A 128,942-nucleotide genomic window follows, 5' to 3' on the forward strand; every position below is an offset into this window, starting at 1 on the left:
GTGGGGGTGGGGGTGTTGGGGTGTGGGTGTGGGGGTGTGGGCTGTGGGGCTGTGGGGGTATGGGTGTGGGGTGTGGGCTGTGGGGCTGTGGGGTTGTGGGGGTGGGGGTATGGGGGTGTGGGGTGTTGGGGTGTGGGCTGTGGGAGTGTGGGGCTGTAGGGGTATGAGTGTGGGGGTGTGGGCTGTGGGGGTGGGGGTATGGAGGTGTGGGGTATGGGGGTATGGGAGTATGGGGCTGTGGGGGTATGGGTGTGGGGTATGGGGGTGTGGGGCATTGGGGTGTGGGCTGTGGGGGTATGGGGCTGTGGGGGTATGGGTGTGGGGGTGTGGGCTGTGGGGCTGTGGGGGTGGGGGTATGGGGGTGTGGGGCATTGGGGTGTGGGCTGCGGGGGTGTGGGGCTGTGGGGGAATGGGTGTGGGGGTGTGGGCTGTGGGGCTGTGGGGCTGTGTGAGGAGAAAGACAGCAGCTGTGCTGAGGAGTGGGACTTGGGAAAGAAGATAAGTCCCTCCGTGCTTCGGGGACGTATTTTCCCCTTTGTGCTTTTCAGAAAAGACCTACTGTGTTACTTTCCAAGCTGTGTTGGAAGGCTGAGCTTCTTTTGAATGCTGTCACAGGCCTCGAGGTGACCCAATATATCTGGGTTACATTTGCAAAATTTCTGACACATTGTAGGGGCTCCCAGTTATTCTGGAAGACACACACGAGGGCTGGGTATCTTCAAAGAGCAGGCAGAACGCATCCTGAGCCACCAGGCCACTGAGGAGGTTCAAGGAGTGCTATGCCCCAACCCTCCCTCTCTCTAGAGCTGCACTGTCCAATATGGTGGCCACTAGCCACATATTTACATTTAAATTAAATTAAAATTAAAATTCTTTTTTTCCTTCCTAAAGCCCCAGTGCATGGTTGTATATCCCAGTTGTAAGTGGTTCTGGTTCTTCTATGTGAGCCACCGCCACAGCATGGCAGCTGACAGATGGGCCACGGAAGTGGTGAGTGCTGAACTTTAACCACTAAGCCATCAGGGCTGGCTCTAAATTTAAATATTTTAGAAATAAAAAATTCAGTCCCTAAGTCACACTTAGCCGCACATGAAGTGTTCAATAGCCAGGTGTAGCTAGTGGCTGCCACATTGCACAACACAGATATAGACCATTTCCATCAGCACAGACACTTCCATTGGACAGTGTGCTCTAGAAAGATGAGGAAAAAGCCCAAGTAGGTCGGTTTGTTTGTTTTTACCCTGACTTGTTTCTAAAAGGATCTGAGGTAGCTGAGGACAGCCCAAGGCCATCAGACCAGTGCCCCCTGGCTGGAGGTGGGAAGGTTGGTGCCTGGGCTGAGCCGGTCACTAGTAGGGAAGCGAGGCCCCTAGAGGGCGGAGCTCCAGGGCCCAGGTAAGAAGTGGGAGGGAAAGTGGAGGTGGGGACGTTGTGGGAGCGACTGTCAAAGGACAAGGTGGTGAGCCGTCAGATGTTGAACAATGAGAGAGCTACGGGAATGAAGCTCTTCGTTCCTCTTAGCAATATACGGTTATCTGACCTGTTAATCAAGGAGTCCCCTGTGCCCTTCTGTTCTCAGATACAAATTCCAAATTCCAGCTAATCAGATGCAATTAAAGGATGTTGTTGGCTGGGTGCAAGTTCTGACTTGCAACACCAGGGTAGGCTGCCAGGCTTGGAACCGTGCTCACCACCTGGCTGTTAGGTTTTGAGCAGCCATGCCAGAGGCAGCAGAATGGGGAAACATCCTTCCCCATGGGTGATGTGAGTAGAAAGGCTCTCGCTGAAGGGAGCCAGGCCCTGCGTGCTTTCGTGCAGTACTTTCAAAGCCAAGATACACTCTAGAGGTGGGCTTTTTTTTTTTTTCTTCTGAGGAAGATTAGCCCTGAGCTAAGATCTGTGCCAATCTTCCTCTATTTCATATGTGGGTCACCAGCACAGCATGGCTGACGAGTGGTGTTGGTCTGCACCTGGGATCTGAACTCGTGAACCTGGCCTGCTGAAGCAGAGCGTGCCAAACTTAACCACTATGCCATGGGTCCGGCCCTTAGGGATGGTCTCTTTTTGAGGGCAAATCAGAGTTTTAAAAACGTTTGCTCAATTTGACATTTGTGTTAAACTCATTGGCTTGTGGGATTAAAGGCAAGCCAAACATATATTAAGATGATTTTAATTTAAGCTTTGTTGGGAAGTTAAAGACATCACAGAGTGGGATGGGGTGCCAAGGGGAGCAGCTTCTTGTTGCTTAATTTGAGATAATGTATTCCCATAAATTTTATTTTTACGTTTATTTTGAGGTATAACAGACACAGCAAAGTGATCTTTACTAATCTTTAACGTACAGCCTGGTGGATTTTTACGTATGTATGTACCTGTGTGACCTCCACCCAGATCAGGATACAGAACATTTCCAGCGCCTTGGAAGGTTCCTCCTTTCTCCCTCCTGTTCAATTCTCCTCCCCAGACGTAATTGCTGTTCTGATTTCTACCACTGTCAATTAGCTTTGCCTGCTCTCGAACTTCATATAAAGAGGATTGTAGCTTCTATCTGCTCTGTGTCTGACTCCTTTTATTCGTAAGCTTGTGAACTTTTTTAGGAGAAATTTTATAAATACAGACCCACAGTCCTTTACCTAAAACCATTGGGGCCAGATAGGTTTCAGAATTTTCATCGTTGAGAAGGGTGCGACGAGCGAGGAGTTCACTTACACTCAATGTTATAAAATGCCCCCAGCAGGGCCGGGGCAGCACCTGGTAAACAATAAACATTTCTGAGCAAAGTCTACGAATATATGAAGTGCTGTAAATAAAGGCTGTAAATAGCCTCACGTCAGTTGAGGTCGGTTTTGCTGCCAGATGAGTTCACGTCAGGTCAGGCCTTGCCGTCAAAAGCCTTATGATAAAAATGGTTTTATCATACAGTTTTCCAAGGTTTGGGGCTTTTGAAACTGAGAATAAGGGATAGCAGACCTGTGAGTTCTCCACAAGCCATCAGCTCTGTGGGAGGCAAGCTTCCTAGGTAACGTGAGGTTCCAGTGCTGATGGAAGGTTACAGAAAGCAGCCGCCCCCAGGAAAGTGTGTGCCCAGCTGGGCGGGCCAGGAACAGGCCCTCTTGGCTGGGGCTCTCTGAGGTCGGCGCACAAACTCCTGACACTGAGGGCAGGTCTTTGCGTGGGCGTGCGCATTTGGGCATTTTCTGGGATCCCTGTCTTTGCTTAGATTTTCGAAGGAAATCTGCTACACAAATAAGGCTAAGAGCCCAGTGAGAAGATGCCCTTGAAGGTCAAAGCAGGGCTCCGTTGGAGCCCCTCAGCTGTAGACCTGGGTGTCTAAGGGACGTGACTCTGATGACAGTGTCTCGGTGACTATCAGTGACCGTCCGGGAGGGGGAGGATGAGCTGGAGCAAACAGAGGTTGAGGAGAAGGAGCGGGGAGGAGGAGAAGAGAAGGTCAGGATTAGGGTGAGGGGAGCCAAGAAGACCACACACACAGACCGCCATAGGAGAGGTTCACCTGGGGCTGGGGGTGACGTCTTCGGTTCCCGAGCCTGCGGGGAGCACCTGCTTTGTGCCCAGCACTGGGGATACAGCGAATAAGACCTGCTCCTTGCCCTGGGGCCTGGGGGGGGACATAGTGCTCCTCTTTGAGGAGTTCCCTTTGCATACCCCCCCCCCCCACTACCACCACCAAAGGCTACACCAGGAGTGGCCTTGAAGTGCCCACCTCACTTTCCAGACCTTTTGGGCCCTTTCGCCCACCTCCCATCAGAAGGCCTGGGTCCCATGTCCCGTGTGGATAAAGCCCAGTGTACAGAAGTGGGGGCATTCTTTGCTGACAGTGGCATGCAGCTGTTAAAGTGACATGTTGATCAGAGGCGTGGAGTGGCATTGACGGGGACTGGTTCCTCTCCTCCACTTAGTTGTGTGACCTTGGGCAAGTCCCCTGCCCCTGTCTCAGTGTCCTCATCTATGGAATAAACTTATAAAGTCTACTGCCCCTTGCTTCACAGGGCGTTGTGAGGATCAAAGGAAGTCGTATGGAGGAGGATGGAAATGGCGGGCTTGCCCAGGTCTGCACCATGCTTTTGACGTGCTTCTTGTACCCCAATCAAACAGCCTTCCCTCGGCACCTTGAATAGCAGTGTGTTAGGGGTTATATGGCTTCATTCTCCCTGTTAGGCACCCAGGGGTGCTGAGGGGCTGGCTGGCCTCACGGGTGACCCAGTAAAGCGTTCTCCCCACCCAAATGTGGTTTTACTCTCTGGTTGCAACAGTTCTCTGGAAAATAATAGTTGTTCACAGATGTTCATTACAGTGTTATTAATAATAGCCCAAGAAAAGGTATTCTTCACTATAATCCCCAAGCCCCAATGCATACAAGCACTCAAGAAATGCTTAAGCAGACCCCACCTCCACCCCTCCCATGCCCCCTTTTGTGGTCGTGGGATAAACCCCTCCCCCACCGAATAAGGGCTGGGTGAGGAGTTGGGGCAAGAGCCACCGGGACCCCAGAACCTGAGAGTCAAAAATTGTCTTTCACATGGGTCCAGCCTGGTGGTGTAGTGGTATGTTCCACACTCTCCACTTCAGCTGCAGGGGGTTCGCTGGTTCAGATCCCGGGCACAGACACACACCACTCATCAAGCCATGCTGTGTTGGCGTCCCATATACAAAATGGAGGAAGATTGGCATAGATGTTAGCTCAGAGACAATCTTCCTCATCAAAAAAGAAAAAACAGTCTTTCACAAGGCCGGCCCCATGGCCTAGTGGTTAAATTCGGGCGCTCTGCTTTGGCGACCTGGGTTTGGTTCCTGGGTGTGGACCTATACCACTTATCAGCTGAGGAAGATTGGCACAGGTGTTAGCTCAGGGCAAATCTTCATCAAGCTAAAAGAGGAGGATTGGGAACAGATGTTAGCTCAAGGCGAATCTTCCTCAGCAAAAAAAATTGTCTTTCACATGGAAAACAGTCCTACTTCTGGAATGTTTTTGAACAACAAAGGGGGAAGTACCAGAATGGTCATCACAGAGTTATTTGCAATAGCAATAAGTTGAAAACACCATAATGTCCACTCATTGAGGGATGCTGAAATAAACTGTGGTGTCCACATGCAACTGGCTTCTGTGCAGCCATGATGAAGAATGTCACAGAACAGCGTTTCTCACCTGATGTTCCCCAGACCCAAGCCTCAAGAGGATCCCTCAAGGGATTTCACAGTGAAGTGTGTTTAGGAAACGCCAGTCTCCTCTCGATGATTCAGAACTCGAGTTCGCAAATTAAAGACTCTGAGAAGTCCTCCAGGAAGGAAGCCCATTTAAGTTGGCATAAGCCACTGCGTCCCAAGCAGCCGGGGAAGGACTCCCCTATTAATAGCAAAATGGCCCTGGTGCTCTGAGGGACCAGTCTGGGAAACACTGGTATGGCAGCCTCATGTAGACAGAGCTGAGCAGGGCCAGCCGGTGGCCGAGTGGTTAAGTTCGAGAACTCTGCTTTGCCGGCCCGGGGTTTCCCAGTTTGGATCCTGGGGGCAGATGTGGCACTGCTCATCAGGCCATGCTGAGGCCGTATCCCACATGGCACAACCAGAGGCACTCACAACTAGATTATACAACTATGCACTGGGGGGGTTTGGGGAGAAGTAAAGAAAAAAAAGATTGGCAACAGATGTTAGCTCAGGTGCCAATCTTAAAAAAAAAACTGAGCAAAACACGCAGGATCTGAAGAGTCTCTGCAGCATGATTTAAACAAACAACAAACTTCCGTATATGTTTGTGTTTGAAAAAAGTCTGGCAGGATGCATCCCAGAACTTTAATGGTGTTTGGGGTGTTGGGATTACAGGTGACTTTTATTTCCATCTTTCCTTGTTTTCTTTGTTTAGCTTATTTGGGTTTTCTAAACTGCCTCTCATCACTGTGTACAATTTTCATAATTGGTCAAAAAAGAAAAAGAAACAACTGTTAGGAAAGAATGGAGGGACAGCTGAAGGCGTATCCGCAGCTCTACCGCACCTAGAGGAGCAGGGCCTCCAGCCCGAGGAGCGGCCAGGCCCTTATTTAGGCAGAGACGTCCCGAGCTCGCATTCCAGTGGGAATCCTCCCCGGCGCATTCCTCCTCCAGCGCCGCCTCCTCCAGCTGCAGCCGCTCCCTCCTCCCAGGGCCTCCCTCTCCTTTGGTAGCCGCCGCGGCCGAGCCAGACTGCGCATCTGGACCTCATTAGGGGCCGCCAGCACCAAAGCCGACACATCTGGCCGCCGCGAGGCGAGTGCGCGGCAGGGCAGCGGAGGGGAAGGGGCACGTCAGGACAGGGCCGCCCGGCGCGCGCCGAGGCATCTGGAAGTGGGAAGGCGGTGGGCAGCTGGCCGCAGACACTGCGCTGCCGGCTGGGCTGGCCCTGGCCTGGGAGCCCAGTGGCATAGTGTCCTTGCTGGCAGGGAGCCTGCGGCCCCCAGAGGCCTCCCACGCTGTGGGGGCGGGCAGGCCCGGGGAAAGGCAGGGACTCTGGACTCCATGCACAGTGCTCGTGATCTCAGTGAGGCGTGACGCTGGCTCCTGTGGGCCTGTCAGGATGGGGAGCAGAGGGCAGCGTCGGGACCCGCTGCAAAGAAGGAATGGCCAGTAACGGGGATTGCCTCGGCTTGTTGTGGCCAAGCCTTACGGTGGTGGAGCTTTGGGGCGCAGGTCGGAGGCTGTCTTCTCCATCACGTCAGAGTCCTCCTGTTTGAAATGAGAAGGAGGGAGGTGCACTGAGGCCTGTTGTAAACAGAGTGTCCTTGCTGCCTCTTCCTCACACCGGGAGAGCCCAAGTCCCTGCCTCTACCCCTGGGGTGCCATTATTTGTCCCCTTTGGGGCCTGCACATCTAAGGCTTCAGCAGCCCTGCTGATTGTTTCCTTGAGACAGCTGCAGATGCTCCTGAGATCCTTTCCAAAGCAAGGCAGAGATCAAAGAAAGAGCCCGTCAATAAAACGTCAGGCCTAGCAGCTCAGCCCTGCCCCTCCCCTTGGTCCCGGGGCCTTAGTCCTTGCCTGGCTCCCACCTGGATGGTCCCATTATCACAGCAACCCACAGATTCCCTTGCCTCTGCTCTCCATCTCCCCGCCTCGTCCCCACCCACCGCAGCGAGCAGCTGACCAATGGGTGCACGTGCCCGCACTAGCACCCTCGGAAGAATTCCCAGAAGGATCCAGTAGGTGCTAGTTCAAGTAGAAGCTCAGGAGCCCACTGAAGGCTCAAGGCTTTGAACCAAACGGATAGGGTCCAAAATCCCACTCTTACCCCTCTGAACACCAATTTCCTCATCTATGAGATGAGGGTAATCTCTCTTAGAGAACTGTTTTAAGCTTTGCGATAGAAATATTATATTTTTCTCCAGTAGAAATATAAGGTAATTGCATCTGTAATTGGGGGGCTATTTTAACAATTTTCATTTTGGAATCATTTTAGGTTTATAGAAAAATCGCAGAGATCGTACAGAGAGTTCCAGCAAACCTTTCATCCAACTTCTCCCGATGTTAACATCTTGCATAACCAGGTACATTTGCCGAAACTAAGGAATTCACATTGGCACGCTGCTATCAGCTAAACCACAGACTTTATTCAGATTTTGCCAGTTTTCCCAAAACATATATAATTAAAAATTTTCTACTAGGTACATTAAAAAAATAAAAATAAACATAAAATTAATTTTAATAATATATTTTATTTAACTCAATATATCCAAAATATTTTCATCTCAGCATTAATCAATATAAAAGACATTGTGAATGAGATATTTTACATTTTTTTATACCAAATCTTTGAAATCAGTGTGAATTTTTCACTCACAGTCATTTCCATTTGGACTCTAAATTATCACCAGAAATACTTGATCTGTAGTTAGATTTCCACAAAATTTACAGGTGAAATAGTAGACTCACACACCCAAGTTGTTCCAGACATACTTAAAAATTTTCCAGGGGCTGGCCCTGTGGCCGAATGGTTGAGTTGGAGCGCTCTGCTTCAGCGGCCCAGGGTTTCGCTGGTTTGGATCCTGGGCGCAGACCTAGCACTGCTCAACAAGCCACGCTGAGGTGGCGTCCCACATAACACAACCAGAAGGACCTACAACTAGAATATATAGCTATGTACTGGGGGACTTTGGGGAGAAGAAGGGAAAAAAAGAGAGTAAGATCAATTGATGTTTTTTAAAAAAAGTTTTCCAATAACTGAATTGAGTATCAAAGGTTTTTAAAAATTTATTTTGTATTTTATTTATTTATTTATTTTTTTGATGAGGAAGATTGGCCCTGAGCTAATATCCGTTGCCAATCCTCCTCTTTTTGCTTGAAGAAGATTGTCGCTGAGCTAATGTCTGCACCAGTCTTCCTCTATTTTGTATGTGAGATGCTGCCACAGCGTGACTTGATGAGTGGTGTGTACGTCCGTGCCCGGGATCCGAACCCATGAACCCTGGGCTGCCAAAGCAGAGCATGCAAACTTAATCACTATACCATGGGGACGGCCCTGAGTATCAGGTTTTAAATTCAAAATTAAATTAAATTGAAAATTTAGTTCCTTGGTTGCAATTAGCCACTTTCCAAGTGCTCAACAGCTGCATATGACCAGCAGCTATAATATTGGACAGCTCAGATTCAAGGATTAAATGAGATAATGTGTGAAGAACAGTGCCTAGCACACAGTAGGTATTCAGTAAAGGGTGTCTGTTGTCATTATTAAAGCATAGAGTTGCTGCCGGTAAAATCCAGTTTCCAATCACATTGTCGAGACTTTTGTGCCCATCAAGTGCCAGGTGTAATGAGAGATATTGGTCTGGGAAGAGAAAACAAGGAGGAGGGAGCCCATACTTCTTTAGCCCATGTGCTCGGCTCCCAGTACACCCCCCCTTCACCCTCTCTTGCATGCAGGTCCTCTGACTGTCTTCAGAGCAGGTACTGTTACCTCTGCTCACAGATGAGCAAGTTGAACAACAAACCGAGTTGAAGCAATAGAGAGGGGGAGCCCCGAGTTCCCACCCAGCCACTCCTTCTCTCATTCTGAGGTCCGGGTGCTCTTTTCCCTCTCTGGGCCTCAGTTTCCCCAAGTGAGTTAGGTAAATGAGAGAGAGGTTGTTTTTGGTTACTGGGTCCATCAAGACATTTTAGAACTATTTGAATAGGGGCCGTTTGGCTGGCCCACACTTCTCAAAATTCCCCTAGTGCTGATTTGTAGCTAAGTAAATAGAAAGAGAACTTATTTTTTGATTCATAGTGAGGGCAGGGGAGACTGGCCGTGTAGTTCATGATCTTTGCGTTCACAGGTTGGGACACCCTCTCCCGGTCTCGAGGCGCCTAGGAAACCTAATTAATGATGGAATTATGGAGCGCCGCTTGTGCTAATATAGAATCAGGGCCGAGGGAGTTAGGCGTCTCAGGGGATATTTATAACGAGCTGTGGCGGTCTGGTGAGTCACTGCTCTGCTCTCCAAGAGGACACACCTGCCTCCCAGGAGGAGAGGCTGTCGCTCGCTTCCCTGGCTGGGCTGGAGACACACACACTGTTGGGGAACCGGCCCTCCTGCCCTGGGCTCCCTTGGATACTGATCAATACAACTCCCCCGCCCCCATTTCAGCAGAATTTCCCAACAGCCTCCCACTTCCCAGACTCGGGCTGCACCGTCCACTGATGATGCTGCAGACTGGCTGCACCCTGGGAACGTCTCCTTCCAGAGGGATTCTTTCTGGGAAGGTTTTCTACGGTCAAGCCCGGCTGTGCAGCCAGGCTCTTGAGCAGCCTCCATCAGGGGCCAATTCTTCCGGGACGAAGAGAGGCAAAGGCCAGAGACGAGAGAGGACATTGAGCCCCTTCTCTGTGCCAAGCCCTGGGCAGGGCACTTGGCATCTCTTAGCTCACTAAAGTGTCACAGTAAACTGTATTTCATCACCCTCATTTTACAGACAGAGAAACTGAGACTCAGGGAAAAGCAGCTAGCAAGGAGCATGTAGCTAGAAAATTCTACAGCCAGGGTTCCAATCCAGCCTGTCTGTCTCTGAAGCTCTTATTTTCATAAGATCATCTCAAGCTATCAGAGTAGTGGTACAAAGCACTTTCATATACATATATCTTGCATAACCCTCAAAATATTGAGGGCAGGGCCAAACAAACAAAGAGGCATAATCTCCAAACTAGCAGAGGGAAACATTCAATGGGGAAAAAATAGTAAATTCAAAAGAAGGGGAAAATAGAGGAGAGAAAAAGGAACATAAAACAGATAGAACGAATAAAAAGCACAGAGTAGATTCAGTCCCAAATATATTCATAATTACATTAAATATAGATGGACTAAATGGTCCTGTTAAAAGATAAAGTTTGTCGGAGTGGATAGAGAACAAATCCCGACTTGGGTTTGCAAGAGCCATGTACATCCACGACATATTGGGGGTTCAGGAAGGTTAAGGGCAGAGCCAAAGTCTGAACCAGGGGTCTCTGAGGCAGCAGGACATGCTGTCTCGCCCAGATCTCAGCCCTCCAACTTGTCCCTTTCACACCTTGGCCTCAGTCGTCCAGTGAGCATGCGGTTTGATGGAAGGCGCTCAGGCACTGGTGTTAAATGAACCAACCTTGCGACCCTGGACTTTCTAAGGTGACCTGAGCCTCAATGTCCTCCTCTGTAAAATGGAACAATAGTTCATACTTTATGGGGCTGCAGTAAGAGTTAGAGGCATGTTCAAGGCACCCAGCACGAAGTAGAACTCTTATGTTTGTTTTTGTTAATAGTATGATAAGTCTATGTGTGCCTATGTAATCAATGAGACCCTATGGGCTGTCCCTGGCTTCCTGAGAGAGTATTAAAACCTTTTCCCGTGTGTTTTTGGTGAGGGCCAAGCACGGTGGGCAGGGATTGGGGGTGAGGTCACTGTTCCTTCCAGGCTGGGAAATTTGAGTCGGGTCATGAGGTGACTCCAGGATGCCCTCTTCCTGTTTGTTTGCAAGCCTGACCCATCTGTCACTCTGTCTTTGATTAAGTCACACTCCTGCTCAGGCCCTAACCTTGGAGACTTCCTACCATCCATGTGTCAGTTTCCCTCCTGTCTCCAAGGCCCTTGATGGCTTGCTTTCTGCCCACTCCTTCCGTCTGTGGACTCACCCCTGCAGGCAAACAACCTCTCAGCCCTGCCCCCGTACAGGACACCCCTCCACTCCCTGCACCCCCATATCCTCCCAGCCCCCCTGCCCCCACTCCAAGCCTGGGAGACTCTCCCCACTGTCCCCACCAGGGCTGCCCCTGCCCCTCTGTCATCCAAGTTCACACCCCCTTATCTGCAATTCTGAAAGCTCTAAAAACCAGAGTTTTGAAAATAAGTTTGATATAAACTAATTTGACCGCAGATCTGGTCTGCCCTGATGCGAGGGTCTTTCAAGTCTTTATTTTGTCTCTTACCGCTCAGACGTTTTTACTTGGCTGTGCTTCCTTAAGGGTGCTGCCCCCGGACCCTGCTGGGGTGTTACGTCGTGTCAGTGAGGGTATCACGTGACCCTTCTGAACCCTCAGTGGCTCTGAAAATGCGCTTTTGAGCCCAGGGCCTCCGTGAGGGGCAGTGGGTCTGCAGTAGGGACAGCCCGAGGGCCTGCCCCGTGCAGGCGCTTTCTGTACTTAGCTCTCATCCCAGTCAGCCCTGTAACGTGGGCCTTAGCCCCTGCATTTCAGAAGTAAGGATGCCGAGGGCCAAGGTTGCACAGCTGGGAGAAGGGCTGAGCCGAGGCCTTCTGATGCTCAGCCTCCCACACTCTCTCCCCTTTGCACCAGTTTCTCTCCTTGCCTTGCGAGCTAGCCCCCAGCTCCCCCTTCTCTGTCCTTCCGGCGCTCCTGGGGCTTCTGTGTATAATAATGCCTAGTTTTGTTCACTCAGCAGTATTCAGTGAGGGCTTCTCACGCTCTAATGTGCACACAAAATCTTAAGATGCTGGTTCTGATTTAACAGGTCCGGGTGTGACCTCCTGCATTCCTAGCAAGTTCCCGGTTGCTGTTGGACCCCACTTTGAGGAGTAAGGGGCTAGGGGACAGGTGGGAATACAGAGTTGAATAAGACTCAACCCCTGCTGTCATCACTCATGTATGCAAGCTCTCTATGTACCTGATGCGGAGGTGGGTACTATTATTATCCTCATTTGACACATGAGGAAACAAACACAGAGAGGTTAAGTAACTTGCCCAAGGGCACACAGCTCAGAAGTGGCAGAGCTGGGATTTGAACCTGATGAGCCTGGCTGCAGAGTTCACGCTGTTAACTACTCCACACTACACAAATTGGAGAGATGGACTTGTCGGTGCAGTGCGATGAGACAATCATGGCAGGCAGGACTGGCAATCCTGGAGCACTCAGAGGAGGGCTGGGCTCCTTTGTAGCACATGGTGGATTTTCAGAATAAATGGAATGCTCCCCTCGAAACACCCCACGTGGTTTTCTTTAGAAGCTCTTTCTGAAATCAATTGTACATCTTCCTGCTATATGTAATTTAACGTTTTCTTGATAACTCAAGGCCCCTATTTTTTTTTTTTTTGAGAAAGATTAGCGCTGAGCTAACATTCGCCACCAATCCTCCTCTTTTTGTGCTGAGGAAGATTGGCCCTGAGCTAACATCTGTGCCCATCTTCCTCTACTTTATATGTGGGACACCTGCCATAGCATAGCTTGATGAGCAGTGCATACGTCTGCACCCGGGATCCTAACTGGTGGACCCTGGGCCGCCAAAATGGAACGTGTGAACTTAACCACTGCACCACCGGGCTGGCCCCTCAAGGCCACTATTATGAATCCTGATATTTGGAACTATCCTAAGACCTTAATTCTCAAGCCCTCAGCTCTCAGTTTCTCAGAGCTGTTCGTATGCATGCTTCCAATAAACTGTGGGCTGGAAACCAAGCGACCGACCTCATTAGAACTGTGTGTAAAGTAAGGGTACATAGGAGCAGAGAGAGGCTAGAGCAGTTACTTAAGATGAGCAGGCTTCAGCTTTTGTGCGTGGAATTTACAAGATTCAGTGGTTGCTCATTTACATATTTTTATTATTTCCTGGTTCATGGCCGTGTTTTTGAGAGTTGAGGGGGCTGGATAGGCATCTTGTATATCTGATTTTCAAACTGGAATGTGATCAGACTCCCAGGGGAATGTTTCAAAGCCACCCAGAGTCCTATTCTATCCTCTGAGGTGGGATGCGGGCCTCTGCATTTTGAAAAACTGCATTTGGAACCATCAGCATTTATTGATCACCTACTGTATGCTCACAAGCGCTGGGCACTATGGACAAGAGAACCTGTGAGCCTAGTCTTCATGCATTACAACACTGAGTTGAGTAGACAAGTTGCAACACATGAGGCCAACTAAGGCTAGTTCACCTTTGAACAGAGAGGGCTAGTGACAGCAGTACTGTGGCACAGTGAGGACATCTGTGAGGAGGAAGGGGGGGCCACTTGGTGTGGTGAGAGCATCCTGGATGTGGGGTCAGCAAACCTGGCTCTGAGTTTCTGCTCCTGGACCTGCCAGCAGACTCGTATCCTCTCTGAACATCAGTTTCCTCATCTGTAAAATGGGGATAAGCCGCTCTCCCTCCCAGGGTTGTGATGATGAGAGAATGCCTGGGGAAGCACCATGTAAGCTGTAAAGTGCAGTGCATGCGTGTGCTGTGAGACTGCTGCAGGCTACAGGAGACCAACCCACTCTGGTTACTTCCAGAGATGAGGCTTCCTTGTAAGGCTGTGCAGGGAATGTAAGGACCTTGGGGGGTCTCAGAGAGAGAGCAGCCCTCCGGGACAACTGGATGCTTGTTCTGAGTCCTTGGATGCTCACACCAAACCCGATTACGGGCGCTCTCCGCCTGATGTCCTCTGTTGCCTCTTGGCTTCCACCTCCTGGCTCCTGCCTACTACCTTCTCCTCACGTGGCCCTCACCTCCTGCCCACTTAATGGTCCTCTGGTTTTCAAGCATCCCTGTGACAGAGAGCTGGCTTGGTGAACCACTGTCCAATGCTGAAAGTCCCCACTGGGCAGAGTTTTAATGCTGGGCTGCCCTCCTACACGCCTCTCCTGCATATCCAGCCTGTAAATGGCTGCCTTTGTGTCAGGCCAAACCTTGGCCCAGGCGGCTGCAGCCAGGGTGTGGGCTCCTACGCGCCGGCAGCACAAGGTTGCGCCCGTGGGGGCTGTGGGTGTGGCTCGCCCTCACAGGGAGCAGCGTGAACTGCCCATCACAGAATGTGAGCTATTTTTATAGAGGGAGGATGGCACTAAGGCAGTTAATCTGGCCAGCAAACAGCATCTGCCTGTCATGTCTCACGTGCCATTCAATGAGGGCCAGCCGCAGGCCACTTGTGCAAGCTGGGCAGGTAGGGGTGCCCTCAGTCTCCACGTTCTGTAGTTTCCCTGGTGGATGACTCTCTTCTCAATGGCCCCCGCCCCTAGATGGGGACGTTTCTGTGTCTGCTCCTCAACCCCATAATTCAAACCTGCCTGCAGCATTTCTGCAAGAGGATGTTCGTTGCAGCATTGAATATAGGAGAGAAAAATTAGAACCAGCTCAAATGTCCATCGGTGGAGGGACTAGTTACTCCCAATATACTTGAGTATATTTATGTGACAGTGTGCATGTATGCATTAAGACTTATGTGATCAAAAATATTTAATGACATGATATAACATTAAAGGAAAGTGCCAATTTGGCATTATTTATATGTGTGTACATGAATGTGTTTGTATACATTTATCTATACATATATAATTTACATAGAATTTTTTTTTTGGGGGGGAAGATTAGTCCTGAGCTAACTGCTGCCAATCCTCCTCTTTTTGCTGAGGAAGACTGGCCCTGACCTAACATCCATGCTCATCTTCCTCTACTTAATATGTGGGACGCCTACCACAGCATGGTGCCATGTCCGCACCTGGGATCCGAACTGGCGAACCCTGGGCTGCCAAAGCAGAACGTGCAAGCTTAACCGCTGCGCCACCAGGCTGGCCCAGATTTTTTTTTTTATGAAGATTTGCCCTGAGCTAAAATCTGTTGCCAGTCTTGCTCTTTTCGCTTGGGGAAAATTGTTGTTGAACTAACATCTGTGCCAATCTTCCTCTGTTTTGTATGTGGGATGCCACCACAGCATGGCTTGATGAGCAGTGTGTAGGTCTGAGCCCGGGATCCAAACCTGCAAACCCCAGGCTGCCGAAGCAGAGTGCACGAACTTAACCACTATGCCACCTGGCTGACCTCAGAAGATTTTGATATAATAATGTTGCTAGTGTTTATCTCTGGGTGACATTTTATAAGCAAATTTTGTTTTGTTTTTTCTTACTTATGATTTTCTCTTTTTCTACAACAAATGTGTTATTTTTATAATTAGGAAAAAAATCACATAAATATCATTTAGAAAAAAACAACCATGTCCTCAGGAAAGAAACTTACAACTCACTTTCTATTCTGCAGTCTTACAGGAGTCACAGTTCCCAAGAGGAAGTGGTATTTTCAGGCAAAATGAAGTTTTCTGTTTAAAGTCTGACTTTCTGATGGTGGGGCTTCAGTGATCTAAGAGCAAGGCGTTTGGAGGACAGCAAAGCCTGCTAGTTGCCTTGAAACCAAACCCCAGAACCCTCCTCTGGTCTGCCTTGAGGGGAGGCTGTAAGGATGGCCGGAGGTGGGGGAGGTAGACGTGTCTGGAGTGGAGGAGCCAGGACACTTCCCAGACAGAGCACTGTATCACCAACATATTTAGAAGGAATTAGAGTGAAATGGACATTTATGTTGTCAGTCAAAACAGTGACCGAGTTTTTGTTTCCCTTCCAAAACCTGCTGCACCCTTCCGTCCAAAGGGAGGAGAAGGAGCGAGAAGGAACCTTAACAAACGCTATCAAACGGCCAACACCGCTGACCTCCGGGCGCATGGGGGAAGGGAGAGTCAGAGCCGGGAGATGAGGGCATTTGCTTTTTGCCTCTCATCCTCTGTACAGTTCAAAAAGAGAGAGCAGTACGGGTGATTTTTATTTTGCGCCTATGTGGGTTTTTGGGTAGTCCTCAACTTTTTTATTTTGCATACAACATACTTTTGTAATCAAGGGAAGACAGGTCATAATGAAAAAACCAATCCGAAGTGGTTAGCCACTGGGTGGCCATCCCACTGTCCCCACCTGCAGCCGCGCACCACCCTTGCCCCAGGGCTGGAATCCCTGGGCTCGTGGCTGCCCACACTTGGCAGGGGTGGGAGTAGGGCAGAGAGCGAGCAGCCTTGGTCCTCCGCTGTGCCCACTCCGGCCCCTCTGGGCAAATCTCTGACCCCTGGGCGGCAGACCCCGCCGGCTGATATTGCTGTCGTGGCCTTGGCTATCTCCCACGCCTCCCGGCCGGGTGCCAGCTGCCAGGCCTCCCTGCTCAGCTGGACTGCGGCCCACCCCCTTCTGACCAGCCTTTCCCGGGGCTGGGATCATCCTAGCGTTTCAGCTGCTGACACATGGCACTTGGCTGGGTCGTTGATGCTGCAACTCTGATCTCAAGAAAGGCACCTCCAGCCTTCACCCAGACTGTCCGGAGTCTGTTTGGCCATGAAGACCAAGGCTCATCCTCCCAGTCAGCAGGTGAGCATAGCACAAGGTCAACAGAGACCCTGGAGAGAGAGAGTGAATCTGGCCCTGGCTTTGCGAGGCCCCCTGCAAAAGCCTCACAGATTTTGGGGTCCTGAGATGCCTGCTTCCAGTAATTGTGATCCCAGCTGGGGGACCTCAAGCACGTCCCTCCTCTGTAACATGGAGATGGCAAGGATCTCTTTTATCCAGGGACTCTGTCAGGAGCAAATAGGTTAATGTACGGGAAGATGCTCGTGAGTTGAAGGGACTTAAACGGGATTTTCTGTGAAAACCCATTCTGGCGCTTTGCGAAGTTTAAAAAAATCCACTAGTTCTCAAGAGCTTGTTACCCACCGACTCTGTGTGCCTAGTACCTCAACTTAATTCCCCCAGCAAGTCAAGACATAGAAGATGCATATGGCTCGTCACCAAGGAACTTACACTCAACTGGGGGAAATGGAGCGCTCACACCAGAAGTCTGTTTTGTTTCTGTCAGTGATTGGGTGCTGGAATCAGGACATGTTCAGCCGGGGGGTGGGGGGGGATGGAGGGGGTGAGGGGGTGGGGCCAGGGCCAGCAAGAGACCCCACTTTGGAGGTAGACAAACCTGAGTACAAATGGCGGCTCTTCCCCTCGCTAAGTTCCTTGAGACTGTGGCTGAATCAGTTTCTCTCACTGGGCTGCAAGTTCCCAGGCTGTGAGAAAGAGATACTGAAACCCACCACGGTAAGTCACGGCGAGAGTTAAAGGAAATAGTGTACACGGAGTGACCAGCTTGGTCCGTCTTATAAATACCTCCAAAGTGAGGAAATCAACAAGCTTCCCCCCTTTTATACATTTATTTTTAATTATGGTAAAAACACGTAAAATTTACCCTCTTCACCATTTTTAACCATACAGTTGAGTAGTGTTAAGCGTATCCACACTGTTGTGCAATGAATCTCTAGAACATTTTTATGTTGCAAAACTGAAACTCTATACCCATTAAACAACAACTCCCCATTTTCCCCTCCCCCTAGTCTCTGGTAACCACTCTTCTACTTTCTGTTTCTGTGAACTTGACCACTTTAGATATTTCCTATAAGTGTGATTATTCGGAATTTGTCCTTTTGGGTCTAGCTTATTTCACTTCGCATAACGTCCTCGAGGTTCATCTATGTTGTGGCATGTGACGGGATTTCCTTCCTTTTTAAGGCTGAGTAATATTCCATTGTGTGTATATACCACGTTTTGTTTATCCATTATCCTCGATGGGCATTTGGATTGCTTCCTCTCTCAGTGGAATTGTGGGTAACACTGCAATGAACACGGGTGTGCAAATATTTCTTCAACACCCACCTTTAAACTCTTTTGGATGTGTATTCAGAAGTGGGATTGCCGCCGCCGAGGAGGAAACAAGGCACTCACCAGGCAGTCTGATCCCCTCGTGCCACGTGTCACCCTTCACGGTGGCCTGTCACTGCTGTTATCTTGCTCCTGACATCTCTCCAAAGGTCACCTTTGACGAAGAAATTGTTGTTGAGAAGTTCAAAGCCAGGACTGTTTGGCTGTGTTGAAAGAGCTTTGGGAGAAGGGCCTCGAGGCATGACTGAGGGCCAAGAAGAGAGGCGGCCTGCGCTGGGGTGCTGCGCGGCTGGAGGAGGGCCCGCTCTGGGGAAGCTGAGTCAAAAGCCCAGGTGCTGCCCAGGAGGAAGAGACAAGCGAGAGAAGATTCCAGACATGGGGCCCTGCAGGAAGAGAACATCATTGACTGTTGGGGCGCAGTTGAGCAGGGCCTGCAGCATTCCCCAAAAGGAGAGTGTGTGCAGTGGTTTGAGCATGGCTTGTAAAGTCAGATAAGACTCGGGAGCAAACCTGCCCTGGCCCCACCACTTAGTAACTGTGTGGTCTTGGGCAAGTTATGGAACCTCTCTGGGCCTCCATTTCTTATCTTTAAAAGGGGAACTAAAATGCAACCTCAAGGAGATCAGGATTGTTTATCACAACAGCCCCTGTTTATTAAGCACCCATTGTGTGCCAGGGGCTTTATCAGGCACCTTCTAAGCACGGGAGTGAATGCTCTGGAGTTTCACAGACTGTGGTTAAAGGCCCAGGTCTGCTACTTGTTAACTGTGTGGCCCCAGACAAGGCTCTTAAACTCCCTGGGCCTCAGTCTGCTCGTCTTTTAACGGGGAGGATACATGGGAATGGTAATGCCGGTCCCCGCAGGCTGACACAGGCAACAACGAGGTACCACACAGAGTTTTCATTCCACCGTGCCCAGGGCATGCCTCCTCTGTGCCCACGCTGTGCAATCAAGGATGAATTAGACAAAACCCTGCCTTCAGGAAGTCACGCTGTAGTGAACGAGACAGACAAGGAGACAGCTCTTAGACCTGACATGGAGCGGGGAAGGTGGGCAGCCGTGCTCTCCATGTGGGCAGAGGCTGGAAACTGCATTTGCAAAGCGCCTTCACGTGAAATAAGGATGGTTCCTATCAAAGCCTGGTGGAGCTGAGGGAGAGGGGGCATCACGTCCAGCCCCTCTCGATGCCGCCCCTGTTTTTCTGGACTCCTGTGACTCTCGGGCTGGGGAATGGGGAGCCCCACATTCCTCTTTGTCAGTTCCCCCCTCCCAGGGCAAATGGAGGGGTGGGGTGGGGTAGGGTGTCCTGAGGCTTGGAAACTGTCCCGGTGTCCACCCCAGCCCGGACAAGAGGCTCCGCAGAACTCATGAATGGACCGATCTGCCGGAGACTTAGCATTCTGGGATGAAGACGCCATCAGACTGAGGGCAGCAGGGGTGAGCTCTGGCACTGGAAGAAGTAGCCTGATGTCTGGAGGCCATGAGAGAGGGCAGTTGTCGTGTCCAAAGGGCCTCCCAAGAGACCCACCACTGACCGCTTGGCCCCTCGTTTTCCCTGGAAGGCTGTTGTGGGCACACTTGTCCTGCCTCCTGTTCCGCTGAGAGCTGGCAGGAGCAGGCACCTTGGCTGGGGGCCCTGAGCTCCTTCCATCCAGCCCCTTGCCGTTCAGCACGTGCCTCTGCGGGCCAGCTTCTTGGGTTTCAGGCTCACAGCCTCCCAACCCAGGAGTGAACCTGCCCCTCTCACCAGAGATGTGTGAGCCTGACAGTGAGGGTGGCCGAGATGGTCTCTTGTCAACACAGACAGAGCAGGAGAGAAGGAGGGCTGGAGTGGGGGCGCTGGCTGAGCCTGAAGGCACAGAGGCCTGGTCCCTGGGAGTGTCACTGACCCCAGCAGCTGGGCCTAAGAGCGCCAGCCTGGGCCAACTCTGCTCCCCCTCACACAGAGGGAGGCTCTCGAGCCAGCCGCCTCGCTTCTCCTCCTCCAGGCCCGTCACCGTTTCCACACACAGCAGGGCCTGTGGGGGTGGAGGCTTTTTCCAGACATGTATTTAAGTGAGGAGAGAAAACAAGGCGAGTCGCCCGGGATTTGCCAAGTCAGTAGGCAGGAACCCAACCCGGGAGGCCAAAAATAAGACGCTGGCGAGGGTCACCCTGCTCCCCAGAGCCGGAGACAGTCTACGGCCCGTGCTGAACATTCCACAATCGCATTTCTGTTTGAGGTTGGCCCTTGATCCCAGGGCATCGGTCTCCTGGTTGAAAGGTAGCAGAGCCCGATTGTGGGCAGTGAGTAATGGTGACTCAGGGAAATTCACAAGGACACAGGGAACAGCCCCGAAGTCATGCGGGGACATGCCCTGCTTCCCCCTGCCGGTCAGGGAGCCAGAATCTCTGGTCCCCATCGTAAAGGAGGAATTTCTAAAGTTTTCTCTGGAACTTTGGCAGAATTCTATGGGATCTTTCAGAGAAAGCATCAGGCTTTGGGTGTTTTTTTGGGGGAAATTACTAAAATTTTTTCACCCTTATGTCTATTTATGAATTAGGTCTTTTAGCTCCAGATTATAGTTGTCTCTTTATTCCGATGGGGTGTTTGTTACCTTGTATGACGAACAATATTCCAGAAAGCAAATAATGACAGTAATAAAACAGCTAACATTTATTCAGCCCTTACAACATGCCAGGTACTGGTCTCACCACGTGTTTTTGTTTTTCATCAAATCTAAGGCTCCATTGGTCTTCAGATATACCATTATTTTTGTCCCATTAAAGAATGCTGCCAATTAATCTATGACATGCCGTTGATTATAAGACACCCTGATTTCAGAAAAGTTAAAATGGGAATCTTAGAATCAGTGAAATGCAGTAACTAATTCTCGGTTATCATCTTTGCCTTACAGATGGGTAAACTGAGGAGCAAACAGGTTGAGTGAACTGGCCCCAATGTCACATAGCAAGTGTGTGGTAGAAATAGAATTTGAACCCAGAGTCGGGGCTCCAAAGCCTGTACCCGTAGCCACTGTGCTATATTGTGTCTGAGGATGTGGTATCTGTCCACGGGCAGGACAGAGGGAAGGACACAAGATAATAGAGGGAAAGTTGGGCCCCACCCTCTCCTCCCTCTTTCTTATCACCCCCAGGGCCACTGTTGATGTCCCTTCCAAAAATTGCTCCTCCTCTCACTCTCAGCACTTGGCACCCTGGTTCTTTTCTTCCTCGCCTCTCTCTTGCCCCTGCTTGGACTATTGCAGTAGCCTCTTAGCTGTTACCCTCCTCCAATCTCCCCACCCCCAACCCACACTGAGTCAGTCATCTTCCTAAAATGTGAATCTTATCTTGTCACTCTCTTCCTACACCTCTTAGGGATCCAAATCCCGGCAAGCATTTGTTCATGGACTCATCTGTTTTAGCACCTACTCTGTGTCAGGCTCAGAGGACGTAAAGGTGAGCAAATCCCATTGTGGTCCATGGCCATGGTCTCCTGGAAAAGTGAGACCCCTCAGCGGGCAGGTATGACTCAGTGTGAAAATGCATAAATGGGGGCGTGCTGGGCCCGTTGGGCATGTGGGAGGAGCACCCGCTCTGGGGACTCAGGGATCCCTTCATGGAGAATGAGTAGGGGTTCACCAGGCAAAGGACAGCGAGGATTCCCAGGCAGAGGGGACAGCACGTGCAAAGGCCCAGAGCTGAGAGAGAGGTTGGAGCAGAGTGCCAGATATGATGAGACTAGAAGGACAGGCTTGAGGGGGTGGGGAACTGGGCAAGGCTGTCTCGTACTGGCCCTACTTTTCTTTTCTTTTTTTTTTTTTGGCTTTTTTTAAAGATTGGCACCTGAACTAACAAATGTTGGCAATCTTCTTCTTCATTTTTTTTTTTGCTTTTTCTCCCCAAATCCCCCCAGCACACAGCTGTACGTTTTAGCTGTGTGTCTTTCCAGTTGTGGCATGTGGGACGCTGCCTCAATGTGGCCTGATGAGTGGTGCCATGTCTTCACCCAGGATCCAAACCAGCGAAACCCTGGGCCGCCAAAGTGGAGTGCACGAACTTAACCACTCGGCCATGGGGCTGGCCCCCCTACTTTTCTTTTAAGCCTCTACTCCCTTCTCTTCCTCTCCCCAAAACATCCCTCTGCAGTAGATACTTGTTTCCCAAATGGGCATCTTCCTCTTTACACATTCTCCACAGGAGCAATCCTCTCCTCAGCAAACTCATCCTTCCAGGACTTGCCCAGTAAACAGCCCTGACCCTTGGCTTAGCTCTCTGAGCTCTGAGCCAGGCAGAAGAAGCCTGGGCAGCTGGTCTCGGGTTCGACGGGGGGATTTTAGAGCATTCTGACAGGATTCAGCTGAGTAAAAGCCCGAAGTTCTTACAAAGGCCATTAGGACCCTGCACAGTCTGGACCACCCCCAGCTCTCTGACCCTCTCTTCCACGGCTCTCCCCTTTGCCAGCTCTGCTTCAGCTACAGTGGTCTCCTTGCTGTTCCTTAAATACCCACCCCTGGCATTCCTACCCCAGGTCCTTTGTACTTGCTGTTCCTGGTACACTTTTTCCCTCCCTTGTTTGCACAGCTCCCTTCTTCTTCTTTATCAGATTTTGCCCAAATATCACCTTCTCAGAGAGATTCACCCCAACACCCTATTTAAAATCGCAGCCCCATCTTGTACTCTTCCCTGCTTTATTTTTCTCTGTTGCACTCACCATCTTCAAGAGCTTGTATGATTCACTTATTTATTTGTTTACTGTCTGTCTTTCCCCCTTGAGGTCTGCCTGGTTCCCTCTGTCTCCCCAGCACCTAGCACATTGCCTGGCATACAGTAGGTGCTTAGTGAATATTTGTTGATTGAATGAATGAATTCTGAATTCTGACAGTGTGCCAGGCAGGCTCTGCCCTGGGTGCCAGGGAGGACCGAGAGCTGACGAACGAGGCCTCTGCCCCTCCACGGGTGCTGGTTGAGCTGGTTCTGGCGGGCAGTGGGCCGGGTCCCCTGAGAGCCAGGTGAATCACCGCTAATGAGACAGTGAGCGCCACGCCAAGCCGCTTCCCACACTGGCGGCCGACAGGTCACTGCCTGTCGCCAGGAAACTCCTCAGTAAGGATTGAACAGGACCCTGGGCTGGGGCAGGAGGAAGTACCTGCCTCCCCGGGAGACCCCACCCATTCCTGAGGACTGAGTCGCTCACCTGCCTGGTTCCCCCACCCCCAGGCCTTGGCGAGACGCTGGCGAGATTTCCTTCCTAAAGGAGTTTCGCTCTCCGCGTCCCACGCCCCTCCTGGGCAGGGCCTGTTGTCAGCTAGCCCTGTCTGGGGCACGGAGCCTGCAGAGGGATGGCAGCCGGGCCTGGCCGACACCCATGGGCAGCCCTAGGAGAGTCGGTTGACCAGTTGACTAGGGGTTATTAAGTGTGTGAACAGCATCAATGGAGCTTTTTAAGCCCAACTGGACAGTGACGCGGCCTCTCTGACCACATTGCGCCTGCCCCGCTGGAGCTGTGCGCCCACCAGAGATGCCCATCCAGGGGCAGGACATCGATTTCCGTGAGCCTCTGTTTCCTCATCTGCAGAGCGGGGCAAAGCCTCCTGCCCCGTGGGTGGCTGCAGGGCCCGGGTGAGATCATGGGTACACAGAGCGAGGAATGCAGCTGGGGAGCCAGGCCTCCACCCCGCAGCCCAGGAGATGTGGCTGATGTCTGGGGAGGAGGCCGGCCAGGCCCCAGCCCAGAGCGAACGCAGCCGGTCCATCAGCACCTCCCTGCCTTCCTCTCAGCTCGGCATACTTGAGTCCCCAGACGGCCCTTCTGTCCCCAAACCCAAAGACCCCCTAGCTGGGTTGCCTCACCCCAGCCCCCTGTCCAGGTCTGAAATCCCCACTCTTGTTCATTTGTATCCCTGTCACACGTCTATAGCTTTCAAGGGATGTGTTGGTCAGTCATCAGATGTCCGAGGGGCCCAGTGCCTGATGGGTGAGTGCAGAGGTGGTGAGACCCGGCCCCTGTCTCAAGGACGCACAGTTGCGGGATGGGCAGTCTTGTAAATACACCACGCATGAGAACACCAGCAGGGCCCTCAGACCCGCACACCTCTGCGCAGGGCTCCGCGGGCGAGCGGAGAAGGCAGTGGGTGGGGGTGAGGGTGGGTGTCGACAAAGGAGCTGCAGCTCGAGCAGGGCTGTCTTTGTGCATTGGTGACCTACATTTGTTAGTTAATCCTCACGACAGCCCTGTGATCCTGGCAGCACAGGTATCATCACGCCCGTTTTATGGATGACAAAACCAAGGTTCAAAGAGGTGAAGTGACTTGCCCGAGGCGTCGATGACTGTGAGTGGCAGGGGCTCACCCAGAGTGCCAGTCTCCCGAGCCTCGTGCAGCCGTCTCTCGTGCCCTGCCCCGAGTTCCTTCCTCTCTTCGTGTGTTCGTTTGTCTGACAAACACCTCTCGGGCACTTTCTATCAGCTGGGCGCTGTCCCAAGCTTGTGACTTAGAGGTGGCAAGGTCCTGTTTGGAGGGGAGACCACACACATCCCCAGATGGCAGACTCTCATTCAACTATCCGTTCGACAGATATTCGCTGAGCGCCTACTGTGCGCCAGGCCGTCGGCCAGGTACTGGAGACACAGCAGCGGACAAAATAGACCCAGGACTGCCCGCACAGAGCTTTCTTCCCTGCGGGAAAGCAGACGGTAATGAAATAAGTGAGCAGCGCTCCTGCGGGAACAGGACGCGAGGCCAGGAGTGAAGAGCGGCCGGTGCTATTTCAGACGGGGTGGTCAGGGAGGGCCTTTCCAAGATAGGTCATATTTGCCTACGGTTGTTTTTGAGATGAGATTTGAGCAACCAAGACCTGTGGGTCTCTGAGGAAACATGCCAGGCAAAGGGAACAGCTGGTGCAAAGGCCCTGAGGCAGGAGTGTGCTTGGGCTGCTCTGAGGAGCACCAGGGAGCTGGATAGGGAAGGCAGGGGGTGGTGGGAAGTGAGGTCAGGGGGTCACGGGAGTGGGAGAGGCCTGGATCCTAAAGACTTTGGAGGTCGTAGGAAGGTCTTTGCTTTTATCCCTGGAGAGATGGGAGATGTGGAGGGTTTTGAGCTGGGGATTGACTTAATTCGACCTAAGTTTTCAAAGGGTCTCTCTGGCTGGTTTGGAGAAGAGCCTCTAATGGGGTAGGGGTGGCGTGGGGGCAGGTCACAATGAGGAGGCTACTGAGCTCATCTGGGCAGAGATGGGCCAGGTTGGTGGTGGTGGAGTGGGGAGAAGTGGTCACCTTTGGACGTGTAGCCCCGACAGCATTTGCAGCCAGCCTGGACATGAGGTGTGAGAGAGAGTGAGGGGTCAACGGCAACCCTGGCTCCAAGAACAGGAGGCCAGCCCTGCCCAGGCCATCTCTGGCCTGAGGGGCCACATCCTTCACCTGGAACATGGTACTGCCTGGGATGACACGGAGGTTGGCCAGTGCTGGGCCCCCTTCCCACCCCTCGGCAGCTTGGGCCTCCTAGTTTCCTCTCAAATGTCATGAATTGGGCCCAGCACCTGCCAGTATCCTCCCACCCCTGGTGGGACTGTCAATCTGCATGGCTTTTTTGGAAAGCAGTTTGTCCATATGTATCAAGAGTCTTAAAACTTTTCATGCCCTTTGACCCACTGAGTCCTTTTCTAGGAAGTTCCCCTGGGGAAGTCACCTGAAATGCAGGCGGTGCCTAATGCGTCAAGAGCTTCACTTAGGGGCCGGCCCAGTGGCGGAGCGGTTAAGTTTGAGTGCTCTGCCGCGGGCGGCCCAGGGTTTCTCTGGTTCGGATCCTGGGTGCGGACATGGCACTGCTCATCAGGCCACGTTGAGGTGGTGTCCCACACGCCACAACTAGAAGGACCTGCAGCTAAGGTAAACAACTATGTACCGGGGGGATTTGGAGAGAAAAAGGAAAAATTAAAAAAAAAAAGATTGGCAAAAGTTGTTAGCTCAGGTGCCAATCTTAAAAAAAAAAAAGACCTTCTCCTAGATTATTACGCTGCCCTTAAGCTCATGCTTCCTAAGAGTTTTAATGTCAAAGGACAGCGCTTATACTACAATGTCAAGTGGATACAATATTGTGCATGAGACACAGACAAGGAAATAAATGGACTGGCAGTAGTTATCTCCGAGTGACTGGATCATGGATTGCCATTTTCATTTTCTTCTTTACATTTTTCTGCATTGTATTAATGTTCTAAGACAGACATGCATTGCCTTTATGATAATTTGATTAAAAAGCAGTATTCAAAAAGGAAGGAGAAAGGTAATGTGAGTTCCCAGAAGCTGAGGAAGGACAGCAGAGGCCAAGCCAGGGGCAGAGAACCAATTGCCCTGTCCCTTCCAGGGAACGGCAGCAGCCACGTGGAGCCGGGCAGGCCTGGTGCCCCGCCAGCCGGCCCCTGGGCTCACCTCCTCCAGCACCACTGCCGGGGGCGGGGCTGAGGGTTGCGGCCTTGTGGCGGGAGAGAGCAGAGCCGGTCCAGAGGCCCCTCCTTCTCCCCCTCCTACAGCCCAGGCCACAGCTGGAGTGTGTGTGTGTGTCTACCTCCTCCTTGGCCCCTGCAGCCCTCAGAGTTTGCCCTCCATCTCCTCTGCTTCCATTGCGTCTGGAGGAGGCCTCTGCCTTTGTGCCCTTGTATAATCCTGGTGTCTCCCCTGACTGACTATGAGCATCCTGTAACCAGGGGTTCTCAAAGTTTGGTCCCCAGACAGGCAGCATCAGCACCATCCAGGAACTCATCAGCAATGCAAATTCACAGGTCCCACCCCAGACCCACTGATCTGAAACTCTGGAGGTGGGGCCCGGCAACCTGCTTTGACAAGCCCTCCAGGGCTACAGTTTGAGAACCACTGCCTGATGGTACAGCCCCACTGTGATCCATGTTTTACGCTGATTATTTCATTTTACAGATCATCACGATTCCCACTTAACAGACACAGAAATGAACTCAGAGAGTTTAAGGGACTTGCCCAAGGTCACACAGCCTGCCAGAGGCAGCGCTGGGACCATGAGCCCATGCTTTTATTTTAACCTCTGTGCTTTGCCGCTGCCTGGACTGCAGGCTCAACGTGGGGTCCAGTTGGGCACTGGGCATAGAGAGTGCCACGGACACGGGGTGAACTGGAGTTGGGCACTGTGGTGTCAGAGCCCTGGCTACTCTATTGGAAAGCCAGACTGATTGCCCATGGGACCCAGGCAGCCCTGGTCCCTCCGTGGAGTGAGGGAGGTGGGCTGTGTGCCTGCGGAGGCCTCTCCAGTGATGACAGCCAGTGGCGGTCAGGATGGACAAACACGGCAGAGGAGGAGAGCAGCGCCGCCTGCTGGCCGGAAGGACAACGTCGGTGATGCTGGCGGATAAATACTGGGACCCACAGACAGATCTCAGGGACACGGTGACAGATATGCACGTGTCTCCTCCCACTGCACGTGGGTATACACATCCACATGTGGATGTCTGGTCTGGTGGGCATGTGGGGCTCTCAGCCACACGGCCTGGCAGATAGCACTAACTTCTCTCATTTATTCCCTCATCAAATGTTCATTGAGATGTGCCAAGCCCACAGTTGCTGCCCTTGGTCACCTGTAGGCTGGTGATGGTCAAGAGATGAGGCAATCACATGGTGATGTGGATAAGGGTCCAGGGAAGGATGCAGCCGGTGAGGTCATGGAGGTAGCCCCTAATTCATCTGGACTGAGATTGGGAGCAGTGAAGACCCCCCAGGAAATCCATGCCCCGCTGGGTCTTCTCAGGCGAGCGGGAGATGGCTGGGTGAAGGAGGCAGGGGCTCAGCAGAGCAGAGCTGGAGGAGGAGCTGAGAGGGGAGCTGGGGCCGCTGGCAGAGTGTCATGCACAGGCCGCAGGGTCTGGCCTCTGTCCCCGCAGGCAGTGGGGAGCACGCTGCTGTACCATATTAACACTTTTGTCCTAAAGCTTAGGACCCGGGCCTCTCTCAGCCCCTTCTGGGCTGGGCCTTGGATGCGATTTTTCCCTGCGCACTGTCTCCTCTTGCTGCAGCGGCTGTGCTTGGACGCGTCTGGGGTGGGGAGAGGCACCCCCGTCCCCAGAGAGAAGCCTGTGTCCGGTCTAGAAATGAGGGGGGCAAACAGCAGCCACCGCTAAGTCAGGCTCCCGTGTGCCCCGTAGATGCCTCTTTTCAGCTTGCTAGGCCCCTGAGACAGGTCAGAGGGCGCGGCTGTTCCAGAGCAAACCTCCCTGTGCCCCCCCGGGCACCCCGACTTCCCCCACTCGAGAGTCAGTGCCTCTCTGAGGGGACGGGAACCAGACGGTGAGTTGTGACGGGCGGTGAACGCGGCAGGGGGTTCTAGAGGACTGACACAGGACCATCCAGTCGGAGGGCTGGTGGACAGTGGGGAGGGAACCCCCTGCAGCTGAGAGGGAGGGGAACAGCATGGAGACCCCCCCCAAAGACGAGGTGGCAGGTGGTGCCGAAGAGGAAACGGCAGCTTCCCAATTCTCTCGAGCCTCGCCCGAGGCCTTGACTTTGTCAATGGCTAGCCCTGCTCCCGCTGGCCCCTGGCCTGGCCTCCGGCCTGCGGTTTTCCTCCGTAGAGCAGCGGTGGCGGCTTCCGAGAAGCCCCGTCAAGACTTTCCTGTCAGGGCCACTCCAAGTTCCTCTTACTGAGGAAGGGGAAGTGGCGGAGTTTCTCCTAAGGGCTTTCAGTTTCTTTCTAAGAAGCTGGAGTGTCCCAACCCCGGGGCCCTTGGCAGAGGCAGGTGTCAGCGGGAGGGAGGTCCCACCACAGGGGCTTTCCCACTTCGGTTCCAACCAGAGCGCATTTGTTGGGGCTGGTAGTGGACATTCCAGAGGAGGAAATGAGACGTGTGTGTTCTGCAGGCCCTTTCTCACGCCCCCTCCTTTCTTCCTCCTCCAGGGACATCCCCCAGCCCCCTCTCTGTCCCCCACAACAGGCACGCGCACACGAAATGTCACATCCCTCCCTCAGGAGCATCCAGGGTAGAAAACTTATGATCTCAACCCTGGAAGCCAACCTCTTTTGAGTCCTGCTTCCTCAGGGCTCTGCCGGGCGACTGCGAATCTAACCAGATGACGAACTGACAGGTGACACTGGCTTAATGCAGGTTCCAGTCCGGGAGACGTGCCCGTTTTGGAGGCCCAAAGCTTCTTGAGGATAAACTGTGGGCGCCCAGAGAACTGAGAGGGCGCCTTCTTGAGAAGGCCCGTTGACTTGGTGGGAAAGGAAGTTCTCACGCTGTCATAACAATAGCCACCACTCATGTTAAGTGCTCACTGTGTGCCAGGCACTGTGCGAAGCATCTTGCTTTAATTTCCCCCTACACAAAGTCCCCACAGTGATCCCAGGACGAAGGCACAATCCCCGACATCAAGCAACCTGCCCAGCTCACACTGCTCTACCGAGCCCGTCCTTCCAAGCACACCTGGTCTCAGAAAGGCGGGGAAGGAGGAACAGCAGACCCTCAGAGGAGCTGGCTGGGAAGGGCTGGTCTCCCACCTCCCTGAGATTCTCCAAGCTCTCTGTGCCTCTCTGAGAGGTGGAGAGCCTGCCATCTAGTTAAAGCTGCCTTCCCAGTGCTAACATGGCTGGGGGCCTCCTCGAGGCATTATGAGCTCCTGTCACCTCTTCTATTTTCCTCTACAGGCATTGTTTTAGGGTTTCTGCTTTGCCAACACATGCGTTATGGGGACAGTGGGGGATTCCCCCAAACCATGATGCTGTTCCGTTCAAAAGCATTTGCCTAGAGGTCCACAACTGTGTGACTCATGGGCTGCTGAGGTGGCAAGAAAACTCACAGCTGCAGGGCAGGGTGGGCGGTGTGGGGGTGTGGGAGATGTGTGTGCGTAGGGGACACGGGGAATGGAGGGGGCCTGACCCAGAGCAAAGGTGACACTCAGAGAGCGGCCAGTTTAGTAAATAAAAATACAGGACGTCCAGCTAAATTTGAATTTCAGATAAACAACAACACTTGGGATATCCTTATGCTAAAAAAAACTATTTGTTGTTTATCTGAAATTCAAATGTAACTGGGCATCCTGTTTTGTATCTGGCAACTCTAGACGCTCAACACCTGGGGCAAAGCTCCAGCCTTCCCCAAGGCCTCAGCAGGATGCTGCAAGAGAAAGACAGCAAAGCCAGGAGAAACGCTGGCCTGGGAGGAAAACAAACCTGAGCCTTCTGATGGTCAGAGAAGGGTGGAAACACTCTGCTTCAGGAGTTCCTCCTGCACACTCTCTAAATCTTAACCTCAACCCAGGGCAGAGGCCCCCTTTCAAATCCCACGCAAGTGTCGGTGTTCCTGAAGGAGACCCTCACGTCTCTGGGCTCAGTTTTCTCATCTCTATAATGGGGAGGAGGTTTGGATTCTATGATGCTAAGGACCTCCCAGTCCTTGGCTTTTCTGGCCTAGTGGGAAATCTGCTAGAAGCAAGAGAAGGTGTATGCTAGCCAAGGAGCAAGTTTAGAGAGGAAGAGGGGACAGCTCTGCTGGAAAAGTGCCCCTCCTTCTCCCCTGCAGCACTGGAAGGGGGGTGGGGCATTGCAACTGGCCACCAGGTGCTGGGAGGGCTCCTCTTGGGTCAGGCACACCCAGTGCATGCTGGGACCTCCTGGGAAGGGCCCTCGGGACTACCCACAGCTGGGTCCACAGCTGGTGCCCAGGGCCAGCCAGCTTTTCAAACATCCGTGGAAACACCTGAGCCACAGCCAGGATCATTACCAGCTCTAAAATTAGGAAAGTATGCTGTAAGGATGAAATGATTAAATGTCTACAAAAGGTTGACTAGACAATTGCAACTCAGTGCCTATAGTTTATGTAAATTATATGTGATGTGGCACGTGTCTGCTTTTGGATACGTTTGAGGGGTGTGGCCTCTGAGAGGAAGAATGCCCAGGGCTTCAAGCTTGGCTAAGGGCATGGATGTGGAGACAGGCAATCTCCCCCAGACCAGCAACCACGCTCCAGGGTCTGATGGCGGTGGGGAGTCAAAACTTAGCAGCCAGAATCTCTGGTGACAGAGATGGGAGAGGTGGTCTGGGAGTCAGAGAACTGAGAGGAGTGTCAGGGCCCCAAATGGTCCCTGGAGACAGGCCTGGCAAGACCAGGTGGAGGCCTCAGGGCCCGGCTGCAGCTTCAAACAGGGCTGCAGTCTTGACAGGTTAATTGGAAGCCACATGGCGAGGCAAGTCCTGGGTGCTCCTCACGCTGGGTGGGTGCTGACATTACTTTTCCACCTCGCCTGCTGGAAAGGCCAGGGATGCTAACATGCAGCCTGCGGTGGTGGCACCTCAGGGGGTAGGGGTACCCAAGGCCCCCATAACCACCACCAGCCCCATACCTCTGAGCCACCACCAGTAGGTAATAGTCTTTGCTGTGTATGAAGGCCATTTTGTCCATCTTACATTAAAGTGTGTCTCTAGGAAACTGGGTGCGTTCGTTCGCTCAGGAGGCCATAACAGTACCACTGTCGAGATGGCTTCCACAGCAGAAATGGATTTCCTCACCGTCCTGGGGGCTCCAAGTCTGAGATCAAGGTGTTGACAGGGTTGGTGTCTTCCGAGGCCTCTCTTCTCCTCTTTGTCTTCATGTTGCTCCCTCTGTACCTGTCTGCGTCCTTATCTCCTCTTCCCATAAGGACACAAGTCGTATTGGATTAGGGCCCACCCTATGACCTCATCTTACCTTGATTACCTCTTTAAAGACCCTGTCTCCAAATAGAGTCATGTTCTGAGGTACCAGGGGTTTAAAATTTCAAAATGTGAATTTGGGGGACACCATTTCAGCCCATAACACCTGCTGATTTTTACCCTACAGTGGAAGTGAAACTGTGCTGGCTTTGGAGATACAGGTTGGGGACCGGGCCCAAGACCACTCCTCAGAGATGACCACCTCCCTCTGGCGATCCTGGAGTCTCCCCTGCCTGCCAGTTTTGATCAGGGGTAGTTTGGGGACACAGCCTCTGGACGTGGCCCCCACTGGCCGGCCGGCTGGGAGGGCTCAGTGTTGTGACCAAAATGCTGGGACTTCTCAGAGAAGAGTGGGCAGCCCTCTCTACCCAACGATAAAGGTCTGATCATCTTTGTCCGTGACAAACTGTCATCTTTAAAAACAAAGTTTCAAATTCGCCACCAGGAGCTGTTATTCACAGGATCATCCATGAATCTTTGGGAAAAAAGAGAGAAACTTTTAGCATTTGTGTTTTTCCAAAAGTAGCCCATGTTTATTGTTGAAAACACAGATAGACGCAAAAGAAGAAAACAAAATGAACGATAATCGGGCCTCCCAGAGATAATCGCTGTTAACGCTTTGGTTTCTACATCTATCTGCATCTATGGATGTGTCGTAATTGCCATCTCCATCTCCGCTTATGCAGCTGAATTCACTTTAAAGATAAGATTGTGCTGTACCATTTCATAACTTCTTATCAACTACTATATCAGGATCACTGGGCTCTGACTTGCTGTCTACACTGCCCCTTTCCACCGCGGCAGAGTGTGCGAGTGCCGCAAGCTGTTCAACAGATTTCCTATTGTTGAATAGTTGGGTTGGTTTACCATTTTTATGATTTAAGATGGAGCGGCAACACAGCCTTATGGCCAAATCTTTGCCACAATTATTTACTAAGGATAAGTTCCTAGGAGTGAAATTTCTGAGTTGAAGAGAAAGCACTATTTAAAAGTTTTAAACTACTTATTTTTGAGTAAATAGTATATTCAAGAGTTTCGAAATTTAAAAGGGATCTCCTCACCTCTGTTCTCATGTCACCCAGTTCCCTCCCCAGAGGCAGTCACTATTGCCAGTGTCTCCTGTTCTTCCCAGAGATATTTTGCACCTATATTCTATATATGTCTACAGTATCTGTGTATGTATATATACACATATACAAAATACAGGCGTATTCTCTATAAATATGCCTATGTACACACATATATATAAATAATTTTCTTCACAGATGGTAGTATCCTCTGTATACTATTCTGCACTTTGCATTTTTCACTTAACAAATTATCTTGGAGAGTTCTCCATGCCAGTACATAAAGATCTTCCTAATTTTTTTTAACAGCTGTATAGTATTTCATTATAGTCATGCGTCACTTAATGATGGGGATACTTTCTGAGAAATGTGTCGTTAGACAATTTCGTCATTGTGTGAACATCATAGAGTGCACTTACACAAACCTAGATGGCACAGCCTACTACACACCTAGGCTCTATGGTGCCAATCTTACGGGACCACCTTAGTATATGAGGTCTGTCATCGACTAAAATGTTATTATGTGGCGCTTGACTGTATCTGCACATACTGTAATATATTTAAATAGTCCCCTACTGATGGACATACAAGTTGTGTATTAATTACATAGGGCTGTGTAACAAATTACCCCAAAACATAGTGACATAAAATAACAATAAAAATTTATTTTCTCTTATGGTTTCTGTTGGCCAGAAATCTGAGAAGGACTCAGCCAGACAGTTCTCACTTGAGGTCTCTCGTGAGGCTGCGGTCAGATGTTGGCTGGGGCTCAAGTGGCATTGGAGGATCCATTTCTAAGGGTACTCACTCTACAGCTGTCAAGTTGGTGCCGGCTGTAGGCTGGGGGCCTCAGCTCCTCTCCCCATGCGCCTCTCCACGGAGCTGCTCGAGCGTCTTCGTGACATGGTGGCTGGCTTTTGCAGTGAGTTACCCGAAAGGCCAAGGTGGAAGCTGCAATGCCTTTTATAACCTAGTCTTGGAAGCCACACACCTTCACTTCCACAGTATCCTATTGGTTGTGGCAACTACAAAAGTCTGTCCAGGTTCAAGAGGAGGGAATAGACCGTACCTCTCAATGGAGGAGTGCCAACATCACATTGTAAGAAGAGCATGGGAAATGGGCTATATTGGTGCTTCCACCTTTAGAAAATACGATCTGCCATAGATAATTCCCAATGTTTTGCTATTATGAAAAAATGTTGGTGAGTACATATTTAAGACCTTTGATGCGTATTACCAAATTCCTTCTAGAAAGTTGTACCAATTTAGACTCCCACCAGTGGTGACTGAGAAACTCCATTTCTCAACATCCTTACTACTAAATTTACCTTTTTTTTTTTTTGAGGAAGATTAGCCCTGAGCTAACACTTGCTGCCAATCCTCCTCTTTTTGCTGAGGAAGACTGGCCCTGAGCTAACATCCATGCCCATCTTCCTCTACTTTATATGTGGAACGCCTACCACAGCATGGCTTGCCAAGCGGTGCCATGTCCGCACCTGGGATCCAAACCTGCGAACCCCGGGCTGCCAAAGCAGAACGTGCGATTGTAACTGCTGAGTTACCGGGCCGGCCCCTAAATTTACCTTTTAAAAATCATTGCCAATTTGATATACAAGAAATGGTATCTCATTGTTTTGAGAAAATTCCTTCCAAGAAAGTGGAAGCTCTAAATTTGAGCATCAGCTCTGTATTAGTTTGTTAGGACTGCCATGACAAAATACTGTCAACTGGGAGGCTGAAAACAACAGAAATTTATTTTCTCATAGTTCTGGAGCCTGGAAGTCCGTGATCAAGTGTCAGCAGGTTTGGTTTCTCCTGAGGCCTCTCTCCTTGGCTTGCACACAGCTGCCTTCTTGCTGTGTCCTCACGTGGCTTATTCTCTGTGTGGGTGCATCCCTGATGTCCCTTCCTCTTGTTATAAGGACACCAGTCCTATTGGACTAGGTCCCACTGTTTTGACCTCAATTTAACCTTAATTACCTCTTTAAAGACCTTGTTTTTAAATACAGTCATATGGGGGGTTAGGGTCTCATCCACAGTGTCTGTAACAGCATCCCTACTGACCTGCTGAGTAACCCTGGAGCAGTCACATATCTTTCTGTGCCTCAGTTTTCTCCCCTGTTCAATGGAGATACGCCACATGCCCTCTTCTCCTTCCTCACTGGATAGTCATGACATTAAATTGGATAGTACATGTGAAGAGGTTCTGGAGAATATGATTATTAATACATAAGATACTTGTAATTCTTGGTCTCACACTTCTGAGTTTGACTAACATGAGAGATCCTTTGTAGACTTGGGCAGTAAATTTATAGGGTAGAGGGATGTATCAGCTATCTGTTGCTGTGTAACAAACCATCCAAAAACTTAGTGACTTAAAACAATGATCTGTTATTTCTCACAGATCCGTGAGTTTGGCTGGGTGGTTCCTCTGCTGTTCCCACTCATGTAGCTGCAGTCTGCTGATGGCCCCCCTCAGTGGGTGGTCTAGGATGGCTCGGATGCCTAGGCCTTTCTCTCCCTGAGGTCTTTCATGCTGGGTTTCTTCACATGATCATAGAAACATTCCAAAAGAGAGAAAGCAGAAGCCGAGCCTCAGAAGTTGCCCAGCATCACTTCTTCCATGTCATATTGGTCAAAGCAACTCACAAGGCCAACCCAGATTCAAAGGGAGGCGAAACAGATTCCACCTGGTGATAGCAGAAGCACAAAGTCACAGGGTGGGGGCAATTCTATGGGGGGCCGTTATTGGCACAATTCTCCGTAGGGATGGTGTGCAAAGTCCATAAGCTGGGTCAGCGTGACCCACACGTGCACTCAGAGACCAATGAACTTTGGCCTCACTCTTGGCAACAACCTGGTGCCTCCCAACGTCTTCCTAACCCCATTCTCAGCTAGACCAGCTCGGAAGCTGTGCCATTGGCTGTGTCTCTGGTTTGCGGTTCTGTTTATGCCCCTTGGCCTTCCGGGTGCATCTGAGGACGCTGGTTTGGATCACTCCGCCAGCCTTCTGGCTCCTGATTGGCCCCTGCTCTGCTTCCTGGAGCTCACAGCCCGCCCAGCCCCTCAGCTGCCCTCAGGCAGGGCCCCGCCTGCCCTCCCTCCGGGGAAGGTCCTGCAACACCGGGGGATTGTCTTCACCTGTTTCCCAGGAAAACTGCTTAATATGTCTGAAAGGACAAAATATTTCTTTCCCCTTTTATTCACCCCACCCTAATAAATTTCAGCAATTCAGGCCTTTGAGAAATTCCAGAATTTATGCTCCAAATTTTAGTGACTTTTTTTTGATCTCTCACACATGTCCTTTAGAGCTCATGATTTATTGAGAAGATAAACCCATGATGTTGTTATTGATAAGAGCTATAAAAGGAAAAGATAATACCAAGAAGACAGAATCTCGCAGAATGGTTTATTGGGTGGGCTGGCGAAAAGTGACATGAATCACCTTTTCTAATTGAATCATATTTTTTGATGTAGTGGCAGGACTTGCTGCCTGAGGACCCTCGGAGGGCTATAAGGCAGAGCACAGAATTATTTGGTAATAAAAATTTGGATTTTTTTATAAACCAAGTTTTTTGTAAGGGGCAGCTTTTTGGTAAAGATAACAATTTGCTAATTGTTAAAATGATTCTAGTGTTTTAAGATGTATTGTTAAAGTACACAAAAAGTGCATAGTTAAGTACCAGTTGTGCAAAAAGGAGAGAATATATCCAATATAGTATACCATAATGTGTGTGTGTGTGTGTCCACATATCTCCTTTCTTTGGAGGTGTAAGAAACCGGTAATATTGACTCTTGGGAGAAAAACAATGGGTGTCTGACAGCAGAATGAAAGGAAGATTTCTCAGTTTATCGTTTGTACCTTTTGAATTTTGTACCAAAAATAAATCAATACTGTGGGAGGAGATATTGCCTGGGAGGGGGCAGGAGCGAGCCCACCAGGGTGCTGGAATGTTCTGGGTCTTGTGTGAGTGGTGGTTGTGAGGGTGAACACACGTGAAAAGTCAACCCTCCGTGCACTTGAGATCCGTGCACCTCATCGTGAGGTATACCTCCAAGAAAGCAAGGTCTTTTTAATGCAAAAATTAAATATGTGAAAAAATAATTTTTTAAACAGAAAAATAAAGTCAGACCAGGATTTATTACCTTGTTCCGTAACAGTGGATGTGTTTCTGAAAAGCGTACGTAAGCCAGTCTCCATAAGGCGAAGCACAATTTCCAACTGGCTTCCATTACGGTGTGTGAGCGTGTCCGTGGACTTGCTCCGGTGCTGGTCTCCATCGTTGGAGCCTGGGGGGCGAGCCCTCCCGCCCTCTGAGCGTGGGCCTGATGACAGAGAGGGAAGGGAGCGGTGACGAGTCTTCCCGAAAGGCTGCAGAAATAGGAGCCCCTCGGAGAACAGAGGACTAGAAGTGGCACTTACTGAGCGCCCCCGTGTCCAGGAGCCTGCTGGATGCCACACACACTGGTGCAACCGAGGCAGGCAAAGAACCCTTCTGAGAGGTGAGAGAGAAAATAAAAATTGGAAAACAAACCATATACTAATAATCCACTCATTTGCTTAGCATTTTACCATTTTCAAAGCCCTTTTATAGCCATGATATCACTGGGCCCTGGAATAGCCCTATGGATGGACAGGGTATGTGTTGGTCATCCCAGTTTATGAATGAGGAAGGGAGCTGAGGCCTAGAGAGCCAAGTTACAAGGAGGTGACAGAGGCAAGACTCAAAGCTGTGTTTAAAAGTCTGAGTCCAATGTAGTTTTTGCTGCTTCCCAGAGAGGTTACAGAGCGTCTAGAGTCAGCTCTGGCTTCCCCACTTACCAGTTGTGTGATGTGGGGCAAGTTGCTGAATCTCTCCGTGCCTCCCCATTCTCCTCTGTACAATGGAGCTGGTGTGAGGATTAATGAGCCAATACATGGAGAGCACACAGTAGGTGCTCATTAAAAGTTAGCTCTTGATTTTGTTCCCGGAGATAAAGAGAGACATGATGAGAATGGCAAAGATGAGAAATAAGAGAATCATGGAGAGAAGGGGGTGAGTGAGGAGAAAAAATCAGAGACAGAAATGGCGCCAGTGTGTCAGTGCATGGCTCAGGCAGCGAGAACAGGAAGGGGGTGACGAGGCAGAGGCCAGGGTCAGGCCAGGAGCACCAGTAGGAAGGTGCCTTCACTCCCACCGTGGCCTTCGACTTGCAGAAGCTCACTGTTTGCACAGGCCTGAGGCCAGCTGGCAGCCGGCCCAGGACAGAGCGTGAGGCCTGGCAGGGGAGAAAAGAGACGTATAAGACATCTGGGCCGCCCTTGAGGGTTGTAAGCTCAAGACGTGGACAGGTGAGCTGAGGCGGCTTCACTGTCTCCTCAGAATGCCGGACTCCGTGCCCAGGGGTGTGCTGGTAAAATGAACCACCAGCTCTTTGTCGGGGACGAGGGGCAGGAGGGGCTGCTTTGGATGAGTATTCATGGTGTGAAAACTCCCCCCACGGCGAGTTTCAAAAAGGAGCAGGGTCCTGGGGTCCAGCCCCGGGGGAGAAACAGGCAGCAGTTAGGAAAATGCAAAGCTATGAGGCCAATGTCAGAGTCGCCCCAAGGGAGTCCAGAGAAGTGCCACATGACCTTAACACATCATTTCACCTCCCTGACTTCCAGTCCCCTGAATGGGAGAAAAATAGCACCGGCCATGTTGGTGGCCTGACAGCTGGTGTGAATCCAGGCCAGAGGGCGTTTTTCGAGCGCTTGCTATCTGCTAAGTTCTGGGATACAGAGATGACTAAAAGAGGGCCAGTGCTGGGGGATGGGCGGGCGTGAAAGTTCTGTGGCCTCATCACTGTAGCTGTAGAAACTCATCGGCGTAGCTGTAGCAATGAGCGGTAAGTACCGGGTGGTCGCCTTGCTGTATCTGAGCCAAACAATTCACCCAACAGTCCGTAGAACTCTACCAAGGACAGACTGTGGGCCAGATGCCCGGAAACAGTGGGGAGCAAGAGACACAGCCCCCGCCCTCCAGGAACTTACATTACTCCATCAGTGGTGGAGACAGATGCTAGTCAAACAGACACACACTAGATAAAGCAGTAGAATGTCGTGTGAGAAAGTGAAGCAGAGTCGGGGGACAGAGTGACAAGGTGCTCTAGGTGAGGCGGGGGACAGGAAGCCTCTCCAAGGAGGGGCATTGCGGCAGGGACCTGAGTGAAGTGAGGGAGTGGGCCGTGTGGAATTTTGGGGGGGAAGAGTTTCCAGGCTGAAAGAGGAGCAGGTGCAAAGGTTCTGAGGTGGAGCATGCTGAGTGAGCGGCGAGACGGGGCAAGGGAAGGGGCGAGCTCCGAGAGGCAGCCAGGGGCCCATCACAAAAGGCCTGCTGGACCGTGGGAGGGAGGTGTTGGATGGGCTTCTAACCCAGATGCCGCTGGAGGGCTGGGGCTCCTGCCTTAGGTTTTCAGATGGAAAAGAACTCCTTTGTCGGCTGTTTGGAGAATGACCACTAGGGGGCGAGGGTGGGAGCCGGGAGAGCAGCTCCTGCCATCAATGCCCCCAGAGGAGGATGGTGGCTTGGACCAGAATGGTGGTGACAAGTGAGAGGTGTGAGGTGTGAGAAGGGGCTCCATTTGGAATATATCCTAAAGGTAGAAGCAACTGGACTTGCTGCTGGAACAAATTATCCCAGGAATGTAGCTACATAAAGAGCATAGCTAGGATCAACTCCCAGCTACTGACCTCCTCCTGTGGGCCAGGGGCTTTCCCTGCACTATCTCATTAGGTTTTCACACCAAACCTGCTTAATCTGTTTACATAAATGAATGGAAGTTCAGAGGGGTTGAGTGATGTGCCTGAGGTCCCCCCTGCAAGCCCACAACAGAGCTGGGATTTGAGCTTTTCGGACCGCCCTGAGCGCCCTTCCCGTCATACCAGCTGCTCCAGGAACTTTGGAAGGATTGGGAGACTGCCTGGCACATGGTAGGTGCTTAACTGATTATGAGTTTGCAAAATATTTACTATTAAAGGCCCTTATTTCTTTACATTTATAAACGTCCCCCTCCAGCTTTATTGAGGCATAATTGACAAAAATTATATAGATTAAAGGTGTACAACATAATGTTTTTGATACATTCATAAACTTTTAAAAGGTTGTAAGCACTACACACCCATCAGAATGGCTAAAATTAAAAATAAACAAACCAAAACCAAAACAAAACCAAGCCCTGATCGTGCCAAATGCTGGCAAGGCTGCGAGCAATGGGAATGCTCATCGCTGCTGATGGGGTGCAGGATGGCACAGCCACCTGGGAGATGGCCGGGCAGCTTCCGAGAAAGTTATCATGCATTTACTGTATTACCTGGTGATCAGTTCCAGGTATTTGCCCTAGAGAAACGAAATGTCTGCTCACACAGAAACCTGAACCTGAATGCCTGTGCTTCACAGCAGCATTCTTCATAACTGCCTCAAACTGGAGATAAATGCAAATGTCCTTCCGCTGGTAAATGGGTAAACAAACGGCGGCGTTCTCGTACAAGGGAGAACTACTCAGCAATGAAAAGGAACGAACCACTCATCTATGCAGGAACGTGGATGAGTCTCAAAGTCATGATGCTGAGTAAAAGAAGGCAGGCTCAAAAGGCTACGTGATGCATGATTCCATATAGACGACATTCTGGAAAAGACAAAGCCGTAAGTCAGAGAACAGATCAATGGCTGCCAGGGCCGGGGGTGAGGAGAGAGGGTGACCACAAAGGGGTAGCCTGGGGAAACTTCTGGGAGGTTGGAGCTGTTCTATGTCTTGATTGGGGTGGTGGGTACATGACTGTACCCTTTTGCCAAAACCCATAGAACAACGTTATCAGGGTGGATTTTGCTGTATGTAAATTATACCTCAATGAATCTAACTCATTTATCGCCGTAGTAAGGCCACTTCCCACACCCCCAGTACACTGACCCTCCCTGGGAACCAGCCGGGACTCCTGGCTCAGGAACTGGTCCTGCCTTTTCTGAGGGGCCTGTCACTCAGAATCACCAGCGAGCTTGAAAATGCTGATGCCATGGCCCCAGCCTAAATCAGGGGCTCTGGTTTAATGGGCTTGGGGTGCAGCCTGGGCATTGCGAGCTTTTCAAACACTTCCCAGGCAATTCTAATGACCCAGACGCTGAGCTCCCGGAGAGCAGGAATTATGATTTATTCAACTTTGTGCCCCCAGATACTCCATAAATATGTGCATTGCAGCACATGGAGGCAGGCGGCACCATGGGGAAGAGCTGGGAACTGTGAACGCCTGTAACAATCACGTGTGGCCACCACTGTTCTGAGTGCTGGACACATAGGCATTTAGTCGGACCCCCAATCCCCAGGGAGGTAGGACCATGGTTATCCTCCTTTGACAGGTGAGGAAACCCTGGCACAGGGTGGTGGTCTTGCCCAAGACAACATAGCCAGTAGGTGGCAGAGCTGTGTGATGGCCTGGACCCACTAACGACCGGGAGATGCTGCCCCCAGCACCGACTGGAGCCAGATTTGGAATCAGACCGGCCTCGGTCGGAATCTGGGCTCATTACTTGCAGGCTGGGTGACTATGACAGGTTCTTCAGCCTTGCTTGGTTCCACCTTCCTGCTCTGTAAGACGTGGACACTTGAACTGACGTCAAAGGTCGCTCCAGAATGAAATGAGATGATGTGTGCTGAGTGCTCACGGCATAGTAAAATACTCACTAATGCTGGTGATGATGGATGTGGGGAGAAATGGATGAATGAATGACTGTGGCTCACAGGGCCCCAGGGTGCTGGCAGCAGGGCCAGCTCCTGTGGAAGGGAATTTTCCAGGAGGGAAGGCAAGGAGAGGCAAGGTCTTCCCCTGCCAGGGGTTCGCCAGGCCCTCCAGAGATGCCCCCACCCTGGCATCTGCCAGCCTTCCCTCCTCCCCCGGAGCTCCCTCTCCAGGGTCAGGGCACGTGGGCCCCAGAGCCACCAGGCTGCGAGGGGAGCCTCCAGCCTTTTAGAAGTAAGGACCTTTCGCAGTAAAACTTCAAAGCCCTTACAGTCTCCACCACCTAATGCAGCCCGAGCCTGGAACGCAGTGTCCCCAGGGGAGCGAATCCAGGGTGAGGTGCTGCCAGGAAAGCTCAGGGGCTCCCTAGGTCACACAGGCCCCTTTGAGCTCCCAGGAGAAGAGTCTAGAGAATGGCATCCTCTCAGTGTCCCCGGCTTTCCGGTGGGACCTTGAGTTCTGCCAGGTCTAGGCTCTGCCTACTCCCCGGTCACTGCACGTTCCCACGTCCCCACACTCGTTCGTGGAACAAGCGAACACATTCCCACTGGATGCTTCCAGGTAGCAGTTCCCGGCAGCCGCTGGGGCACACAGCCTCTGGGTTCTGGCACTGACACCTTGTGACCCTGTGGGGTGGCAGGTCAGACCCCCAGGGAAGGAGAGGAGGGCAGGTGAGTCTTCCCTTGTTCCTTCTTTTATTTTCCCCTTAACACAGGAAAGGCACTCTGGTTCTTGTGATGATAGAAGCATACATGATATTGAAACAAAAACTCAAATACCACAGAAGCTTAGGGTGTCAGGGCCCAGGCTGGGGCCACTGGATGTGGCCTGCTGGCCACTGCCACCCCCTGGTGGTCCCTTATGAAAAAGGAGCCTCACCCACCAGCCAGGGGCCAGACAGGTGCCCCTGCCATCCCTCCCTCCTCCCTCCTTTTCCTTCTGGTCTTCCCCTCCCTTCGCTCTTTCCCTCCTTTCGTCTCCCACGCGCCTCCCCTCTCTGCTCGCCCTATGGCTCTGCTGCTTGATGGGAGGAGCTCTGATCTTAGCGCACCAGCTTAAAACCTGGCTCTGGCATCCACCAGCTGTGTGACCTTGAGCTGATGACCAAACCTCTCTGAGACTCAGTGTCCTCACCTGGACAATGGGGATTATTAACTCCTGTGGGTAAAATGAGACAGTCCTTGTAAAACACCCAGCACAAGCCTGGCTCCATAGAGGTTTGTTATTTGTTATTATTCTTACTCTCACGCCTGCACTGACAGGTGCCCCGCCGGTGGCAGTTTGCTTGCCTTCTTCATCCCAGGTAACCCGGGCCGCACTTGAGACTTGTGTGGGCAACTCCTACAACATAGCCAGGCCTCCCCCAACCCAGACCAGTTAAATCAGAAATCTTTGGAGATGGATTCAAGCATGGGTATTTTTTTTTAATTTTAGTTTATTTTTATATTTATTTTTTCATGGGAGTTTTTTAGACTCCCCAGGACATACTAATGTGTAGCCCAGGCTGAGAACCGCGCGGGGGTGACCAACAGTCCTGCGTTACCTGGGACTTTCCCAGTTTTAGCACTGAAAGCCCCACGTCCCAGGAGCCCCCTCAGCCCTGGGCAAACCAGGACGCTTCGCCGCCCCCTTTGCCAAAGGAATGAATCCCAAGCCAGGACACACAGTCTGGGCACAGGTGACTGGAAATCGATTATTTGAAAGCTCAGCTTGGAGTGGCGGGTCACAGAGGCCACAGGGGCAGCCCCTGGCAGGAGCCGGGCTCTGAGCAGGATGGTGGCCGGCTGTGGTTCAGTCAGAGAGGTCCCCGTTGTTGGGCCCCTGGGGGACCCCGCCGCTGGCCGCACGCTCCATGGCCTTCACCCAGCGGCCCCTCAGCTCCTCGGTTTCGGCCTTGAAGGTGTAGAGCTGGCCTGACTGTTGCAGCTGGAAGACCCGAGGGTCCGCCTGGGGCCCAGAGGTCACCTGGTAGCCCAGCAGGGGGATGGAGGTGTGAGCCCGCATGTCCTGGGAGGGGAGGAGAGAGCTGTGGGCCGCTGCCCTCCCAGTAGCCCCACCACCTCAGACAGCCATTTTGAAGGCACCAGCCACACACTCGCCTCTCACATCCCAAACACCAGGAAGCAGGGTGGGCTGGCCGGAGGGCATCAAGGAAGAGGAGAACTGGCCACCCCGAGGGCAACGCGGTCATGACCCAGAATCTGGGCCCAGCTCCGAAAGCCACTAGCCCTGTGACTCAAGGGAACCACATCCTCACTGGGCCTCGGTTTCCTCATCTGACATATGGGGCCAACAATACCCCCCTCCCCTTCCCCCCACACACACCATGAAAAGGCCAAGGCTTGGGGAGCAGGTGGTGGCGTTACCTGAGGGGCAGCGTACACATAGAGCACGAGGGGGTCGTCCCGGGGGATCACACACCAGCCCCGGGGGCCAGCCTTGCCCCACTTGTCCCCAACAAGCTGCAAGAAGCTGCACATTAGGCTCTGCTCGGACCCTGCCATGGACGCTTTCTAAAATCAGAGAGAGGGACTGTCAGGGAACAGAGCACCCACTATGTGACAGACATGGGTCTGAGGGCCTGAGAATCACTCTGTCTAATCCTTGCATCAGTCCCGCAAGGAGTTATTTCTCCCTGAGGCTCAGAGAGGTCCCAAGATGGGCCTGTGGTCACATGGCGGGCCGGTGGCAGAGCTGCAGTCAAACCCCAGCCAGGCTGAACTCAGGGCAGGTGCGGCGGGGTGCTTATCACTTGTGAGTTGCCCCAGGGGACAGAACTGGGGCCTGAGAAGGGGCTGGCCATCCCCTCTCTTCAGGTGCAGGCTGTGTGGCCTACTGGTCAGGGAGAGTGTGAGCAGGGGCTGGACCTAGAAGAACAGGGAGGATTGGAAAGCAGGTAGACATTGATGGAAAGGAGGAATTTGGAGCCTGGGAGCTGTTTTCAGCTGGAACAGGCTGGGGTCTCTTCCCACCTCCCAGGGACAGTGGGACGTTGACCTGGCCTCTAATGACGGAAGGGCTGTGGAAACCAGTGTCAGCACTAGATAAAATTGCATTTACAGCCTGAAGCTGAACACGCCAGTGCCCCGCAGGGCTGACTGGCAGCAGGGGGGCAGCCTGGGGAGCACCTGTGGGGTGGGGCATGGCTCAGCGAGGCCCCAGGGGCAGCAGAGGGAACATGCATGGCAGAGATCAGAGAGCTGGCTCCTAACTCGCTGTGTGACCTTGGGCAAGTCGCTTCTCTGGGCCTGGGTCTCCACGGGATAGGTCCCTGAAGTCCCTTCCGGTTAGAATGAAGACTCCAGTCTGACTCTTTCCAGCAGTGGGACCCTGACCTGGAGCCTCAGTTTCCCCATCTGTAAAGTGGAATCAGCAACACCAGCTCTCTTCACCTCCTGGGACTGTTAGGGCTGGGCATGGGGACATGAACAGGAATGGTCCAGAGAGGCAGTGGGATTGTTGGATGGGGACACAGAGGAGAGGCGGAAGAGCTGGATGACAGCCTGGAGCCAAAAGTTGCTTCCGTTTGGTGACAGGCCCAGCTCTGCTGGAGGGGGAGGGGTGGCTGTGGGCAGAGAGAGAAGGATGGGGAGCGTGACCACGGCTGGCTTATTCCTCAGCACCTAGGACAGTGCCGCACACGTTTGCTCAGTGGAGGAAGGGGGCGGGGGGGGGGGCGGGGCTCACCACCAGGATGCCCCGCTTCTTGTCCTCCTTGTCCTCGGGGAGCACGTTTCCCGTGAGGAACGTGTAGCAGTCGAGGCAGACTCGGTTGGGCCTGTTGCCGTCATATTTGAGCTCGGCCCGGTAGTCAGAGCACCTGGCACACACCACCTGGGGAGGACAGGCAGGAGGGGGGTGGGGCTGAACTGAGGCAGGGGAGGCCATGTTCGTACCTTGGCTGGGGAGCTGGGGGCGTGAGAGCAACCAGAGACAGGAGGAAGAAAAAGCAAGATTCAGGAGAGGAATGGAGGCAGAGAGGGCATCCCACATGCTGACAGAGGCCCAGCTGCCTGGAGGAGGAGAGCGGGGCTCCAGGCTCCTCACAGGGGGCCTCGACCTGGCCCCCACTGCAGGTCTCGACTTCTCTCCCCTCCAGATCCCCCTTTCGTTAAGGCAGCTGTTGTCCCAGGGGCTTGCCCTGCACGCCCCTTGCGCCCCTTGCATCTGATTCACTTCTCCAAGTGCCCTCTCTCTCCCCTCTGCCATCTCACCTGATGCTCCCAGACCCCCCACCAGGTGAACAGTGCTGGGGCTTTATCCTCACCTGCTGCTGAGGGCAGGGCAGCCCAGAGAGGGCCGCATAGCCGACTGGCAGCAACTGGTCCTCCACAAACAGGACATGTCTTTGAAATTCCACAGTTCAGCTTTAAGATTTGTGCAAACTTTGCCTCCCACTCCATCAGAGAGTCACGGGTGCCCTAATGCTAGCATGATGGGCTGGTTGTTTCTGCCAGGAAGACCCACCATGTGTACTGCGGTGGAGCGGAGCCCACCCCCAGCCCACCATGGAGAAGCCCCCAAGAAGGCTGACGTGGGTCATGCTGGGCAGACGGGGTGAAGGAGGCGCGACGAGACTCGGAGAGAAACTCAGGGTGCTGCAGGATGTGCCTTCCAGGGAGACTGGGGTCTCAGAGAGTCCAGGATGTGGGCTTGGAAATGGGGGCAAGAAATAGACATGAGGGAGGAGGGCTCGTCACCTGGGAGCTCATCTGTGCCCAGCACAGCGTGTGGCCTGGGAGGGACCTGCAGGAGGAGGCCTGGGCCTGCCCCACCCTCACCAGGATTCCTGTCTGGCAGGCGTGGAGACAGAAACTGGGCGCCCGAGCCACCGAAAGGATGACTCACAGAGCACAAAGGTATGTGCGGGCATGAGAAAGCCCCAGATCGGGCAAAGGTCCCTCACACGGCCTCACACAGGGGGCTTCAACTACCTCGGCAGTATTGTATTTTATTTTATTTTTTATTGAGATTTAAAACTTTAAAATATTATCAGTGTGTATTTATATTTTCCTCCAACTATTTTTTATTTTGAAAAATTTCAAACCTGCAGACAAGTTGAAAGAATAATACAGTGATCCCCCCTCACCCAACTCACCAGCTGTTTTAACATTTTTGCCATATTTGCTTTCTCTCTATATATGTATATTTTATTTTTTTCTGGACGGTTTGAGTATAAATTACAGTCGTCATGACAGCTCACCCTTAAATATGTAGCTGGTCTCTCCTAAGAGCAAGGCCTTTCCCTGCCTGTCCACAATGTCATGACCACACTTGGGAAATTTAACATCGATACAATCTTATTATCTATATATGCCTCATAATCAAATTTCCCCCCAGTGGTCCCAACAACGACCTCTCTAGCTAGGTTTCCTTCTTTTTTCCCCCATCCAGGATCCAATCAAAGATAACACACTTCATTTAGTTGTCAGAATATTTTCTTTCCTCCATGTACCTGAAAGGCAGGTACATGGGTGTTGCTATATTGTTCTTTGTGCCTCCTGTATTTCTTGACTATTTTAAATAATTTTTCAGGAACTACTTACAAAGTCGAAAGTGTGAATCAACTCGACTCTTATTTACAGATGTGAGTCACCTGGAACAGTAGCTAATCCCAAGATTCTTTCTCTTTGGCTCTGGGATATAACTTGTCAGTTCCATCTGAACCTGGGTGTGCCCCAGTCCTAGAAATTTACTTTGTGTCCTGATTGCAGTGTAACACATTTGGGGACACCTCCCTCACTGGCCCCAACCTGCCCAGCTGGTCTCCTCCTGTTCCCTGGAGGTCACTGAAGGCTGAGGTTGTTTCCCTGTTTGCAGAGTAAATGGAGGGGGTTATGATGTCAACAGAGAACAGCTCAAGTGCAGCAGGTGCTTAAAAAGCAAAGCAAGATCCGCCTCCGATAACCGGGCCTGAGCCGATAAGAGGCAGTGGAGTGGACGCCGTTCTTCCTCAGTCAGCTGGCGGCTCGAACTCCTGCGAGTGAGCCCGGCCTGAGCCGTTGAGGAGGGGAAAGGATAGGAGAAGGAAGGGAGGGAAGCTTGTCTGGGTGAATCCTCACCACCACCCTGGAAGTAGGTATTACAGTCCCCTGCGTACAGATGAGGAAACTGAGGCCTGAGCCTGGCGGGCAGAGTCAGCCACAGAACCGACCAGCCGCTGGAGTGCTGAGGGCTTGCACAGAAGAGGAGAAGACAGCGGTCGTGAAGCGAGGACGACCAGGGGTGGGCGTGTGACAGGCAGGGGGCTGACGAGGCGGCGGGTGCCCCGGCCTGAGCGGGGCTGAGGAGTTTGGATGCCCCCGATCATGGAACTGGAGACCATTTCCTGGCGCTGGGTCTGGGGGCCTTGGGACGTGGCCGTAAGAAAGCAGGTGAATGAGTGGGCTCTGCTCTGGGGAGTGTCTGAGCGAGCCGTTGGCCTCTCTGTGCCTCACTGCCCATCTGGAGAGCGGGGATAACGGAAGCCCTGCTCACAGGTGGGCCCTGTGCGGTCCAGATGGGGAAACCCTGCGCCTGGCACAGAGTGAGCACCCAGCGCTACTGGGTGCATGGGTCAACGCCAGCAGAGTTGGCAGGGAGGGCAGAGCGGGGCCTGAGCTGGGAAGGCGGAGGCTGAGGTGGGGCCGGTGGAGGCAGGGGTGCTGGCAGCTCTACTCACGTAGCCGCAGGCCCGGCAATGGTGCCGACGGCGCATCAGGGCGTTGAAGGGCTCCTGGCAGCGCATGCACATGGTCACCATCTTGTCCCGGATCCACTGTGGTGCCCGGAGGCCCAGCTCCTCCGACTGCAGCTGTTGGGCAGCAGGGCGGGCACTTCGTGACCTCTTCTGCACGCTCCCTGAGACCCTGGGGCCTGCCCACCCGCTGTGGCCGGGATTATGTGTGATGGGCTTCCTGGTGGCTTCTGTGGGAAGCTGCCTGGACAGGTGAAGACTGTATGGTGGGTCGGTCACTATTGTTCTTATTTTACACGTGAGGAAACGGAGGCCCAGAGAGGTCAAGAGACTCAGCAAAGACACCCAGCAAGGCAGAGTTCAGAGCTCAGATTGGAAATCAAGTCACAGGCACTCTCCCTACTTTCAGACCCAAACCTGCAGCACTCCGCCCCACCGCCTGCTGTACAGATGTGAGGTCCCCCCAGGAACGGTTGCAGCTAGAGGCTCCCAAAGGGAGTTTTTGCTAATGGGGGACCCCGCGGCTCTGAGTCTCTGAGTTGGGTGATGTTGGGGTGGGTGGGCTTCCCAGGTCCCTTCAAATCACTCCTGGTGTGTGACACTCGCCTGCCCTCTAAGCTGGTTTGGGTAGAGCAAAGAGGGAGCCAGCCCTGTGGGAGGCTGGCGGCTCCAGCCAGGACACAAGGCTCCATTTACCTCCCGCTCCTGGGTGTCTCCCTCAGGGCCCTGGGCAGCAGCCTTGAAGGTTTCGTTCCGCTTCTCAATCTGGTGAATGGCTGCTTGGCAGGCCTGGGGGGTAGAGGGGAGGGTAGAGGGGTGGCAGGGAGGGCTTGCTCATCTGTCCATCCCTGCACACATTCAACAGACATTGCTGGAAAGCCCACTGGGTGCAGGCACTGGATTCTAAGCACATGGTGGCTGACTCAAGGGAAGAGCGACTATTAGCCCCAGATTACAGACGTGAAAACTGAGGCTCAGGGGCGTTAAGCGACTTGCCCCAGCACCCCGCCCCGCCCCCCCCCCCCCCCGCCAGCTGGGCAGTGAGAGGCCGCAAGATTTGAACCCAGGGCTGACTCCAGACTGCCACAGAGCAACTCCTGAGGAAGCGCAGGGAGCAGATGGGCACACGCATGCACACATGCGCACACACTCGCACCCACGCACCCCTCCCTCCCCGTCGGCCTGGGTAGGCCAGGGTCATCCTCCTGGGGCTGGGAGCGTTCTGATACCTGCATCCAGGAAATCATTTCCTCCTGGGACCTGCTCGGAAAGTGAACCCCGGTGTTGAGAGCAGCCGCTCCCGGCGTGCCCGCCTCGCCCGGCCCCCAGGCCCCCAGCATGGTTGCCGCCTACCGGGCTTGCAGCTCCAGGGTGCGCTGCTTCCCGGACACCAGGAAAGAGTGGGGGAACTCGGCATTCGTCACCTCCCGCACCTGAGCGGAGGAAACAGGAGGGAGAGGGCGCTCAGGCTTGTCACAGCCCGCCCCCCAGGCCTTGGGGGTGGAGGGAATGGATGGTGCCCCAGGGACAATTCGAATTCGAGGAACAGGGATAGGGAGCCTGCTCGACGCCTCCCTAATCCCACTGAGCCAAGCAAGTGCCCCTGACCCTGGGCCTCGCTCTCAGCAAACGAGAGCGCTCCTGGAATTTCAGCAGAAGCTAAGCTGGCCCAGGGTGAGGCAGGGGTGACAGTTTCCGACAAAGGAGTCACCAAAAATGGAAACTGGGTCACAAATGAGTTTTGGGACACAGCTTTTTCAAGAGCAGACCTCGTGCCTAGAATAGGACCCTCTATCCCACACGGTGAGGGAAGGAACTGCTGGCCCGATTCACCGATCGACAGATCCCCCACTTCTTGTCTTGCACGGTCCTCTTGCCCAGAACGCCAGGGCTCCTGAGGCCACCGTGAAAGCTGCCGGTCAAAGGGAGCTTACTGTGCGCCGGCTGCGGAGCTCAGGGTCTCTGTGCATGTTGTCATTTCATCAGCACAGCTCCTGAACCCACCCATCAATCCTAACGCTTCACGGCCCTCACGCGTGGCCCCCAAGGGCAGTGCCTCCCCCAGCGGCAGTCTCCCTGCTGGGCCGAAGCCCGCCAGGCCTCTAGATTATCGACCCGTTACAAGAAAGACAGGGCACCGTGGGACGTGTTAAATGACACCACAGGGGTGCAGTCAGCAAAGCCCAGACCGTAAGAATCTCTACCAGAGAAATGATCTGAGTTCTTCAATTAATTCAAAAAAGTGGGAGAGGGAAGCGTCATGGATTAAAGGAGAAATGAGAAGCGTATCATAGATGATTCAAACAGATCAGCTGTGAGAAGACATGGATGAGCCAGTCAAGGAAAACCAAAGGGTCTTCAGGTTATTAAATCATTGTTATTAATTCATTAGATGTGATAATAGAACTGTTGTCATCTTTTAGGGCAAAAAAACAAGAAAAGAGTTCTTATCCGTTATAGAGATAGACTGAAGCATTTTTAGGTGAAATGATGATGATGCGTCTGGGATTTGCTCTTTTTTTTTTTTGAGGAAGATTAGCCCTGAGCTAACATCTGCCGCCAATCCTCCTCTTTTTGCTGAGGAAGACTGGCCCTGAGCTAACATCCGTGCCCATCTTCCTCTACTTTATATGTGGGACGCCTGCCACAGCATGGCTTAACAAGTGGTGCCATGTCTGCACCTGGGATCCGAACCAGCAAATCCCAGACTGCCGAAGTGGAACGTGTGCACTTAACTGCTGCGCCACCTGGCCGGCCCCTGGGATTTGCTCTTAAATAATCTACTGGAAAAGGAGAATGGCAGGTGCGATGCTGCTAAAACAGGACTGGCTTTGAGTTGACAGTTGTGGAAGCCAGGTGATGATGTATGGGGGTTCATTATACCGTTTTCTCAGCTTTAAAAATTTCATAATAAAAAGTTAAAGAAAATCGTCACAGCAATCTCAGGAGGCAGATAATATCACCCTCCTTTGGGAGATGAGGAAATGGAGACTCAGAGAGGGCAAGAGAACTGCCTGAGGTCACACAGCATCTAAAGGGCAGAATGAGGATTCAAACTCAGGTTTTTGGCCCCCCAAGCGTAGAGTGGAAGAAAATCTATTTCCACCCCAGTCCCAGAGTCCTGTAAGCACAGACTTCTCCTAGGCAGTGTGGAGAGAGAGTCACAAAGGGGAGCTAAAACAGAGACTAGAGCCCAATAGCCTTAGCATGGGGGGATCATTGTTGTTACTGAATCCACCTGACACCTGAGGCCCTCTGCTGGCTCCCCGCCTCGTGGGGACCAGGCCTTTGCACACATTCAGGGTGACCCACCAGCTCCTAGAGGGCACTGACTACGGGCACACCTCCCCTCACGTCAGGCCCAGGGACCAGTCTGCTCCCTCTAGAAAGGGCCTGATGTGACGGACTCGGCACCCTGGGCAGAGGGAAGGCCCTGAGCTTTCATCTGTGGAGAAGGTCATGTGGAAAGAGGTGTTTGGGAAAGCCAGTGCAGAGCTGTGTGTGAGGGACGGAGGCTGGCTCTGGGCAAAATGGGACAACACGGTGGCCCAAAGACCAGTTAGGAAGTCACACCCTAGACAGTCTGGGCCCAACTGGGGAGAGAGAAGAGGTTTCTACCTGGGGGACGATGTCAGCAAATCTGGCGAGACTCCCTGACCAATTGGGTGAAGGAGAGGGGAGAGGGAAAAGAAGGGAGAAATCTAAGGTTTGGAGTCCAGAGGTAGGAAGAAATATGATGTTTTTAAGAGCAAAAGGGGAACTGGGGGAAGCTCCTGGCCTGAGGGTCCAGGGCCCCTCTGCAGCGGGGCAGGATGGGGGTCCCTGAGCTCTGCCATGCCCAGTCTCAACCACTGCCCGCGTCTGGGCCGATTCAGGCCCCCGCTAGCCCATGCAGTGCCTTCGTGCTAATTACAAAACACTTTACTGACATCTGTTGGCAAACAGGCATAATATTCAGATTTTGTTGGAACAAGATGCTTGACTGCCATCTGCCGGACAATAAGAATTGTAAATATTCAATCTATGATGTCTGCTGTGGTGAAGCGTGCTCATCTTAGATGAGGTGCACTTGTGCAGTGCACAACCTGCACAGTTGTACATGGAGGCCCTGGCGATGTGTGTTCACATCTTTGCAGGTTTTGGCCCTGTGCAGGATGGCACAACACTAGGACCAACTCAGACCCTGGGGAGAATCAACTGCTGAGAATTAGGCCTCCCTGACACCTGGGGAGGAGGAAGCCATGGAGTCACAGGCTGGTGGGAACCATCATGGTGACTGAAGGCCAGATCAGCCTCCAAACTTCAGACTCAGAAAATCCTTCCTGTGCAGACGCACACCAGTGGACAGCTCTGCACCTGCCAGGCCCATGCCATCCAGGAGAGGGAGCTGTGCGGCCACCAGAGCAGCAGGCACGCTGGGGGGATGCGCCCAGTGGGACAGGCAGACGCCAGGACCCAGCACACTGGGCCCCTGAGCCCTGAGCTCACACCCTAAGCCAGTGACCCTCTCAGCCCCGTCTCTCTGTATTTTCTCTTTATGACTGTTCTGATCTCTACGTTTCTTGTTTTTTCTATTAATCTCTGCTGGTCCTAAACCAGGGCTGCCTGTCTCCATTCCTCTGTCTGTCTGTAGCTCTCCATAAACCTGTCTTCTCAGTCTCACTCACCAAAGCTCCCAGACCTACAAGCCTGCACAGGTCCTGGCCCCTGGGACATTCTGGCCACCTCGGGAGGGAAAGCTGGACGCCTCCGGGGCGGGGGCTGCATTCCTAGAAGACCTCAGGGGGCTCAGGCATGGGGGATGGGCTGTGAATCCCCAGAGGTGCCCACGACCTCGATCGGCCTTCATCATTCTCAGGCTGCGCCCGGCCTCCAGGCCCTTAATTCGGCCCCAATTGCCAAGCAAGCTCAGTGAGGACAGGGCAAGGCCCTCCTGCTGGGGGCTCTCAGAGGCCCAGAGGAGGGAGCATCCAGGCCCAGCTCCTGCCTGCAGCTCCCTCCTGGGGCAGACCCTGGGGGGCGGGTGGTGGGGCTGATAGGGACAGGGAATAGGGGGATGGCAGGATACGAGGACCGGCCAGACCTGACCTCTGTTCCTTCTCGTCCCGGCCCTCAGGACACGCCAGGAGTCTGGAGTGACCAGAGAGGGATGGTCAAGAAGGTTCCCCCACCATTTCCTCCACTCTGCCTGCAATTCCACCATAAGCTTTATCCCTCCAGGGTGAAGCCTTAATAGGAGACAGAGAGCACAGAGATAGGTATAGGGACTCAAGACTCTGTTATAGCTGAGTTTTCAAAGCAGGATTTGCTGGTGACCCCAAGTACATTACTTAACCTTTCTGGGCCTTGGTTTCCTTTTTTTTTTTTTTTAAACTATTTTTTTTAGAGCAATTTTAGGTTCACAGCTAAATTGAGAGGAAGGTACAGAGATTTCCCATACACCCCCTGCCACTACACATGCGTAGCCTCCCCCATTATCAACATCCCCCACCAGAGGGGTACATTTGTTATAATGATGAGCCTGTATTGACGCATCATTGTCACCAGAGTCCATAGTTTCCATTAGGGTTCACTCTTGGTGTTGTACGTTCTGTGGGTTTGGACAAAAGTTTAAAGACATGTGTCCACCATTATAGCATCATACAGAGTAGTTTCACTGCCCTAAAAATCCTCTGTGCTCCACCTGTTCATCCCTCCCTCCTCCCAACCCCGGAACCACTGACGTTTTTACTGTCTGCATCGTTTACACCTGTTCCAGAACGTCATATACAGTCATGTTGCTTAACGACAGGCATACGTTCTGAGAAATGCGTCATCAGGCAATTTTGTCATGTTTGGAACTTCACAGAGTGTACTGACACAAACCTAGATGGCACAGGCTGCTACACACTAGGCTGTATGGGACTAATCTTACAGGACCGCCGTCGGATAGGCGGTCTGTCATTGACCGAAATGTTATGTGATGCGTGACTGTGGATGGGGTCCTACGGTGTGTGGCTTTTTCAGATTGGCTCCTTTCACTTAGGAACGTGCATTTAAGGTTCCTCCGTGTCTTTTCACAGCCGGTTAGCTCACTTCTCTTTAGCGCTGAATAATATTCCATTGTCTGGACGTACCACAGTTTATTCCCATATTTTTAAAATGGGATTAACTGCAAATACACTCACACACGGGCAGACTGTACTCGCTTATTCACTGCAGTCTCGTTGGCAGTGACCGACAACTGGAAACAATCTCAAGGTCCTCAGTAGAGGCCCGGCTGAGAGAATTACGGTACATCCTCACACTGGATACCAGGCAGCTGCAAAAGGATGGAGGAGCTCGAGACGTCCTGATGTGCAACGCTCTCCAGAATCAGTGGTTAGTTAAAAAAGCAAAGTGCGGAATAGTTTCTGGAGCATGCCACTGTTTATGTGACACAAAAGTGAGGAAGCGGTAATAAGTAAATCATCAGTCTGCGTATGCAGAGACTACCTGGAAGGCCTCACAGGAGGCGAAGGCTGCCTGCAGGAGGGGAACAGGGGACGGGCTGGGGACCGACTTTCCATTGTTTATGTTTTTTATATTGTCTGATTTTAGAATGTGTATCATCTATATTTTTTAAGTAATAAAATTATTATTTTAAAATTAAAACATTTTAAAATTATAATATTTTATAATAAAATATTATTTTAAAATTAAATTTATTTTTTAAGAGCTAAAAAACCAAAAAAGTACAGGGGACAATAATGCCCCCACGTCACGGAGCTGTTTTGAGGATCTGATGGGGTGGTGCAGGGCCCGGTTCACGGTGACCGCCCAGTTAATGGGCACTACTAAGGACTGCTGTCCCCACTCATTTGTGGCCATCTCTGGATGGGGACACACACAAGCCAGCAGCTGAGCTGACAGTGTAGACCCTTCCAACTCCGTGTGGCCCCTGGACCGGCAGCATCAGCATCACCAGGAGCTGGCAGAGATGCACAGTCTCAGCCCCTTCCCCCTCACACACCTGAATCAGAACCTGCATTTTAACAAGACTCCCGGGGGATTCAGGCAGGCGTTAAAGTTTGCAAAGTACTGGTGTAGACGGTAGGGAAAGCCGGGCGAGGCCAGGCTGGGGCAGGCACTGACTCAGAGTGGGCCAGGCCCGTGGGAGCTGGGAAGGGTGCTGGCCAGGAAGGCTGGGAGGCCCGATGGGAGAGCTCTGACCCCAGACTCTTCCAGCTCCCTGTTTGCCCAGGACCTGCGAGACTTGGGTTCCTGGATTAAGAACCCGGTTGGCCCCGCCTGCTGCTCCCACACTCTGTCCCGCCCTCGGGGTGGAGCCCAGCGGTGGTTGGGGTGCCTCTCACCTTCATCCCGGCCACGTCGATGCGGGTCCTCACCTGGAACTGAGCGCCCATCTGGATGACCCTGGGTACACAGTAGAGCAGCATGTTGTTGAACTGCGGGAGATACAAGGATGAGCGGGTGCGCTGCGGCAGAGGCAGGAAGGGGGGTCAGGCGGGGCTTCCCCCAGGGTGGACTGAGTACCCCCGGATCTCCCTCCCCTCTCGCCACCCTGGGCCAGCTCATGGGACGTTACAAGTGTGATGAGCCCCTAATCCAACTGGGATGGTCACTGAAGGGTCACCCTACGTGTGGGCATCAAGGATCCACAGCAGCCCTCAGAAATCTATGAGGCTTTCTCACGGGGGGCTTAGGAGAGGTTGTAGCTCCCTCCCCGAGAACTCCAGACCCCAAGGACCAGTTTCCAGATCTCCAGGAGACCACGGGCTTCTTCAGCACAAACCCCAGGGGTTCTTCCTCGAAGCTAACCTAACCCCTCCTGCTGTGCACTCTCTAGAGCCCAGATTAACACCACAGGCTTTGGAGCCAAACGGACTGGGTTCAGATTCCAAGGCTGTCGCTTCCTAGGGCACGTCTGGGAAGCCCCTCAGACGGAAATCCCTGAGGCCCGCAGGCAGCACGGGACTTGTTGCAAGTCACCCGGATGCCAAAGCGGAGCAGCAGGCCCTCTCTGTTCCTCCTGCAGTGACCTCAGGCAGGCAGGGCCCGGAGCAGAGTGGCCGCGGACTTCCCTCCCCAGGGTGGGGTGGACCCCCGGCATCCACCGGCATCCCCCGGCATCCCCCGGCATCCCCCTACCAAGAAAAGGTAGCGCTCCATGGGGTCGCTGCGGCGGAAGGAGATCTTGAGAACTGGCCCCTCGCGGAGCAGAGCGTTGGAGGGGTCTACCATGTCATCCTCGAGGCCCAGGCGCTGGTACACCTCCCACAGGTCCTGCAGCCGCTCCTGGGGACAGGGGCGCACCCTCAGCCGAGGCCGGGCAGAGCCCACCTGATTCCGAGGGGTGTGAGGTGAGGGCAGCAGCGGGGCCCGGTGTCATGGGGCAGGATCAGGGGACGAGTGGATACGGAGACCTGGGTAGGTTGGGGAAGCTGAGAGCTGCAGGGAGGAGGGACGGGGTCCCTGGGGACGCCCGCTGCTTCCACCCCCGAGGGCGGGGCTGCTCACCATCTCAGTGATGGCTGCGTTGGAGTGCTGGGCGGCCGAGAAGATCATGTCCAGGGCTTCTGAAGAGGGGCAGGGCCAGAGTCATCCCCTGAAAATCTGGGACCGGAGGCTGGGGCAGGAGGTCCTTTGAGGCTTAACAAAGTGGCCTCAGGGCCTGCCATGAGCGCCCCCATGAGCAGCCTGGCACATGGGGTGTCTGGATGATGGGACCATTTCCCTCCCAGGCTGGAGAGACTGGAAGCCACGGAAAAACAGGGCTTATGGGTTTGGCTTCTGTGACTCTCACTGCTCCCTGAACCAAGCCAGACCCAGAGGGTGCAGCGGAAAGAGCATGGGCTTCGGCATCATACAGGCATGGCTTCAACTCCCAGCTCTGCTCCTTTCTGGTTGTAAGCCCTTGAGCAAGTCACCTAACCTCTCTGGGCCTTAGTGTCCTTGTCTGTAAAAAAATGGCTAAAGGTATAGTTACTATCTATGAAGCGCCGAAGATGGATGTTGATGGCTGATGGTCATGATAGCGATTTCAGCAGGTGCTCAATAAATATATGGGAGTGGCTCAGACCTCCCCAGCCCCCTGGGCCCCCCGGGGGTGTCCTTACTCTGGGCATCAGCCCGGTCTGGGGCCTGGGCTGGCAGCTTCTGGACGTACTCCTTGAGCAGCAGCTCGTAGCGTGGAATTCTCTGGACGGGTTCCAGCATGTGGTGCTGCAGTGTCAGGCTGCCCGAGGCCTCGCTGCTCTTGGGGAGGGATGGGGGAGGAACAGGGTGGGGGTGAGAGTGGGAGGGGTGGGTCAGGCTGCCCCAGGGTCCGGGGAGCGGGCAGGGTGGGTGGGCACTGGGGCTTTCAGAAGCCGTTGAGCCAGGGAGATGCCCAAAATCACTTGGGGAAACTGAGCCCCTGCACCCCGGGGGTGACAGTGCAGGCTCTGCTCAGCCCCCGGTGCCAAGCTCACCTGAATGCGGGTGATAACCTCCTGGAAGGGTGCAGACTTGTCCGTCCAGGTGGCCAGCAGCTCAGCGGCTCGCTCAAAGTTCTTGACATACTCACTGTACATCTTCAGGAAGGGGGCCAGTTTCTGGATCACATCACCGATGCGGGGGGTGGCCGACCTGCAGGAGGGGCACCAGTTATTGCCCTCAGCCTGGGGACCTCCTCTCTCGACTCCGCCTTCTGCCACACTTCTGGGTGCACACATGGGGGGCACGTCATCCTCACACACGTATGTGGTTCACCCCCCTTAGACTGTCAGCCCCCTGAGGGTAGATGCTGTTCTCTTCCACAGATTGGGCCCCCACAAAGGCCCAGCACAGTGCTGGGCCCACAACAGGCATTCAACAACCACTAGATGCTTGCTCATGTAACAATAATGAGGGCTACATGCCAAGCACTGCCCAAGTCACGCTGCGTGTCTCATCTCGTTTAATTCTCACAATCCTGCAGTGGGGACAGTGAGTGGCCCATCTTAGAGATGAAGAAATCGAGGCTCAGAGGGGTAAGAACTTATCTGGGGTCATCCCGTGGTAGAGGTTCAACCCAGGGACTGTTACAGCAGAGCAATAAGAAGCCACACTCTGGAGCTGGCCTGCCTGAGTCTGATTCCCAACTGCACCACTTACTCTAGCTGTGTGTTCTTGGGGAAGTCACTCAGCCTCTCTGTACCTCCATTTTCCCAGCTGAAAAAAATGGGAATGGCAGCAGGCTACCTCATAGGGTTGTCTTTTTTAATTAAAAAATACCTTTTATTCTGAAAACTTTTAAGCAATCATAAAGTAAAAAGAATATAGTAATGAATTCCTATACATCCATCACTGGATTTAACAGTTACTAACAGTCTGCTTTGCTGAAGGATTTTAAACGACATCCCAGAGACCATGGCGTTTCTTTGTCAAAATACATAAAGCAAGTAATTTCACCACTAAATACTTTGGTGGCCATCTCTGAAAATAAAGAGGGTTTCTTGCATAATCACGATGCCATCATCACACAGTGGGCTGATGTGAGATTAGCCAGGCATGCAGGAAGCCTTCAGTTAGCACTGGCTATTTCCACTGCCTCCTACGCCACTCAGCCTAGTGAGGACCTGATCCATCCCCTTCCCCAGGACACACACACACACATGCGGGCACATACACATACACACACACACCGAGACTCCAGGGCTCAGTCAGTCAAGCCCCTTGCCATGTGGACAGACTGAACCCAGAGGAAGAGACTCTCGTGGCCACAGAGCAAGAGCAGGGGCTCAGCCAGCCATGCCCAGTGCCCCGGGGCTGCACCCCGACCTGCCCAGGGCTGCAGTCAGGGGCCTCAGGGGCTCCCGGTGGACCTCACCAGTCGTCCAGCCGCCGCTGCAGCTCCGGGAGGAAGAACTGTGAGTGGAACTGGTAGATGGAGGAGATGTTGGAGAAGATGAGCCTGACCACGTCCTCGGGGAAGGCCTTGCCGCTGCGGGCCTCCTTCAGCAGCTCCTGGAAGAACACCTGCAGCCCCCGCTGGGTCACCAGGCCTGTGGCAGAGAGGGAGCCACCCACACACCAGCCCCAGGGGGGACAAGACAGCTCCGGGGGGGCTTCGGGGGCCCTCTTCCCCTTTCTGAATGCTTCCACCTCCTTAATCTCCCGTCACCCTCGCAACAACCCCAGGAAGAGAGCGGCAGGGAAGACTGTATTCCGGCCACTCTACAGATGGACAGACCTAGAGGCTTAGGGACTTGGCCAGATGCTGGCAGCTAACGAAAGTCAGAAATGGGCCCATCTTGTGTCTGTCAAGGTCTTGGACTTCACCAGACTCAAGATCCCTCTGCTGATGGTCAGTGATTTAACCCTCTGGCCTTGGGGCTCCCTAGGAAAGTGCGAAGGCGTAACAATGGTGAGGACGTCAGGTGTCGGGATGACAGATGAGGGTGCCGCGTGAGGCCTGGAAGGACTGGCTGGTGTGCGCTGTGCTACACGTGAGGCTGGCCCGGGCACCAAGGGAGGAACGGGGAGTGGTATTAATGGGCTACATGCTGATTCCTACTCCAACTCCAGCTAACAGGGTCAAAGGACTGAAGCTTCCCAGAATCAAATCTCGGGGTCCTAACGCTCAGCTTTGGTGCGGTGGGTCGGAAGGGAGGGCAGGAGTGGGATGAGGAGACCCAGGTGCTGGGGCTCGGGTCGGGGCACCCTGGCCACTGGCCTGGTCCAGCAGGTGGAGGCGTGCCACGTAGGCCTTCTCGGTTTCCAGCAGCTCCTGGACGATCCTCTTCTCCTCCGGCTCCTGCAGGCGGGGTTGGGGGAGGAGGAGAAGAAGGAGCGGGACAGCTTTGGTCTCCTCTGACGGGGCCCTTGGGTGCAGTCTCCAAAGATGCCCCAGTGAGAGGCACCTCCCAGCATGCACGCCCTCCCGCAGTGCGCCTGGGCTGGCGCCGGGGCCTCCGTAACTGAGAGAATGGGGCAGCCGTGAGGCTGTGCCAGTTCTGGGCCTAAGCCTTAAGAGGCACGGAAGCTTCCGCTTGTGCTCTCTGGGAACCATGAACCACCACATCCAGAGGTCTGGCTGCCCTGATGGAGAGGCCACATGGAGCGGGAGCCAGGGCCCAGCCGTGCCGGCATCCCAGCTGAGCCCAGCCTTCCGACTACCCCTGCCTGGGCAACTGGCTTGAGAGTTGAGCTATTCCGGGCATTCCAGCCCTGGCCACCATCTGACCGCAGCCATATGAGAGACCCTGTTATGGACTGAATGGTGTGCTTCCCAAATCCATATGCTGAAGCCCTCACCTCCAGTGTAGCTGTATTTGGATAGAGGGCCTTTAAATAGGTAATTAAGTTAACTGAAGTCATAAGGATGAGGTCCTAACGCCCTAGGACTGGTGTCCTTCTAAGAAGAGGGAGAGACCGGCAGAGCAGGTGCACAGAGGAAAGGTCATGGTCACACAGTGAGAAAACGGCCGTCTACAAGCTGGGAAGAGAGGCCTCGCCAGAAACCAATCCTGCCAGCACCTTCATCTTGGACTGCCAGCCTCCAGAACTGTGAGAAAACAGATTTCTGTTGTTTCAGTCACCCAGTCTGGGGTATTTTGTTACAGCAGCCCAAGCTGACTCAGACAAGCCCCAGCTGAGACCAAGAGAAAAACCATCCCAGAGCATTCCAGTCAACCCACAAAACTGTGAGAAATAGTAAATCGTATTCGGCCCCTACATTTGGGGGTGGTTTGTTACGCAGATATCAAGATAACCAGAACATACGACTATGATCACCATCCTCATTTTATAAATCAGGAAACAGGCACGAAGAGGTGACTTGCCTAAGACTTGTCACACAGAAGGGTTGGGATGGGAACCCTGGCCGTCTGGCTCCAGGGTGCACCGTATCAGGCAGCCGAGCCCTTGAACTCCACAGACGAGGACACTGAAATCCAGAGGAGGGAGCTGACCTACTCAGGATCAGTCTAAGGGCAGGAATTAGCACTGACTGCTATTTCTAGTTGGGATTGTTGCCTCCTTCAGTGGCTAAACCGAGGCCACACCTGGGAAGGGTACCAGGTTCACAAGATGGAGACTGTTCCAAGCTGTGTGGGCTTGGACAAGTTCCTTAACCTCTCTGAGTTTTGATTTCCTTGCCTCAAAGACTCCTACAGTGACGGGTATGTGAAATAAGGCCTGCAGTGAGGGGCATAGTAGACACATAATCAAAGGCCAGTACAGGGGCAGAATCTAGCTTCCAGCTGATCTCTGGTCACACAAGACCCCCACCTGGGGAAGTGCTGGCTCTGGCTGGGAGAGAATTGGTGGGGACAAGGTCAGTGAAGCTCCCTGCCCCCAGCTCCCTACATCTACCCAAGCTCCCAGGCACCTGCATCCCTGGCCCGGGGCTGGTCTCTGGCTGGCAAGATTTCCTCCAGGCCCCGCTGGACAGCTTGTTCTTCAGGGAGCTCAGGTACCTCCTGCTGACCGTCCTGGGCCCTGACCCCAGGGCCTCCCCCATGTCGGGCTCCTCCCCTGGCTCTGCGGGCGAGGGAGGCCTGCACTCAAGGCGGTGATGCTCAGATTCCAGTCCATGGGCTCTGGGCGCTGCTCCCAGACTCCTGAGGAGAACAGAGCAGACATGAGGCTTTCCTGTCTGTAGAGCAGGAAGAAGAACAGCACCTCCCTGGCAGGAATTTTGGGCAATTAAGGCAAATCACAGGTGTGCAGGGGCCCCTGAGTGCCTGGCGCTCAGGAGGAGTTTGCTCAGGAAAACATCCACTTCCCTCCCCAACATCGTCTTGCAGGGAACTCCAGTCTCCAAAATGAGTCAGCAGACACTGTCCTTTGTTCTCTGGGGCACAATATGTTTAAAACTTAGCAAAGAACTCTCCCTTCTCCACACAGAGGTTTATAAGGACTCCTCCCAGATCACCCTTACCTGTAGACTTCATGCCTATTTTTAGTCTCTGCAGCAGGAAGGGCCTTAAAACCTTAGTAACTGATACATGGAGGGAAAGTGGGAGTCATGGAACACTCTAAAGGGAGGGCAGAGCTGCTAAAGCTGGGGCTTTTCAGTGGGAGCTCTGCCCTCCACACCTCTAGGCAGGGAAAAAGCCAGTCTGGGAGCAGTTTTTCTGTTCTGCTGGGGATGGGCCATTGTAGGGCAGCTTTATCATCCTGCCTACAGGGTCTGCAGGTCAGTCAAATTCTTGAGGTATCAGAGGCCATCCTCACTGAATATATCCAACGATTTGGGCTGTGCCCCATTCCCTTCGATGTGGAAAGGCTTGCCATGACAGGGTAGGGTAGGCATCCTTGTGAGAGAGACAGGCTGGGAAATGGAGGACCAAAAAGGTACAAAATCTCCAAAACTCTGTGAGAAAGGATTTCGTTACCGCCCATTTTGCAGCTCAGGAAACTGAGGTACAGAGAGGACAAGTAGCTTGCAGCTAGAGGGTGGCAGAGGTGAGATTCAGATCAGATGTCCCAAGCCTTCGCCCTAAACTGCCCTTCTTCATTTGAGTCAAGGCAAAACAGATCCAGAGAGTCAACACGACCTGCCCCAAGTCACACAGCTAGTTCATGGTAGAGGGAGGATGGGGACCCAGTCCCCGATGGCTCTTCATGGGCTCTCCCACCCCTCTCTGGTGTCCCAAAGCTCAGTTCCTCAATCCATGGGTCTGCAGCTCATGGAAGTTGCTGGGCTGCAGGCTTTCTGTTCTATATTTGGTTTCAGCTTCTGCATTTCTCTCCAAGTGCCCCAGGCCAGCTTCTGTTTCCTCTTCACCCCTCAGTTTCAGATCAGCTAAAGAGCTAGAAGACCTCACAAGAAAGCCCAGGCGAGGCAGCTGGCATGGGGCCCCTCACACAATAAGGAGTGTCTAGTACCCTCCCAACAAGGTCTCCTCTGACCCCATTCTGGTCTGAGGGCTGCCTCCTCCTGCTAGGGGTGCTGCCGGGGCAGAGAACACATGCCGAGGGTCTCCACTGGGCATGCACGGCCTGTTGGGTGTGGCAGTGCCATCTCCCCCCGGCCCAAGTGGGTGGTGGGCCAGGGAGGTGGTGCCTAGAGCTGTCCGCGGTGCTGAACAGAACGTGCTTAACAAAGGACCCTGGGAGAGGCAGGGTGAGCTCACCAGGTTCAAGAAGTTGAACCGCCCTTCTAGGTCCACATCTATGTCACCTCTGCCAGGAAGCCCACAGCAGGCTTTGTCTGCTCTGAGTGCCCTCAGCATAGCATCCCGCCCCTCCCAAGATATCTATTGTTCATAACCTGGCATCATGGTAATTCCAGGAGCTTAGCATCCAAAGATAGAAATCCTCAGGGCAGAGATCATTCTTTAGGCTCCTGCATCTGCTACAGTTCCTGTGTGATGCTGTGCTGTGCCGCCCACACCCCCTTCAAGACTGAAGCACCGTTCCCCCCAGCTGCTGACGGTACATTGACTGACTCCCTCCCTGGAAGAGAGCTGCCTCACTTAAGGTCAAGCCCACATCCAATGACTAGTCCACGTGAGGTATCAAGACCCAGCTCTTTGCCTCAGCTGGAACGACCTGAGGGGCATCCCAGCTCCAGAGCCTCCCCAAGACAGGCTGAGACCTCTGTTGCAAGTGCACAGCAGCTCATCTTCTCCCTCTGCCCAATGCTGCGTCCTTCCCCCCACAGGTGGTGTTCCCAAAACCCTCCCCAGTAAATCGCCTGAAGCAAATCTCTACCTCAGAACCTATTTCCAGAGGACCCCAGCTACAACAGCCCCTAACACAGTCCTGGGCTTAAGAAATGCCTGCGGAGTGGATTAATGTCATGCACACATGCACCCAACACGGCTCCTGCCGGGGCCACCAATGACCTCTACACACCTGGTCCAGCCTTTTCCGTTCAGACAGAAGCCCCTGCGTAGCCCCATGCCCATGAACTTAAAGCACTTAAAGCCTCCCCCCTTCTCTGCGCCCCCATTTTCTTGTCTGTAAGATAGTAATGTAAATAGTACCTGCCCCCATCAGGCTGTTAGGTGATTAAATGAAATAAGTAACAAAATGCACTTAGAACAGTGCCTCATAGGTAGGCTGACCATAGGTCCGGGTTTGTCTGAGACAGTCTCAGTTTTTCCTATTTTTCTCCCACCCTCCCCCCCAAAATTTAATAGCATCCACTTTCACTTTCAATTGTGTCCTGGTTTGAATGAGAAATTATATGGCTATCCTACGCATAAGGAGTAAGTGTTTGATAAGTATTAGCTATTATTTCTGCTGGAGGGGCCATGGGTAGAGTTCTGCAGGCTGAACACTGTGTTCAGTGCACCCACACTCGCTCGTAATTGCACACGTCCGGACTCTCCCCAACACATCAACACACGCACTCTCATCTCAGCCCAGCTCCTGGTGCCCCAACGACACTTTCCTGTGCTCCGAGGAACCCATGACCGAGGGACGTGGGCACTGCCCAGACAGGAGGTGGTGTCCAGGACTGGGCCCAGAGATAGAACTGCTGACTGTGAGCCCAAGCTGACCCTGGCCCTATCCCTCAGCCTGGAGACTGGGGAACCCGTGCTGCCCAAGGGCCTGGGGACGGGCAGAGGAGCCAGAGGGAACCTGCCAGTCGGCCGTGGTGACCCTTCCCACACCCACAGCCACATACCTGCTGTTCTCAAACACAGTCACCAGACTGGACACAGAGGCTGGCTTCTCCTTACTCGCCCCCTCCATCCTGCAGGCCTCCAGGGTGGCCCTCAGCTACTCCTGAAACAGGAAGGGAGGCCTCCAGCCAGCACACTCAGCCACCCCCGCCGGGGGTCACAGATGGGTTAGGACATCCCAGAATCTGCTCCTGTCTTTCCCAAGGGCTCAGCAGGCTGGGTCCCGGCTTCAGAGTGAGGAAGGAGGAAGTGGTCCCAGGGCCACAACCCTAAAGGGGAAAGTCCCAGTGCTCCCCACAGAGGGAGGAGCCTGCGTGGGCCCCACCCGTCCGTCATGGGGGCTGATCTTTTACTTCGTAGAACCCCAGTCCCAGAAGCCACCCTGAGGGGGCAACGAGGCCCAGAGGTAGTTTCTGGGGCTGGGCCCTTGGCCCGCCTCTCAGCCTGAGTGTCTCTGGCTGACTATTCTTTCTCTCTCACAAGGTCCAGTGGATTTTACTTGGTCCTTTCTCAACAACTTCTCCGCACCTGACCCTGCTCACTGCTTCAAGGAAACAACTTCTTTTATTAAAAATAAATCACCAACCTGTGAAGAGATGGCAGGGAGGAGTCCTGTGGAGCTCCTGCCTCCCCACTGGGGTTCTCATTTGAATGGCTGTGTCTCCACCTCATTGTCCCGAGGGAGGGAGCTTTCCTCCCTGAAACGCTAATGAGAATAAGAGCCAACACCTACTTTTTCAAGGCGCTTTGCAAGTATTTTCTCATGTAATCCTACAACAGCCAGATGAGGGGATCCTCTTACTATGCCCATTTTACAGAAGGAAAAACTGAGGATCAGAGAGGTTAAGTTACTCGCCCAAAATCACCCAGTAAGGACACAGGGGACGTCAGATTTCCAAAGCAAAGGTAAGTGTCCTACATCTCCAGAAAAGATTTGGTCAGGAGCCCAGATGACCACACTCTTGCTGCTCCACCCTCAGGCTTCCCTGCTCCTGGCACGCTGAGTGGTCCATGCCTGATGCCTCCTCTGCCACCTGCTCTCCCAGCCCTTCTGGAACCAATAGCCACTGCCTCTGTCTCCCTCATCCAGGCCTCACAGCCCACTGGCTTCCAGCGGCACTCATCCCGAGCCAGGGCCCTCCACTGACACTGGTCTTTGTCCTGGAGAGTAGAGACCAAGCCTTATTGATCTTGGTCCCCAAAGTGCCTGTCACAGCTTCACGCTCCAGCACCTGTGACCCACTGGGGCCTCACACAGCCTCACTCTCTCAGAACTTCCCCTGAATAATTTCTTCCACCACATGCCTGGCCCCTCTCTGCAACCCTAAATCTCACTAGTTCTCCTTACTTTTTATTTTGCTTTTGCTTTTTTTGTGTGTGAGGAAGATTAGCCCTGAGCTAACATCTGCCGCCAATCCTCCTCTTTTCGCTGAGGAAGACTGACCCTGAGCTAACAGCCATGCCTATCTTCCTCCACTTTCTATGTGGGACGCCTGCCACAGCATGGCTTGCCAAGCGGTGCCATGTCCACACCCGGGATCCGAACCGGTGAACCCTGGGCCACCGAAGCAGAACGTGTGAACTTAACCGCTGCGCCACTGGGTGGCCTTTGTTTTTACTTTTTATTATGGAGAAATTAGAACACATTTAGCAAATTTGGCAAAAGTAAACAGAATAATATAGTGCAATCTCGTGAACTCATAACTCAGATCCAACTACCATCAACTCATGGCTAGTTCCGCTCCATCTACAGCCACATTCACTCCCATTCTCACACCATTTTGAGGCAAATCCCAGACATCAGATGATTTTACCCACAGATATTTCAATGTGTATTTAAAAGATAAGGACTTATATATATATATGTGTGTGTATATGTATATATATTCACAAGCATGTACATATAATGGTAATATTTTTCTATATATGCGTGTATACCTATACATGTTTTATATAAATTATATACATGTATATCTCTCTATATATGAAACAATATTACCATTACGATACCCCGACATATTTAGCAATACTTCCTCAATATAATGAAATATCCAGTCAGCATTCAAAGTGCCAATTTCTCATAACTGTCATCTGCTATGGACTGAATTCTGCCCCTCCCAAAATTCGTATGTTGAAACCTTAACCCCCAACGTGGCTGTATTTGGAAACAGGGTCTTTAGGTGGTAATCAAGATTAGACGAGGTCAGAAGAGTGGGATCCTAATCTGATAGGATGGGTGGCCTTCTCAGAGGAGGAAGAGATCTCTCTCCATACCCTGCTCCACCCCACCCCTGCACGCTCTGAGGAAAGGCTGTGTGAGGATTAGTGGCCGTCTGCAAGCCAGGAGGAGAGGCCTAACCAGAAATGGAACCCTGCCAGACCTCGATTTGGGACTTCCAGCAGCCAGAACTGTGAGGAATGAATTTCTGTCGCTGAAGCCCCCCAGTGTGTGGCATTTTGTTATGGCAGCCTGAGCAGGCGAATTCACCAACACTTGAAAAAAAATCAGGATCCAAATAAAGTCCACACGTTCCAATGAGCGGTCCTGTCTGTGAACTCCCTTTTCATCCGTAGGTTCCCCTCATCCTTTTCATTTCCCCACACAAGACAGCTCCGAGGATGCTGGGCCGCTGCTTCTACAGGTCCCACAGTCGAGACCGCCAATTTCAGCCCCGGCCCCTGGGTTCCCTGTCCGTGTGGTTAGACCTAGGGGCTTGAGCGAATTCATCCCTAAATGCCACTTCTTCCTGGTCGTCCTCCCAGGTCTGGGGAGGCCTCCCTCCTTGATGCTGCTCTCCCCTCAATGGCTGTGCCAGTTTCCTCTTCTGCCTCCCGCCAGACTGTGTGCTGGCTCCTTGCGGGCAGGGCTTGGGCAGGCACACTGCCTGCCTGGTCCCCAGCCCAGTGTCCACACACAGTGGGACCTCAGAAAGCACGTGGAATGGACAGATGTCACACCCTGAGCCCAGAGGCTTATCTCACCACTTGGCTGCCAGTGACTTGGGCTTCTAGAACAGAGTCTGGGCCCCAGTAGGGGGGCCTGCCCCTCACGTGGGGGTGTGAGAGTGGGTAGGGAAACCTGCAGGAGGCCCCCTAATAGCCCAACTCTCAATGTGGCACGGGCGTCATCAGAGCTGCATCTGCCCAGGAGGGAGGGCCAGGATGCCCGCACCCTGAAACTGTCTTCCACAGCTCTGCCTCCCCAGTGCCCCCACCTCCCTGACCTCAGCCCCTCTCAGTTCTGCCAGCCTTTCTGCCTAACTTGCTTCTCACCTGCAGGCATCACCTGAGGCTCAGCCCAGGCCTTCTGGTCTCCTCATTTACACACACCCTCCACCACCTAAGAAGAACCCAGCCCAGAGGTCCCACAGGCACCACTTCCTGTCCTCCTACCCCAGCCTAAGTATGCCCAGCACCTGCAGGACATCATTAGGGGCATGTCCCACCTTCGCTTCCCACTCAATACACAGTCTCTACAACCAGCACCATTATCCCACAGAAGGAATCCCAATTCCTCGATGTGCCACCAAGACCTTCCTGGTCTCGCTCTGACCTACCTTCCCAACCACTTCTTTCTGACACACATCCGGTGTGGGTTATGACCTCAGGTGGTGGCTCTGCGCTGTGTCAGCTGAGCTCAGCTGAACCACAGTTCCAGCATTCCCTTCCCTGCACCGTTGACCATGGTGGCAGGAGGGGACGCAGCAGCCGTGTTCGCTCCTGAGATCGGTGCAGGGCTGCAGTGCTGTTGCAGCTCACACATGTCGAAGCAGGTCTGTGGACTCTCCGCCCATCTCCTTCTTCACCTGGTCTGGCTCCTGGGCCAGGTGTGTGGTCAGCTCCAGGACAAAGGGTGTGGGATTCTTCTGCGGGTCACCTGTGTCATCGACGTTGGTGGCTTGGAGGGGTTCATCCTCCAGAGTCCCAGCTCTCCCTTACTGGTTCAGCTCATTCTTGCCCCCCCCCCCCACATCCATCTTCCCTGCCCACTGCCTGCTCTGATGATTTAGACTCAGAAGCATCATTCTTTAAGGAGCGTCCCCATCCTATGAGGGCAGATCCCGTATTCTGTGTCACCCTTGGTTGTTCTGTTTCCCTCGTCAAATCTGACCCAAGGGCCTTGGGCCAGTAACAGAACTTCGACTTCTTCATCTGCGAGATGGGGATGATGATAGTGCCGACCTCCTGTGGCTGCTGTGAAGGTTAAGCCGGATAATAGCATGCGTAAGGCTTAGAGCAAGGCCTGGTACAGAGCAGGTGCTCAGTGACTGTCAGCTACAAACATTCTTATTCCTGACAGATCTTTTCCATGGCTCCCTGCTGCCTTGACCAATCAGTTCCTTTTGCCTGGAATGTCTCCACCCTGTCAACAGCCTGTCCATTTCCTACAGGAAGCCTGCCTTGATATCCACGGCTGGAAATTCCTTTCCCTCCTCAGAGACCTGGTGTTCCTCTCTGTTTACTCTGATCTCTTTTGCGCCATTCATTAAGTCATGCATTCAGTTGACAAGTATTTCTTGAGCACCTACTATGTGTCAGCACTGTGGATGAAAAACAGTCTATTGCCCCTTAGCTCGTGGTCTAATGAGGAAGATGGGCCTGTTCACCACTAAAATAAAACGTGGGAAATGGTTTGTGCAGGGGAGTTATGAACCCTCAAACAAGGGGCACTGAAGCCTGCAGAGGACGGGCTCCCTAGACAGAGGCAGCCTGAGTGATGAAGGATGAGTTAACTCTCAAGGTGGATAAGGTAGGAACAGCATATGCAAAGGGTGTGGGCTCGCGAGACCAGGGCAAGACTAGGAAAGAATAGCAGGGAGCCCAGCACGTCTGGGGGTCCAGGGCCGGGGAATGGTAGGATGTGGGCTGAGGGACCCCAGGATCCTGGCCCTGGTAGGCTTTGTCTGCTGAGCAGAGTTGCTTGCAAGCTAAGGGGAGTGGGTACAGAGTTTTAAGCTGAGAAGCCCATGATCCAAAGGGTGCAAACATGTCTCCCTCTGAATAGGGGTATCTTCTTCATTTGAAGGCCCTTGGGGTCCTTGGCATTAATAAGCCTCATGTTTTCTCTCTTCTCTGCTTTGAAGCCCTAAGGAGGATGGGAAAGCTCAGTTCCCTGCAGCCCAGACGGGAGAAAGAGGGAGGGAGAGAGGGAGGAAGTGAGAGGGGGGGAAGGAAGAGAGGGAGCGAGGGAGGGACACCCAAGCAGGAACTACAGGGCTGGGCAGTCATGTGGCTGGCTGGTGAGAAATCTCTGCCCTGAGATGCAAAGGGGGCCTTGTGTGCAGACTGGGGGCACCAAAGGGCCTCTCACTGGCAGCTTGGGGGCAGCGGGGGGCCTTTGGGGTCCTTCAGAATTTGAGACCTAGATGCTGCAAGTATGTGCGTGAATATGTGTGGTTTGTGGGTGTATATGTGTGTATGTGGGGTGTATGGTGTGTATATGTGTGTATGTGGTGTGTGTGTGGATGCTGATGTGTGTGCGGGGCGTGTGCAGCATGTATGGGTACATATGTGTGGGGTGTGTGCATGTGTGGTGTGTGTGTGTGGTGTGTATTATGTGTGCGTGTGCATGTGTGTGTGTGTGTGTGTGTGCAGGGAATCTCCAGGGGTTCATGAGGTGTAGCTTTTTCAGAGGAGAGTGAGGACTCCCCACATTTATCCCCACCAAGCCAAGGCCCATGAGGGGACAGGCTGGTGTTTTCCTGAGGCTTCCCCTTGCACGCAACCCCACCCCCAGCCTCAGCCAAGCGCAGTACCTGCCAAGAACTTAACAGCCTATGACAGACAAGCCAGTGAGGGAGGGATGACGTGGCTCCAGGGAAGATGCAGGCAGCCGGCTGAAACCTGTTCCTGTGGCTGGTGCAGCCCTTGCCACCCTCCCCATGCCCACCTCACAGCCCCCCTTCCCCTCAGTCCCCTCCCTTCCCCTAATAGTCTTCCAGAGGCCCTGGTTGGGGGCTGTCTGGATGGTCACGTGGTGGGCAGAGGCCACACCACCAGTGCCAATGGGAGGCGTGGCCCTGCATGGCCAGTCCCTGACTTGGAGGGAGGAAGCTGAAAAAAGCTAGCCTCCCTCCAAGACTAGTCCTGCCTGTCCCCTCCCCCAAAAGCCAGAGCTGTCCCACTCTGTCCCTCTGTGGGCGATCCCACCATTTGCTGAGGCTGTTTCCTGGGAGGGCTTAGTGCTGCTGCCCGCCCCTGTCAGCGGGCATGGGTGCCAGGCCTCCTGCCCTTTACCTTTTCTGGGAAGCTTCCCGTATGTTGACTGCTGTGTACCTCTGCCCCTTTGTGGTCTGGGTGTCCCTAAATGTTACTGTCAGTCTGAGTGATGTAATTATTCAGAGCCAGTTTCGCTCTGTGAGGACCACGGGGAGGCAGACCCCACCTCCTCAGTACGCGCTCCCGAGGGCTGGCTGCCCAGGCAGGGGTCTGCTCCAAGGGTGCAAAGATGGCTGAAAGACGAGCCAGCAAATGTGTGTCAGTCCTGACGTGGGTGGCCGGGAGGACGTCAGTGGAGAACATAAACAGCTCTTTCTTCCTCGGCGTGTGAACTCTCTCGTTTCAAAGTTGGCATTTGCAGGGATTAGGTGAGGCTGGTGCCAGGCCCTGGCACCCATCCCACTCTTTGGAAGGGACTCAAGGTCACCACGGGCAGACATCAGGTGGGGCCCAGAGAGAGAGGCGTCCTGGGAAACGGGGAGTGAAGAGGGAGGGGCAGCATGTGTGAAACAGGAGCAGGGCTGGGCAGGAGGCAGGAGATACGCCCCGGGAGGCTGGGAGGGCGCCAGAGGGAGGCATCATGTTTCTGGGGGAGGCGAGGGGGCCCAGCAGAGCCAGAGGCCGGGTCTGGGCACGGAGGCGCCAGATGGGAGCCAGCAAGACTGGCCAGAGCCCAGGAACGGTGCCAGGCGGTGCCTGAGAAGGCGCCCAGCGTGCAAGCTCGCTCGAGGCCAGCCTGCGAGGCCTTACCGCCCAGGGCCGGCTCCTTTGATCTCCAAATGCTGTGGGCTTTTCTCAACTGCTGGGGCCTCCACTGCAGCTCGTGGAGAAACATGAGCTGTTTGGAGAGAATCGACAGGTTTCCAAGCAGAGAAAGAGAACAAACCGTTCCTGCCCAGCTGGCCGCCCTGCACTCTGGCGACCTTTCTCCCACGACCCGTTTCCCAGCCTGAGCTATTTCTTCCCATCTTCCCACACAACACGAGGAGCTGTTCTCTGCGGGCGAGTCCACCATTCGCCACCTTCTCCGTTCCTAAGCTCCTCTTTTAAACAGTTCCGGGACAGCTGTGATGTAACCCGCCACACACAAGCCCACAAAAATCCATTTCTCCCACCAAGAGCGGCACAATCCCTTCCTCTCTTCCCACCAGGCTTCTCCCTTCCTTCTTTCCTTTCAACAAATAGCCCCTGTGCCAGGAACTTGGGGAAATATGACAAATGACACTCTTGAATCTCACCTGGGTCTTAGTCCTTACAAGACCCCGAGGGAGCTGGCCCGGCTTATCTGCCTCTGTGTCCCCAGGAGTTAGCACAGTGCCTGCACACAGGCTCCCCTCACAGCCTTCCTGAGTCCCGAGCACAGAGGAGCAGGAGCTGTGCGAGCGCGTCGGGCTGTCTTCCCTCTACCTTCGTCCTCTCTCAGTTTGGCTTTGGTCTCCCCCAACCTCATTCTCCACGTTGACCGGTTCCATCAAGCCGCAGCTTTGTCCCTTCTTGTCGCCCAGGGCCTGACCCCTTGGGACTTGCACACACCCTTCAGTTTTCCACCCATCTCGGGGCTCAGTGCTCCAATGTCTGTGAGCTACCACCCTCCCTAGTCACAGTCCCCCGCAGGGCAAATCAGAAAGAAGCTGGCTGCGCGTCCACTACTCTAGCCTTAGTTTCCCCACTCTTTTTCAGAGCCACCTTCCTCTGGTTTACATTAGGGATCTATCTAGTTTGTGACTCACTGGGTGTCACAGCCGAGTCCGTAGCCAATGGCCCACAAGACCCAACTCCCTGACCTCATTTCCACCATTCTCCCCTCTCTCACACTGCTCTGGGCATCTGACTGCCTCTCTGCCCTCCAACCTGCCAGACAAACTCTCACCTCAGGGCCTTTGCACTTGCCATTTCTCCTATGGAGAACTCTCTTCTGCCATATATCTGCATGGCTCACACCCTCGTCTCCTTCAAATCTTTGCTTAAATGTCGCTTTCTCACCAAGGCCTTTCCTCACCCCCACATACTTCCCAAATTGCAATGTCACCACACATTCCCAGTCCTCCTCCCCTGCTTTATCTTTCTCACTTATCGCTTTCCAATATACTGCTTTCTTTATCATGTGCATTGTCTGTCTCCCTTGCTAGAATGTCAGCGATATGGAGGGAGGCATTTTCATCTGTTTTGCTTACTGCTAAATCCCCAGCATCTCCAACAGTGCTTGGCATGAAGTGGGTGCTCAATAAATACTGGCTGAAGGCATCAAGGGGATTCTACTTTCTGTCCCTCTCAAGCTCTCCCTGGGCAGGAGCTCCAGGGCGGCAGCTTCACCGTGAGTTAATGTTCATTCTGCTCCGGACCCTGCTGGAACACAGGCCCCAGTCTCCTGACAAGACGTCTCTTCCACCTGGTCCCCAGCAGAGGTGGGGGGAGCGAGCCACACCTCCCTTACTGTCCTGCCCCTTTATTAGAGGCAAGAATGGGAGCTACAGGCCTGGGGAGAAGAGAGAACTAAAACTGGAGGCTGCATGTGACTTTCCCCCAGTCCATGGAGAAAGCACCTTCGGCGGCACTTTCCTTAAAAAATAAAAAAAAATGGTGCACACTGGAATCATCCCCTGAGGGGCTTCTCTAAAATGTTTTAATTTCCAGACTCTGCCCCAGAGATTCTTAGTGAACGGTCTGGGCTGAGGCCTGGGCTTTTTTTTTTTTTTAACTCCTTTAGTGATCCTGATGCTCAGCCAGGATTGGGAATGAGAGGTTCCGGCAATGCCTCGGGTGGTTCTGTTGTCCGCTGGAGTCCCAATAGCACCAAGAGGGAGCGTGTGCACCCTAAGGTGTCAAGTCTGGCTCTCCTGCTGGGGGAATCGTGAGTGTGCATGGAGAGTCTTCAGCTCACCCATCAGGTAACTGTTCACTCACACATTCACACACTCACACAAACACACACTGTTCTACCACAAAACAACTAATCCTCAGAGATGGCAAAGTCTAAACCGGGATTTACAAACTCAAATGCCGACTAGAACCAGGCAGGTAACACGACTGGCTGCGGCAGGTGTGTTGTCAGACGTGGAGGTGGGTGGGGAACTGATGCCCTTCTCACAGGGCAGCTTCTACTCCACGATGACCTGTTCTCATCAAGACGGAACACAGGCCGTGTGGTGCCAGATTTTCTTCTTTGTTCTCCCCAAGAGAAATCAGAATTCAGGAATTTTAAATGAAATAACCCATATTTTCACTTAAAAATCCTGATGCGGCCAACGGGTTGCTAACCCCAGTTTTACAGCCGCCAAACTGCCACCTCTCACAAGGCTGACCCCTCTGACCATGGGTCGGTCTTTCTCAAGATCACATTAGGGCAGCGTCCCTTCCTTCCTGCCGCCCTTCACGTCCGAGCTGACAGGAAACGGCTGCCAGCTCCAGAGCCACACACGGCTTAATGGCTGCCCCCGCAGCTCTGCTGAGACTCCCCTGAAGCTCTGAAACAGCGGCGAGCCGCAGCAGTGTGCTAGAGCTGGCTCCCGCTGCCTGAGTCAACCGTGCCCACTTCTTCCCGAGTCCGTGCTTCGTGACATCACATCAGCAGCCTGAAATCAGCCACGGCGAGATTATTTACACCACATGAATCAGCAAGTGCTACAAACGAGAACTTTTCTTTTCCTAGAGAGCCGGTTACACACTCACTGGCACACCACAGCATGTAAGGATTCAGGCTCTGCCAAGGGCTGGCACAGAAGCGGCGGCAAAGGGAGGAGCTTGGTTCTTCTAGTTACATAAGGATTCACATGAATGTGTGCAGCGGGCACTTTGACAGCACCTTCCCTTGAAGACCCCTGGCTACCCACTGAGAAAGACAACAATCTGAGTCCTGGAATATTTTTCCTTAATTAAGGAATAATGGCTGTACAATAAAATGCCCAGATTTTAAGAGTACAGTTTGGTGAGCTGTTACTAGCGTACCCTCTTGTGTCACCACCACCCCTCTCAAGAGGAAGAATGGCTTCATCCCCCAGAAGCTTCCTCATGCTTCTTTCCAGTCGTTCCTCCACCACGGGCAACCCCTGGTTCGGACTTTTATCCCCACAGATTAATTTTGCCTGTTTCAGAACTTTACCTAAATGGAACCATACAGCGGGAGTTCTTTTGCGTCTGGATGATTTCACTCAGAATCATGTTTTTGAGACTCATCCACGTTGCGGCCCGTGTCAACAGTTCATTCCTCTACAGTGCTGAATGGTTTCCCACTGAACGATACCATCTCCATCCCCACGCTCACCCAAACTCAGCTCAAGGGCCCATTAATGTCGGGTTTGTACTGACCGCTGCAGGAGCAGAAAACGTCTCTCTACCTCTGAGGACAAAAAGACACTGGGCATGAGACGTAAAGAGACTTACCTTTCTCCACCAAGAGGAGCATGACAGAGCACGACGCGAACTAGGTTTGATCCCTCTGTCAGTGGAGTGAGTACTTGCTCTCAGTGACACGCCACATCTCCCCAGAGTGTGGAGGCCCCATTCCCTTCTATACTCTTGGAAGTTTCACCCCAAGGTCTCAAAGCCTATTAGTCCCCAAATTGTCGTCCATGTTTCTCTCCGAAGGCTTAGTGATGCTCATGCCAACAACTTTCTGGTGACGATACGCCAGAATCCCCACACCAGAGATGATCACAGTTATAATGTACCTTCTTTTAGCATAATTTGGAGAGGAGGTGTTTCCTAAATTGAGTGGTTCTATCTTAGCAGTTCTCTGCTCCCTTAATTCAGAGAGTCCCCTTGCAGGAACTGCTGGGCTGTCACTAGCTAGTGGGAAGCCCCTATTATTTCTTGGGTGGAAGCGGACCCATGCCAGCAGGGTAACCAACTGGCTTTGTGCAGAAAGGGGTCGGAATGTACAAATGAAGAACTACTCACAAGGAAGGGAGTGATGGCAGGCTGGGAAAATCTTCACAGCAGTCCATGGAGGAAATTCCCAAATCCAAAGATGAGGCTTTCCCCCTGGATGTTTTGGGACTAAAAACAGCCAGCATTTATTGAGTGGTGGCTCTGCCACTCTGTTACATTCCTTGTCTCCAGTTCTTATCGTACCCCTGAGGAAACTAAGGTTCAGAGAGGCTCTCCGGGCCACACAGCTGTGAGCAGCAATGCCAGGATTCAGAGCTAGACACCTGTGACTCCAGATCGCGCGTTTCCTTCACCAGGTTGGCTGTTTCCAGAGAAGTCAGCAACTGTGGAGCTCCCAAGGCTTGATGTGGCCTGCAGAGTGTCCTCTCAGGGGGAGGAACTGTCTCTACACGAGGTGTGAAGAAATGGAGGAGGAAGACCGGAGGGAGGCTGGCATCCGGCTGCCCCTCTGGCTCTCACGTGCATGGTGCCCACTCTGGGTGTCACTAGTAGATGAGGGCCACTAGCATGTGTCATGGCTGCTGTGACCATGTTCTCTTTACAGACCACAGATCCAGAAGGCCTTTGTACCAGCAACAACCTTGAAGTGACTGGCCTGCCAGCAGCAGCCCTAGGAAGCCCCGGGTCGTCACTCTGTACACCAGCCCCTTTTCTGTCTTTACCCTCCATTTAAGAGTGTGGGGTGTCAGGCTCCGGCAGATCTGGATCTGAAGGCTGGCTCTGTCTCTTCCTGTATGAGAAATTATTAATACGGGATGAGCATTTCAACAGTGTGACTGATGTTCGAAATTATTATTTTTTCTAAGAATTTTTCTACAGACTTCCAAAAGTAGTGATGTTTGTAGTTACTATAAATCAAGCTTTGGAAATCCAAAAAATAAAGACTGCCTTCCTCGTAGACGAAAAAGCAATTTTCTGGCCACAAGGGCATAGTGCCATTCATTTTAGTGTTGATATAGTTTATACTCAGTCTCCTTGTCTCTTCTGCAACAGATACTCTTAAGTAAACCAGGTTTTCTAAATAGTAATTCTTAAAATCTCAGGTTTACAAAGTTGCTAGTAGAATTGTATGTGAAGGCCTTAGGTATTAATTTTTTTAATGAGTGCTCTAACCTAAAACAGACATTTGGAATAACTGCTGCGAGGCAGTCCTGTGTGTGACGTTTTAGGTTGGCACGTGCAGTTTTTAAGTTGACATGTAACTGTATTCGCTGTGTGACCCTGTGCAAGTTACTTAACTTTTTGTTTCCTCACCTGTGCAATGAGGATCATCATCATAACCCCGGCCTCACATCGTAACAATAAAGGAAGTTAATATTTTCAAAGCCAGTGGCAACAGTCTGGCAGGACCTGGGTACCCGTGTAGGCGTGCCTCACTTCACTTAGCAGAGGAGTCCCTGAATATAGGAATATATGGTTGAATTTAGATCGTAAAACTGCTCAAGAGAATCCTATGTGTTTTGGGGGAGGGCGGGGGCAGTGGTGCCCGAACCTTTTGATGTCTGGCCTCTGGGTAGGGTTGATGTCTGGATGTGGAACCCCGAGGATCTAGGATGGAAGGAAGGCCAGTGCTCTTCCCTCCCACCGCAGGAAAACAGAGGCAGCAGCCAGAACATTCTCACCCAGAACTAGTAAACAAAGAGCCTACATCCAGACAAGCCCATCTTCTTTACACCGGGGTAAATTCTCCCGACACCTGGCACACATCATCCCTCCCCAGGTGAGGCCTGAACTCGCTGACCTTGGCATGGCCTCAAGATCACTGCTGATCTGGTTAGTGTGATGCCAACTTAGTTGCAATAGTGGGTACTTACTATTTTGTCTTCTTTTTTCATTGTAACATTAGCTCACCGCAGGATTCCACGCGCTGGTGGTCCATATACTTGGCAATTCTCAAGATCTATAGGAGTCTTATTTCTTGCCAATTTTCCACTGTTTGTTTGATCCTGCTTTGGGGCACATGGGTCTCCCTAAAGTTTTCATCCTGTAAAATGGTGCTACCATAAATAACTTTGTGCAATTTTTTAAAGTACTTTTGCTTTTTTCATTCATTTTCTAGAAATTATTTAGTGAGTTCCTACCATGTGCCAGACATTGTGCCAGCCATAAATAGGACAGTCCCTGCTCTCAAGGAACTTACAGCCTAACAAGGGAGACTGACAAGAATGTGCCATGTGGCAAGCGCTGTGGGTGGTAATTGCCGAGGGTAATGGGATCCTGGGCCACTAACCAGCTCAGGACTCCCCGCTTTATAGCTCCAAGAACAGAGCACTAGGTTGCTCCATAGAGTGAATGCTGAGCAAGATCTTCTTTCATTCAATCACTTTAGTGAATATATTTTCCATTTCTAGATGATCTGTTTGATTCCTTTGCAAATATACCTGTTCTTTTTTCTCAACATCCTTTTCTTTTTTCTAGTACTTTCTATTCTTTATCTTTGGCTTCAACTGAAAACTATATTTTCCCTCTTAAAGTTTCTTCCCGATTGCCCTATTACATCAAGTTCCTGGGAGTATTAATCCTCCTGTTTTGTCCATTCACTCTCAGGATGGAATGTGTTTTTGAGTGCTTTGTGATTTTTTTATGGTGAGGATTTTTTTTCTTCCTCTTGGCGTTCCTGTGAGCCCTGGGTTGTGGAAATATGGCTAGAGTGCTGTTTTCTCTGTGCTTCTGCTCGGTTCCCTAGGGGTCTAACTGCTTTAACTGACCCCTTTTCACTTTTATTCTTTGCTTAGGGAAATTGTTCAATCCCTTAGAAACAATTTACTGAACATCTGCTATATGTATATCCTCCATATTGGGTGCTGTGGAAGATACAAAATAATGCAAGACAACACAATGTGGCTGCCTCACCTGAAACCACAGTCAGAAAGGTCCAAATACACAGAAAAAGGTAGGTGACCACAGAAAGCAGAAAAAGGCCTAATAGTGAACAAGCAATCGAGTTTGGAAGGAAAAACAGACAGGCGGAGAAAAATGGGGAGGAAAAGCCCAGAGGAGGAGGTTTATGTGAAGGAGTTTCTGAAGGAAAGAGAGGTAAACCCCACCCCCAAGCTGGAAACCTGACTTCCGAGTAGAGAATTGTGTGCTACCGTAACACCCGACGAGGCTGTGGATGAACTCGAATTTATGGCCCCTGTTGAGAATGCTAAATCAGAATGCAGGCAAAAGGAAATCATTTAAAGGGTACCCACGGGCAGGAGGTAAGTTTGATGGAAGCTGTGTTTGAAGGAGAAAACACAGTAACTGGAAAAGGGTAGGAGGCTTTGCAGTGATTCAGACAAGAACAAACCCGGGTTAGGGAGGCCAGCGAGGGGAAGAGAGGAAGGGAAGGAGGTAGACCGCCAGGGTTTGGATGTGGAAAGTGTGTGAAGTATTTGTGGTCAGGAGTGGCAAGGGGGGAGGTGTCTTTTTACAGGGCAGGGCAGGAAGGCAGGCAGGAAGGGCAGATTGCAGGAAACCCGGACTAAGTGCTCAGAAGGCAGACGTCTATTCTGAAGAACTTTCTCACAATGAACACAGGATAAGTGTTCCCCCATTGCCGTCTCCCTGCAGCCTCTAGGATGCTCGCCCCTCCATAACTAGCGGGCGCTCTAGGTGAAGCACGGGGTGGGCACGTTTACAACAGGTACGGGGCACTTGCTGTAGCAAATCCCTTCCCCGCAGAGTCGTTGTGAGGATCATACTTGAGCCAACACGTTGCAAAGCACTTTAGAAAGCGTCCGGCACACAGTAAGTGCGATTTAAGGGCCCGTTATTATTACTCGTTCTTATTAACTGAAAATTAGACTATCGGCGCCTAGCACATTGCCTGCGTCTGCTCGCATCGACTGATTAAAACGCTCACCATCTAGTGAGGCAGATAACGCAATTTCTAACCCTGGGTTCTAAGGAAGGTTCTCCAGGGCTCAGCTGCGGGGGAGGGACCACAATCGCCGGGGGGCAACTGGATCCGGTCTGGCGAGGAGGACGGAGGGCCAAGACACGGAGGCTGGCAGCGGCGGAGGGCCCGGCTGCAGCAGGAGGCCGCGCCACCCGCCCGCAGGGCCGGGATCCGGGCCGCAGAGGGGCGGGCCCAGAACTGCGGAAAAAATTCCCGAAGCTGCGGCGGGGGCTTGCAAGCGCCGAAGACCATATTGGGGGCGTCTGGCTTCCAGAGCCGCCCAGCCCCGCCCCCGTCGCGCTTTGGGGCTCCGGGGGAGCTCCCTGGCCTGCGGCGGCCTTCACAGGCCCCGAACGCGCGGCCCGAGCCGCCCGCGGCCGCTGAGCCCGGCCCGCGCCCCTGCGTTGGGCCAGACCCCAGGCCAGCACAGGGGCCCCGCCGGCGCACCCCACGCCTGCGCGCCCCACACCCGCGCACCCCCGCGCCGCGAGTGGTGCGGCCCGCCCCGCCCCCTGACGCCACGAGGGGCGGGGCACGCCGCCACGTGACGGGGAGTGACCTCGCCGTCCGGCGCCATGGGGGCTTTGGACCCGGAAGTGGCGCCCTGGGCTCGCGGCGGGGCCGCGGGGATGGCGGGAGCCGGAGCGGGAGCGGGGGCTCGCGGCGGAGCGGCGGCGGGGGTCGAGGCCCGGGCTCGCGATCCGCCGCCCGCGCACCGCGCACATCCGCGCCACCCGCGGCCTGCGGCGCAGCCCTCGGCCCGCAGGATGGACGCCGGGTCCGGGGGCCTGGGCTCCGGGGACAACGCCCCGACTACCGAGGCTCTTTTCGTAGCGCTGGGAGCGGGCGTGACGGCGCTTAGCCACCCGCTTCTCTACGTGAAGCTGCTCATCCAGGTGGGGGGCAAGGGGCGCCGGAGGGAGGTGGGGGTGATGTGAAGGTGACAGGCCGGGATCTGGAGGAGGATGGGGGCGGGGGAGCCGATGGTGACGAACTGGGGGAGAGTGGCAGGAACTGCAGGTTTGGTGGGCCGAAGGGGTGGGAGAGGAGGAAGAGAAGGGGTGGGTGAGGGGTTTGGGGGTGCATTGGGGGGCGGGTTTTGGGGTACAGGAGTGAGAGCGAGGGAGTTGGATCGACAGATTTGGGAGAAGGTAGAAGGAACAAGGGATTTTGGGGGTGCAGGAGAGGGGCAATGGGATGGGGAGACAGGTTTGGGGGATGAAGGAATGGAGGCGATTAACTTGGAACAGGAGGGAAGGGTGAGGGAAGACGCAGCAGAATTGGAGGAGGGGTGAGACGTTTTGGCGAGTGGGTGGGGAGGAGGTTTGGGGGCCAAGGCCAAGTATTTAGAAGATGAGGAGCACATATTTAGGGTAAAGGAGAGCAAACGCTCTGCATTTGATGGAGATGAATTTAAAGTGGTTTGGAGGGACAAAAGACTGCGGGTTAGGGCCAAGAACCTAGACGAGAAGAAAGGGCATCAGACTCCCAGGGAGGAGGGTGGAGGGCGGAGGGCACTGGATTGAATGATGACGGAATTTGGTGAGAAAAGGTGAGGGCAAAGGATTTAACAACGAAGAGCTGTCGGTTTACAGGAGATGGGGGCTCTGGATTTGATGGCGACGACAGATTTGGTGGGAGGAGGGGATATGGTGACGTGTTTGGGGGAGGGAAACATCGGGCGACGCAATGGGGGAGGGGAGTGGTGGCGATTTGTCTTGAGAGGGGAGCGAGGAAGAGACTTTTAGGGGGAAAGGGATGACGCATTTGGAGGAAAAAATGGAAGTCATCGGGGTTGGGATGGGAATCGCAGTCCTTGTATCTGGGGGGATGGGCTGAAGGGGTATGGGAGTATTGAAATTGGGCAGAAGGACAGTTGGAACACAACTGGATAGGTTGGGGCTGCAGAAACTGCAACCCAGGCAGGAATGGCTCTGGGGTCAAGGGGTGCATATTTGGTGGCGGCCCCGCATTGCCTTAAAGACTAAGTGGGCTGCTTGAGAAAGGGAGAGATTGAGCTGAAAGGGGTGTGGGATGGAGGAAGAGCATCCGGCAAAATTAGGTGGGTGTGTGACTGAGCTGGGCACTGTTTAGATGGGGGTGGTTCAGACCTGGACTGATACCTGAAGATTTAGCCTAGAATTTTCCAGTTAAGAAGGGTGGGAGGTGGGGGGGTAGAAGTTGAGATGGAGACCCAACCAAGATTTGAGGTTTGATTGGAGTTGAGGGGAGTGGGTGTTTGTGTCTTTATAATTGTGCTGACAGAGAGGTGGAGATACAGTGGGAATGAGAGGGACCTGAGTGGGCACGATGGAAGTCTGGGGTCTGAGGAATGGGGCGGATTTTTGGGTGTGACCAGGAAAATGACAAGGAATGAGGAGATTTCAGTCAGGGACATCAGGGTGCTTGACTAGAATCTAATTGTGACCGAGATTTGGAAATGGCTGCTGAGGGAAGATCGAGACTGACTTTTGGTTGTGATTTGGGAGTGAGGGCTGCTTTACTTACAGGATTAGGACTGTATTTACAGCAATACAGGTGACAGGTTTGAGTGAGAAATTAGGGCTTTGGAACTCATAGTACCGGACATGAGAAGTAAGGATACTGGGAGCTGAGTTTTTTGGCTGATGGAGTGAAACTGGGTGAGGGCTAGGACTTTAGGGTGGCCAGTAAGAGTGGAGGATGCTGGAGTACAGGAATAGGGGGCTTCCTGTGAAGGAAATGGAAAGTGGCTTCATCATTTGCACCACAGATTTGTTTTACAAGTTTGGGGAGAAAATTGAAATAAAGGTGACTTGGAAAGGGCATTGGGCCATGCGAAAGAATTGGGAATGAGGGAATCTAAAGGGTGAGAAGAACTGGATGGTGGGTGGGTCAGGCTGGGTAGGCCCAGTTGGGGTGACAGAGGTCGCCTATCCGATTTGAACCCAGCTGGCGGTGAGTGTAACATATTTGAGGGTGAAATCGTAGTGGGTATAGCTTGAGAATCAGAGTAACATTTTGCAAAAGGGCAGATCCCCGTTTGGGGGCGGGTGGCAGGATTGGGGGTTATCTAGAGTAGGTGAATGAGAACACAGTGCCTCAGATCAGGGCCTGTGCTGTTAGGTTTCAGGAGCTGGAGATGTGAGGGACTGGCTCTGCCAGCTTTGGCTATGGTTAGGACTGGGGTAGTACATGTCGAGGTGAAATTAGGTGGGTATGACTTGGGAACAAGTAATGACAATTTGAGGATGAGGGGACCAGGGATGAGACACGGCCGGTGTGCCTTTGATAACCAAGGTGGAAGTTCAGAAAATAGACTCAAATGATTTGGGAGCTGTGGAGATACTGGGTGAAGGGACACAGCAGATTTAATGGTGAAAATGGAATTGCTGGGACGCCCAAACTGTTGTGACTTGACTGGTAAGACAGCAGAAGAGCAGTAGCTCAGACTTGGAGTTCGGGTTTAACGGGTAAGAACAAAATCAAATCAAAACAAAGCTTAACTCCAGACCTTCGAGCTTTCAACCCAGAAGGGGAAAGCTCTAGAAGGGGAGGCTACCTGCTTGAGTCAACTGGTTCATCCCTTTCCTTCAACTCCCCTGGGCTAGAATTTTTTTCCAGAAGGTCCCCATCACGGAGGGGGTGTTTTAATTTACAGTCAGTAATCTGTCGTGTAGTTCAGAATCACATCCACAAGAGAAAACCTGAACTTTCAAAAACACTCGGGTGACTAGGCAAAGAAAGGAAATTGAGCCAGGAAAATGCTAGAAGCATACGTCGTCCTGTTTTTAAGTAGAGCTTCCCAACCCTGCTGTTTCTCCTCCCTTCCACATCCAAGGGGAGCTGCCCTGGTTCGTGGGCTCGGCTGGCCTGCTTTGAGGGACACAGCTGGTGTCCTGGCCCCCTGCCAAAGAAGGGGCCTTCTCACACCCCACTTAGGTGCTGGTCTCCCAGACACCTTGCCTCCTGCCTGGCCAGAGAGAGTCTGTCTCCTCGTTGATTGGCAGCGTAGCCAATGGCCTCACCCCTTGGGAGAGACCCCACCTCCATAGGAGTGGCCTGGTGCTTCACCCACCCGTGAGTTTAAGAGATACCTTAATTATAACCAGCATCTACACAGCGAGAATTATGATAGCCCTACAGAAACGGGGGTCATTCTGTCACAGGGATATGGGGGTGACGGGAATTAGAACACAGTTGAGGGATTGTTTGAGCAGCATCTGGGAGTCGAGGTCACAGTGTGCTCTGCTGGGGAGTGAGAGGGACAGATTTGTGGGCGTGTGCAGTGGGTGTGATAAGAAATTTGAGGGTGGGGTGAAGCTTGGAATGGGTTACTCGGAGCTGGGCTGTCTGAATTTGGGGCCCAAGGTTCGGGCTTGAACGTGTTTTGGTGTTGCTACATTTGGGATTGAGACTGGACTGAAGTTTTTGACCTGGAGATAAGAAGTAACTGAGATTTATTCTGTGTTGAGTGTGGGGTTCGAAGCACATAAAAATGGGGGGTTCTGCATTGGAAATATCTGGAATTTGAAGGTAAGAATGTTGGGGGACTGGGGTGACTTGGATTGTGGTAGCGGTGGTATCTGGAACTAGACATTTCTGTTCATGTACACGATGCTGATGGTTGTAGACACCAGTGAAATTTCTGGTATGTTTTGATGGGAAAACATCAACAGGAGCAGCGTTAGAATTTGTGGGAGGAGAGTTAGTGGCCTGGGAAGGATGAGAAGCAGTGAGACTGAATCAACAGTAGCATCTGACCTTCCTTTTGTATTTGTTGATTCTGAAGGTGGGTCATGAGCCGATGCCCCCCACCATTGGGACCAATGTGCTGGGGAGGAAGGTCCTCTATCTGCCGAGCTTCTTCACCTACGGTGAGTGTGCTTCCCAGACAGGAAAGCCCACACCGTCAAACAGGGAGCAGGCCCAGCTGGCCCTGGGGAACACGCTGGGCACCATGGTACCCAGAGTCAGAGCTGGCGTGGAGGAGGGGATCAGAGAGTGCGGCCAGAGGCAGCAGGGTGTCGGGGTGGGAGCAGGTGAACAATACAGCTTTGGTCCAGCTCCTCTGCCTGCAGCTGCCAGCTGTCAGCCTAGGCAGCAGGAGGGGCAGACAGGTGCCTGAGAGAGGGCAGTCCAGGACGCTGGTCCCTGTCATCCCTGCTGCCCCAGGTTGGGCCTGGAAGCAGGGATGGGGGTGGTTTTCCTTTTGCCTTCTGAGCTGTCCTGCCCTGTTACCAGCTTTTCTCTTTCCTGCTACTCTGGCAGGAGGCCCGTTGGGCTCTCTTGGGTTCTTTTCCTTCGTCCACTTTCCCCTGCATTCCCCAGGCAGTGGTGCCTACTCACTCTGGCATCTCCATCCACTGGGTATAGACCAGTTCGCAGTGAGTTGAGGCCTCGCCTCCGATGTGCCCTGACCAGCTGCACGAGCTTGGGCAGGCTGCTAAACTGCTCTGGCCCCGCGCTCCTCGTCTGCAAAGCAGCATCAGCTTCTTGGTGCCCAGGCCCTTCACACAAACACCTCCTCCCCGCCCCAGCTGCTCCACCAAGAAGCCCGCCACAGTGGGGCTTGCCTGATGCCAGCGAAGCTCACCTGGCTGCCTCTGCTGCTCATCCCCTGGCCCACAGGTGCCAGCTGGTCAAGGCCATTTCAAGTCCACCATCACTGTCCCTCTCCCCAGGCCCTGCCCTCACCGGACTTCTTTAAATGTGCCCTCGCTTTCCAAGTTCACAGCCAGGCCTATCCTCTCATGCTTCCTCCACCTTTTCTCTTCTCACCTGTTTGGTCAGTTCAGAATGTCCTCTGAAAAACTTCCTTTCTACAAAGTAACTTGAGGCTTTGCCTCCTGTCGCCTTTTTTTCACTTCACACACTGTTGGCAGAATCTCATGTCAGGTTTCTCTTCCAATTTTGCCACCATGTTGTTGAGTACAGACGAGGGGCAGCCAGAACATGTCGTTTTCTTGGGAAATCTTTCTTCTTTGTTTTTATTTAAAAATTGTCAGTGTCGGGGAGAAGGAATCACAGAATAAGGAAGACACCCCCACCGTAGTACAGTGAAGCCAGTATACAGAGTTAGCGCAGGATTTGCGGGAAGCAGGCATGGTGGGCTGCCGGCCCCTCCCTTGTGTTTGTCCGTGGTTTCCCCTGCTCCAGCTGTGTGAGAGACTCGAGGTTAGAACCCAGCCCGTCTCTCTTCATGTCACACAGTCATTCCTGAAAGGACTCAGGGTAGAGAGGTCTTGACCCTCATCTTTGCCTCTTGCAAAGATGAGCAGAGTTCTGAGGTGTGTTCCCCGACACCCCTGTTTATATAAATGTTGTTTCAGCCCCAGTGTTGTAAGCAGATGCCCGTTGGGCATTTCCAGATGCTGTCCCTGCTCTCAAGTTGGGGAGGGGGCTCAGCTCAGCTGTCTGGCTGGCTGGGTGCTGTCTGGACAGCATCTACTCCCCATGTCCTGGTGAAAAGCTCCCCAGCTGTCCTGACAGTCTTTGGTGTAACGGAAAGAACTTTCTGGAGCGTTTTCCAGGGACTGCAGAGAAACTGCAGCATGATGGAGCCCTTTGGGCCCACAAAGGCCTCTGAAGGCATTGCTGCACCTTTCTCTGCTCTCACTCGTTTGTAATTCTGCTCTGAGATGGCAAGAATAGGGGTCCTTTCTCCGTATTTACTGGTGGCAGATCGGCTAGAAAGAGGTTAAGTTTCTCCCTGGAGATCATGCTCCAGCTTTATCCTGCGGAGCCTCTCCCTGTTGCTGGCTGGAGCGCCCCTCCCCCAAAGCAAACCTTCCTTCTGCCTGTTCTCTCTGCTCTGTGAAGCAGGGCTCCTGGCCACATCGCCCAGCGTCCTCTCCCCTCCTGCTCCTCTCCTTCCAGCCCCACCCCCATCTCAGGAAGCCAAATATGCAGGTAACAGGTGCTCTTGGCTGTCAAAGCCCGTGCTGGCAGTGACGTTGAACTGCTGGGTCAGCAGACATGTTGCAGAGGAAGGAAGGAAGGCACATTTGCTGGTTCCTGCCACTGTGCGGTACTAGAGAGCTCAAGTCATGGGGCTGAAAAGGGGGCACATTGTCTGAGAGAATGTTCTGGTAGCTTCCAGGAATGCAAGTTTCTAAAAGTACATCACCTATTTCAACACAGTTTAAAAGGTGATAGTAAATAAAACAATAAAACATTATTAAGAAAGGTGTCCTCTTAGAGACCCTAATGCAAAACCACTGACTCACCCAGGCAGGGGCTGGCTCCCTGACTGCTGAAGTCTTTTCTATAGAATAGTTCATTGGCGCTTCTTTTTTAGTTACTTCTCCACTGACATTTCCCTCCCTGTGATTAATAAATGCCAGCAGGTGCCAGGTGGTGTTCTGGGCACAGCACAATAACAGGGTGGGGACAGCCCTCTCCCTGGCGTGCCCTGGGGACACCCTTGAGGCTCTCTTCTGGGAGCCCTTGCTTTTCCTTTTCTCCTCCCTTAGGTTACAGACTTTGTCATTGCTGTGGGCACTGTCTCTTGTTCCTTTTTTTCTTTTCCCTGAGAAAAACATTTTTTATAAGCAACACCGTTGGTTTCTGGGATCCAGCACTTAAGTTAATGAGTTGGAAAACTATAGGTCAGTTTGCCAAGTAGATTTTTCAAAGCTAAAAAGAAAAAGGAAAAAAGAAGTGAACTTGTTTGTCAAAAATATGTTTTGAAGGTTTTACCAAAAAAACACAGGGGCTAGAGAAGACCTTTGGGCATGGGGTCCTGGGCAGATGCCCCTTTCTGTGACTAAAGTCAGCATGTACAGATCTTCTTCGACTTACGCTGGGGTTACGTCAGGATAAACCCATCGTAAGTTGAAAAAATGAGTCGAAAATGCAGCTAGCCAGCAAACGTCATAGCTTAGCCTGGTCTGCATGAAACGTGCTTAGAACACTTATATTAGTGTGCGGTTGGGCAAAATCAACCAGCACAAAGCCTATTTTATAATAAAGTTTTACGTGTCTCATGTAATTTATTGAATACTGTGCTGAAAGTGAAAAAGAGAATGGTTGTCTGGGTCCAGAATGGTTGTGAGTATACCGATGGTTCACCGTGTGGCTGACTGGGCGTTGCGGCTTGCTGCCGCTGCCCAGCATCACAAGAGTATAGTGCTGCATGTTGCTAGCACGAAAAGATCAAAATTCGAAGTACAGTTTCTACTGAATGCATATTGCTGTTGCATCATCATAAAGTCAAAATATTGTAAGTCGAACCATTGTAAGTTGGGGATCATCTGTATTGAGGGACAGGGTGTGTCTGGTCTGGGTGTGAATGTGACCCAGGAGTGGGTGTGTCTGGACTGGGTGTGACACTGCCGCCTCTCCTTTCTTATAGCAAAGTACATCGTGCAAGTGGATGGGAAGATAGGGCTGTTCCGAGGCCTGAGCCCCCGGCTGATGTCCAACGCCCTCTCCACTGTGACCCGGGGCAGCATGAAGAAGGTGAGCCTGGGGCGAAGCCAGGAGCGGTTGCCTCAGGTTCCCCCAAGCTCCCTGCTACCCCCAGAGGCTGCCGTGTGCCCTGGGCCTGCTTCTCTGTTCCCAGACTGGTCAGGGTTCCCCCCCAGCACCAAAGCCGGGCTCCAAAGCCTGGTGGTCTAACACTGAGTCTCCTTAATGGGAGGGCTCCTGCCCCATAGTGCTCCTGCTTTCCCACAACTGTCACAACAGACGGGCTTTTTTTCCCCAAGCTCCAGCCCTGGGGGTTACCTGAGACGGGCCCAGCTAATGGACACTGCAGAGAAAATATCAGGAGCTGGTTCCTGCCATCTCTGCCCTTGAGAGTTACATTTAAGAGACACAGCTGTAGGGGCTTTTGGCCCTCCTTTGTTTTTTGTATCTCAGGTTTTCCCTCCAGATGAGATCGAGCAGGTTTCCAACAAGGATGACATGAAGACGTCTCTGAAGAAAGTGGTGAAGGAGGTGGGTATCTGAAATCAGAGAAGGAGAGGCCCTCAGAGGGGACTCTGATCACTTCTCACCCTGGAGTTGGCCAGGTCATTGAGAGTCACAAAGCTGGGTCCTCGTGTGTGCGTGGATGGAGTGGGACATGGAAGGAGCCGCAGGGTGGACACTGCAGAGAATCCCAGAAAGCCTGTCAGCCGCTGTGGGGCATGGCCCTGGACCCAGCGGCACTCCTGGGTGGTGGGGATTGGGGGTGGGTGACAAGTGGTGCCGTCCGAGGTTGACTGACCTTACGTGGGGCTGCGGGATTTCAGTTTTTCCCCCATAAGAGCTCGTGGCTCCCCATGAGTGCCAGTTGCAGACACAGACCGGACTGAGTCCCTGCCCTCTGCTCTCTTCCAGACCTCCTACGAGATGATGATGCAGTGCGTGTCCCGCATGCTGGCGCACCCCCTGCATGGTGAGCTGTCCCATTGGAGACTGTATCACCGCTGTGGGATGACCCCCCCGGACTGAAGATGGGGAGCCGTAGAATTACTGGGGAGTGAGAGTGGGTGGGGGTATTCCATTGGGACCCCAAAGAGGGGAGGTTGGCTGGGGTCCTGTGCACAGGGAGCTGGGCTCTTCCCAGGCAGAGGAAATGGGATGCCGTGGTCAGGGGGTACGACGGGGCTTCTCAGAGGCCCTCCTCCCCTCCTGCGCTCTTACACAGGCCATGTTGTGCAGTGGCCGCTCTACACCGGGCACTCCACGGCTGGGTTGACGTGGGCTTTGGCCCACCATGTCACTCGTGTGTGTTTTCTTTTTCCTCAGTCATCTCAATGCGCTGCATGGTCCAGTTTGTGGGACGGGAGGCCAAGTACAGGTGGGTAATTCTTGGGACTGGCAGGAGTGGCCATGTTACCATTCAGTGTCTGCCAGGACAGGCCAGGCCATGCTGGGTCAGTCGCTGCCCCTTCTCTGCCCCAGTTCTAATACGCTGGCCTTAGAGCAACGTGGTATTGGCTCTGTAGTCTGTGTCCAGGGGCATTTTTCTTTTCTCCGTCTCTTTTCTGGCGCTGCCCTGACGAGCTGTGCAGAGAGGGTGAGTGGGGTTGGAGTGACCTCGGATTAGGAGTTGTGGCACCAGAGCTGATTCCACCACCTAGAACTGACCTGGAGTTCCCTCCTGGAGCCCTAGGTTATGCTGTAATGATTTCTCCAACCATCACAGAACCCAGCTTCTAGCTCATTTCATCCTCTGCTCAGAGGCTCTTTGCCCTGTGAGCTTGAGGCTTGTCCCCTCAGGTGTTTGCCAGATACTTCCCTGGCCTCTGCTGTGCCTGGCACTGAGCTGGCTGCTGTGGGGGCATGGGTGTGTTGACACAGCCCCTCCCCATGGCGGGTAGGCCCTCCCTGCCCCTCTGAGGCTCAGGGCAGCACAGGAGGCGGATCCTGGAGGCATGTGGCAGGAAGACATGCCTCAGTTATCCTTCTTCCCTTAAGATTCTCGTTTCCTGGGTTCAGATGTTTTCTGTAGCTGTCCTGTGGGACCACTGCCCCAGGAGGCTTTGCTCTCATGTGCCTCATTTGGGGTTCACTACTGGGAAATTGGTCCGTTCTCCCAGACTGAAATGTGGGGTGGTGGATGGGACAGGAGGGGATGGTCTGGTTCAGAGCCCCAGTGGGCCAGGCCACTGTTCTGAGAAGAAGGGTGGTGGAGCCTGGCAGGGCTGGGTTGCCCCAGGAATAGCGCTCGCCAGGACTTTGGCTCCCACTGTCTTTCTCCTCGGCTGGCCCCTGTCACCTCAGCTTTGCAGAGCCTCCATGCAGCACAGGCCACTTGGCGTTGCTAGCCACAGGTCTCAGAGATTGCTCTTGAGCTTGCCTCACTTTTCACACCAAGGACGCCACAGCCTGTCCTCTGGTCTCTGATGGGCTGCAGTGGCCAGGGCACAAGTCCCCAGCTCCCTGCTGGGGAGGGCCAGATGCCTTTCCTAGGCTGTATCTGGGTGGGCTGGTCCAAGAGCCACTTGTTGCAGGGCCCTGTGTTCCTTCTCTGCCATCTGGGAAGGTGATTCTTTCCACTCGCCACCCCTCCTGCTCTCACTCTGTGGGGCACACAGGCTTCTCTGCCAGAAGGTGGTTTGGCTGGAGATAAAGCACTCGGGCCAGGCAGGCAGAAGGGCCTGTCTCCTCTGTAGCAGCCCAGGCTGGAAGGTTCACTCCTGAATTCCAGGTCCATGGAAAACGGCAGTAGAGAACTGCTAGACTTCTGCCCCTGTGGGTTGTTGGGTTTTCCCAGTCTCCATGGACTGTGTAAATGTTGCCTCACCCCCAAACTAGAGCTCTCGAATATTCCCCACTTGGGTTCTGGCTGGTAACGGAGGCTTCCCTCCCCACCCCAGCCAGGGCTGGATGGCTCTGAGCAGGGGTGGTGAGCTTTGCTCCGCACCAGGGGGTGGGCTCCTGGAAGGTGACTGAGTGACCCTGTATTCCTGTCTTACTTTCTTCACAGCGGCGTGCTGAGTTCCATTGGGAAGATTTTCAAAGAGGAGGGGCTGCTGGGATTCTTTGTGTACGTGAGTTTATACGCCCCATTCCTGGCCATGGGCATGGCTCTACTAACAGGCTCATTCTCAACCTCTCAGGCCGCAGCTGCTGGCCTCAGACTAACCACAGGGCTCTGCCCCAGCCCGAGTAGCTGCGCTCATCTCCTGAGAGCGCCATAGCACGTGCGAGCTACGGATCACCCGGACTGAAGCTGCCCAGCCCCTTGCAGATCACGGCTCACACAAAAAGGGTACTGTTCATCAAAAATGCAGGGGAGGTGGGCTGACTGGCCTCCCCAGGCCCGTCTGTTTGCCCTGGGCTGGGGGTGGGCATGGGGCTGGTCTTCACGAGCCGGGGCACTCCGTGGTTCACAGTTTCACTGCTGAAAAATGACTGGAAATCTGTGACTTGGATTGAGCGTTGAGCACTGGCAGCTCATGGGCTGACTGCAGCCAATGGACTCTTTGACAGAGCATTTCTGACAAATTACATCTTCACATTTTACATTTAGGATATTTCATACAATGATCAGTATTTCTGGCGTCTCTTGAAAAGTCAGAAAACCTAGCCCTCCTGGTCGTGTGTTTCTGCAGAGCAGTGTCAGCAGGGCACATGGTCTCCGGGGGGCCACGGACCCTGCCCTCCTTGGTGTCTCACACCCACCTTCCTTCACCTTTGAGGAAAGCTCATGCCGAGAAAACTAACCCACAAACGGAACCCAAGAGCTGGGCCTGACAAGTGTGTCCTTTGTTTTGCTTTTTTAAGGTCTGTGCAGTGACATACATGCCGGTATGTACACAGTATACCAGATCTGGGGCCCTTTATTAACTCACATTGTGATTTTATAGTTGGCCAGGTGTTTTTGTTTATGATCTCTCATTTAGCCAAGAAACAACTATGTATAGGGGTGTGTGTGTGTATGGTTCTCATCAGGAGGTGATTTTGCCCCCAGGGGACACTGGCAATGTCTGGAGGCATGTTTTGGTTGTCACAACTGGCATCTAGTGGGTAGAGGCCAGGGGTGCTGCTAAACACCTTGCAATGCAGAGGACAGCTTCCACAGCAAGGAATTATTCATCCCTAAGTGTCGACAGTGCCAATATTGACAATCTTGGTTTATACAGACACACATATTCTCATATGTCTATATGTATAAAAATACATGTGAATACCCCTGGCCAAGTGGTTAAGTTCACGCGCTGTGCTTTGGGGGCTCAGGATTTCGCTGGTTCGGATCCTGGGCACCGACATGGCACCGCTTGTCAGCCCACGCTGAGGCGGCGTCCCACATGCCTCAATTAGGACTCACAACTGAAATATACAACTATGAACTGGGGGTATTTGGGGAGAAAAAGCAGGAAAAAAAAAAAGATTGGCAACAGTTGTTATCTCAGGTGCCAATCTTAAAAAAAATATATATATATATACACATATATATGTGTGAATAAACACTTCCTCATGTGACTGTGGCATCAGACCTTAAAACACTACACGTCACCACCCCGGGCATATTTCACATGCCTTATATAGTTCTGTTCTGGGGTGTGAATAGGATTCCCACATGGTAGACGCTTACCCATTGGGTTCTTTTTTCCCTCACATGATTTTGGAACAGGCGATACATGTTATGGTACTCGGAAAGCACCCAAGGGTGTACATGGAAAGTCAGTCTGCGCACAGGCAGAGGCAACGGGATTGGAAGTTGCACTCACGAAGGTTCATTTTATTAATATGCCTCATAACATAGGCATATTAATAAAATTGCATATATTCTTTTGAACTTTTCAAATATTTTGCAGTAAGATTTTTTAAAATTCAGAAGTCATAATTCTGCTTCCCCTCTCAAGACATAGTCATTTTTCCCTTGGAGATCTTCCCAAGTCATTCCTTATCTAAATAGGCATATAAACACATTTAAAAAAAGTACTAGTAGCACGTAGGACCCACTGATCTCAGTCTGGCTTTTTGCCCTCAGCACTGTGTCTTGGGGAACCTTCATGTCAGCTTGTAGAGCTGTTGATCCTAAAGGCTGTCACTTTAATAAAAGCCCTCTTTGCGAAAGCTTGCATGGAATGTCTTCAGGGGAACATTCCAGGGGTGAAGACGACAGATGCATTGAGCAAAGTGTTTTGTGAGAGTTGAGTAGGTAAAGAGACCAGGAGAAATCTACCAACATGTAGGCACTCTTTCATAATCTGCATTTGAAAAATCCAGATTTAGCAACATTTACATCTTGAGGCCCAGCTTCTGTGGTTGGAGAACCACTTGTGAGACCATCAACTAGTTTGTGGCATCAGATGTGGCATATCACACCCTCCGTGGAGAAAGGAACACCAGCCCACGCGGCCCCTGCAGACCTCCTTCCTGAGGTGGTGCCGTTGGATATGCTGAAGTTTTGAGCATCCTGCCTGCTTCCTGGGTGTGGAGCCCCAGGAAATGTTCCCCTCCCTCCCCTGCTCATCTTTGCTCACCTTGTCTTTTAGCGGCTTAATTCCTCACCTCCTGGGAGATGTGGTTTTCTTGTGGGGCTGTAACCTGCTGGCCCACTTCATCAATGCCTACCTGGTGGATGACAGCGTGAGTGACACCCCAGGGGGGCTGGGAAACGACCAGAATCCAGGTTCCCAGGTTGGTTGGAACAAGGACTTGTCCATCTTTTCATGTACTGCTGATGCCCAGGGTCTGGGGCAGACTCGAGGACTCTGGGATTCTGAGTACCAGGCCCTGAGGACTAGAGAGGACCTCTCGGGAGTGGTCTGAGAAGAGGCCCTCTGGTTGTCCGTGGGTCATCTTTGACTCCAGGCAGAATGGCCTCGAGAGATGAGATTGGAGATCAGTAACCAGACTTGGAGGAGTTCATGGAATGCCCATCTCTGGGCAGCTTTAGGAATAAAACAGACCCCAGCTTCTCTAAGGCTGGTTTGAGTCAGTGACCCAAGGAGGACTCAGGAAATCAGGAGATAGACCAGCTAATAATAACCCTTTAATTTTTGCTTAATGTTTTATGCTTTCAAAAACCCTTTTGTGAACATTATAACATTTCATTCTGACAGCACCCCAGTTGTTAAGGGAACAGGGTGCATATAATGTCCCCTTTTACGGATAGAGAAACTGAGACCCAGAGGTTGAAGGGCTCTCCAGAGTCATTCAGCTGGGCACTGATGGGGCTGGGCCTGGGCCTTCCCTGTGCCGGGCTGAGGGTGCCTGCTGCCTTGAAGTTTTTCACATCAGCTAGGAAGTGTGCGGTGTAGGCGCAGCCCAGTGTTTGGTTAGCAGTGGTCTACACAGCCTGCTGTGCACAGACCTCTCAGCTGGTTGGCTCAGGTGTGGGAGGGCCTTGGTCCTTTGAAAAGGCGCTTGTTGAAGAAAAGTGTCCAGGGACCTGATGACTGACTGGTTCTGCCTGAACCCAGAAAGAGTTGGGGAACAGTGACGGGCGGGAGATTCCTGGCAGCCAGACATTCTGCCAGCGGGGATTGCCAACCCCAGGAGGATAGGCAGGGGACCTATCTGCCAGAACCACTTGGGGGGAGTTTGGGTTCGTGTTCTGTGTCTGTGTCTGTGTCTGGGCCCCAGAATGGCGTTGGCGGGGGGTGGGGGGGGGACAGGGCGGCGAGGTGTGGGCATGGTCTGTGCGGCCCGGAGTGCCCGCCCCAGCTGAGCCTCTGCCCGAGGTGGGCTGCGTCTGCCGTGTGGCTTGGCTGGGTGAGTCTCATGGGCCTTTCAGTGTAAGCACATTCAAGTGTTCCATAGAGACCAGCGCCCACCTACAGTGACAGGAGCACGTGCCGTGGCCCTGCCCTTTCTCAGGGGCCTTATGGGTGGGTGAGCTGCTGCTGTCACATACAGAGCAAGGCTGGGACAGCTGGGGCATCCGGGCAGGGGGAGGGGTGTCCCACAGCTGCCTGGCTTCCTCCAGTCTAGGTGGGCAGGTGTTCGACCAGGGGCTGCTGCCTCAGGTCACCACAACGCAGTCAGCAGCTTCAGGAAAAGGATTGTTCAAGTGCTTTTCTGATGTGGTGTAACCGCTAACATGAGGCTGCAGCTCAGGCACAGGGCTGAGCAACACCCCCCACCACACCCCCAGGTTGCAGGCATCCATCTGGTGGGATGGCCACACCACAGGAAGCTGAAGGGTAGGTAGTCACCCTTCCTTGTTAGGAGCTGCTTCCTGAGCAAAGCAGAATTCAGAAGTTGGGCGCCTGAAGGTGAGAGCTTGGTGAGGTGGGGGGGGGTGGCTGTAAGCCCAGAGTTTCCCCTCGCCTTCTGCTGCAGGTCCAGGATTGTGTGGGTAGTTTGGGTGGGTAGCTGTCTTTTCATTCAGTAAGCACTTACTGAGCACCGACTGTCGGCAAAGCCCTGGACATTGATCAAGGCAGACACAGGCCGAGCCCTTGAAGCTCGCAGCTCGGGGTTATGCAGGCCAGCAGCCAGTAATCCCAGTTATCTGGCCTTCACTTCTCCTCACCGTCCCCAGCTGGGTCACAGAAGTCCCTTCAGTCTGGTTATCCCGCTTCTGCCTCCCAGATCTTCTCTTGGCTCTGACCACAAGGCCACGGAAGCCGCTGGCAGGCCCTGCAAGGGGTGCAGTGTGTGCAGCGGGTGTGTGAGGCCAGTGTGGAGGGCAGGGCAAAGGGGGCCCAGATGAAGCAGCATGGGACGAGGGCCCACGTGTCTGAAGCCTGCGTCCTGAGGTGCCTGTGGCAAACCTGTCTTCCTTTCTGTCTCTTCAGTTCAGCCAGGCCCTGGCCATCCGGAGCTACACCAAGTTTGTGATGGGGGTAAGTTGAGTCAGCTGCCCTTCCCACTGCCCTCTGGGCCTGGGTGGGGCTTAGGAGGCCAGCACTGGAGGGCTGGCAGCATCCTCAGTTTCAGGGGTTGGCACAGTGTGGCCCTGCTCCCTGAGCCTGGGCGGCACTGGTGGAGGGTGGGTCACGGACACTCTGCTCTCTCGGGTTTCAGATCGCAGTGAGCATGCTGACCTACCCCTTCCTGCTGGTCGGTGATCTCATGGCTGTGAACAACTGCGGGTAGGTGTGAGCCCCTCCACCTGGCACTCGGCCCCCTCCTTCCTGGTCTGTGTAGGGGCTCAGCCCACCAGGCACCCTGGCTTCCTCTAGGATTCACCATGCCCCTTTGGGCTGAATCTCTGGTTCCGGATGTGGGTGGTGGCAGCTCCAAGCCATTCCTTCTGGAAGTTTCATTTTTCTTGGCTGATCCATCTCCCACTGTTCTCTGTCTAACATGCTCTCCTTCCTGGGCAGGCTGCAGGCCGGGCTCCCCCCTTACTCCCCAGTGTTCAAATCCTGGATCCACTGCTGGAAGTACCTGAGTGTGCAGGTAAGCAGGCTCCCAAGGGAGATTTTTCCCATGCTTCTGCCCCGTGATCAGATGAAATGGTTTTGTGGCCTCTTCATTGCATGGAAAGGTAAGGTTGTCATGGAATCCAGTCTTGTGAGTAGGGAGGATAAAACAAATGTAGATTCTTGGTTTAAGGCATTTAAATTAAATTTTCACTTTATTTTAGAAAGGATTTGAAGTAGTTAGATCTGAATTTACAAACAAAGTGTACATCAGACGAGGTCTCCTTTTCTTCTTCGCCTCTTAAAGACTCTTAAAACGAGTAGAAGGAGCCCACGGGGTGGGTGGTGAAGCTGGAGAGCTCCTTATCCCTGGAGCAGCCCGGGCTGCAAACACAAGGACTAAGAGCGGTTCCTGACACGCAGCTGGCGAGTGGAGACCGCCGGCTCCCTCGTGCAGGATGTCCCCGGGGCTCAGGCCAGCCTGAGGGTTGAGCTGGGCCATGTGGTGAGCCTGGCGAAGGGGCCACTTGGGGGTTTTGTGTCTGTGCCCAAGCACCCTCCCACTGGCTGGAGCTCTTGGGCCCAGAGGTCAAGGATCCAAGTTTCTGGCCCAGGGCACATCCTCGCCTTTTCCTGGCCTTAGTTTGCCTCAAAGTAAAATGGTGCAGTGGCTTGGGGAGGAGCGAGCGCACAGACTGGCCTCAAGGTTGAGAAGAGGACAGATGAGAGGGAAGCAGGGAAGCCAGAGATGGACACAGTTCTTGCCAGCGACTCTGGTCAGTTCTGCGTGTGTCACATGCCCTGGGCATTGGAGGAGTCCAGACCACTTGGGCTCTGAAGCGAGAATGGCACCGAGTCTCGTCTTGGGGCATCTCCCTCTGAGTAGCCCCATCGACACCAGACACCCTGTAGCCTGAAGTGAACCGCTCCCTTGCGCTTCAGCACAAGGCACCTTCTGACCTTGGCCTCCGGGAAAGCAGGCCTAGCCCTCCACCCCCACCCCGGGGGTCTCAGAGCTGCTGGACCCATCTTTGCCTACGCTGGCTTTGCTCTGGGGCAGGGCGAGAAGCATGGCCTCCCCTTTCATTGACCTGTCTGTTCTTCCAATCCAGGGCCAGCTCTTCCGCGGCTCCAGCCTGCTTTTCCGCCGGGTGTCATCAGGATCATGCTTTGCCCTGGAGTAACATGAATCACCTAAAACCCCGCTGTCTCGGCCTGGGTGCCGTGGAGGAGGCCTGAGCATCTTGAGGCACCTGTTACGACTCCAACCCAGCAACACCTAGATGTGCTCCAGCCCAGCTGGGCTTTGGTTTCCATATTTGCCATGTGTCTGTCCGGAAGTGGGGGTTAGGTGGGGGTGAGGCTGCGCCCAGTGGATTGGTCACCTGCTAGACCTGCGGGAGGTGGGCAGGGCTATGGAATTGGGGCAGAATCCCCTTACTAAGCAGATTTGCTGAATCTGCTTTGTATCAGGGGCCAGAGAACGACTTGTGGAGGCCTAGGTTGGATGGGAAAGGCTCGCGGGGTCAGGTCCCACCCCCTGCTCACACCCAAGTGGGCCCAGCTCTCCTGCAGCTCAGCTGGGAGCACTGCCCTCCTGCTTTGTACATAGGGCGTGATCCCCTTTCACCAGGCCACCATCATGTCCAGGCCTGTGCCAGGAAGCCATTGCTCAGTTCTACCTTTGTTTTTCTCAACACTACCTTTCTGATACGAAGGCAGCACCTTCGGAATGTGAAATCATGTACTGCTCAGAATGTGTCCCTCTCATCAAGTGCTCATTGGTTTAATGGTGACGCCTCCTGTGCAGGATCTGGTCACCTGTGCATTTGTGAACACCCGGGAATTAGGCAGATCACCGTCTCTTGTCTACCCAGTTTAACAATTTGTGATAAGATTTGACCATTTCTCCCTCAAATAAATGTATTGGTGGTGATTTGGAGTTTTGTGGGGAGTCTCTCATTTTTATGAGCTTAAAAACCATGTGCAGAGTCTTTCTCAGTCCTTTGTGTTTGTGGGAAGGAGCTGTAAAGCGACAGGGCTGGGGCAGCCTGGCCTGGAGATGAGCAGTGCCGGGCTTGCTGCAGGTCAGCCTCGGGGGGAGACGCTGGACAATTTTCTGAATTAGACAAGGCCCAGATGCCTGTTCACAGAGCACCCGCTCATGCACAGGCCTCAGGCCTGTTACCAGGGAGACGTCCCTTGAAGGGCCCTCCCAGCTTCAGAAAATGTTCCACCCAAACCCCTAACTGTCATCTCAGCACTGTTTGTGGATGACATTCTCAGGTTTTACTGAGAGTCGGTGTAGAGGTCACATGGTTACAGCAGAAGGGGGAGACATGGGCCCAGCTGAAGCACCAAGGCCCCCTGCCTTCTCTGGAAAAGGCGGACCTCCCTTCCATTCGTTTCTGCCCAACCCCAGGGTCTGTAAACAGACAAAACTTGACAAATGGACCATGCTGGCCCTTGGAGACTGGGCTTGCATCTGGTAGGGTTTAGACACCAGTTGAGGTCCAGCTGAGCTCTTGAATGTTTCTCTGCCCTTGCTTTAGGGGAGCTGGCTTCTGAGAGTTGGGGTCTGGTAACTTTGGTCATCCTCACAGGTCTGGGCCAGGTCTCCCAGGGAAGGCCCCTGCGGTGCTTTTGCAGAACTGGTTTTCCCCAGTGGCCTAGTAACAGTTGACTCGAGGGCAGTTTACATTATGGATCCTTGTTCCCCAAGAACGGAGAATGTGTGAGTGGGTGTCCTGTAAACGTACGCTGGTTGAAGCTGCTAAGGTCTCATTCTCACTGCAGACAGCTCAAGTGGCAGGGAAGGCGAGCAGGTGGCAAGGTGAGCGGGCCAGGCCTTGCGGCACCATTTCTTCAGAGACGGAAGGCCCTTGGGCGGCGTGCCTGCCTCATGGCACATTTCCTTTCTCCAGCCCTGCATGGTTCCCACCGTGCTGCCCACTGTCCTGGGGTAACTTTTCTTCCCATTGCTCCACGCTCAGATCCTTTTTGCACTGATTACTTCCTGTGGTCCCCCAAAGTTGGGGGTACTTGCATCTCAGGAGCCTGAGCTGACCTGGCCACGAGGAGCCCTTCCGTCTGACCCACCTCCTCCCACAGGTTTGGAGAGTCTGCCTGGGGGTAAAGAGCGGGCCATGGGGGCTTGGCGAGTCACCTCGAGGAGAGCCAGTGCTGCTCCCAAGTAATACCTTGGGATTTCTGAATTGGGGTCTTGACTACGTTTCCCAGGCTATCTTCCACACCCAGAAACGGCGAGAAAACCCCTTTGATACTTTCAGTTCTTAGTTGAGTGAACTACAGGTTTTACTCCTAACAGTTTTCAGGTCAGTATTCAGATGCATGTATTGTGTATGTTCAATGCTCCCATTGTTTCCCAGACCCCTCAGTCTCTGAGGGCTGAGGCCTCACTGCCCCCGAGCACCTGGCATGTTCCCCATCAGTCCTGGAAACTGGAATGTTGAGGTCCTTATGTGAGAAAGAAGAGGGCGGGGTTGGGGCAGGAGGGGAGCTGAGCTGCCAGCAGAAGGAGGGGTGACGAGAGTGGGAATGTGCTTTTGGGGACCAATCATCTTCCTCCCCTCCTGGAAAGCCATTGTGATGGACAAAGCTGGAATGTCCCCAGGCAGGCCTTTTGAGAGTCCCTGTGATGAAGCCTGAGGTGGCAGTGGTGGCCTGTGCTGGCCCCTACAGTAGTCCTTGTTCCGGTGCCAGTCTCCATATGCCTGGGAGCCATGCAGCATAATGCTGGAGCACTCCTCTCCCCACTCAGGTCCTCAAGGCCTCAGAGTGCCAGCCCCCCTGCCCTGTTTGAACATGCCGTCCCATCCTCATGGGCTCGTGCTGACACATCCCCTCCCTGCCCATTTGTCACAGCCCTGCCTGACTAGTTTGGGACATCATGTCTTGCCTTCTGTTGTTTCCACCAAAATAAACTTCCAAAGAGATCTCTGCTCCTCGTCTTGGGTAAGTTCTCTCATGTGACAGTGTTCCTGAGGGCTGGCGACAGGTGCTCTTGCTTTGCAGGAGGCAGGCGGAGCCCACCCAAAACTAGGAAAAATGGGTTTGGGCCTCCATGGTCCTGCTCTGCCCGGAGGCTACCTCACCTGACCCTCATAGGACCTGGGGCTAACCTGAGAAAACAGGCCCAAGAAGGAGGGGAGCCCCCCGCCCCCAACGCAGGAACACAAGTTAGATGAGCATCTGAAAATCAATGTAATACACTCTATCCACAGAATAAGGAACAAAACCATATGATTATCTCAATAGACTTGGAAAAATTATTTGACAAAATTCAATATCCCTTCATGAAAAAACATCAAAAGCCTAAGAATAGAAGAGAACTTCCTTAACCTGATAAATGGCATCTATGAAAAATCCATAATTAACATTATACTGAATGGTGAAAAACTACTACCGTTTCCCCTCTAAGATCAGGAAGAAGATAAGGAGGTCTGCTCTTGCCACTACTCAACATTGTACTGGAGGGTCTAGCCAGGGCAATTAGGCAAGAAAATGAAATAAAAGTTATGTGTTGGAAAGGAAGAAGTAAAATTGTCTGTGCAGATGACATGATCTTGTAAAGAGAAAATCCTAAGGAATCCACTAAAAATACTGTTATAACTAATAAATGAATTCAGTAAGGTTGCATGATAAAAAAATTGATATATAAAAATTGTATTTCTATACATTTGCAGTGGAACAAGGTAAAATGAAATTAATGAAACAATTTCATTTACAGTAGCATCAAAAATAATAAAATACTTATGAACTTAACAAAAGAATTGCAAAACTTATACTTTGAAAATCATAAAATGTTGTTGAAAGAAAGCAAAGAAGACCTAAATAAATAGACATCCCATGTTCATGGATTGGAAGACTTAACATTGTTAGGATGGCAGATTACATAATCCCTGTCAAAAATCTCAGGGGACTTCTTTGCAGAAATTTGGCAAGCTGATCCTAAAATTCATATGGAAATTCAAGGGATCCAGAATAGCCTAAACAATCCTGAAAAAGAAGAGCACCGTTGGAGGACTCATGCTTCCCAATTCCAAAACTTACTGCAAAGCTACAGTAATCAAGACAGTGTGGTACTGGCATAAAGATAAACACATAGATTAATAGAATAGGATTGAGAGTCCAGAAACAAACAGTCACATTTATGGTCAACTGATTTTCAACAAGGGTAATGACAACTAAATGGAGGAAGAATCATCTTCAACAGAAGGTGCTGGGGCAACTGGATATTCACGTGTTTAGGACGAAGTTGGACTCCCACCTCACATCACATACAAAAATTAAAAATGGATCAAAGACTTACAAGAATTAAAACTACAAAACTCTTAGAAGAAAACATAACCATAAATTTTTATGACCTTGGATTAGGCAATGGTTTCTTGGATATAACACCGAAAGCATAAGCAACAACAACAAAAAAGATAAATTGGATGTCATCAGAATTAAAAACTGTTGTGTTCAAAGGATATCATCAAGAAAAATTGAAAACGCAATCCACAGAATGAGAGAAAATGTTTGCAAATCACATATCTGATAAGGGACTTGTAGCTAGAATATATAAAGAATTCCTACAACTCCATAATAAAAAGACGAATGCCCCAATAGGAAAATGGGCAAATGACTTGAAGCGATGTTTGTCCAAAAAAGACATACAAGTGGCCAATAAGCACATGGAACGATGCTTGACATCATTAGTCATCAAGCAAATGAAAATCCAAACCCCAATGAGATACTATTTCACACTCACTAGGACAGCTGTAATAAAAAAGACAGATCATAACAAGTGTTGGTGAGGATGTGGAGAAACTGAAACCCTTGTATGTTGCTGATGCAAATGTAAAATGGTGCAGCCACTTTGGAAAGTAGTGTGGCAGTTCCTAAAAAAAGTTAAACGTAGAGTTACACATGATCCAGAGTTACCATACAATGCCACTCCTAGGGATATACCCAAGAGAAATGAAAACATATGTCCACACAAAAACTTACATGAATGTGTATAGCAGCATTATTCATAATAGCCAGTAAGTGGAAACAACCCAAAAGTCCAGCAGTTGATGAATGGATAAATAAATGTATTCCGTACAAAGGGATATTACTTGTAATAAAGAGGAATGAAGAACTGCCCCATGCTACAACATGGATGAACCTTGGGAATATTATGCTAAGTGAAAGAAGCCAGTCACGAAAAGGTCACATATTGTATGATTCCATTTATATAAAATGTCAGAATAGACAAATCCATAGAGACAATAAATAGAGGTTGCTTAGGGCTGGGGGTGGGTGGTGGAGCGAAAAATGAAGAGTGACTGCTAATGGGTGTGGGGTTTCTTTTTGGGGTGATGAAAATGTTCTAAAATTGTGTTGATGGTTGCACAACCCTGTGAATATACTAAAAACCGTTGAGCGATACACTTTAAATGGGTGAATTTTTTGTTATATGAGTCATATCTTAATAGAGATATGTTATATCACATATATATATGGTCGGCGTACAGCCCTGGCCTGACTTGGATGCTTCCTGTTTAACTGCACCTTCCGGCTTTGGTCTGGAGACAGTCGCTCTGTCCCTCCCTACCAGGCCCGGCTCAGTCCCAAGCTGCCCTCGGTCACCAACTCTTGCTACACTCCCCCATACACACTTGTGCTTTCCCTCCCCACAGTGCTCTGGACAATCCTGCCATGCTCCCCTGGGTGAGGATCTGGGACTCCCAAACCCTTTCTCAGACTCCTCCATGCAGAGAGGGTTGGCAAAGCCATGCTTGAGGTGCATTCCTGACCTTGCATCCCCAGACGGGCCTGGGCAGCAGCCCCACTGTGAAGAGGTCATATGCCACTCTTCGATCCTGGGTCCTGAACCCAGCTCGGCTCCACTGGTGACTCCTGGAGTAGGAGAGTCAGCCCACTGCCCTTGGCCTGCCCTTGGCCTTTTCCCCTTCCTGCCAGCTACCTGAAGTTGGATGAGTGGGTGGGAGTTACAGGAAGGAAAGGAAGGATGCCCCAAAAAACTAAATGGAGTGTTTGGGGGAGGGAGTGTACAGGAGAAGGAACAGTGCCACAGACTGGTGGGGAAGCATGGAACGTCTTCTGGTTTGCCCCCCACCCCTCACAAGCACAGAGACTCAGGAACTCGAGCACAGGCTTTATTCAGGAGTCAGGGGCTGCTTCCCTTCCCTGGCCCCTGCCTGCCCCACCCAGAGAACTCTGCTCGGGTGAGGCTAGTCCCCTTACACCGCCCCCCAAGTTACACAGGCAAGTAGGGGAGGAAGGCACTCAGGGAGAACCCCTACCCTGCACAGGCAGGCAGCCCTCGGCCAGGCAGGCAGGGCTCTCCCCAGAACCCCCACCCACCCGCCCTGGACTGAGAGAGGAGAGGCAGGAGGGGTCCAGGCCAGGTGTGCAGTCATCCGGCAGCAACCTGAGCTCGCAGCCGGCCAGGCCTCATGCCCCAAGATGTCTGTGGGTGAGTCACATGCCCTGCAGCCTCCAGAGGGCCTTCAGCCAAGATGTGTCTTGTTTGGGGGGCTGGGGACAGGGTGAGAGAGATGGCAGGAGGACAGCTGACCTCTTCACCCTGGGAAAGCAGGAGGCACTCCTGGGAACAGCCCAGGACTCAGATGGCTCCAGGAAGAGGCCAGGGGACTGGAGGGGCCAAGGGACTCCTGGGACATCCTGAGATCTTCTGTCCCTAGAAGAGCAGGCCATGGCCGCAGGACAACTGGAGAACGGGCACTTGAGGCCACAGGAACACCACTCAGAGCAATGTGCAGCTAGCTGAGGAGCGGACTCCCTGGAGGCAGAGGCACTCCTGGGGCACTGCCAGGGTGTAGCCCTGTAGAGGCCTCCTCAGGGCACAAGCACACTGGCCTCGAGTCCGGCCAGAAGGTGGGGTGAAGGGGGGCTGCTGGGCCACAGAGCAGGACCTGCCCAGTAAGCTGTGGCCTCTTACTCAGAGAAACACACTCCAGAGGGGGCGAGGCCAGGGTGCCCCCACCAGGCCTTGCCTTCGAGTGGTGACCCCTTCAGAAGATTCCAGCCAACACCAGGGGAGGCAGTAGTAGCAGTCCCAGGAGAGGGACCCAGACACGACCACCGCCCGAGTTCAGCCCTGACTTGATGCCAGGCTTTCCAGGGCCCTCTGCACCTGTGGGAAAGGAGAGGCTTTGCCTTAGCCTGGAGACAGCTCTGCCTGACCTCCCACCCACCCCACCAGGCATGCAGGTGGCAGCCCAGCAGCCAGGGAGGAAGCTCCTACTCAGAAGGTGCATGCCCCGCCATGCCCATACCATCTATGCCAGGGGCAGGGAGCTGACATTCTGGAGTCAGGAGGGAAGGTAGGGCAGACGCTACAGGCCTTACCTGGCAAGGACGACTGCAGGACCAGGGTACGCCCACCTGTGGCATTAGCGGTGGCAGAGGTATTGGGGGAGTTGGGCAGGGACTTGGAGGAGGTGTGCCCCATGTGGTCCAGTGTGGCCTGCAGCTCACCTGGCTCATCCTGGACTGGAATAACTGAGGCCGAGACCTCAGTGGAAGGAGGTAACTTGGCCTCAGCCTCGCCCTCCTCCAGGGAGTAGGGTAGTGGCTCCTGTGTCCCTGTTAGGGACACCTTAGGGTGCAGAGAACTCTCTGGGCTTCTGGAGGGCATTCTTGTCCTGCTGGCCTCTCTGTCTGCTGATTTGGGGGTGGGATCATGGGTTGATTTGGGGAAGGTGGCTGGCCCCTCATCCAAGGAGAGCTGGCTGTGAGTTGCCAAAACGGAAGGGACCTCAGTTGCCAGGGAAGATGGGGCCTCAGTTACCAGGTAAGGCAAATCCTGAGCCTCTTCAGGGCCTCTAATGGGTTCTGATAAGAGAGATAAGGCCTCTCATTAGTGCTGCAAGCAGGACCTCACATCCCTCAGCCCACAGGCATCAAGGTGAGGCCACCAAATGTCCTACGAAGACACACATACGCACACCTCTCCAGCGAATATGTCCCTCATTGCTAATAAATGTTATTTCTTGTGATTGACACAGTTACTCCTCCATCCAAGTCTTCCTCTCTCTGCACTCTCACTTCCACTTTTCGGGGATTTCTCCAGCTGGAGTCCTGTTCCTAACACGCCTACCGCGTGGCAGGCCCAGTGGTGCGAGTCCCTCTGGCAACGCCCACCAAGAGGCCCCTCCCACCCCAGGCCCTCTCCACCTGGCCACGCCCACCTCGCCCGGCGCTCGGAAACCGCCGGACTCTCCTCTACCTTCGGCTTGGAGGGTTGAAATCCGGTCACTTGGAATGACAGGGAGCCAAAGTGGCTGCGCAAGGAGGGCAGAGCGGGCTTGACAACTCGGATGGGGTGGGGCCGTCGAGGGCTCCTGGAGGTCGCATCCCGCCGGGCCCCTCACTGCCCACGCACCGCTCGGGGAGCCAGAGGGGCCCTAGACCATCCGGTCACCGTCCCTTCCCTCCCTTTCCTCTTTCTCCCCACCCCATCCCCGACTCACCACAGAGGGAGATCTCACAGTGGTAGCCAGAGGGACACTGGGAGCACGGAGTCCCCTCCTGGTAGGGCCTCTGCCTCTTCACGTTCCCCCTGCAGGAGCCGAGGAGGATGCTGGCGGGGAGGGGAGGTCCCTGCCAACTCCTGACACTATTATCCCTTGTACACACCCCTAGTCCAGAAGTACCCCCGCGGCTTACTTGTTCCCGACTAATTTGCTGGGCCAATGAGAGCAGACTCCCATCCGTGCCCTCCTCACAGGTCCCGCAAGACTATAGACTGTAGGCCCTAGACTGCCGCGCCACCTCTTCCTTAGACTGTGTCCCACTCAGCCCTCCCCTGGGCTCGGCCCACCTCCTCCCCCCAGGGCTCCCTCGGGAGGCACTCACGGGGGCTCGTAGTTGCAAACCAGCAATTGGATGTTGGTCTCTTCAACTCCCTGGAGCTTCTCGCAGAAGTGGGAGCCACAGCCAATCCGCTCGGTCTTGGCCCAGACCACCTGAAGGAGGGCAAACCCAACAGTTTGGCCTGGGTAGGTCGGGCCCTGGCTCTCTACACCAGCTTCTATGGGTGGGAGAGGAGGAACCCTATGGCCTGTCAGATCCGAGTCTCTGAGGACACAGCTTCAGGACAAAAGTCTGGACAGAGGGCCGTGGGGGGGCGGGGCAGGGGTGGTATTTGTCCTGAACATCCTCTCCCCTGCCAACCACACACAGTTTCACCAGGCCTCTCTCCCTCTGAAAACCTTCCCTTTGGAAATACTGTCATAAATTGTTCTTGCCCGCTCTCCCTAAAAGCACTTGCATTTTAAATAAGGGGTATATCCAAAGGAATAAATCTCAAACGGGAGAATCTTAGATATCAGCAATCAGCAACAACCAAAGTCCAAGGAATGGCAGGGGAGGAGCCGTTGTGGAAATGGAACTTCCCCCATATCACAAGTAAGCAGGGAGCTGCTTGGCGTCTCCCAGGCGGAAATGACCCCAGAGAGCGTGTGCACTCAGCCCTAGAGAAGGTTGGGGTGGAGGTGGGGCAGAGCCGCTCCTGCTGGGCACTGATAGCAATCCCTACAGAAGGATGTGTGGGTATGGGGGATGTGAGCTGTGACAGAAGACAGAAGGAAGGGGGCAGGGAGGGCTGCTGGGCCCTCACAACTTCCTGATCTGGGTGGGTGATGTTGGGATTTCCTTCCTTAAAGATTAGCACTAAAAATACCACCCAAAAGGGGCACTGGAAAATGGAATTAGTGGATATGGGTGGGAAGATGGTGAGTGTGTTTTCCTTTTTTAAAAAATTGTCATCTTATTGTTTGAAAAAAATAGGTATTGGGAGGAGAAAAGGAAGAATTCAGTAACACTGTTAACTCCCCTATGTGAGCACACACACGCCCCTACACTCTCATCTGCAAACTCAAACTTTCAAAATGCAGCAAGAACCCTGACACAAGCACAAAGTGCCTCAGAGGCAGGAAATGCTCTCACAGGCTCCTGAAACCTTCACTCCGTGACCATTTGCTCTTATCTTACACATAGTTTTTAAAAGCTAAAGAAAAATCAGACAAACAAAATTGTTGATTTGCCCTTTTGCTCCCTGGCAGACTAGAAGCAGCAACTTAGACATCGTGAGAAATGACAAAAGAGGGAGAGGGAAAGCAAAGAGAGAAGTCAGGGGGCATTCACGGCTGGGGGAACAGCCCTGCGTCTGAGGTCAGAGGACAGGACTGCTTAGAGCTGTCCGCTCACCTAGTACACTAACTACTGTCCAGGAAACTAACTCAGGTCCCTTGGCACCCCCGAGGTGGAGAGGGGCCCCTAGGTTTTCAGAAGCCTGTGCTTTCTAAAGAATCAACCGAAAACGGGTCAGACAGTTTGAGCAGCAGACTCTGTCGGGGGCCTGGATTCCACATGAATGGCTGTGGAAGGACAACTTTTATGAGGGATCTAAGGGGGCTTAGCGTGTGGACTAAGGGACTCCCGGCCGCGGAGGGAGAGGTGGTCCCGCCCGCCGGCCCGCCTCTCACCTGCGTGTAGTGCCCGCACATCTGGCCCGGGTCGCAGGTGCCAGCGCTGAGGTTGTAGTGGTCGTGCTCTTGGTACCACTGCTCCACGGCCAGCGGCACGTCCATGGCCTCGTCCGTGATGGCGAACAGGTTCTCGCCGCGCCGCCCACGCTCCTTGTTGTGGCCCCAAATGCACTGCTGCGCGTAGGCCTTGGCGAAGGCGGCCAGCTCCTCGTCCCACCTCTGCGGGGCAGGTCAGGGAGGGAGGTGAGGGCGCTTAGGGCTCGGTGGAGGCAGGAGTGGGGGTGGGAGAAAAGAAGGTTGAGGGTGTCCTGGGGACCTCTGGAGGCCAGAGACCCTCCCCTCCTTAGCAGAGTGACTCTTGGCTGTGACCGGGACAACTCTCTGCTCCTGGTGAGCTCCTGTGGGGAGGTGGGAGGGTGCCACCCCAGGCCGTGAAATTAGCAAGGTCAGGACCATTCACCAGCTTTGCGACTTTGGACAGATTGCCTAGCCTTTCTGAACTTTCACAGGACTTTGGGAAAAACAAAGGAGATGATGTTTGTGACAATGCTATTAGTAATTAATATTAATATCCTTCTATGTGAAAGGTGGGTGGCAGCGATGCCCCTCCTACCTCCCAGGGCTGCCTGAACCGCTGTGAAGCCCCCAGGATGTCCAGCAATGTTCAAAGGCTGGGGTGTTTATTCAGCTGTCCTCCTCCCTGGCCCACCCATCATAAATCTGACTTGAGTGGCCAGCACTCCCCTCTCAGCTCCCACTCTCTGCTTGGGACAGCCCACGCTCCATGGGTTTACCAGCTCCAGGCTTCCCTCTCCAGTGCTGTTCCCAAGTGCTCTCGACTCTTGTCAACTGATAATCCTTTTCCCCAAGAAAATTGTCTCTGTGTGACCCTGATCAAGAGGCCTATTTTCAGAGCCTTGGTGACCAAAAGAGGTGTCAGATCCCAAAGGTAGTCGTCTCCAGTTGGGGACCCCAGGTGAAACAGTGGGAGGGGGCATTTTAGGTTAGGGGGCCTCTGAGGTTCTGTGTCCCTGGCTGGGAGGACAGGCCCAGTGTGGGTGGGAAGATAGATTAACAAGGCATCTGACCAAGAGATTGGGGAGGGAGGCCTGGATCCCATTAAGTTTTGTCCTTGGCCTCTCCTGGAAAAGGGTGGCCTGGCGGCAACTCTTGCTCCACCCTCCGGAGGCCCAGCCAGCTGCGGGAGCCAGACACCCCATAAGGCGCCAAGAGCTTGGGTGACCCTGAGGGGAGGGGGCTTCGTGGCCACACCCACTCCCCCCCATCCAGGGTTCTCAGGAGCAGTTGCCTGGGGTGCGGATGGGAGCACTGGGCTAGGACAGCCCCACTGCCATGACTTCAGGTGAATTCCTCTCCCTCTCTGGGCATTTTGTCCCTAGTCACTGGTCCTTGAAGTTCTCTCAGACTCTGGCAGCAGTGGAAGATAGGGAGTGGGAAAGGGGCAGGGTGCTAGGGACCAGGATCAGGGTGTCTGGAATGACCTGTAGGGCCCCAGACCAGACTGTAAGCTCCTTCAGGACAGGGCGCTGACGTATCCCAGTGTCTGGCTCGGTGCTGGCACATGGCAGATGCTCAAGAGCTGTTTGTCAGCTGTTGACAACTGAGACAAGGCCCTGCTTACCGCGGTCTCCCCTACAGAGCCCATTATCATTTCCATTCTGACTACGTGCCCAGAGTCCCACCATTAGAGAGTCATTCCTTTGGGTCTTAAGGCTTCTCAGTTGTCTGGAGACCCTGTGGAGTTTAAAGAGTCATGGTACCCACCCACATTGGCCACATAATCACCATCTGAAAGCAAATCCACTCATTCATTCATTCACTCACTCGTTCATTCATTCAACACCTGGGCACTGTGCCAGCCCTGGGGCAACAGCAAAGACCAAGAAGCCCAAGGTTACATTGTCGTAAACCATTAATTGGGCCACAATGTGGTGACTGACAGATATGCCATAGGTAGTATAGAGGCACCAGAGAGGGCCATTTAGCCCAACCTGAGGTGGAGAAGGAGGCACTAAGCTGAGCGTTAAAAGGCAAGGTTTGGCCAGGTGGACAGGGGAAAGCGTCCTGAGCAGGAGGCACAACGTGAGCAAAGGTGTGGAGGGGAGAGACAGTGTTATGGCTGGGGGAGAGACTCCTCCTTCAGGTTACTTCAGTAGGAGGAGTCGGCAGGCCAGGGGCTGGAGAGGTGGGCAGGGACCAGACACACAGAGAGCCTCCTCAGGTGCTGGGGCTTCACACTGAGGCGGTAGGGAGCCAGTGGGAGCCACTGAAGGGTTTTGAGCGGGGTCAGCCTGGTGTGTTGGATCATTCATTCTGGTGGCAGAGGCGAGAGGCTGGGGAAGCAGGTAGAGGCTGTTCTAGTTCTCGGGAGAAGAAAAGAAAGATCGAACCAGGGTTGTGCCAAAGGGATGGGAGGAGGTAGGATTCAAGGGAAAGTGAACTTTCTGGGAGGTAACGATGCTGATGGTTAGACGTGGAGGCTGAGGGAGGGAGAAGAGTCGTGATAACCCCCTCCTGCCTCACCCTGGATCCATACCTCCTTTTATGAATTGAATGCTCTTTGAGCACTTACTATGCGCCAGGCACTGTTCACATATTCACTCATTTAATCCTTACAACCACCCTACAAGGGAGTTGTTATGTTGTTATCATCCCCAATTGACACACGAAGAAGCTGAGGCACAGAGAGATTAAATACCTTGGCCAAGGTGGTCCAGCTCATAAATGGCAAAGTCAAGATTTGAACCCAGGCCCTCTGGCTCCAGAGTCTCTGCTTCCCTCCCTGCTGAGGTTGAGCCTGAGTCTCATCTCAGATTTATCCTGGTGTCCCGGTCCAGCCTTATCTCCACCCCCTCCTCCGATCACTTCCCACCAGGCATCAGCCTGTGCCCTCAATACCCTAACTGCTTCCCAGAATGTCGCCCCACCCCCCAGGTCCACTTCTGTCTGCAAAGCAGCTCCCAGCCTGTGTAGCCCCAGCCTCAGCCAGCAAGACTGTAAGACTGATGTAGGGCACCAGGGATCCACAGATGGGGAAACTGAGGCTCAACAACGAGTTTCGGGCCTCTATCAGGGAGCTGTTGGCAGAGCTGGTCCAGCCTCCGGGGCTACTGACACATTGCAGGCAGCTCCTTGTTGCGGAGGCTGACAGGGCTGTGAATGGCGATGCTGTGTGTGTTGGTAGAGACCTTCCTAGATCTTTCTCACTTCTCATCCTGTCTGATGCTCAGGGCAGGGATTGCCAGCCTCATGTGATTGATCAGGAAATGGAGGCCTTTGAAGGTAAAAGGGCCCACCCAGAGTCCCTTTGCCAGATTGAAGCCCCAGGCTCACTGCTGCGTTCTCCAGGTGCGACCTTGCTCTCGGGCGCCAGCTCTGGGCCCCTGGACACTGCCCATCACGCTCCAGGGCACCTGAGGATGGCTGGAGGGGATGGGCCAGGCCAGACCTGAGGGAGGGCAGGAAGGGGGTGAATTTCTGACTTTTTCTCTTTCACTCCTGAGCATAAACATCCTGCCCCTACCCCTGCCATCAAATCACTCTCCTCTGACAAAGGTAACCACTGCCTGTCTGTCATCTGGCTTCTGTCGTCTGTAGGCATGTCCGTGGACATTTGCTACATCTGCATGTGTGCCCCACCAGTGTGCAATAGTATTTTTTACGTGTTTTTAGGCTTCATGTAAATATATTCGACTGTATATATATTTTTTGAGATTTCATTTTCCTCCCCCACCCAATGCTATATCTGTGAGATTCAGTCCATGTTGATATATATGTGTCTCTAATGATGACCCCATTTTACAGATGAGAAACTGAGGGTCATTACCAGGTTAAGGGATTAGCCCCAATCACAGGTCTTGTAGGGGCTGAGACAGAATTTGGACTGTGTGATGCAGACCCCTCTCTGCTGCTTCTTCCTGTTCTCACCCATCTCCCGGGACAGCCCTCCTACCCCAGGGGCCGGGACCCATGCTGCTGCCCTGTTTCCTCTTCTCATCTCCTTGGAAGACATCTGAAAGGCCAATTTCACCAAGGTTAGGAACTTCCCACGTTCCCCCTCCCAGGGGCACGTGCATTTTCAGAAGTGCTGGGAAGGGGCCATTGGAGTAGGAAGCTGGGATTTCCAGGCCTGGCTCTACCAGCTGTGTGACCTGTAAGCCCCTGAGGAATCAGCAAGTCTCTCTGAGCCTCAGTTTCCTCATCTCTATAATGGGGCTGTTTATGGGGACCTGTGAATTATATAATGCCAGAGAGATGAGTCTCTGAGATAGCTTCAGCTTGGTGGCGGAAGGCATTGGTGGGGGCCCCTGCCCAGCATCCCTTCAATTCTGGCAGGCAAGCGTCCCTGGCTACACTCACCATTTGCAGCATGTCGGCAGCCGGTGGAGACACCTGGGCACGGTAGAGGTTGTGCAGCTTCACCATCACGTGTTTCTCATCATCACTGAGGGCTCCAGCGGGGCCTATGATGGCCACCAGCAGTAGCAGCAGCGGCAGCAGGAGCGCCAAGAGACTGTGAGAGCTGTGCATGGTGGCCAGAACTCTCTGCCTCTCCCATCCAGGGGTCTGGCAGCTGGATTTAAAGTCCTTCCCACACAAGCACCACCCTGGCTGGGGTGGGTGGGAGAGGCTGTGTCTGGAGGCCTGGCCCGGCTCACACAATGTCTCGGGGAGGGCTGAGTCCACTCCCAGCATTTATCTCCCCTCAGAGTCCTTGGCAAAAGCTCCCTTTCTCTCGGTAACAGGGGCTCAGGCCAAGAGCTGTGTGAGTTTCACAGTCCCTCCCCAGTTGTGGACAAGTTCTCCAAGGTCAAAATCACAGTAACCTCTGCAGATCTATGACTGGTAGCACCCAGGTCACACCCACTGGGTGCTGAGGACAGTCAATAGGAAGGAAACCAAACGGACCCTACCCAGAGAGGATTGGGCAAGAGGAGGAAACTACAGGAGGCTTGTGGAAGGACAGAGGAAGACAGGATGTATTTGGTAAATGTTGGGCCAACCTAAGTCCAATTCCTGGTTCTGCTCCTTCGCTAGGCTGTGTTTTTGGCAGTTCTCTCAGCTGAATCAGTGACAGTAAAAGTACCTACCTCATAGGGCTGGAAGGGGGATTAAATAAGGTCAAATGCATGTGAAGAACCCAGTACAGTATCTGGCACATAGTAGGCCCTCAGTAACAGCAGACAACGGCCACCCACATGGCGTGGCCTTGGCCAGTTCCCAGCCTGATGGGGAGGCAGGACTTCTGTGAATGGGGGCAGGGATCCAGTGTTTCCCACTCTAGCCGTATCCAGAAATAGGGCTTTTCACTTTTTGCTTCCCTATGCCCTTTGAATACATGTGAATGCATGTGCTGGAGGTGCCCATTTGGAAGTGGGATGCTGGGACCCCTCCTGTTCTGAATATGTAGGAAGTTAGAATGTGGTTTTGAAATCAAGGGAGAGCAGAAAAGCAGAGGGGTGAGTGAGCTGGTGCTGCTAGCAGGAGTTCTGAGGGAGGGCATTGGAAGAGAAATAGGCCCAGTGGCCAAGCGCTTGCATTGTAAGGACCACCCAGGGGCCAGCACCAAGGTCTTGGTCTTCACGAAGCAGGAGGCTGGAACAAGTACTCTTGAGTTTAGCTGGGATCCTTGAGGTCCCCATTCTCAGTGAATTTAGACCTAGAAAAAGCCTACTCACTGGCTTTGGAAGATGGCAAGTAAACTGTCCCTGCTTAGGCCCTGGGTACAAAAACAAAAGCAAAAGTGAAAACAACTTGGATTCTACCCAAAAAACCCCAAAAACCATTAGAACTAATTAAAAAATTCAGCAAAGTTGCAGGATACAAAATCAACACACAAAACCAAGCTGTATTTCCATACACTAACAACGGACAATCCAAAAAGGAAATTAAGAAAGTTCAATTTACAATAGCAATAAAAAGCATATATTACTTAGAAGGTAACTCAACCAAAGAGGCAAAAGACTTATACACTGAAAACTACAAAAGGTTGCTGAAAGAAATTAAAGAGGGGCTGGCCCCGTGGCCGAGTGGTTAAGTTCTCGCGCTCCGCTGCAGGCGGCCCAGTGTTTCGTTGGTTCGAATCCTGGGCGTGGACATGGCACTGCTCATCAAACCACGCTGAGGCAGCGTCCCACATGCCACAACTAGAAGCACCCACAACGAAGAATACACAACTATGTCCTGGGGGGCTTTGGGGAGAAAAAGGAAAAAGATAAAATCTTTAAAAAAAAAAAAAGAAATTAAAGAAGACACAAATAAATGGAAAGACATCCCATGTTCATAGATTAGAAGTCTTAATACTACCCAAAGCAATCTACAGATTCAATGCAATGCCTATCAAAATCTGAATGATAATTTTTTGCAGAAATAAAAAAATCCATCCCCAGAAATCATATGGAATCTCAAGGGACCCCAAATAGCCAAAACAATCTTGAAAAACAAAGTTGGAGGTCTCATACTTAAAGTATCAAGACTTACTACAAAGCTACAGTAATCAAAACAGTGTGGTATTGGCATAAAGACAGACCTATAGACCAACGGAATAGACTAGAGAGCCCAGAAATAAACCCTCGGGCATATGATCAAATGACTTTTGACAAGGGTGCCAAGACTATTTAGTGGAGAAAGGACAGTCTTCTTAACAAATTGTGTTGGGAAAACCGGATATGCACATGCAAAAGAATGAAGTTGACCCTTACTTTATACCATATATAAAAATGAACTCAAAATGGATCAAAAACCTACATAAGAGCCAGAACGACAAAACTCTTAGAAGAAAACATAGGGGAAAAACTTTATGACCCTGGATTTGGCAAGGATTTCTTGAGTATGATACCAAAAGCATAGGCAACAAAAGAAAACACAGATAAATTGGATTTAAAATTTAAAAATTTTGTCTCAAAAGACATAATCAACAGAGTGAAAAGGTAACTCAGAGAATGGGAGAAAAGATTTTCAAATCATATATCTGATAAGGCATTCGTCTCTAGAATGTATGAACAACTCCTGCAATTCAGCAACAAAAAAATCCCAAAGAACCTGATTAAAAAATGGGCAAAGGACTTGAATAGACTTTTCTCTAAATAAGATACACAAGGGGCTAAAAAGCACATGAAAAGATGCTCAATGTCACTAGTCATTAGGGAAATGCAAATCAAAACCACAATAAGATAGCACTTCACACCTGTTAGGATGACTATTATAAAAAACAGGAAACAAACCCCAGAAAATAGTCAGGGTTGGCAAGGATGTACTGAAATTGGAACCCTTGTGCATTGCTGCTGGGAACGTAAAAATGGTGCAGCCACTGTGGAAGGCAGTGCGGTGGTTCCTCAAAAAATGAAGCAGAATTACCTTATGATCCAGCAATTCCACTTCTGCGTATATGTCCAAAAGACTTTAAAGCAGAGATTCGAATAGATATTTGTCTACCAATGTTCATATAGCCAAAAGGTGGAAACAACTCAAACACCCATCAATTAATGAACGGATAAACAAAATGTGTTCTATACATACAATGGGATATTATTCAGCCTTAAAAAGGTACGAAATTCTGATGCAAGCTACCACATGGATGAACCTTGAAGACATTATGCCAAGTGAAATAAGTCAGATACAAAAGGACGAATACTGCATGATTCCACTGATGTGAGGGATCTAGAGTAGTCAAACTCATGGAGACAGAAGGTAAAATGGTAGTTTCCAGGGACTGGAGAAGATGGAAATGAGGAGTTATTTTTTTTTAATGAGTACAGAGTTTCAGTTTGGGAAGATGAAGAAGTCCTGGAAATGGATGGTGGTGATGGTCCCACAACAATGTGAATGTGCTTCATGCCACTGACCTGTACACACAGAAACAGTTAAGATAGTAAAATTTGTTATGCATATTTTACCACAATAATAATATATTTTTTAAAACCTTGGGAATTCTTAAATTGGTCCAGAGTGAGGTGAGCTGAGTAGTGGTGGGGGGCAGACACAAAGGTAAAATCGGGTCTGGAGGGAGCTCTCACAACCCAGGCCACTTGGGCCGTCCATGAGGGGGAAAAGAATGCCCAGCTTCTCTCACAATCAAAAGTTATGAAACACGTGTGGAACTGAGCTACCGTGAGCAGCGGCATACAACACAAACGGGAGGATTTCTGTCCCCCAAAATTGAGATGATAGAACAATCTGAAAGATTTTCAAATAACTGTATTTAAAATAACTAAGGAAATAAGCGGGTAGCTGAAAAAGGAAGAAGACAGACTTAGGCGGCGGAGTAGAGCATGGTGCAGGAGAGAATTAGGGAGTCCAGGAAAATGGGCTAGTCTGTGGGCAGGGCGGAGAGACTATTGGGGGAAAATCAGAGTGGAGGAGAGAAAACAGGGAGACCAGATCAGACCTACAGCCCAGGCCCCGGGCAGCTCTCCCAGCACGTTTAGCTGACGAAGCTGTGAGACGGGTGTCTTTCTTCTGTGGACAGGAGAACTTGGCGAATGCCCGACGGCTTGGGCTTGAGACAGAAATAAGGAGACTTAGAAGAAAACAGAGACTTCCCAGGGAGTCAAAGTGCTGCAGACCTGGCCTGGGAGGTGCTGGGCTCAGGACTGGGGAGGACACAGTTCTCAGACGCCTCCTGGGCAGAAGCAGGCACGGGTCCTACAGGCTGCCCTGGTGTGCTTGCCTCCATGGCCTCTGCCTGGCTCCTCTACAGCAGGGAAAAATAGCTATGTAGGCTCAGCACAATGGACAGCATTCACTCATTCAACAAAAATTTTACAGAGCTTCTCCATTGTGCCAGGCTCTGAGCCGGGTGAATAAGACAGAGCTGGTCCCCACTGTCATGAAGCAGGAGGCCCACCAGAAAAAACGTATAGCATTGAGGATGAGAGTGTGGGGCTTGCCAGCTGGGTGGCCTTGGGCAGGCTATTTCCCTGCTTGCTGGCCTCAGTTTCCTCATCTGTAAATTGGGTTTAGAACAGAACCTCCCTCATAGGATGGCTGTGAGCATTAAATGAGTTAGTACATGGATAGGACTTGGGGTAGTCCTGTGCTCATCAAGTTAGCCATTGTGAATGCGTTCGTCATTATTAGTATTATTATTACAGATGGGAGAACTTACAGGGCCTCAAGTTGTAACAGAGAAAAAATACAGCAGCCTAGCCTGGCTTTTCCTCTGGGAGAGGAGCACCCGTGGCCTGGGTGAGCTCGCAGCTGTAAGGGGAGGACACACACACCTCTGAGGGGCAGGGTCGCTGGTGTGAGTAGTGCAGGGGGGTGCAGACTGGGGAGCCTGAGAGGGGAGAGTGAGATGGGAACGGAGACTGGGAGGCTGACTGGAGCCAGCCAGAGGGTTTGGGGACCAGGGGCATGCAGCCAGAGAGCCCTGCTCCGCACGTGCACTGTCCCACGCAGCTCTCAGAGCCCTCGCCATGTGGGTGACCTCATTTACTTCTCATATGACCGCTCTGAGGTGGGTCTCAGAATCACCGCACACAAGGAAACTGATGCCCAGAGAGATAAAGTGATTTCCCCAATGTTGGGGGGCGGTGGGGCTGGGACAAGAGCCTGGACCTGCCGCTAGGGAGAGAGGGAGGTTGAGGCAAGCAGATGGGGAGAGAGAGGAGTGGAGGACAGGAGGTGAAGTGAGGCGAGAGGGAGAGGGAGGGAGAAATGACAGAATCAGACACATGGAGGATTGGCTGTGGTTTCCACGAACTGCGTTTTTATCTGTAAACCAGGACTGAGAGGAAATGTATATTTTCTTTTGCATTATTATCTATACGTATTTTAAATCGTTTCATTTTGAATAGCAGTATAACTCCACCCCAAAAAATTAATCCAAAAAGGGAGAAAAATTCCGCCTCTAGTATTGGCTTCTAGTCCTTGAGCAGGTGCTACTCCAAGTGTGGTCCATGGCCTGGCGCCCTTCTGCCAGATGTTCATTACCGTTCCTCAGCACAACAGGTGCAGAAAACTAGAGTGGGCATTGAGAAAGTCTCACAGCAATTTGACACAGTTGTTTTATGTCTACTGAATCTGTGGTTGAAGCAAATGGGGCTTATATTTTATATATCTGCTTTTCACTTTGTTTTTCTAATTAATTTTTTTAACTTTTTATTTTGAAATAATTATAGACTCACGGAAAGCCACAAAAATAACACAGAGAGTCCCATGAACCCATTACCTAACTTCCCTCAATGGTGCTATCTTAGATAACTGTGGTACGATATTAAAACAAGGAAATTGACATTGGTACAATACTGTTGACTGAATCACAGACCTTGTTCATATTTCACTCACCCATGTACGTGTGCGTGCATATACGTGTAGGTGTGTGTGGTTCCATGCAATTTGATCTCAGATTCGTGTAGGCATCCTGATGCAGCCAAGACACAGAACTGAAAACAACTCCCTCCTGCTAACCCTTCATAGTCTCACCCCCACCCCTAACCCTGTCCCCTGACAACCACAACTTTGTTCTCCATAGCTATAGTTTGGTCATTTCAAGAGTATTATATAAATGGAATCATATAGTGTACAATCTTTTGAGATTGGCTTTTCACTAAGCATAAATGCCTTTGAGATCCATGCAGGGTGTTGTATGTATCAACAGCTCTTTCCTTTACATGGCTGAGTAGTATCCTATGGTATAGATGTACCACAGTTTGTTTAACCATTCACTGGTTGAAAGACATTTGGGTTGTTTCCAGTTTTTTGGTTATTATGAATAAAGCTGCTGTGAACACTGTATGCAGAGTTTTGAGTAAACATGTGTTTTCATTTCTTTGAGATAAATGTCCAAGAAGACAATCACTAGGTCATATGGTAAATACATATTTAGTTTTATAAAAACTGCCAAACTGTTTTCCAGCTGCACTGGATGAGAGGTCTAGTTCCTCCACATCCTTGTCAACATTTGTGGTTATCTCTGTTTTCTATTTTAGCTGTTATCATGGGTTGAATTATGTCCCCCTAAAAGATATCTTCAAGTTCTAACCCCCAGTACCGAGGAATATGACCTTATTTGGAAATAGCGTCTTTACAGACATAATCCAGTTAAAGTGAAGTCATACTGGATTCATACTGGGCCCTAAATCTGATGACTGGTGACCTTATAGGAAGGCCATAGGATGATGGAGGCAGAGATTGGAGCGATGCAGCTACAAGCCAAGGAACACAAGGATTGCCAGCAGCCTCAAAGCTGAAAGAGGCCAGGAAGAATTCTTTGCTAGAGCTTTTGGAGGGGGCATGGGCCTGAGGACACCTTGACTTCAGACTTCGGGCCCCCGGAACTGTGAGAGAATAAATTTCTGCTGTTTTAAGCCACGCGGTTTGTGGTAATTTGTTGTGCAGCCCTAGGAAACTGACTCACCATTCTAATAGGAGTGTAGGGAGATCTCACTGTGGGTTTAATTTGCATTTCTTAGCGGATAAAGACGTGAACGTCTTTTCACGTGCTGATTTGCCATCCTCTTTGATGCAGTGTCTGTTCATCTGTCTGTTTCTAATTGGATTGCTTTGTTTGTTTTTTTACTGTTGAGCTTTGAGAGTTTTTTTAGTATATATTTTAGATATAGTCCTTTGATGGATATATGTTTGTCATTTATTTATATGGTGTTTTATAAAACTATTGGTTTGTGATGGACTGGAAATTTTACGAAAACAAACTGGTCCTTCACCACGGATCGTTTGAGAAGCACAGACCTAGGATCTTTTCTTTTTCTTCCCTTGATGAAACAACAGCACATGTAAAACGTTGGGTCCTGATTTTTTCCCAGATAACTTATCATAAATAACTTCTCCAACTTCCTTTGTATCTTTATAACTACCACTTTCGATGTTTGCAAGATATTCCCTAGAGTAGCTGTGCTGACATTGACTCAGCCAATTCCCAAGGTTAGACATCAGGTGATCGACCTTTGTGGGGTCTTATAAATAACTCTGAGTCACTCGCCTTTGGGCCACAAGGCTTTTTCTTATAATGTGGATGTTATTTTCTTTGTTTCCATTCTCACCGCTGTAGCTCAGCTTGCTCCTTTATTAGAATTTAAACGTCAGGCTCAGGCCAGATTGCTGGTTGCCACGTTCTATGTTCTCATGGAAACAAAAGGTCACCAGCACTGAATCCAAACCACCCGGAAGCCTGGCTTTCGCAGTCCCAGCCCCTTGATGGTACAATGATAGTGGAGCTGCTATGAAATTTCACTTTAGATCCACCCCGGTGAACTGCAAACCAGGGGTAGCAGGCAGTGAGAAAAACGGGGAGATCATTTTAAAGGACAGACAAGTGCCTCAGATAGCATCAGAGGACCAGTCTATTCAAAATGCTGAAAATAGACAGTTCTGAATCAGGGGGTCATAGAGAAGAAAATGCCAGGCCTCCTTTCCTCTCACCCATTGGATTCACGCCTCTTCCTCCGCCCCCTCACCTGGAAACTGCCCTCCTGCTTTTTCAGAACCGCATTTCAGGCAGCTGCAACCACAGTCTCCTTTCCTTTTCCCCTTTCTCCTTCTGAATCAAAGTTTTGCCCCTCATCTGGTTTACCTCATCCCTCGCACTCCCTTCAGCCCTAAGCAAGAGATGCAAGAGCTGCAGCTTGTCGTGGACCACCTGGGGAGGTCTGAACCTCGCCAGGCCTCCTTCTGTCTGGCATGGCTGGGAAGGAAAGATGAGGGGACTGATATGGGAATGGTCCCACCCAAAAGCTCGTCATTGCTGGCTTTATGGGGCTTATATGTGGGGGGGGGGTCTCAGGAGACTAGAAGTGTCTCTCGTTCCCCTCAGTGCCTCACGCTTTCCCGGTTTATGGAGCTGCTCCTTGCCTTTGCACCCCCTTACCCTCACCCCCAACACCTCCTTCTTGTCACTCCTGCATCAAACTGAAGGTGACACCTGTTCATGGAAACCCTGTAAGCCCCTTCTGAATTCTTTCTCCCTGGAGCAGTTTCAAGGACTCCTCTCCACACAGTCTTCCCCCTAAGATGGTGGGGTGTTGGGGGTGTCCCCGGGGAAGGGAGCCCACATGGAGGGGGCACCCGTCTCCTGTGAGCCAGGTAGGCCTGAGTTCCTGAGGGCACATGCCTTACTTGCCTGGAACCCACAGTGTCTGCCCCTCAGGGACGCTCTGGGAAGCCCACCTTCTCTGTGTGGTGAATTGTCTTTGTGTTTCTGGGTCCTGTCCTCCCAGAGAGAAGGAAAGCTTCCGGGACAGGGCCAGGTCTTTGTCCTCCTTGGACTCTCGAAGCCCAGCTAAGATGGGCCAGGATATAAACCTGGGGTGAGAACCCTTTTCTGAACAGGCAAGGAGAGGCAATCTGATTTGGTTTAGGTATTTTTTAATTAAAAAAAAAAAGAAATTTGAATGATTGAACACATTTAAAAATAAGAATGGTGGGCTTCAAACTTGACTCAGTAGATGAGACTAGTCTGTTAAAAATAATCCTTCCTTTTCTCCGTGACGGGGAAGGAGGGGGGAAGAGGAGATGGGAGATGGGGCCAGGAGAGGGGAGCAGAGGACAGTCACACAGAATGGCGCAGAGACAGACAGAAGGACAGGGAGGCTGGACGGGCACCAGAGGAAGGGAGAGAAAAAAGCCAAGAGAGCTGAGAGGCGGAAGCAGATCAGACCCTTTTAGGCTCTAATCCTGACTCATTCGCTAGCTGGACAAATGATCTACACCCTCACAGCTCACTTTGTTCATATGTAAGATGGATGATAACACCTGCCTCAGAGAATCACTGGGGTGATTCAGTGAAATGAAGGTCAAACACTTAGCTGTTTCAAATAGGTGGAAAGAGCAGGAGGCTCCGCCTCGGCCGGGGCTGAATGGGATCTGCTAATCTCCTGGTCTGGGGTCTCATGGTTCCAATAGGGCCTGAGGGCCTCTGAGAAGAGGACATCATCCTCACAGCAGGGACTGTAACGTATCGCCCCAAAGAGGAGGGCCTGGCTGCCCAGCCGACTCCAAATTTTAACCAGGCCCTGGCTCTTCATCGCCCAGTGGGGACGGAGGCTCCCTCGCCCCGCTAAAATGCCAAGCTCAGCCAATGCCCAAAGCCTGTGGCCGGGAGCCCTTGGCCTCAGCAGGGCTGGGCACCTGGCCCAGACCTCCCCTGGGCCACTGGCTTCCTGGAGCAGACAAATTCCTGACAGAGCACAGCTGTCCCAGGCCTCGCTGGGACTCTCATGGGACAAAAGCAGCCCTCTTTAGGCGTGTGGGGCCAGCTTGGCTCTGAAGCTGGAGTCAGGAGCCTGTGGGAAGGGGTCAGAACGCTGGGGGCTGTGGCTAGGCAAGCAGGAGGGACACCCAAGAGGTGTGTGCCACCAGCAGGAGGTCAGTCTGTGCGGATGTTTGTGCTTGACCCCGTCACAGCTGTCTGGAGGCCAGGAAACCACGGCAATGAGAACTAGAGAAGAGTGTCTATGAGGACGTAGGATGGTGGTAGCAACAAGAGATCAGAATGGCACACGTGGGACGGTGTGGATACCAGGATGAGGAAGGCCAGATGTCCCACAGCCAGTCCCCTTCCCCCAGTTTCCCAGACAAGAAATTCAAGCCGTTTTGGTTTCCTGCCTGTCTTGTACTCCGTCTCCGTCACAGTGTCCCTCATCCAGTCCATCTTCTTTAAAAATGCTTTTCCTATGAAATGCTTCAGGCATATAAACATATAGATAATAAGGGGTCGGCCCGGTGGTGCAGCGGTTAAGTTTGCATGTTCCACTTCAGTGGCCCTGGGTTTGCCCGTTCAGATCCAGGGCGTGGACCTATGTACCGCTCATCAAGCCGTGCTGTGGCAGGCATCATACATATAAAGTAGAGGAAGATGGGCACGGATGTTAGCTCAGGGCCAGTCTTCCTCAGCAAAAAGAAGAGGATTGGCAGATGTTAGCTCAGGGCTAATCTTCCTCAAAAAAAAATTTCTATATAGATGATAATATCACAAGCACCCACACAGCTACCACCTGGCTTCAGAGCTAGAACGTGGAGGCCCCCAGCATCCCTTCTCTGACCCTGAACACTCTTGCCTTCCCAGATGGTAACCTCCGTCTGAATCTGTTTGACATTTGCATGATTTCCATTGTATTTCAACTATACAGTCTCTATCCACACCCGATATGTAAATATTATTTTGTATGTTTTAAAACATCAGTGCTGTCCAAAGGAACTCTCTGTGAGGGTGGAAATGTTCTTTATCCACACTGTCCAACACTGTAGCCACTAACTGCATGTGGTTATCAAGCAGGTGAAATGTGACTAGTGATTAAGGAACTGTATTTGTTACTTTAATAAATTTAAGTTTAAATAGCCACATGTGGCTAGTGGCTACTGTGTTGGATAGATCCTTCTAAAATTTTTCTCTTTCTTTTTCTCTCTTTTTCGAGATTTCTTGAAGTCAAGGCACGTAGAGGTACCCTGCTCGTTTTCCCTGCTGTATAATAGTCTATTGTGTGAATACACAGCCGTCAATTGACCCATTTTCCTACTGATGGACCTTTGGGCTGTTTTCCTTTTTGTCTTCTAATACAAATGATGCTGCAGCAGTCCTCTTTGTACAATGTCTGTGTGTCTTCCCTGACTCCTTCAGTTCCAGCGGTGGACAGTCCCATGACCCTGAGCCCAGGTTATTCCGTTGCCTCCTGGCTGCCTGCCCCGCCTGGTCTCTGCCCCTGCGCACGCTCATTCTTCTCCTGGCATCCATCAGCCCACCCAGCCAGGCTCATGTTCTCCAACACCACTTTCACCTGGGTGTTTCCTTCTCAGGAACCTGATGGCTCTCATTGCCTGTCGCATCTGATCTCAACTCCTCTGCTTGGACCCAGGCCCCCACAACCTGGCCTGCCCCATGACTCCCTGTGTTTGCCAACCTCCTTGCAGTCTTCTGCATCATCATGCTGTTCTCACCTCTGTGCCTCATTTTCCATGTAAAGCAAGCATCCTCTCATTCTGGCATGTCTGTCTCCCTGCCCCTCCATGCTTAGTCCACTAATATATTGGAGGGTCCAGCTCAGGCCTCATTTTTGGGGGGCTAGTGTTTCATCCATTCAGGAAACACTCACGAAGAACTGCCCTCCTGGAGCTCACAGCCTGGCTTTCGCTGGTGACTTCATCTACCCCACTTTCCAGCTCTCTGCCTTCCTCTTGCAGCTCAGTATGGATGGAGCTCTGGAATCAAGAGAGGTGCAGGCAAGGTTGGGGTTCACCAGGAGTGAGGGGGCAGTTGTGGCTGGCTTCCTGGAGGCCTGGAAAGGGGACCTGGAGGTGGGAGGACCAACCTCAGTGCAGGTCTGGCCCTCATCTCACAAGATCACCGCCCTAGAGGCCCCGGAGTACGTGCTCATCTGAACACCTCACAAGAGACTGACACACATAGACAGGAATGTCCATTCATAGAATTACACTTCTCTCCTGGAGGTACACCACACGGGAAGCCAATTTTAGAAGGTTGCTCGGTGAGCAGGCAGGCAGAGAAAAGAGATGCTTGCTATAGAATCTGAGGCTTGTTGACAGGAATCAGGCATCAATGGCCTGGAGCACCATTGATGCAACAGGGGTAGGCCTGACAGGGGCCAGGACGCTTATGCCAACCACCTGGGGGGCCCTGTCTCCCCAGTCAGGCCATACAGCATCTGCCTCTAAGGCTCTCCTTTCTCTGGGCTTCCATTAATGGCCACTCTCCCCATCTGATGGGCACAATCTTGACATTAATGTTTCTCTGTGTTGTATCTCCCTTCTGATTTCAGTCAAGTCTGGGAACCATTTCTTCAGATGACTTTACGTTTCTGTTCTGATTTTGTATTGATTTATGGTTTAATTCTCAGACAGCATCTAACTTCCCAATGTTTAATTCTTAAAAAGCACCTTACCTTTATTCCCTGTGTCTCCTAACAAGATCATAAACCCTCAAGGGGCCAGGCCCATATTCTTTTCTTTAACCCCCAGGGCCCAAAGCTGGACATCTGGAGGAAGCCTAACACAGGAAGCCCTCGGTGCTTTGTCCAGCTCCGGACCGGAGATGCCTGGAGACTGGCAGGGCCAGCTGCCTGGCACTGAGGGTCCAGGCAGGGGTGGGGGTGCCTGGGGGCCAAGAGAATCTTCTGGGACAGGACAGTTCTCTCCGAGGCCTCCTGAGTATGCAGTCGGGCTGCACACCTGCGTAGAGTTTGCTCTTCAGCGAGGAAGGGATCTGTGCGGGTGGAAGGAGAAGGTGGGCGCCTCTGTCCATCCGAGCCACCTTAGGGAAGCAGAGGGCAGGAGAGAGTAGACGGCGACCGCAGAATATTGAGGGGTGTGGCCTCTAGAAGAGCAGGGGATGGGCTCAATTGAAAACTGTCCTGCGAACCCAGGCCAGAGAGGGTGAAGGAAAGCATTAAATGCTGGGAGTGAGCAAAGAGGATGAAGGTAGAGTACAGTGCGGGCTGAGAGGTGATACCCTTCAGGAGGTTTTTACAGAAGGTTCAGGATGGAACTGGGCTAAGGGGAGCCAGGGAGAGAACTACGGAGGGGGGCGGGGAGGAGAAATAGACAGTATTCCCAGCAACTTAAGAGGACTGGTGGTCAGGAGCACTGGATGGGTTCTCTCCTCCCAATTCAGCCACCAACTACGGGCCTCAGCTTCGTCACCTATTCATAAAAAAGGAGCGGGGCAGTCTGAGAATCCTTTGGGTCTGGTCCAGCTCTGGCCTTGGTGACTTCGAGGATGTCCACAGTGGAGGGCAGAGAGGAAACAGGCTGAGGACGGGAGGAAAACGGAGAGTACGCGTAGAGTACCTGCTGCGCAGGGAGAGCTGGTCCTTCACACACACGGTCTCAGGGGTGCCTCTTCATACTGACCTCTGAAGACAGGATTGGCTGCATTTAGCGATTAGGAAAACCAAAACCAGAGAGGTGAGTGGACCTCCCTGGGAGCCAGGACTGGGCTTCCCGCCACTCCTAGGCCTCCGGCTCCAACTCCCCAGCCCTTCCACCGCCGGATGGCTCCTGAGGGGCAGGGGGCCCTGTGTGCGGGTGTGTGCCCGAGCAGTTGGAAAAGAAGGGCTGTTAGTCTACTGGTTTTTCCATTAATGCTGTACTTTCTTACATTTACCAGGTTTTCGTTAACTTAGTTTTCAGTACTTTCCCTTGGTAGGGGTGGAAAATAAGGATTTTTTTTAGACAAGAGAAGATGGAATATGGTTGACAGTTAAGAAAATGTGACTTCCCGATGAGGACAGAGTGAAGAAGGAGAAAGTCGACTCCAGGTCAGGAAGGGAAGGAGAGAGTCTCAGCTGTCCACCTGGGGAGGAGAACCTCAGTTACGAAAGAGCAAGAGTGGGGCTTTTGTGGCAAGCACTAACCGGATTGTGTGAATTAATAGTTTGTTAATATGGTAGAATGTTAACCTTTGTTAGATCCTAGTGGTGGGTACGGATACTGTTAGAATTGAGAATCTACCCAGATTATACAGAAGCAAAGGTCTGGTCAGAGCTGCCACATTAAGCATGAGACACTGAAAAGAAATAGCACGATAGCTACACAGATACACGGAAAAACGAATGATAAAAGAAAGGAACATATGATGGATGGAAACTAGTCTAGAAGAAAATTTAATCCAAGGAACTAAAAAAAAAATTCCCTTAGCATTTTGAGCTATAGAAAAATTTAATAACAACATGAAATCAAGAAAGTAAGAAAAGATGAAATGACAGAATGAGATCAAAAGGGAACTGAGAGCACTTTTATAAATCTAACACATCAGAAATAACAAGAAACTGAATAGATAGAGCTAAAAAGTACTTTGATTTAGAAAGAAGGCTTGAGATAATCATGGTAAGAAAGACAAGTACTAAAAAGAGAGAAAATTTACAAAACATCAAGACAATGAAACACATAAATATAGAATCTGAAACAGAACCTAACAAATGGAAAAGAAAGTAGTAAGGAAGAAAATACAAGACATTTTCCCTGGAGTGAAGAATGGACTTGCACCTCAAAAGAGCACACTCTGTTCCAGGAAAAACTGATAAAGAACAAGAAAGATAGAATTCTTCAGGCATACAGATTAAAAAAATAAAAAAGAGGAAGAAGGGGCTGGCCCACTGGCTTAGCAGTTAAGTTCGCACACTCTGCTTCGGCAGCCTGGGGTTCACAGGTTTGGATCCTGAGCACGGACCTACACACTGCTCATCAAGCCATGCTGTGGTGGCATCCCACATACAAAACAGAGGAAGACTGGCACAGATGTCAGCTCAGCGGCAATCTTCCTCAAGCAAAAAGATGAAGATTGGCAACAGGTGTTAGCTCAGGGCCAATCTTCCTCACAAAAACAGAAAGACAGAAGGTCACGTTCATTTTAAAAGGGATTCTTAGACTGGCCTCAGTTTTGTTCTTACCAATAGTCAATGCTGCCAAATGACAATGGAGAAATATCTCCAGAGTTCTGAGTAAAAGAAAGTGTAGTGCAAGAATATTTTACTCAGCCAAGTTGTATTCAAGTATATTAAGACCAGAGAAACATTCTTAAACACAGAAAATACAGCATTCATTAGCCATCCTTGAAAAAATGATGAAATTCAGCCAATCAAGAGTTTAAAAACAACTCAGGAACGAAGAAGTGATGGTAAAAGTACTGGTAGTTGAGTCACAAATTAGATTACATATAAAATGAAGGCTACATAACTGTGAGAATTATGGTTTCAGAGCAGAAGGAAATGCACAGACTTTGACAATATCAATAGAGGTATAATTAATAGAAATTGGGAAGAGGGAGAGATGAGGTGGGAGAAAGAGCGAGCCACTTCCTCATCTTCAGAGCCTTGAACCATATCATCTGAAAAGGAAACTTTATTAGGAACAATTCTAGTTTCTTAATGTTTCTCATAAAATTAACTTCAGGGAGATCTTTTAGGAACTTTCGTGGAGAACAAATGTCTACTTCAGTTTCTTTTTCTTCTGTAGATTCACAGAAAGTTGATTTAGTACTTTTATTTTTTAAATAGCATGACTGGTCCCATTTTTAATAAAAGCACTTCTGTCCAGCCTTCTAGCTAGAAATACCCTTGAGACACCTAGAATGCTGTTCACCTAATGTTAGTAGTTACTCTGGGTGGAGCTTTTCGTAAGATTATCCAAACTGTCTTCAATTCTTTATAAGAAGAAAGTATCATTTTTACAAAAATAATAAAGTCATTATTCTGAAGAAATAAGATTGGTGAAATATCTGTCTTCAACCTGGTGTCTGGAGGCCTGTCAGTTTGATTTACTAAGAAAGCTTAAAGGATATGTGTCATTTTGGAGGAATGTGCAGTAATAAACTGGAATTCAAACTGAGCAAAAAAGGACAGACTGAAGTTCAAAAATATCATCATGGGACAGGACGTCTAACTTCTAATTAAAAACAACCTGGACGCCACTTGGGCTATAGATTCAACACAGTCCCATTCAAAATTCCAGCCAGTTATGTTGTGGCTATTGACAACGACTCTAAAGTATATATGGAAAGAGAAAGGACCCGGAACAGCCAACTCAATGCTGAAGAAGAACTAAGTCACAGGACTGACGCTACTCGACTTCAAGACTGACTATAAAGCTACAGCAAACAAGACAGCGTGGTGTTGGTGAAAGAAGTGACAAATAGGTCAATGGAACAGAAGAGAGAACACACTGTATAAAACTGTGTATATAAAAAAGAAATTACACAAAAAATATGAACACATAAAAATGACTTAAATCAAATCTGCATTGAGTTGAGTGCCAAGAGTGGCCCTGGTGGCAGCTGGGGTGAGCCAACAAGGGGGCCTGGCTGTCCTCCTGTGAGAACTGAGGACATTCACAGGTGAGGCGACACAGAGGGTATCTGGATCATGTGCAGCCAGTGAGAAGGAAAAAGGCGTCCAGGGTCTCGTTTGAACTCTGCACAAAGTACAGGGACTGGGGAGGGTATTAACAAGAGGCCTGAGACTTGAGAATTCATGGGAACAGGAGATCAGAAGCCACTGTGGGCAAAGGGC

The 128,942-nt window shown here is 52.1% G+C and overlaps 3 protein-coding genes and 1 long non-coding RNA gene across 12 annotated transcripts; 2 read left to right on the top strand and 2 right to left on the bottom strand.

The window, feature by feature from the left end:
- Positions 1-24,281: 24,281 nt before the first annotated feature.
- LOC124227470 (uncharacterized) lies at positions 24,282-32,834 on the top strand. Its single transcript, XR_006885483.1, has 2 exons — positions 24,282-24,603; positions 31,740-32,834. It is a non-coding gene; the product is annotated as an uncharacterized LOC124227470 (long non-coding RNA).
- A 7,416-nt stretch (positions 32,835-40,250) lies between these two features.
- Positions 40,251-68,458, bottom strand: FGD2 (FYVE, RhoGEF and PH domain containing 2). Of its 5 annotated transcripts, none has more exons than XM_046638813.1 (16): positions 68,248-68,458; positions 61,441-61,672; positions 59,785-59,865; positions 58,939-59,087; positions 57,560-57,716; positions 57,206-57,344; positions 56,607-56,665; positions 56,238-56,384; positions 55,442-55,534; positions 49,461-49,540; positions 49,337-49,367; positions 48,804-48,896; positions 48,093-48,224; positions 45,119-45,265; positions 43,798-43,944; positions 42,867-43,438 (listed from the first exon to the last, which is right to left on the bottom strand). In XM_046638813.1, exons 1-16 carry the CDS (start codon positions 68,274-68,276, stop codon positions 43,223-43,225), a joined length of 1,932 nt encoding a protein of 643 aa, XP_046494769.1. In that variant the 5' UTR covers positions 68,277-68,458; the 3' UTR covers positions 42,867-43,222. The 5 variants fall into 5 exon arrangements, 4 of the variants coding, with proteins under 4 accessions (XP_046494770.1, XP_046494769.1, XP_046494768.1 ...); XM_046638812.1 differs by lacking the exon at positions 68,248-68,458 and adding an exon at positions 64,693-64,904; XR_006885191.1 differs by lacking the exons at positions 42,867-43,438; positions 68,248-68,458 and adding exons at positions 44,656-44,787; positions 64,693-64,904 and having other exon boundaries at positions 43,829-43,944.
- An 11,781-nt stretch (positions 68,459-80,239) lies between these two features.
- On the top strand, positions 80,240-98,360 carry MTCH1 (mitochondrial carrier 1). Of its 2 annotated transcripts, none has more exons than XM_046639929.1 (12): positions 80,240-80,575; positions 84,451-84,535; positions 88,015-88,121; positions 88,524-88,601; positions 88,986-89,043; positions 89,397-89,448; positions 91,081-91,140; positions 93,599-93,743; positions 95,849-95,896; positions 96,078-96,145; positions 96,380-96,455; positions 97,531-98,360. In XM_046639929.1, the coding sequence occupies exons 1-12, from the start codon at positions 80,255-80,257 to the stop codon at positions 97,600-97,602; spliced, it is 1,170 nt and encodes a 389-aa protein (XP_046495885.1). In that variant the 5' UTR covers positions 80,240-80,254; the 3' UTR covers positions 97,603-98,360. The 2 variants fall into 2 exon arrangements, with proteins under 2 accessions (XP_046495885.1, XP_046495886.1); XM_046639930.1 differs by having other exon boundaries at positions 93,599-93,692.
- A 5,213-nt stretch (positions 98,361-103,573) lies between these two features.
- Positions 103,574-112,630, bottom strand: PI16 (peptidase inhibitor 16). Of its 4 annotated transcripts, none has more exons than XM_046641186.1 (7): positions 112,327-112,627; positions 107,944-108,165; positions 106,313-106,422; positions 105,928-106,016; positions 104,804-105,289; positions 104,449-104,588; positions 103,574-103,969 (listed from the first exon to the last, which is right to left on the bottom strand). In XM_046641186.1, the coding sequence occupies exons 1-6, from the start codon at positions 112,495-112,497 to the stop codon at positions 104,467-104,469; spliced, it is 1,200 nt and encodes a 399-aa protein (XP_046497142.1). In that variant the 5' UTR covers positions 112,498-112,627; the 3' UTR covers positions 103,574-103,969; positions 104,449-104,466. The 4 variants fall into 4 exon arrangements, with proteins under 4 accessions (XP_046497142.1, XP_046497141.1, XP_046497143.1 ...); XM_046641185.1 differs by having other exon boundaries at positions 103,574-104,018; XM_046641187.1 differs by having other exon boundaries at positions 103,574-104,588; positions 104,933-105,289; positions 112,327-112,630.
- Between the last annotated feature and the right edge of the window lie 16,312 nt (positions 112,631-128,942).

Source organism: Equus quagga, chromosome 15, assembly GCF_021613505.1.
Source record: "Equus quagga isolate Etosha38 chromosome 15, UCLA_HA_Equagga_1.0, whole genome shotgun sequence".
Classification (NCBI taxonomy): Eukaryota; Metazoa; Chordata; class Mammalia; order Perissodactyla; family Equidae; genus Equus; species Equus quagga.

What these genes read in the sequence shown, in the direction of transcription:
- FGD2 (XM_046638812.1), bottom strand. Translation starts at nt 64,760, where the DNA reads ATGGAGGGGGCGAGTAAGGAGAAGCCAGCCTCTGTGTCCAGTCTGGTG. An exon ending in GCCCCGGGCCAGGGATGCAG is followed by an intron (nt 59,866 to 61,440) that starts GTGCCTGGGAGC and finishes CCCCGCCTGCAG; the next exon opens with GAGCCGGAGGAGAAGAGGAT. An exon ending in TGGAGCGCTACCTTTTCTTG is followed by an intron (nt 55,535 to 56,237) that starts GTAGGGGGATGC and finishes TATCTCCCGCAG; the next exon opens with TTCAACAACATGCTGCTCTA.
- MTCH1 (XM_046639929.1), top strand. Translation starts at nt 80,255, where the DNA reads ATGGGGGCTTTGGACCCGGAAGTGGCGCCCTGGGCTCGCGGCGGGGCC. An exon ending in ACGTGAAGCTGCTCATCCAG is followed by an intron (nt 80,576 to 84,450) that starts GTGGGGGGCAAG and finishes TTGATTCTGAAG; the next exon opens with GTGGGTCATGAGCCGATGCC. An exon ending in GGGCTGCTGGGATTCTTTGT is followed by an intron (nt 91,141 to 93,598) that starts GTACGTGAGTTT and finishes CTTGTCTTTTAG; the next exon opens with CGGCTTAATTCCTCACCTCC.
- PI16 (XM_046641186.1), bottom strand. Translation starts at nt 112,497, where the DNA reads ATGCACAGCTCTCACAGTCTCTTGGCGCTCCTGCTGCCGCTGCTGCTA. An exon ending in CTGCCGACATGCTGCAAATG is followed by an intron (nt 108,166 to 112,326) that starts GTGAGTGTAGCC and finishes CCTGCCCCGCAG; the next exon opens with AGGTGGGACGAGGAGCTGGC. An exon ending in CTGTGAGATCTCCCTCTGTG is followed by an intron (nt 105,290 to 105,927) that starts GTGAGTCGGGGA and finishes CTCTCTTATCAG; the next exon opens with AACCCATTAGAGGCCCTGAA.